This window comes from Pogona vitticeps, chromosome 6 (genome assembly GCF_051106095.1).
Source record: "Pogona vitticeps strain Pit_001003342236 chromosome 6, PviZW2.1, whole genome shotgun sequence".
NCBI lineage: Eukaryota > Metazoa > Chordata > Lepidosauria > Squamata > Agamidae > Pogona > Pogona vitticeps.
In genome coordinates this window covers 29,998,345-30,142,523 of record NC_135788.1, presented here as the reverse complement: position 1 = coordinate 30,142,523, position 144,179 = coordinate 29,998,345, and the positions used below count along the sequence as shown (strand labels likewise).

At 39.7% G+C, this 144,179-nt stretch overlaps 1 protein-coding gene and 1 long non-coding RNA gene across 13 annotated transcripts; both read left to right on the top strand.

Moving 5' to 3' along the window:
• The first annotated feature begins 117 nt into the window (after positions 1–117).
• Positions 118–7,498, top strand: LOC144583433 (uncharacterized). Its single transcript, XR_013537192.1, has 2 exons — positions 118–1,235; positions 5,095–7,498. It is a non-coding gene; the product is annotated as an uncharacterized LOC144583433 (long non-coding RNA).
• Positions 7,499–30,831: 23,333 nt separating this feature from the next.
• ETV1 (ETS variant transcription factor 1) lies at positions 30,832–122,504 on the top strand. 12 transcript variants are annotated; one of them, XM_073003248.2, is made up of 14 exons: positions 30,900–30,918; positions 31,041–31,159; positions 31,768–31,913; positions 32,664–32,751; positions 34,641–34,688; positions 44,887–44,940; positions 76,546–76,675; positions 79,069–79,257; positions 84,044–84,291; positions 104,177–104,245; positions 105,728–105,796; positions 110,559–110,728; positions 116,261–116,362; positions 118,082–122,504. In XM_073003248.2, exons 3-14 carry the CDS (start codon positions 31,869–31,871, stop codon positions 118,301–118,303), a joined length of 1,434 nt encoding a protein of 477 aa, XP_072859349.1. In that variant the 5' UTR covers positions 30,900–30,918; positions 31,041–31,159; positions 31,768–31,868; the 3' UTR covers positions 118,304–122,504. The 12 variants fall into 12 exon arrangements, with proteins under 12 accessions (XP_072859351.1, XP_072859349.1, XP_072859348.1 ...); XM_078377161.1 differs by lacking the exon at positions 30,900–30,918 and adding an exon at positions 64,387–64,453 and having other exon boundaries at positions 31,033–31,159; XM_073003250.2 differs by lacking the exon at positions 31,041–31,159 and having other exon boundaries at positions 30,832–30,918.
• The last annotated feature ends 21,675 nt before the right edge of the window (positions 122,505–144,179 follow it).

Here is a 144,179-nt window from a genome sequence, read left to right as displayed (position 1 = left end):
GCAAGTTTTGACTTGTGACTTGCAATATACACAGACATAGTGGATGATCTTTTCCATATATCGCTGAACTTTGAGAATGGTCTTTATGTAGCAATGCTGTTATCAGCCACCATTGAGAGAATGCTTCATTTCTGTTGGTTTCAAAGGTAACAGGCAGGCATCCTTTTTCTTTCTTTTCCTTTTAAGTGAAAGAGGAAAAAGAGTAAACATCATTGCTTGATTGAAGTAAGGGTTAGCCATGCTTGAGGCCTGCAGAGTCAGGACTGGCTAGTATTTACAAGACCACTGTTCATAAAAATAGCAGCTAGTCCCAAAGATATGAGACATTTAATACACGTTCTTAATTAAGATCCATGTGATTAAAAACACATGCTTTTATGTTGCCTGACTGTGTTGTAATTCTGAAAGGTGTTGGGAGAGAAATGGGTTTCCCCAGTTACATAATAATATTGTATGCTATCCTTGGTGCAATGAAAAGCATTTGAGGGTAGTTTCGTAGAGAATGTGCAATTTAGAGCCAATAACTTTACCAAATACCTGTTCCACATATGTCACTATGGATTGATGTAGCTTTCTACATTTTTACATGTTCCTTGGACCAGGGCTGGCTGTGAAGACTATCTGTGCACATGGCCTTTCAAATTTCCCATTGTACCACTGCTGTGAACTCCTTACACTAGCCTGCTGCCCTTGACAATATTGGAAAGTGCCATCTTTGAAACCAGTTTGAAGATATGACTGCCAGTCTAGTCTAGTCATCTTCTGTGGATGGAATGATGAGGGAAGGATGAAATCTGACTTTTTTGCTTTTACATCTTGTGAGGGCCCTGGAAGCAAAGACACAATAGTCATTTTATTTCCTCACAACACCCTGCAAGAGTGCTGCATTGGGGGCATGGGGGCAAATTGGAAAGGTATCCAGACCTAGCTGCCTGATGTTCCTCAGAGCATTGATGCTGTGGCCCACCAACTATAGCAATACTAGTGCCCACCAGTATTTTATTTTTATTTTTTTTATTTATACCCCTCCTTAGAAGGACCCAAGGTGGCTTGGAGAGAGGACTACGTAATTCCTCACCTCAGAGGCATCTCAGAACTGGAGCCATCTCTTGATAGAAATCATCCTTCGGTTTCAATCAAGACCACAGCCTACTGGCAACTGTGCTTGGACAAGAAGAGAACAACAATAACAAAATATTTCTGTCATCTGTGGAGACAGAAGTTTTGAACCAAAGGTGAGTTCTTTTTTTCAAACCGCATTTGCCCAGTTTGGCATCCATGTCTGTACTTTGTTTCTTGGACCTTTCGCACTTCATAAAAACAGGAACATTTTTCTCCTCAGTAATAGCCAGACATTTTATTTCATCTCTGTTCTTTCATCCTTTGTTTAAAATACCAATTACATCTTTTTTCTCTCTCAACAACCTTTATGAAATATGTTAATCAGTTTGTTTATAGTATGAATCACTCTTGCGTCTGCTCTAAATGTCTTCCTCCCTCATTGCTAGAAACCAAACTGAGGAGTCCGTTTAGTTTTCAAATTATATGCCTCATTCTTTTACAAAAAATTTTTTTAAAGAGGATTTATCTTCATATTGTGGGGAGATTTAGGGGATTATGGGGGAGGATTTTTTCAAACTTTAGGACATTTTTCACCTATTTTAGATGGGTTTGTTCTTATTTTAAAAGGAACTTTAAAAGTAATGAAAAAGAGAAACCTAGTAAAGAATGAAACAATTTAGTAAGATCACATCATTACAGGTAATGGAGTTAGGTTTTTGAATGCATAAGAAGCAGAGTGAGACTGTTTGTTGCATCTGAAGGTCTTCAGTATATTTATAGCTTTGGAAGACACGGTCACACCTGTATTTATGTTACTTTTAATTGTGTTCCTATCGTGCTTTGAGGTCATGTGGCATTTAGTCCAGGTTGTGCATCACTATGTGTTTTTGAGTTATGAATCATTTCCTTCCAATTCAATAAGCACATACTGTAGAACCTCTTGTTGCGACCATTTGACAGAAGAGAGTGTGTCTATTTTTCTACATTTTAAAATTTCATTTTGCTTCTTTCACTGCCATGGAAATTCCAATTTTAAAATAAATCCAGTTTTCCATCTGAACTCCTTTTCCATCAGAATATTTTTGTCACTACCTACCCATTTCAGTCTTCTGTTTTTGTTGATACATGCTGTTGAGTAACTTCTTATAGGATTTCTGGGGCATGTGAGATGTTTAAGGAGTTACCTCCCAGTGAGTTTCCATTACTGAGTAAAGATTTGAATCCAGTACTACTTAAGCACTATCCACTACACTACCTTGGGTATCCAACATCAGTTTCTAAATGGTTTCATTACATGTGAATGATTGTACTCTTCTGAGTTAATCAACACACTGAACTACAGGGACTGGAACACCTTCAAAGCAGCAATCTAAAGCCTTTAAAAATTGTCTGCTCTTTGAGAGGATCAGAGGGCAGAAGCATAGGAAAATACACACATGCATGTGTTGTCTATATAGATATAACATAACTCTTAAATATAGTTTCCATTCATTAGCTAGGGTCATGGAACATGCTTCTCAATGGCTATCTATGGAACAGGAGCCGTATCTGTAGACTGTTATCATCTAGTGGGGACAGTCAATGCACAAAATGAAAGCAGAGGTTCAGGGGAAAGTGAAGTGGTGAGGAAGAAGGACAACCAAGTGTCACCTCAACATTTCGTGACAAACTTAATTCTCCTAATCCGTTTTACACCCAACAACCTTATATGAAAGATATAGTCCTAAACCCTATATATTTTGGACAAAGGTTAAAACAGGTTTGTTGGTTAAACGTCCGTCCGTCCGTCCGTCCGTCCGTCCGTCCGTCCGTCCTTCCTTCCTTCCTTCCTTCCTTCCTTCCTTCCTTCCTTCCTTCCTTCCTTCCTTCCTTCCTTCCTTCCTTCCTTCCTTCCTTCCTTCCTTCCTTCCTTCCTTCCTTCCTTCCTTCCTTCCTTCCTTCCTTCCTTCCTTCCTTCCTTCCTTTGGATGCCACTTTTAGCCATGAGACAAATACCACGGTGCAAGTACCAACGTTTTTTAAAAGAAAACTACATATCTTGATGCTAACGCAGAAAGCTTCTTTGAGCTGTTATTTTGTCCATATTTCCTGATCTTTCAACCCTTTCTTAACAGAAAATCTAGTCCCACCCCCCAGAACAAATAGCTCCAGAGGCATTTAATCTGGGAAGGTTCACCCCACACCGTTGGCTGGCTTAAGAATGCATGCACAGACTGTGCAAAACAGGAAACAATTTAGAGAACCCTTTCCACTGTAAAAGGTCAGATGCTTTTGGCTTAGAAGGCTAGTGGCCAAGTGAATAATGCTAGCTGATAGGAAATAGCAACATCTAGCAATGAAAGAGATCTTGTTTCCTTCAATATACTCTGATGATTATATGAAACATGTACAATAAAAGAAATGTGAAAACTAAGGAAAATAGGCTTGAAGATAAATGCTGTAGGATAGGGTGTGCCCAGGTCCCCCAACTTAGGAGCCAATTTGAGGCTTCAGAATGTGTCTCAATATTGTCCAGAGGAAGATATGTCTCCTTTGTGTTGATGTGTGCCTCAGATCTGATTCAATTTGTGAGCTTGCCAAATTTCAGACTGTTCATTTCAGGAATTGTATACTAGTCACCTTTAAAATCCACCCCCCGTTTTCCCAGGTTGATCTGGTTAGTAATTTGGGTAAAGGTAAAGGTTCCCCTTGACAATTTTTGTCCAGTCGTGTTTGACTCTAGGGGGCGGTGCTCATCCCCGTTTCCAAGCCATGGAGCCAGCGTTTTATCCGAAGACAATCTTCCCTGGTCACATGGCCAGTGCGACTTAGACACGGAATGCTGTTACCTTCCCACCAAGGTGGTCCCTATTTATCTACTCGCATTTGCATGCTTTTGAACCACTAGGTTGGCGGGAGCTGGGACAAGTGACGGGCGCTCACTCCGTTGCGTGGATTCGATCTTACGACTGCTTGGTCTTCTGACCCTGCAGCACAGGCTTCTGCGGTTTAGCCCACAGTGCCACCACGTCCCTAGTAATTTGAGATTTGCCCAAATCCAGTGCAGAGCTTTACCTCAGGCATGAGTTCAAGGAAGAAGGCACAAACATTTTAAAAACTACTATGTGTCCTGAACCATAAGAATGAGAAAATAATTCCTTTTCTTATTAGGGAGTGGGCTGCAAACCATCTCCTTGCTGCTCTCCTTTCCAGTGCAGATTTACATATTTAAAGCCCTTACTTAGTTGTTCCCACCATTTCCACTCCACCACAAAGTAGTAGTCTAACCCAATGGTATTTTGATAGCTCCATGGTGGCCGCGACAGCCCTGGTTCCCGGTTCGACACAGTCTGTCATCAGACATCTATCACTTGCCCTACCTGCCTCACCTGCTTACACATAACAAAACTCAAATTCTCCACCCGGACCTCCCTACTCTGCACCTGGCAGCATGGAGGATTCTGCCTCCCTGATGAACATCCTCCATCAGGCAAAGAAACCCTCAACTAGGAGAGTTTATCTATACAAGTGGAAGAAATTCCAGTCCTTTACTGAAGCCTCCACACTACCTCCACACTACCTCTCTCTCCGCCGTCCTTCGGTTTCTGCTTTATCTTAAAGCCAAAGGCCTCTCCCTCTCTTCTTTGAGGGTTTACCTTTCTGCAATCATTTTCTATCAACCACAAACCGCTCCAGCAGCTCAGTTCTTCAGACACCCTACTTTGAAGCATTTCCTGAAGGGTTTTTCGCACATGTATCCAGATGAAGGAGAGCCCTTCACCTCAATGCTCTTTAACGATAGCCCTACAGCAACTTACCAAACCACCATTTGAGCCCTTGGCTTTGGTTGATCTTAGACTACTTACTTTTAAAACAGCGTTCCTCGTTGCTATCACATCCGCTCATCGTTCCAGTGAACTAGCAGCCTTGTGTTATGATTATCCTTATTTTATCTAGATAAGGTCAAGTTATTTGTAGATATTTCCTTTCTCTCCAAGGTTGTTTCCTAGTTTCATATGCCCCAACCGTTGGTTCTCCTATCCTTTTTTCCAGCTCCATCTACCGCTCAAGAAAGAATCCTCCATACTTTGGATTTCAGGTGGGCCCTAGCATTTTATTTAGCCCGCACACAACCCTTCGGATGTTCAGCTCAACTTTTCGTCAGCTATCAACCTCCTACGAAAGGTCTAGTCGGTTGCTTCTACCATCCACCTGATGTACCAGCTTGCTCGAAGGCCAGCTCCTCAGGTGATTCGCCCTCACTTCACTAGGGCAGTGGCAGCTTCCACAGCGTTTCTTTGCAGTGTTCCTCTTCCGGACGTCTGCGCCTCTGCAATCTGGTCACAGCCATCCACATTCATCAAGCACTATAGATTGGATGTTTGGCAAAAATCTGAGGCAGCCTTTGGACACGCTGTGCTAGCCTCTACCTTGGTGTGACACCCTCCTCCGGGTAAGACAGCTTGTTAAATGCCCAGGGTGTAATTCACAGAGGCCACAAAGAAGAATGACAGGCTACTCATCTGTAATTGTAGTTCTTTGAGTGGACCTCTGTGATTCACACATCCTGACCTGGCCTCCCCACTGTCACGCCATGCAGCTCTAATATGTGGGGGTTAACATAACTGCAAGGAGAGCCCTGGCACCAAGGTACATATACGGAGGGGGAGGGGTCTACACTAATGTGGTTTCTTTGCTACTGCAGAAGCTCTAGAATCTTCCAATGAGGCTCTGCGCAGGAACGGATTACCCAGGGTGTGAATCACAGAGGTCCACTCAAGGAACTACAGTCATGCCCTGCTTAACGATTACCCCGTATAACGACAAATCCGCTTCACAACGATGTTTTTGCGATCGCAAAAAGATGTTTTAAATGGGGTTTTTTCGCTTTGCGAAGATCGGTTCCCTGCTTCTGGGAACCGATTCTTCGCATTACGATGATCAAAACAGCTGATTGTCAGGTTTTCAAAATGGCCACTGGGTGCTTAAAATGGCTCCCTGCTGTGTTTTTGGATGGATTCCTCGCTCTACAGGCACCGAAAATGGCTGCCCCTATGAAGGATCTTTGCGGACGGTGAGTTTTTCAGCCCATTGGAATGCACTGAACAGTTTTCAATGCGTTTCAATGGGCTTTTTAATTTCGCTTTATGATGTTATCGCTCTACAGCGATTTCGCTGGAACAAATTAATGTTGTTAAGCGAGGCACCACTGTACAATTACAGGTGAGTAACCTGTCATTCCCAGAGGAACTGGGATGCTGTTTGCAGGATGAGCAGGGGATGTGTCCCTTCTACAGTTTGTTTAAATTGTGTCTATATGTAGTTTTGCTGTCTGTTTGATACGGTTTTGTAATTTTATTATTGTTTCACTGAAAATGAATGTTATCTACCTTGAACCTCTATTAAGATGCTTAAAATTAAATCAAAAACATTATAGCTGCTTCTTCATAATAGATGATGCATGGAGGAGAGGGGTCGTGCCATTTCTTCCTTTTCTTCCTCCTCTTTCTCCTGCTTCTGTTGCAAAGTCAAAACATATAAAATATTTGCCTGGACTGGGATGCATCTTCTGAATCAATAAGTCAAACCTCATGTTACACAAAGTATAGCAAGCCATTTTCTTTTATAATAGATTTCAGAAAGTGACCACACTTTGCATTTCCTGCCTTTATAGTGGTTTCTGGTTTTCAGAGTACCATCAATGTGCAGAAAGTACAAGTGTAGCACGGCTGAGCCTCTACAGGAGAGAAGGAAGACTTGAACACTAACAACAAGGTATGAAGCAGACAAATCTATACTGCAGGTCAAGTTTCAGTCTTACCTCTGTCTCCATGTATGTTGTCATGTTACCTCAAAGTGCTTTGTGCAAGTGGAAATCAAAAACTAGGTGACGCTACATCTTAATAATGGCTTGTGTGGCCAATAATGTCTATACAGCTCTGATTTACATTTTAATTAAATTGCAAAATGCTTGGAATGATACAAATGGAATAGTTTAATCTAAAACTAATAGCAAAGAAACTCATTATTTTTTTAAAAAAACCCAAAATACAGAACTATTACCTTTTCTTTTCTAGTCCTTGTGAGTCACCAGGCAGGTTGCAACCCTTTGGGAACAGCATCCCATTCTCTGATATTTCAGGGCTGATACCTGAGACCAGGGAGGGGCCTGTAGCGTTCTCCATTTATTAGATCTATGGTTCTTGTTGTATTATGTAATAGTTAATGAATATTCATGTTACTGAGAGGCGGATCCAAGGGAGATGCTATAAGAGGCGGGGTCAGAGAGTCAGAGGGAGAGATAGAGTCAGTGAGAGAAATGTAAGAGTCAGGCAGGAGATAAAAGCCTGACAGAGTAATAGAGTTTGTAGTTTGGGAAATTTAGATGTGATTAACTACTGAAGATATTCATGAATCAATCTATGTAATAAATAAACCAAAGTTTTATTTAAAAGAACTTGAAGTGTGGACCTGAATCTTTCTGAAGTAAATGGTGATTTAGAGATCATCTGGTGGCAGCAAGTGTAAAAGAAGAGAGTGTTTGCCTTCGTGTGCTCTGGGGCTTGAAGGTCAAGCAAGGGGCATGAGGGTGGACGCCACAGGGCCCTTATGACATGACAGGGATGGGGCAGAGAAGAGTTGGTAAATTATTTTGCCAGCTGATTGTGACAATGACCACAAACAAGATCCTACTAAATGGCTACCGACCCTGGGTAAAACATGGCTAATCACGTCATAGGGCAACACAGAGCTGGGGGGAGGGGGTTATTTGGGTAGCTAGGGAGATGGCAAACACTCCTGGCAGCTACATCAGTTACACTATTTCTACTAAGGCTACCTTCTTACGTGGCTCAATGTACATCACAAGCTCGCTTTCTCCCCTTAAGTGCGATAAGACAGTCTTTTTGACCACTTGGGGGAAACAAGATACTAGACTGCATAGAGTTTTTTGGATACAGGATGGCTCTTCTTAGGCATCTGTCTGGCTACAACAGTGGGTCACTTTTGGAATTTCAGAGGTTTCAGTCCAAAGATTATTGCCAATTTGAGAAGACCCACTGAATCAAATAAAAAGTAGTAACTCATCATTTATATAAACACCATTAATCCAATGGGGCTACTCTGTTTGGGAATAACACTTGGATTTAGGCCAGAATGTTCTTCCATAGAGCTAAAAGTCAAATTTTAATCAGTTTAAATAAATGACACATACCAAACAACGACATCCCATAAGTGTTGCACTGCTTTGATTTTTACCCCTGAACTGTTAGATAAATGTTAGATCTCTCAAAGGGTCACCCTAAATGTTCTGTAATGCAGAGACATCATCTCCCTGAGGGATTATGAAAAAGGGGCAAGAGCTGGCTCATGGTTTAAATATACATGCACCACCCCTTTCTCAGATCCTATTCTGTTTTTGCAAATATGCTAAATTACTTGTTGCAGGGAAGGGAGAATGACTTTCCACAACCAACCCACCCCCACCATCCTTTGCAATAAATCAAGAACATTTCTTTTTTTTTATTCTGTTGGGCAAGAGAGTGATATTCAATGTGTGTTTCTAAGAGGTTTCAGCCTAGTGGTTCCCAAACTTGGCATCTTAGGTGTTGATAGACTATAGTGTCCATCATTCTTGATCTTGACCATGCTGGCAAGGGTGATAGGATTCGTAGTCTAAAACCCAAGGACTGTAGATGTTTCTGAATGGACATACACATTTTATTCCCCATAAATTTGGGGGGGTTGCTTGAAAAGCTGCCTGACCTAAAGGCTATCAAACCTATATCTTGCATTGCAGAATTCCATCAATTTTTGCATTATGTGCCAAAGTAGAATTTGGAGAAGTTGCTCTTTTAAAAAAATGCATAGCCAGCTTCACCACTAGGGATTCTGAGTGGTGTAGTCTCATAAGTTAACTTTTCACAAACTCTGTGCTGAATTACTTTTCTTTTTAGTCCTGAACCCAAACCATCTTCACTGGGTAAACCTAACTGTAGCATTATGAAAGAAAACATTCTTCTTCTGGTTTCTACTTATTGTATTTCATAAACTTTTATTATGCCCCTTCAATTGCTCTTCTACTCTGAAAAGCTACAAAAATACTTGTTCTTCTGGGTTGGGTCCAGATTAGCACAGATATAATTTATATTCCACTGGAATCAATGACAAGCAGTGCAAACTTTTACACATCAGAAATAACTCTCGCTGTTTCCAATGAGAGATGGACACTTACCATGGTTTGGCAGTTTTGTGCAATTTGGAGGATTGGGCCCACAGGTGTTGTGTGGGTGCCCCAGATTCTGCGCCTCGCCTCATCCCATGGGATTCCACTCAGAGGCAGGGCAGGAAAGCCCACAGTGTTGCTTCTGACAGGGCATTTGCTGGAGGAGGTGGGACATGGAATCTGGGGCACCTGCACAACCCATGTGAGCCCAATCCTCCGAATTGCACCGAATGGCCAAACCATGGTAAGTGCCCACCTCTAACAGCAGTCTCATGACTACCTTTTCACATTGATTTTGAGTTAAGAGTAAATACAAATAACTTACTCTGAATCCAGCCCAATAATATTATCATTTGCCACACAAACAATATATAAGAAGAGTACTACGATATGTGCTCTGGTACCTTCATACTCCCAACAGTCCGTACAAAATGAAAGGGAGCTGTGTAGTTGGACATTGCTGTTGGTGGGTGTGTTGAGGATAGGAGGGCCTGGCGTGCTCTGGTTCATGGGGTCACGAAGAGTCGGACACAACTAAACGACGACGTTGGTGGGTGTGAGTCATGAGCTGCTCACTCCACAAACTCTTTCCTCTGCATCTGAAGATAGTTCAGAGGCACATTTTCCATTATTATTTCCCAGGCCAAATTCTTTGCATGCTATGGTAATGATTCTATCAGTGGTTTATGCTTGTGTTAGAGAAATTGCTTAAGTCATGGCGGCTAATTGTTGTGAACTGAGGAGCTACTGAGTGCATTCCTGGATGTGCAACCAGGAACACCACCAGCACCTAATGACTGACAATGTGTTGCTGCAACTCACACTATTTCCATTACTCAAGCATAAATCTCTAGTAGGATTAAGGCCTATATGAACTACCCTCATATATTGACTTGCCATGAATCCCGAACATTATTAGTTTTCAATCCAAACAAATGCAAACCTAATTAAGGACAAAGAGTACCTATACTTTAAGTAATTATCTGGTATCATATGAAAATGTTGCTTCCTTCACTATATACCATTCATTGTCTAGGACTAATCCATAGCATGATTCAACCATTTCTGCTTACATATCATACATTGAAGTCAATTGAGACTTGAAGGGCACTTAAAGGGCAATACATCCTTACTTGGAAGCAAGTTGCACTGAACTCAGTGAAGCTTACTCCCAGGTATGTGGATGTAGGATTTCAGTATAAATGTGGCTGGCTCAAAGCCACTAATATTCTGATTAGTTTTCTTGTGAAGTTGGACTAACAGTTTATTTATTGAAAATATTTTTATCCTGGTTTTCTCCTGAAAAAGGATCCAAGGCAGCCTACATCGCTAAAAGAAAATATTTAAAGCTTAAGACCAAATGTATACACATACTAAAAAGGGTCAAAGAAACACCACACTTAAACGTGGTAAACAAAAGCAACACCAAAAACATATTCAAAGCAGCAAGGCACAACAATTTTGTTAAAAACCACATTCAGGCAGCTGGTGACTGAGGGAAAGCTTGCTTGAAGAGAAAGGTCTTCGCCTGTTTGCAAAAGGACAGCAAAGATGGGGGCAGCCTGAACCCCTAGGGGAGGGAGTTCCAAAGTCCAGGAGAAGCCACAGAGAAGGCCGTCTCCAATGTCCCCATCAAATGTACCTGTGAAGGTGGTGGAACCGAAAGAAGGGCCTAGACACAGCTGACATAAAGTTGGCAGTACAGGGTTGCTAGTTGATATCATCACCACCAAAGATCTCCAGACAATTGATCATGTTACAGTCCTATTGGCAAAATAATCTATATTGTGATTATGTATCAGAGCTGTTAATAAATAACATTCTCAGTTTTTTTTACAATTCTGGAAAACCCCACTTCGATGTTTTTCTGTATTGTATTATACATTATGTCTAAATAAGTAATGTGTGTGACATGACAACATATGGACCTCTGTTGACCTATGTTGCATCTTCTCTGAGTTTTTCTCTGTACTGTTCTACTTTTGCTTTTTTGTGTGTGTTTTCCTTTTTCTGTTAAAATTAAAGAAAGAAAAGAGGAGGGGAGGAAAGGAAAGGAAAGGACAGGAAGGGGAGGGGAGGGGGAATATATCACCAGCAATTGTATCTTGGAAAACACCCTAACACTGAATGTCACTGTTGTTGTTTGGTAATTAGTACTTATCAGCTATGAAAGTATCCCCAAAAGGTTGAGCATTTTCAATTTAAAAGAAGAAGTCATAAGCTGTCAATAGCTGAAGTAATATATATATATATATATTGCAGGGTGAAGAGTACATTAGCATCAATGCATGTATAAATCTAAAACACAGTGTTAAAATGTCATCTTTTAGCAGGAGAGTTTGTATAAGATTTTTTCCATTGACATCATAATGGCTCTGAAGTCAAAGGAAGTGCAGGAGACACAAATCCATTATAGTATCAATGGAAATGTATGAAATGCTGCAATTGGCAGTGCTCAATGGAAGTTGAGTAGTCACTTTATGCAAGTGTGAGATACGTTCATTGACATGGATGGGATACTTCTAGAGATGGCCTTAAGCCAATGTCATTGTTCCTTTATGTCTTTGGCAATGGAAGAATCTATGAAAGAACTAATAAAGGGGGATGTGTCATAGTTATGCAATGGCTTGGCTGCTGCTCAGCTTTTTTGTTTTTAATTACTGGTGGATGAGCCCTGGAAACACTTAGAAATACAAGTAACTTGGTTCATAGGTGTTGTTCTAGTGAACCAAAATGTGCTACTCATTTATGGCAGCTACTTCTATGCACCTGTGTGTGTGTGTGTGTGTGTGTGTGTGTGTGTGTGTGTGTGTGTGTGTGTGTGTGTGTGTGTGTGTGTGTGTGTGTGTGTGTGTGTGTGTGTGTTTGAGGGTCAACTCACAGGTATGGAGCCACAGTAGAATACACAGTTTAAAAATAAGAAATGGGGATTGAACAGGGAGAAAGGACAGAGCAGGAGGGGGGCAGGGACGTAAAGAAAAGAAATTGCAGCTGATTCTACTTGAAAACTGCTACAAGTCACAAAACTGGCTATTTCACAGTTAAACAATCCAAATTACACCATAAGGGAAAATTCCGTTTTTGCGTTGCAAAATTTACCGTATCCTTTGAAGCAACATCTATTTGAGGAGAGGGGGGGAGAGAGTTTTTAAAAAGTATTTCTGATGATAGGTAAAAAAATCTGCCTGAAGTTCCTGACACCTTAGTGACTTCACTTGCAACTAATTTCACTGTGTAAAAACCTTTACTCCACTGATATATGTTTTCTCACCCCCATTTTCTGCTACAAGACTGAACTCATTTTCTGGCTCTTTTGATTAATATTCAGATTTTTCTTTCTATTGGAGGTTATATTGTTCTCCCTCCCTCTACCTATATCTATAAGTTTAGAAGAGGTATCTGTGTTAGCCTGTGCTAGCATGTCAAGTAAAACAAAACAAAAACAAACAAAAAGAAGAAGACAAAAACATTGTGGCACCTTAAAGACTAACTGCTATATTTTACTGTGAACTTTCATGGACAAGTCCTGTCTAAAGAAGTGGCCTTGTCCATGAAAGCTCACATTAAAATATAGCAGTTAAGTCTTTAAGACACCACAATGGCTTTGTCTTCTTTTTTTAATTATTTTTGTCTTGTTTCTATATCTATATCTACATCTATATCTATATATCTTGCATCTACATACACATGCACATTCATATGTAAATATATAAAACATTGTTGTGCTTCCTAAAAGTATCACAAGTGTTCATACTGGCCTTAGGATGGTCTGACACTTCAAAGGAGTGACCCTTTATAATGTAAATGGAACTATCATTGTCTTTTAGTCTGTCTGACTCTTCGTGACCCCATGGACCAGAGCATGCCAGGCCCTCCTATCTTCCACTGCCTCCTGTAGTTGTGTCAAATTCATGTTGGTTGCTTTGATGACAGTGTCCAACCATCTCATCCTCTGTCGTCCCCTTCTCCTCTTGCCGTCACACTTTCCTAACATCAAGGTCTTTTCCAAGGAGTCTTCTCTTCTTATGAGATGGCCAAAGTACTGGAGCCTCAGCTTCAGGATCTGTCCTTCCAGTGAGCACTCAGGTTTGATTTCCATTAGAATTGATAGGTTTGTTCTCCTTGCAGTCCAGGGGACTCTCAAGAGCCTCCACCAGCACCACAATTCAAAAGCATCAATTCTTCGGCGGTCAGCTTTCTTTATGGTCCAGCTCTCACTTCCATACATCACTACAGGAAAAACCATAGCTTTGACTATTCGGACTTTTGTTGGCAAGTGATGTCTCTGCTTTTTAAGATGCTGTCAAGGTTTGCCATCGCTTTCCTCCCAAGAAGCAGGCATCTTTTAATTTCGTGGCTGCTGTCTCCATCTGCAGTGATCACGGAGCCCAAGAAAGTAAAATCTGTCACTGCCTCCATATCTTCCCCTTCTATTTGCCAGGAGGTGATGGGATCAGTGGCAATGATCTTAGTTTTTTTGATGTTGAGTTTCAGACCATTTTTGCACTCTCCTCTTTCACCCTCATTACAAGGTTCTTTAATTCCTCCTCACTCTGCCATCAGAGTGGTATCATCTGCATATCAGAGGTTGTTGATATTTCTTCCAGCAATCTTAATTCCGGCTTGGGATTCCTCCAGTCCAGCCTTCGAATTATGCATTCTGCATATAAGTTAAATAAGTTGGGAGACAATATACAGCCTTGTTGTATTCCTTTCCCAGTTTTGAACCAATCAGTTTTTCCCTATCCAGTTCTAACTGTTTCTTCCTGTCCCACATATAGGTTCTTCAGGAGACAGGACCTCCCAAAGTGAAACACTGTCTTGTCAACAAGGCAAGAAATCTCTCCAAATTTAAGGAGCATTCTATCAAGCTTTTGCATAGGTACTCAGTTTAACCTATATCAATAAAGAAGTCAGTCCGACCTGTTGGAGGACATGTGGGAACATCCATCTATTCTCTCCCCTGAGGTGGACATATCCTTCAATCCCGTTGTTCTGGTTCTGGGTTTTTAGAGAAATAGAATTAACTGCAGGGCAAAAAGATTACCAGGTCAGGAGATCTAGCTGTTCTGTTCTTATTCTCAGACTATAACAAACAGCTAATTCATAAACAATTGATGGTCTTTTTCGGTATGGCAGCATGTTTGGAAATTGCTGCAAACTGGAAGGGAATTTGTAAAGTAACTTCATATGGATAGAGAAATAGAATATGGCATATTGCCCTAATGGAAAAATTAACTCACCCGTTCAGATTACTTAAACAGCCACACTTCCAAGATAATTTTTTTTTCAACACATGGTTTCCTTTTATTTATTGTGTTAATAAGAATTACAAGACTTATTTTCCACCAGACTCTCATGTCAGTCTTTGGTGTGACGTTCTAACCTGATACAGATTGCAACAGTGTGAAGGTACTATATCAAATTATACATTCCTGGTGAAAGGCTTGCCCTGTTATTTGGTGGTTGTTTTCCATGTTCTTTCAATAGAGTTTTTAAAATCTCCAAAGCAATACACCTTAACTAGTTGTATCTGGGATTTCAATGCAACTATTCTTATACCATTCTTATGGAAATCACATCAGTTTGGATATTTAAAATCACACCATATTGCCTAACCCCCTGTGCTAGTGATGGTTCCTGGGATTTACAGTAAAAAACAAACAAACAACCTAGCAAGCAATCAAAATGAAAAACCAGTTTTCTGAGCATTTGTCTGTTTTCACTAGGTAATTTCCGGAAACTGTCTAGTCTGAGATCTGTTGACTAGCTTCTTTTGTTAGCAAAGAATCCTAATAGGATACTGACGCAAGACTAGGGATTCAAATCCCTGTTCTCTACACATTGCTTAAATACGGAAAGCATATAGTGTAGTTGGTAGAACTTGATGGGAACAATTTCATCAGAGGAATCAACCCATGGGAATCTGGTCTCAGTTTGCACAAAATGTAAAGAACTCTTTGGAAGGTAAGTCCATTATACTCAAATATGTTTATCCCTGTGTACTTCAAAATATATGCGGCACAGAAGGTCATAAGGAGGAAGAATGAGGAATAAAGTGCCATCCAGCTAGCAGTGCCAGTGACAAAGAAGGTTGCACAGCCTCTTTGTGTTGAGTGGGCACCTATGGAAGCTCTGTGACTAAAAGCTAATCAACAAAAGGAAGTCGAGTCCGCTACCATCATCCTAGAAATCATCTGCTGCTCCTCAAGCTCATACATTGATTTGCAAGAAATGACCAGAAAAAACAGTAAAATGAAAAGTTTTGGTGGGCAGCAAGAAAGTAGAATATTATCAAACATGGAATTTGTTTTATCAATGGTTAGAAGCACGTTGTATAGATTAAGAGCTTAATATGTCTTGTATTAACAAATGATTATAAGTTGAACCTAGGTGACACGATGTTAAATAATCATAGATGGATTTTATACATCATCATCATCATCATCATCATCATCATCATCATCATGATAATAATAATAATAATAATAATAATAATAATAATAATAATAAGAAGAAGAAGAAGAAGAAGAAGAAGAAGAAGAAGAAGAAGAAGAAGAAGAAGAAGAAGAAGAAGAAGAAGAAGAAGAAGAAGAAGAAGAAGAAGAAGAAGAAGAAGTAGAAAATTAAAAAAGAAAGTAGAGTCAGGGTGGTTCAGTGAAGACTTTGGTCAATCTCTATCTCTGATGATAAAAGTAATGCTTTTGGGTAGGTCTCAGACTGAGGCTTTTCCCAACCTAACTTGCTACTTTATCTTCAAAAATCTAACTGAGATCTAATTTATTTAAAATTCATAATACTCTTACTCTCTCCTTGTCTTCATAATAGGAAAGCATCTTTAGGAACTGTGTAGGGAACCTACTGTTGACACAGAAAGCAGCACAGCAAAAATAACCCCTGAAAATCCAATTTGAAAACGGTGATCTAGAGTTGCTGGGAAAACAGCACCCCATTCCTTGAGATTTCAGGGCTAAAATCTGAAGGTCTGGGGCAGGTCTTTGTGATGTCACAGAGGCGAGGCAGGCAGGGGTTGGCAAGTACGTAATATGGGAAGGTGAGGAATCATATTGGTATGACCAGTGAAATCTGGTCACACAGCTGGAGATACGGCCAAGCTACCTGTTTCATACCAGACGAGATTATGGCAAACCTTGCATGTGAAAACAACCTGAAATCAACAGGACAAGCTAGACAGCTCATGTTCTAATACGTATACACTCATTTTTGATGAATAGTAGATATCCTGAAAGACTATTGGAATATATACATAAATAATCTAATTGGTTTCATTATGAGATCTCAGTTCTATATGTTCTGTACTTTCAAATCAAACACTTTAGCATAGTAATTGATGTCTCCATTATGATTATTTTATTATTTATAGAAAACCAGTTTATAGGAGTATGAAACTGTCCAAGTATAAAAATAGCAGTTGGGAAGCACAGCCAAAAAGAGAAAGAGAAAAATCAAAACCAGTTGGTATGTGTGCAAGTTGTGGGGAAATCAACTGTAATAGTTCAAAGCTCTTTATCATCCCCTCCATTCTTGAGGTTTAATGGTTTCCTTTTTGGCACAATCCAAAAGCAGGCCTAACTAGCTATGGAGACTGCACTGCTCACCCTTGCAGGTCTTCCTGGAAAGATGTGAGGCACCCTTGTAGATCATAAAGAGGATAAAGCAGCAGTTGGCTTTCCTTTCATATATGCTTATCATTTACAGTATATCAGTTCTTGAAGGTCTGGGTTTTAATTTGCTACAAATTGCCAGAACAGATTTTTTTTAAAAAGGAGCAATTATTATAAAATAAGGTTTAAAATTTATCAACAGTCAACAATATTTCTTGCCTTTTATACCAAGGCTGGAGAGCATATTGTCTTTTAGATGTTGTATGGCTGCCATTCCCCAGCCCTAGTCAGCATAGTAAATACAGGGGAAGTATGGGAGTTGTAACCCATCAATCACTGGAGAGAAAGTACGGTAGCTGCCCATTCCTATTAAATAGTGCAGAAAAGAGTTTTAATTCAAGTGAGAGCCATACTAGCAGTCTTTTCATGATTGCTCTTGGCTAGTGGTTCTCAGCTTTGGATCCCCAGATGTTCTTGGACTGCAACTTCCACAAATCCTGGCCAGCAGAGCTAGTGGTGAAGGCTTCTGGGGGTTTTAGTCCAAGAACACCTGGGGACCCAATGTTGGAAACCACTGCTCTTAACTTAAGCTGGAGCTCTACTCTACCCTTTTGATAGAGAAAAATCCCCAATGTGGTTTGCATGGTGGTGGTGATGATGATGTACCTTCAAATCAGTTCTGACTTATGGCAATCCTTTTCAGGGTTTTCCAGGTAGAGAATACTCAGAAGTGGTTTACCATTCCCTTCTTCTGGGGGCACTCTGGAACTGTGCAGAAATCAAACTCCTAACCTCTGCCTCGCCCCCTTTTTAAAAATGTATTCATCCACTTCCCCCAACCCCAAGAAATTACACTATATATAAAAACTTCAACCCTTGGATATTTTTTTAGGTATCTGTTAGGTATGGCTTAGGAAATCTGTCTATATCCAGTCAGCATCTTGTTTTCTAAAGCCTGGATTACTTAACAGGTTGCAGTTGATCTAGACCAGAACTTGAACATGCATGAAGGGGACAGGTACAGTCATGGCCAAAAATATTGGCAACCTTGCAATTCTGTCAGAAAATGCAACTCTTCTTATTTCAGCTTTATTTGCCTTTATTTTATTTTCTTGGTTTTCACATTTTCATTTGTAGATTTATGTAATTTTATGCACTATGTGTTTTTATTAATTGATTGTATTATATTGGAAGCCGCTCAGAGTGGTCGTATAGACCAGATGGGTGGGATACAAATCAAATAAATAAATAAATAAATAAATAAATAAATAAATAAATAAATAAATAAATAAATAAATAAATAAATAAATAAATAAATAAATAAATAAATATTTTTAGCCAGTGCATTTTGGGATTTCTGTGTGGGATTGTATCAGATTTGATTTTTCTTCTCTTTTTTTTGTGTTGTTCCAACACAAACCAAAGAAATGAACATGTGAGTACCAAAACATTTGCAATTGCACCATTTTCTGAGATAAGAGCTACAATTTCTGACAGAATGGCAAGGGTGCCAATATTTTTGGCCATGACTGTATATCAGGAAAAAAGCACAATAATAGACTTAATAAGAATCACACATAGTATTTCTTTGAATAATGTAAATCCATAGTGCATGTTCAGCCCAAAATTTAATGTCAAACAGCTTTTCAGGTACATGGATAAACATCTATGAGCAGGTGGACAAATTTGGTTTTCCTGCACAAAATTCTCAGGAGAGGTCATCCACCAGACAATTCCTCCAAAGTTATTTGTAACATGAGCAGGAGTTCATACAAGAATGCCTTTGCATTATACTTTGCAATGTGTTATCTATGATTTGCCTATAGCCTTTGATGCATACTAGTGTTGCCTCTTCTAGGGAAAGCAGGAGATCAGAAGCCAAACTTTTGATTATTTTCATATTGGGTCATGCCCATTTTCATTAGCTGATGCCTGTACTATCTATTCTAAATGGTGTCCCAGTCCTTTTTGCCTTTCCCTGCAGAAGTACAGAAACCACGGTTTCCAACACCAGGGCAATCTTGCATGACTTTGGGAGTAGCCACGGTAAGTGCTCCTTGTACAGAACCCTAGGATATTGTGGTAAGCACTGTGAAACAATATAATTGCTTTTGAGTGCTCATTTCCATTGAATCAGCAGTGACTTTCAATCTCTAGCAAAGAGACAGTATTGATTTTCAGTCTCTGTAAACAGAGTCAAGAAGATGAAGGAACCAGTGCTTGAAAACACCAACTTACTGTACTCAGTTATTTTACTCAAGATCTTGGTGTAGAGATACTGCAAAGGCTACCAATGTGACATGACAACTGCCCCAAAATGAAAGACTTTCACTAATGAGTAAACTGTCCTTTCCAACCTAGACAAGATCTGAGTTTGATCTGATCAAGCATGGAAGGCTAGTACAAAGAGCTTACAGATTAAATTACTCTTCTGTGCAATCAATCCAGCACATTTTAACAGGAGGGAAATACTAAACATTTATGCTTATTCAAAAAATGAAATAAGGAAAAATTATAGCATGAAAAGAGAATATGAGAAAATTAGATACCCTTTCATGCTGTGTTTTCTGCTTTAAAGTGTTAATATACTGTATATATATATTAAATGATGGAGAACAGGTGCTGTTAGAAGTGCATTACTGATTTATGGTGCAGAAGCAGTGGATTGGCAGCAGGAAGAATTTTATATGTGATGCTTACCATGGCCTTACGTGGCTGTTTGAAATGGAGACTATGTTCTTGGTTTATTTGTACACCATGTTCTAATGCTCAGTGTGTACTGGCACAATTCTAATAAAAGAATGAGAGGAGAAAATGTGATTTGCTGAAAAGGAGTAGGTGTTTTTCCCCTCACAGTGGCTGTTGGAAAAGTGAGAGGAAGGGAAAAAAAAGGATAGAACTGATATACCTCAAGCCCACCTTCAGGAATTCCATAGTGTCAGTGGGACATACACACAGCACCTTAAATACCAAATGTTGTATTTGAGCTTCATGGTCCAGTGGTTAAACTGCAGTACTGCAGTAAAGCTTTTGCTCATGACCTGGATCCTGACGAGCTCAGGTAGACTGCTTGAGGTTCACTCAGACTTCCATCTTTCCAAGGTTAGTAAATTGAATACCCAGCTTGCTGGAGGGCAGGCAAATTGTATCCTATATAACTAAGCTGTAAAATACCCAAAGACTGCTTTAAGCAGCACACTTTGATCGTAGTATGGTATTAGCTTCATGGGCAAGAACTCTTTTTGTCAGATACAACAGACAACAATGACTTCTCCAATTGCTTCAGTTAAAACCTCCTTGTTGCCCTTCATAGCTTGACTTGTGGCCAAAATAATACGGCAATTGTATTGCAATATGAAAAGGTGGATGGAATCCTATTGGTGTTTGCAAAAGTTTTGTGTAACTTGCTATCTCTAATTGCAGCTAGGTGACAAAGTGCTAGGGTTCATTTCATTTGTGCAACTGAACATGAGATCAGGCCCATGACCGAGACATACCCCAGAGTCTTCTTAATTAGCCACAATTAACCACAGCAAGTTATGCAAAGCTTAACTGAACAGCAACAGGATTCTGGCCCATAAATTATTATCCTTCTAAAATCTGGTATGATCACTGATTTTCCACAGAAAGATACTACAGTATACAGATTACCTCAGAGAAACTGAAGTTGGAATGTTACTTTTAAAAGCAATTCATTGCCTATCCCTGTTACAATGTTTGAAAGGAAACCTACTGCTGTTACTCTTTACCATGCTGGGAATGTTATTCCTCCTTTTGCACTACACATTACCTCTTTGTTATTTTCCATTACTCCTTTTTTCCAAAGGGACTTAGAATTGATATAATGGTGCAAATCTTGAAAAATTAATGTTGGAATGTCTCTAATACCGCTCTTGAAAATGACACCTGCAAGCTATAAGAAATGTGTTGTAAGCCGCCTAGAGTGGTCGAAATGACTAGATAGGTGGGGTATAAATACAATAAATAAATAAAAATAAAATAAAACTACAATAATAAAGTAACTTCAGTCTAATTACAGTAATAAAGTAATCAGCTATATTTTGTATAAATGTAACTTAATTACATGCTTGTAAACCCCTCCTCAAAGTAATGCAATACAGGCAACTGATTTATAACTTGTCACTCCTGAGAGTAAGAGTGTCTTTCTTTAAAGAGATGCATAGTTCTTCTACAAGTAGCCAAGAAATGGAACCTCAATCTGTGACTCTGCTGAAGATTAAGTGTGAACAGTAATAGGCATTCCCAGAATACAATCTGGAAAACAAGCACCAAAAGTGGGACAGACCAAAAGAGGGGAAAGGAAGAAGAAAAAAGAAAATTAGAGACATGTAGCACTTCCACGCAAAGACAGCTGGGAAAAGGGATCAGTATTAGTAAGAGGAATATGTACATTAACAGAAGTGTCAAGAAGAAGCAGATCTAGAAAAGGCAGTGGTTTCCTAATCCTTGGGATTCCTTGGGTCTCTCTCTCTCTCTCTCTCTGTGTATAATGTTGGAGCTAACTTATTATGATCCCAATAGGGTTTTCAAGGTAAGTGAAATATTCAAGAAGTGGTTTTACCAGTTCCACCCTCTTGCACTAACCTACTGTGCCCAAGTGGGCATTTGAACCCAGATCTCCTGAGTCCTACTCCATCACTCTACCCATTACAACACCTTGGGTATCCCTTCTTAAAGACTAGACACTGAGAATAAAATCAAAAACAGAACAAAGGTTCCCTGACGGACCACCCATTAGCAGGCTTACCGCACCAGTCTCAGGGAAGTGTTGGGCATGTTGCAGCACACTCTTTCAGTCCCCTGATTGTGCAAAGGAGAAGCTGAATGGTTCCTCCATCTTTGAATCCTATTTAGCACATGTGCAAAAGGGGCTAAACTTGCATGTTGTTGTGTGCATAGCTCCATTTGCAACATGGAGCAGTGGAAATGGGGATGCTCAGTAACAGAAAAATAGCGTATCTGAATTTCACAGTGTGTATGGGTGTTAGAAGCCCCATTCACTCTCCAGCTGAACCCACAGAGGCCTAAGGGCCCAATCTTGAAAATTGCCACTCATTTGCATATTCAAATTGAGACTCAGGAAAAAGACGGGGGAGGGGGAACCAGCAAGCAGTTGGTTCAGAGTTTTTGGCAACGATAATCTCTTCTTCCTCTAGCAACACACACACACACACACACACACACACACACACACACACACACACACACACACACACACACACACACACACACACACACACACACACACACACACACACACACAGAGAGAGAGAGAGAGAGAGAGCCCCATTAGTTCAGTGCACTATTCTGGGTGGTTTACAATATGATAAAAACATAGTAATCAATAGAATTTAAATAAAACACACAAAGAATAATACACAACTCCAAGAGGCATAATTGCAAATTAGACATGAAATGCCAGGTACATTTATAAACAACAACAGGCATTGTTACAGTGAAAAGTGTCTCTGATAAAAGTGTTTTTAGGAGCCATTTAAATGTTTGGGGGAGGGGGGCGATCGCAACTATACCGGGAATTGGTTGCAGAATGTTGGTGCCATGGCAAAGAAGGCTCTACTTCTTGTAGATGATTTCCTGGCCTCCTTCAGAGTGGCCACCCGGAGGAGCATTTCCTGGGATGACCTAGTGGAGTGGGTAGAATACCTTGGGAAAAGACACTCTGACAAGTAATGTGGTCCCAAATCATGAAGGGCTTTGTAGGTGATCATTAGAACATTGAATAGAGGAATGGCAGGAGAGAGAAAGGAAAGGATGGGCTCATTCTCTGCCTATGCTACCCCTACCCATCACTGGCATGTGTCCACCAAGATGTGGCCCTAAACATAAATAAAAAAGAAACCAACCGACCATGAAATCATGACCTTGCTAGAGACTAATTGTGAGAAACCAAATGGGACTGGCCAATGTGTCTCAAAAATCTGAGCTGGCTCCCAAGAGCCAGGAGTGTGACTCATGTGGACCCACAGACCCCAAGGGGCCCCCCAGATCCTGTTTTTGCACACTCACCCACCCACCTCACTGCAAAAGACATTCTCCAAAAAGCGTGACGGCACTTCTGAAGGCCTCCATGGCTCACACTGCTCCAGACCATGCTGGGGAATGGAGTGGCCATGAGGTTGTCAATAGACCTTCATGCCAGAGTCTGCCCACCTCCTTTCCCTTACCATTGCCCATGTACCCATGTTTCATTCTGGACCAAACTGGTACCTTCTCCCACTGAGGTGGGGTAAGGAGAAAGCAAGGATAGAGATGTCACACTTTTGAATCTTTCCTCCCGCTTTTCCTCCTGCTTGTGAAAATAAGTGAACAGGCAGCTGGAGCAAGGGAAGGGAGTCACGGATTCCAGGGATTAGACAATGGGATCCCTCCTTACATGTGCCTACTGTGCTGACTCCTTATTCTGATCTTGCCCACTAGATGTGCCCCAGGTACACCCCTCCAAGTGACAGGTATTCCGAGCAGAGAGTTGGTTTGGAAAGGGTACCTTGAAAACTAGAAACAAGTCCTTCTTCAGAGGCCCCACCTTTTCCATTGAGCTGACCTTCTTTCTGAAGTGAGCAAGACTCATATAAAGTTTTTGGGGCCACCAGTGCAATCTTAAGTACACTGTCTAAGAAATGAGCTCCACTGGGTTCACTGGGGCTTACCCACATGCAAATAATATGATTTTAACCTGATAGTTTAACCTAAGGCGGAGATATCTTCCTAGGATGTTTTTAAACCACCAGATATATTTGGCTTTTCAGTTGAAGGCAGTCTCTTCACTAGGGAATTCATATGTCACTAGGGCTTAAGTTTGCCAGCTTGGTTAAAAAGCTGACACTCCACAAGAACAAGAATTTAACTTCCTTTCTAAGCAGATTTTAGACATTGTCACAATGACTGCATTGACCAGCTTCCTTTAAAACAGTTCTCTATAACTTCAATGAGATTGCTTAAGGAGGTCTTAACTGGGCATGGAAAACTATACAAATACTGTAGAAAGTCTGCAGTAAAAAAGGATAGAATAGGCAGAACATCTGTAGAGTATGAAAAACTTACATAAACCTTGCGGATTGGGGTTCGAGGTCAGGTAAATTGTGAATTGCTTTGAGAAGATTGCAGAGAAACACTAACAAGTCCCTTTTGCAGCTAAACACAAAGAAAACAAAATAAATGAAATAAAAAATTAGAAATTACATTCTGAAGGAAGTATAGGGATACGGTGAAGGATGTGGTGTTGGAGTGCCTCCAAGTCTTGTGCTTTTATTGCTATGTAAGTTACAGTGGTACCTCGCTTGATGATGTTAATTCGTTCCAGCGAAATCGCTGTAGAGCGAAAATGTCGTCAAATGAAATTTTTAAAAAAACCATTGAAATGCATTGAAAACCATTCAATGCATTCCAATGGGCTGAATACCTGCTCGTCCAACGAAGATCCTCCATACGGCGGCCATTTTCGGTGCCTGTAAAGCGAGGAATCCATCCTAGAAAACAGTGGGGGCCATTTTCTTCAGCCGGCGGCCATTTTGGAACCCGATGATCAGCTGTTTGCTGATCGTCATAAAGCGAAAATCGGGTCCCGAAGCAGGGAACCGATCATCGCACAGTGAAAAAAACCCATTTAAAACATCGTTTTGCGATCGCAAAAATGTCAACGTAAAGCGGATTCATCATAGAGCGGGGTAATCATCCAGCGGGACACGACTGAATGTCTATTTGAAGACCGTGCAAAGAGAGATATGAAGAGTACATCCTGGAGAATTGGCTGCTTCTTTGCTACCATAATTGCTACTTATGTCTGGCAGTCCAGAGTTGTCAGTTCAGCAGCATCCCTGGCTTCAGGGTTAGAACTTGGGCCTAGGAAGTTGGCCCCTGTGATGTCACATGGTGGGTTGGTCATAAAAACCCTAACCAAACCAAGTGTGCTGCTTATATACCATCCAATAGCACTTAAAGCACTTTCTGGGTGGTTTATAAGTTAATTACACAGGCTAAACATTGCTCGCCCCCCCCCCCCCCAATGACCTGGGTATTAATTTTACTGACCTCGGAAGGATGGAAGGCTGAGTTAAGCTTGAACCCCAGGTAGTGAGCACAGTTTTGGCTACAGTACAGCAGTTTAACCACTGAGCCACGAGGCTCCGATACAAGGACTAGAAGGGAAAGTTGGAACTGCTACTGGGCCAGGTGATGGTGCAAAACACTGCATCCCTCACTTTTATCCAAATTGTGTGGTGGGACCAATCCACCTTTCCCTAGCATTTTAGAATTTTGCACAAGGTACACAAATACCTTTGGTGAGCCCTTTATCATATATACAAAAATCAAACTTACGTCTCCTCCAGATTTGATCAAACTGGCATTTGTCTCCTTACCTTGAAATCTGATGAGTTGCTTCCTGAGACTTATGAAAGTCCTGTAAGACATGGCAATCCTCGTTAGATCCTATTTCCTTTCAGCAGGTCTAACCTGCTTAGGACTAACACTGATTTACAGCACCCTGGTGGGGCAAGAGTCTCTAGTGGCAGCAGCAAGAGAGGAGGAACTGAAGAAAGAAGCCTTGTACAAGGGATCAGAAGCGACCTGTTGTGCATATAGAAAATAATGCACATAAAATTTTGTTACTCTGCTTTTAAATGAAGAGAGACGCAGTTCCAGCTAGGAGAGAGAGAGCACTGTGCAAACTTTGGAGCTGCTGCACCTGAGTCAGATATGTGAACAGATGAAGACGCTGGATTAAAGCAGCCCAGCATTCTGTTTCCCACTGTGGTCCCCAGATGCCTCTGCAAAGCCCACAAGCAGAGCACCAAAAGCATTAGTCCTCCCCTACTGTTGCTCCACAGGAACTGTTATTCAGTGGCAATCTGCCACTGACTCTGGAATCCAAGCGCATGAGTCCAAATACTGTCTATAGGTTTTAGAGCTAGAGTGTGTAAATACAGACTGTAAGATGCTCTAAGACGGCAGCTTTGCCTTAAATCTGTCAGTCTTATTAGGAACGTTTGTTTATTCGCTTTTCATTCTCTTTCTCAATCAAGGCGTGATTTCGAAATGTAAGCAAACAAATGTCAAATCCTTCCTTTCTCATTTCTTCCATTCCAGTGCTGAAATTCTGCCAAATTAAAAATTTCCATTCAGAATGACTGGCACTTGCCGATACTACTTTTATGAAATGCAGAAGGTCAAAAGTACTGTAGTGGACATTTCTGCCTGTATACATCTCAGTCTGGAAGACAGAAAGAAAAACTCAAGCAAACTACCTAAAAGGCAGCCACCAGCTGGTTATCCCTACACTAACCTCAACCAACAAAGAATGAAAGTTAGGATCAACCTTTCCCCTTTGACACAAACTCATATATATTTGGTAGAGATTTTTTTTTACTGTCATATATATTTGGTAATGATTTTTTTTTTTTTACTGTCAGCATACAATCTGATTCCTTAGACATCCCGGACTTCCACTGATGTTTATCAGATCATTTACATAATTGCCGTTCCCACATATTGGGAATTACAGTTTTGCAGCTGCCCCCTAAAGACTCAGCATGCATTTAGTGAGGTAAAAGGGAATGCATGCGTGGTCCACATGTTCCAGTAATGGGTTATATGAACTGGGTCTTTTACTCTATGAATAACTGCTTGCACATCATCCTTTGCCTAGTGGGTACAGTTTTATATGCCTCTTCTACTGGCAACACCATAAGTGTTTTCCACATTTGTATATGTCATGTCCCTAAAGTCCAATTTCTTTGGTAATTGCTTGAATTCTGTACTGCAAAACTGAGGCCCACCATTATTAAAGAGTTTGTTTAGAATTAAAAGTTGCAAAATGCAACTCTTAACAATACACCACTTGGATATGTTGAGTGCAGGTTTAGGAAGGATAATCTGTAACTAACAAGTACACAAGCTGTAGCTATTAAGTTACTATCTATAACCGTAACTATGTAAGTTTCAAGTAAAGAGATCAAAGCCTACTTTTTCATGTTCTAAATTTGCTGGGATGGGTGGAACTTCACACAGGTGAAACCACTGGCAAAAGGGTTAGCTATAATATGATTGATTTATGGTTACTACATAACCTCCCACACCACATTCTTAATTTTTTTAAATCCTTAGATTAACATCATTAATTTTTTAGAATATAATATGTAGGAAGGTCCTGGGAATTGCTGCTTTCTTGCTTTGAAATTAGTCTACCGATTTTTCAGAAGTTATGCCTTAATTTCCAATACAGTGGTGCCCCGCATGACGATGATAATCCATCCCATAGAAATCACAGTTTAGCAAAATCATTGTCATGCGAAAACCATTTCCCATTGGAATGCATTGAAACCTCGTCATTTTGCGAAAATCGCCCATAGGGCAGCCATTTTGCGAAGCCGCCTATCAGCTGTAGAAATTGGTCCACGAAGCACGGACCAAATCATCGTCAAGTGAATATCGCTCATTGGAATGACTGTTTTGCGAATTGCTATAGTGATCGCAAAAAGTCATCGTTATGTGGATTAGTCATTTATCGGGGTCGTCGTCTAGCGAGGTACCACTGTAATTCTATATGCTTGGATTGTAGCAGCTACAATTTTCAGCCAGCTTTCCAGTACACAAAGTTCCAGCAGTACCATGGAATCCTATTTCCTTTTTCTCTTATCTGTTACCATTTCCTGTTGACTTGGGGAAGTGGCATCACTTACATAAACTTGCAATTCCACTTCAGAAGTCTGTTTTGCATACCATTAAATATGTGTGGTACTTGAAAGTGTATCCGGCATAGGCATAGGTTTATCTAGTATGTAAGGCACAGCTAGATCCTGCTTTGCAACTCTGAGCATCCTACACTGGATTCATCATATATTGTATCATTTATCATCATGTATTGGTTTCTAAAATGATGCTATCTGAAGTTAAGTTTCTGCTTGCACTATCTATCCATAATAACTCCAACAAACAAAAAAAAAGTTGTCAAACATCTCTTTCTGAATGTGAGTATACTTATTTTTTCCCTCTCTCAAAGCTCTGTTAATGTCATGGACATATATGTCACACAGTGTAAAGTACTATCATGGTTCTATAAAATCAAAGCACCATATCCACCTTATGAGGCATGAGAAGAAACAATGGCCTATCAGGATCACAGAAACTCAGCATGAGGTGAAATCACTTCCTATATAATTCCGCCCGCAGTGCATCCCGAAACAATTAATGTTTGTTCCAAAGAAGTACCTTAAGAGTGTTCTGATAAAGCCAGTCCACAAATTTTAAAAACAGGTTCTCAGAGCATTTAAAGATAGGTCTACACATTTTTATTTGAACTGGGGCTGTGCTATCTTTTAAATAACTTCCACTATCTGGTTTCAGTTTCTCAGTGAAGGATACATCTCCCTGGAATGTCAGTTGTCATCCCAAATTCACATTTCCTTTTAATTAATTTGGCAGCTGTTAGTGTTTCCAAGATTTTCTGCAGCCTTAGAGCAGGTTCAGCATTGATAGTGCCCCAATTAGACTATCCACAAAGGTACCAACTTCACCACTTATGGTCATATGTATGTGCCTTTATGATACATCTTGGATGCTGAGGCTATGCCAGATAGTAGTCACAGAGGAAATACGTTTTGAGAAGGAGGTATTAGAGGTACAAAATTTGGAGCTATTCTCTGCAAACTGTAACCACTCCAAAGCCTGACAACCTATCCTGTTTTATGGAGGAGAGCATCTGGAAATTGAAGAGTGCCAAACTGGAAATGTTGTTTCTTATATATTACTAAAATATTTGTGATCTTGACTTACTCATAATTTGCCATTAGATTCCACCACAATCTATATTAGTGGATCCCAGCCTTGGGTAACGCAGGTGTTCTTGGCCAGCATAGCTGGTGGTGAGGGCTTCTGGGATTTGCGAGAATGCAAGAAGGCCTGTGTAATCCAAGGTTGGGAACCACTAAGCTCTATGCTGTTGTGAGTGGCTCTCTAAAGCAGCCATTTTCAATGAGGGCCATATGGCCCCCTAAGGCCCCTCTAGCACATTTGAAGGGGGTCACAGACTGGAAACAATTCTTCATACAACACCTTATGATGGTCGTTATGTGACTTATATAATCCTGGTTCAGCCTGTATTTCTTTCATTTTGTGTTCATCACCACGGCCAAAATAAGGTTGAAAATGGCAGCTCTCAAGTATTGAATGTTATTTTGATTTATTCAGTCAGATTTAGGCTGAATATCAGGAAAAACTTCTTAATTGTTGGAGCAGTACAACAATGGAGCCAATTACCTTGAAAGATGGTGAATGCTCCAACATTGGAGGCGTTCAAGAGGAATTTGGACAACCACCTGGCAGATACCGTTTGATTTGTATTCCTGCATTGAGCAGGAGGTTGGACTCTATGGCTTTGTAGGGCCCTTCCAACTTCATGATTCTATGATAATCCTAACATTCATATTAATATGATATTGTTTTTGTGCATTGAAACAGTATCCTTGTGCAAAACTGGGCATGGTATTCTATTCCTTGGTCCCAGTACAGTGGTGCCTCGTAAGTTGATGTTAATTTGTTTCGCGAAAATCACTGTCTTGCGAAAACACCGTCTTGCGAAATGAAAAAGCCCATTGAAACTGGTTCAATGCATTCCAATGGGCTGAAAACTCACCGTCCAGCGAAGATCTTCCATAGGGATGGCCATTTTCAGTGCCTGTAAAGTGGGGAATCCATCCTGAAAATACAGCAGGAAGACATTTTGCACAGCGGGCGGCCATTTTAGAACTGCCGATCAGCTGTTTCAGAATCATCGTTTAGCGAAAAATTGGTTCCCGAAGCAGGGAACTGATCATCGTTAAGCGAATTTTCCCCATAGGAACATCATTTTGCAATCGCAAAAGCTACCACAAAAACTTCATTGTCAAGCGGTTTCATCATTTAATAAGGCAATCGTTAAGCGAGGCACCACTGTATATTGAAGCAAGCTGGCCTGTGAATTACTACCAAGTTCTTGAACATGCAGCAAAACCTTTTAAAAAGATTTGAAGGATGTTCCCAAAGTCAAAGATATCACACAACACTTCTTTCTGGAGGAGTTGTGAGGGTGAATAGAATCCTCTTTATACTGATTTTGTATTTATCAAGCTTTTGAATTTAAAATGCATGTTCTGCATGAAGTCCAACTCCATTTGGTACCTTTATTAGGTTAATCTTGGTTAAATCTAAATTGTACCTATATAACAGAACCATGCTAGTCTTGTTATTTTAATACAAATAGCACACATTTGACTCACAATAATAGAACCACTCCCTCCTTTGGCACCTGTAAACATTTATGTTTCATGTTTTTATGCACAAAACCATAGAACCTGCACAATATTTTTTTTATTCTGATCAAAATATTCCTAAAATTCATCCTAAATTCATACCACTTTCCTGTAACGTAATTTTGCATAAAGTTGGGAACAATGTTCTACATTTTTGGCTGCACAGGTTGACAACAGTGATTATGTTGGGGAGATTTTGGAGGGAAATTGCCGACTTTGGCAACCTTTGGGCCCTGGGGTTGCCACCAGAGACTTCTGAGGAACAACACAAATAGTATTAATTTGTGTCCTGTTTATATCTTTCCTGGCACAAAGGGAGCCATGTCCCCACTTTCCCAAAGTTGTGAGATCCAAAATTCATGGACCCACTCACTACCTTTGTATACCAGAGGGGCAGAAACAGTGGGATCCCCACAGACCTAGAGCCTTTCCCACAAAGGGGGAATTATTTGCAGATATTGGGGTCTCTTCCTTCCCCACCCACCCTATTCCGAGTTATTGGGGGAGTAAAGTTGAATCCCCTTCAAAAATCCGGAAGAATCCGGCTTTTCCATTTTTCCCGAGGGGGGGGGGTTGAAAGCCACTCTGATTGACAGACCGAAATCTGATCCTGTGAAAGACGCGGCGAGCCAATAGGATGCCGAGAGCCATCAGTTTGGCTTGGAGGCCCCGGGAGGAGAGGCTGAGGGGAAAAACCAGCGGTGTCAGTGGCGCTCTTCGCTTCCAAGACAAGTCAGGGGAGGGAGGGGGGAGGGGGGGAAAGGGAAAGAGAGAGAGCGAGAGCGCGCGCTGGGGAAATAATTATTGCTTTCATTAAATTTGCAGGGACCTGTGGTGTGTGTGTAAATATATATAAATATATATATATATAAATTCGCGCGCCCGCGGGTGCCGTGCGCGCGCGCACTGGCGCGCGCCGCCGGTCGTCTTTGCGGTACCTTCAGGTGGGTTTTCGCAGCAACTTTGTTGTTGTTGTTGTTGTCCGTGGCTCTGGGGTTGTGGTTTGGAAGGAGGAGGCAGCTCTCCGCCTTCTCTCTCTCTCTGTGCTTTTTAAATTAATTTATTTTTTTGCTCGCTCTCTGTGTCTCTTTTGTTACTCCCGTTAGGTGCAACGCGAGTCGTTCGGAGTGCGCCATTACGAGTTGGGCACACGAGTGGCCGGGCTGCCACCTACCCACAGCTCCAAACAAAACAAAATAACGCGCGCCCACCTCACTGCTCCACAACCTGAGCATGTCAATAAATAGCTTTCCTCCCCGATTCGGTTTCTTCTTTTAGAAAAAGAAAAAAAGTCCTTTCCTATCTCCGGCTGTCTTTTTCCGGCTCTTGCTTGTCACCCGGAGGAAGGCAAGCCGAGGAGGAGGGCTCTCTCTCTTTCCCTCTCCCTCTCTCTGTGTATGGCTGTCTGTTTATGAATGGGACTCTTGGAGGATCATTAGCTATGCAAATTTAAGCGGTTCATTCATGACTTTTTTTTTAGGAGGGAGGGAAAAAAATTCTAAAAGCCATTTTGTGTTCTCGGTTTTTTTGTTTGTGCTTTTTTTTTTTTTAGGCTGCTTGGAGGCTGCATCTGGAGGAAATCTCAAAAGTCCAATGTCCAGAAAACAACAACAGCATTTTTTTAAAAAATAATACTCCTCTAAAGGCTGCAGAATGGACGGATTTTATGACCAGCAAGTGCCTTACATGGTCACCAATGTGAGTGATCAGTTCCGAAGTTGTTTAAACTTTGGGTCTCTCTGGGAAGGGGGGCAACGGTGAAATGGGGAAGGGGGAGAGGAGGAGAAAAGCTTTTGCCGGAGAAATTATTTGCTATACTTCGGGTGTAGATTTCCTGTAGCTTACTTGCAAGATGGACTTCTGTTTCAGTGAATTCTGACTTTTCTTTTGAATACGGTTCCTAGCAGGATAAAAACAAGCGTACCTTTCTCTCTCCACTGTTAATGGAAAAAGAGAGCAGCTGGGAGCTCTTTTCAAAGTTTCTGTCTATATTTGCTTGGCACCCAGAGAAGAAAGAAAACAGCTCTACCTTTTTAACCCTTATTTTTTGAAGGGCTTTGGAAGCATTTTCACAAATAAACCTAAAAAGTAAAACAACCTATTGTTATCATTTCCTTGTTCTTTCAACAAGCTTAAATGAAGGGGTTGATTATTTAAAAAATATGGTGGCGTAGGTCCTAGCACTGCAAATGGCTAAAAATATTTCCTATGCTTAATATTGTCTTGCATTGAAAAGTGTAATCTAAGCAGGGTTTTTTTTTTTTTTTTTGGATAGGTGGCTTGAGACAAATATTTCTTGTAAACTAGTCCAAAATTAGCCCTTGTGTCAATTGGAAAGCTATCTTTATATTAATACTTTTAAAAAATATTTTCTAAAGATTTACTAGTGTGGATTGTTGACTTGCCATTTTTTTAAAAAAAAGAATAACCAGTCTTCTCTATTTGTAGAATCCCTGTGGGAGAAACTGTAATGAGCGACCAACAAATGTCAGGAAAAGAAAATTCATTAACAGAGATCTGGCTCATGATTCAGAAGGTGAGGATCTCTAGGGTGTGTAAGTGTGTGTTTGAAGAAACTGCATTGGCTCTCCCTGTTAGGATCAAGATGCTCTGTGATGTGTTTTTAATATTTTGGTGTACATGTGTGTGCATGTTAAATTCCCTCTCCATGCTCCACCAGTTCTGGATTCTTGTCTGCATCTATTTATAGAAATGAGGGAGGAAAACCATGTTTAATGATATGACACCACCTGATAAAATCAGTTCCTCACTAACTAGCTGTACCTTCTTGGCTCACCTTCTCTGTGTTAGATATTGCTGTTCCATAGGGACATAAATAATGTCGCACACCTGGGGCAAGAACTTGGAAACATTTGAAAGGAGGGCTCCTGAAAGGATATACACACAACTCTTTTTTTTTTTAGGCCTTGCCACCCTCCATACTCCTAAATTTCCTTGTCCTGCCACTTCATTTCTGGAGAAATGCTGAAAAACCTCCCACTGACCACTTGCCCATATCAGAGTGTAGACCACACGAGCAAAGTGAGGAAAGAATAGAGGCCTTCGTTTCACTGTTCTCTTGATTTTAGTAATTACATTTGACAACACCATAGAAATCTCAGGTGCAATAGGGACATGGTGCTCCTACACTATAACCCTCCTCACAAGCTCTTTCTTTGCAACTAACTGCACAGGACCAACTTCCAGAGTTTCTTCCACTGTTCTGTAGTGTCACTTGTAACACGTGGCTTTACAGGCTAGGGATATTTATGCAAACCCTGTTGCAGTGAAAAAGATCAGCTGTTCTACAGAGACACAGCTCTGCTGTTCTACATTGTCTGTACCCTGTAACAAAAGCCCATGGGCATGGCTCCTGCGCCACTTTACTCAGACTGCAAGCAAAGCAGTTAAGGTCCTATCTGGATTCAGAGTCCTTAAAATTATATTCAGCAGTTGAGACAGTGTTCATTCACTGGGGACCCCAGCAACCAACACATCCTAAATATCTACTGAGCCTGCAGAGTATGATAGGCAATAATATGGAACTGGTAAGTATTGGTAAGTATTGGTAAGTGTTATTTTACCCAACCCCCTTTCTGTAATGGGGACATTTTGATTATTTGGATAGATAGCTTCACAAGTTGAGGTAACTGTTTCAGCCTTGCAGACAATACATTTAAACCAGAATGACTTCATTCTTGAAAAATGCAAACATTGGGTTCAAATTCTGCACAGATACAGACTTTGGTGCATATCAACTAAAACACACTGAATGCTGTTCCTGAAATAAAATAAACAGATGAAGTTTATATTAAAAAACTTTGTTTTATTTTGATATGGAACTGCCTTGCCTAAAAAAAATAATGCATGGATTTTACTTTACCATTTTTGTAGTGCTGCTTATCAAAGATAAGGCTGAAATAGATCTGTGAGTGTTTCTTAAAAAGCTACACAGTTTTGTGCACACTGTCTTTAAAAGCTTCAGAATCCTATGAGACTGGACTGAATGCTGCTTTCTTTAGAGTAGGCACACACATAATTGTGCAGGGAGTGTAAATGTCTAAGAACACCATCCTGGGCATGTCCATTCCGGATTCCCTGTTACTTCAGGGGAACTTACTGAGAAGTATGCGTGCCTCGGGCTGCAGAAATTGAAACAGAAATTGTGTGTTCATTTGTACAGGTTAGTTCGAAAAGGAACTGATCAGTACTGCTCAGTAAAATAGAATCACTCCCATGTTCCTTACAGAGTCCAAATAATAATAATCATAATTCATTGTGATTGGGATCTATGCACGTTTAGCCAAAAGAGAATTAACAAGTCTTTGGGGGGAAAAGAGAAGAGCTAGTGAGAGTGCATATTTAAGCATTATTTTAAAATGAGTAATACACACGTCCTTTATCCATCTCTTCCTCTTTTCCTAGAACTGTTTCAAGATCTGAGCCAATTACAGGAGACATGGCTTGCAGAAGGTAAGGGGGAGAGTCTTTGCAAAAAAAGGGAAAAATGGGGGGGGGGAATCCTAACTCTGGAAGAAAGGGGGAGGGGGAAAGTGTCCTGAACTTGCTGTCTTAATGTTCAGCCCAATTAATTGAGCTCTAAAAGAGCCACCTCATGTGTCATGCATACATTAGAGCCTCTGATGAGTTTGTCTTTGGGGACTCTGGGGCTGCTCTACCCAATGTCATCACAAATTACCAGGAGAAATTGCTTCCAGCTCACAATCACATCTGCTTTTGGCAAGAACTAATGCACCAAGACTTCAAGTTCCAAGCCTCTCTTCAGATTTTAATTGCAATTGATCAGGTTTATATTATTGTACCTCAGGAGACTGCATACAGCCAGAACTGGGCTTGCTCTTTCCTTTAGAGCAGTGCATACAATTGTTTGGTGTTCTGGTGGAAGTACTTTTCTGATGGCAGAACATAGTTTCTCTGGGTTCATCAGGACGGGATGCTTCAAGATTTAAGTGCAAGTGTCTTCTTCCCACCTTGCTCACAGCACAGAACGTTAGGTGTGTATCACATATTTGAGGAGCAGTGAGGTTTATTTTGTTTTTAGATTTATTTTGCAAGGCTTTTAAGAAAAGAGAAACTGGCTTTTCCTTGTTTCTTGTGACTGTGATGATTTGAAATATGATGCTGTTGCCCTTGCTTTGCTGGCAGGTTTTAAGGAGAGGGGGTAAAGCTGAAGTGGAATAGGTATTAATTTTGTCTTGAGCACGATGAGATGTTAAGAGAAGTTTTGCAAAAGCAAGGGAAGTGGCTTCTTGATGAGAAATATTTTCTAACTGAAATGGTGACATTTTATTCTGTGACAATTTGCTTCTTTTTCAAGCTTGTTCATTTCCAACATGAAGATTTCTTAATGTATTCTCTGCATTCCTAAATATATATACACTTCTAGCTAGAAAAGCGGGGTCTTTGAATTAAGCCTCTAATTACAACTAATATAGTGTATGTATTTTGACTTGTTTGTGCACTTTCAGCGTTCATAGGATTTCAGTATTCATTTTTAAAATCTTTTACTGAATGTGCATTATTGTTTCTTGAATGGACATTCTGTTTCTTTTGGAGAGGAGAAGCTGAAGGAAAAGCTTAATGTGGTTGCTTAACATAGAAAAGAGGAAATGCTATAATGATATAGTTTGACTAGCTTTTAAATATCTCCATACAGTTTGCCAAGTAGTTAGTATATAGTGTATGCTTTTGTATTCTTTTTCTAATCTGTTGTCGCTAACTAGGATTTTTATAACTGGCATTAGTAAGGAGAAACCAGGTAAACAATATAACTGAGAGACAGTAAACTTTAAATTGGAAGAGCACTTGTCACTGGATCAACTGCAGTGAAATTTCTCTTAAAATGCAGCAGTGCCTCATTATGCAAAGGTAACTTTTACTAAAGCTCTTTGAATATGCCCGAATTTGTAATTCATTTGATTAAACCAGATTGTGAAGACTTCTGTGCATATGTTCAAATTGTAATTGTAATAAATCAACTTGTGAAAACTATAAAAATTTGGGCAGGAGTCTTGATTCCAATGCTGAATGATGCAGTTAATAGTAATAATAGTAATAACAAGAAATGTACAGTTTGTTGGGATGTGTTGGACTTCAGGACATGGTAGGTCCTAGATGTTGAAATTTAACTGATGAAATAAATTCAGTGCTCTTGCTGTGGAATTTCTAGTTTTAAATCATTGGAATATCCTCATATATTTATTCCATTCAAAGTAATCTCAAACTATTCTATATGTGAAGAAAGAATCTGGAAACATTTTCCCAAATCTGTAATCTCTCTCTCTCTCTCTCTCTCTCCCATCCCCATCCCCATCCCCCTGCAAACTAAGATTAAATTAATAGTAAATTAAGATTTTAAACTGCAATCCAAAACATAACTCCGTGGGGTTAAGCCCCACTGAAAACCTTTGGACTTATATCTGTGGAGTGATTTATAGGTCTGCACTTTCCTGTGACTGAACATAAGTAAGATATAAATGTTGCTGTGAAATACATTGCTTAAACTAAAATGCTGTACAACTATGTCTAGATTGTATATTGAGCAGACATGCCCTTTTGAATTTCAATTAAACTAATGTTTAAAGTTGCAATTGGTCCAGTAATTTTTGAAAGTGCTAAAGACAGAGGAGAATATTGAAAGGAAGGGAAAGTTTTTAAAGCTAGACTTTCACAACTACAACTTCATACTGCCTTTTCTTGGAGTGGGGTGGGGGAGAGCTGTTAAGTGTCCTGCTACACAGTGCCAACAATATTTGCGCCAGGGTTGAAGTTCTCATCACAGAGCTGCGCTTGAAAACCAGTCCTGTATTTTGACCATTGCTTGATTTTGTCCATTTATCTCCTCCTAATTGTTTGTGATGCTACAGTGCTGTGAAATTGGCATCCTTACTGTTTGTTTGTATACTTATTTTCATGATGCTCTGTACCCAGGAATGTAGCTATGACCTTCTCATCCACCCCCTGCCTTTTCAAAAAGCTAGAGCAGTGGTAATTGACAGAATTCTCCTAGGGGTTCAGAGTTCTCACTAGGTAGTAACCAGGTCAGAAAAATCTGCCTATTTACACCAGCAGCATGTTTAGCTCTCTGGTTATGCGAGATTGAGGGGGTGGTGGAAAGGAAAGAATTGTCTTTAATAGTTGAGGCGCTTCAGCTGCATATTTATCAGTATCCCTATTCTTCTGGGCAGAATGTTGCTTAAAATGACTAATCATAAACAGTCTATTCTCTTTTCAATGTATCCACAAAAGTGCCATTTGGAAACAATGGGATTTACATATGTATTGGAGGTGGAAAATAATTCAAAGTGGTGAATAGAGACAGGCCATTTCCTTTTGTTGCAGTTGTGTGATGTGTACACTGTGCCAAACCCATTCAAAAATATGTCCTATCCTGTGGCACGAGGGTGCTGCAGAGTCCTGGATAAAGTTTTTCTACTACTTTATATGCAAGGAGAAATATAAATTATTCCCCCCACCAGGAAAAAGTGTGTATTTGAGTAATTTATACTGGTGTTTTAATATAAGTACAGTATCTGTGTTTGTATCTCAAAGCATGAGTATGACATCCTATTAAATGCTATTCAGATGGTAGCAGTTCCTTTGGCCATGGCGCTTCTGATAAAAGCATTAATAGTATGGTGTGCTAGTTTGTGTGTCTGTAAACGTCCTGTACTGAATTTGTAGGTATTGCATTAAGTTGTTGCTGAAAAGGAGAACCGAATTATTTACTTGAAATAATCAGCTCCAATATGAATGTAATGTATTTTCCATTGTGGGAAACCCCTGCTGTTTATTCTGTAGCCACACACATACACATTCTGTAGACACACACACACACACACACACACACACACACACACACAGAGAGAGAGAGAGAGAGGGGGGGGTGTACGTGTGTGTGTGGATGTGTACGTACGCATGTGTGCGTGAGTGTGTATACCATTTCCCCGAAAATAAGACCTAACCTGAAAATAAGCCCTAGTACGATTTTTTCAGGATGCTGATAATATAAGCCCTACCCCAAAAATAAGCCCTAGTTAAGTGAAACCCCGCCCTCCACCATTGTGCAACATTATGCAGCGACGAGAAGATGACATGACTGTAAAATAAAACATCCTCTGAAAATAAACCCTAATGCGTTTTTTGGAGCAAAAATTAATATAAGACCCTGTCTTATTTTTGGGGAAACACGGTATATATACAGGGTCTTTTATATATAGTCTCTCATATATATATATATGACTAAGCCTGCTGTGTAATGGATGAGTCCCTTTCCAGATGAAAGAAAAATAAACCAAAAGAGAAGTGTATTTTTAAATGTATATTAGTTTATGCTTAAACAGATAAGTAGAATAACTTTAACATAAACGTTATATGAGAATGAAACCCCTATTTCTGACAACGTTAGTATTGATTTGACAAAGTATCTGAAATGTTAACTTAGACTAGCTTACAACTCAAAGAGATATGTGAAGAAATTGCTTCAATCCATCCTCCTTGTGTGTAGAAGATTGCACAAGATGTCCATGTAATAAGCAATTGGTTTCTTTAAAATGTTTTGGCTACTGAATAAGATTAACTTTGGTGACTGAACTTTCTGAAAGAGTATGTGTCATATCTGCTGCTGATAAAACAAAAGTGTGTGTTATGAGCACTGTGGAAGTTTTAAGTATTGCCTCTTGTGGGTGAAGTGTTTGCTATGAACAGAGCACACACACCCCTTTCAAAATTTGAAGGTCCAGTTATCTGGGTGTGGTGTATGAGGTCATCTCACCCTGATCGGTGACAAAGTTGGAGTAGTTTTTAATGTCTAAGGTTCTGACTCCATAGCTTTTTGGTACAGCGCTTAAATAAAATGTGTTGAAAAAAGAGACACAGCAATAGAAATAAAATGATTATTTTCTCAACACAATGGATTAATAAGATACTGGAATGAACTCAAACCAGTAAACATTTGAATTTGAAAGATCACATTGAAATGTTAGAATTAGCACACTTTACTTTTTGGGACATTGGACGCTATGGGTATGTTTCTTGGTGGAAGGAACATACTTATTACAAATACAGTAGTGGGCCAAAGAAGCAGTGCTAGGATTTATAGGGAAAAGATTTCTGAGACTTTAATTCTTCCAAGAAGCACATAAAATAATATCTTTTTGTTCACAGGGAATTAGTGCAACAATTTTGTGTGACTGTTAAGCTGTACCTGGCAATTTATTTCCTGCATTGTAGCCACTTTCTGGGGTGATTTTTAAAATGTGTGGTCTTAAGATCTGCATTCTACTGTCAAAGCTGCATCAGATTTGATAGCCCATCCGTGATGTTGGATACTTTGGTGGAGTTTTCAGGAAGTGTCTTGTCCTCCCGTGCCCCTTGGGCCATATCCTTATATGTTTCTTGTACCAATCAGAATCCTTATAGATAGAAGGAAGGCATGTTTTGTTTTAAACTACATTTTGGAAAAAGTACATCATAAAACAAAATCTGTTCAGAGTTTGGAGAAGACGGCTTCTTTAAGGAAATGTCTAGCCCTTTTGGAAAGCCCGAATAATTGGTCTCTTGCTTTAATGAGCCGCCAAAGCGAAGAGGAAGTACTACTGGAAAATGTTGTCATGCTCTATAGAAAGTTGTTTAAACAAGAAACAGAATACATAAAGCAGTTTCCCTGTTTAATCTGCCTTGCCTGATCTTCTCTTTCTCCTGTCCCCTCCGCATTGCATACAATGTTGATCCTATGTGTTTTTCTCCCTTTTGAGAACATGTTGTACTGGCTCCTTGATTTTACTTGATATTTCATTCATTGAGGGTGTTCCTCAATTTGGGGCTGTGCTATCTCTGAGGCAAAAGTGGAGAAACAGATGTATTCATATAAAAAGTTCAAATTGACTTGGTCCTCTCTCTCTCTCTCTCTCTCTCTCTCTCTCTCTCTCTTTTCCCTTCACACCCTGATAGGAAAAAAAATATTGTAGCTGAGGCCACATGTTTGTTGTTGGATTCTGTTTTTGTGAATGGAAGCAGAGCTTCAGTTCTGACTGCTTGTCTTGAAGAATTGCTTAGGAGATCAGCTGTCTCATTCACTGGCAGAAAGAATGACTCATACATCTGCTGCCTTGTTTGGCTCCAGGTCATTGTTACAGTGGATAGAGCTGGTTTTAATTAAATATCAACTCCTTTTGTATGGGATGATGCCTAGTTTTTTCATCCTCTCCCTCCTTCCCCTATACTTTTTTTTAATGGGGCGAGGGGGATGTTTGGGGAAGAAGAAAATAAATTCATCCTTGGCTTATTGCACTTATCTTCCAGTCTGCTACCGGCTTGCTTGGATACTAAATGTTAGCATCTGTCCTATTCAAGTACCATGCTCAGTTTTCTTCCTTTTTAAATACAAAGTGTTTTTAATACTTAGTTAAAATGTGAAATGCACGAAGAGGATGAGCCTGTGTAGGCAGGCACCTGAGTCAGTCCTGTTGCACACAGGTGGAGCTGAGTAAACAGATATGGGTCTGTACTATTAAGTTGTTTCAATTTTGAGTAATTCTATTTTTAACCAAGCAAGAGATTTCAAGAAATTTAAAATCCAAAGTGAGATTGCCTTGTAAAAGATCATACTTAAGACATTGTTTCCTTTACTTCTCTACCCGTGAGAGATGGCAAGGAGCTGGATCAAGGAGGGGGTACACGGATGTTGGCTAAGGAAAAACATTTGGTAGTAATCAGGTTTAAGCTAAGAACAGATGTTCCCCCCCAAGGAAGAGTCTGAGAATTGATGGCAACTTGTCTGTTAATGCGGAATGGACCTGATATTATTGTTCAGTCTATTACTAAGATTGCCGCATGCCTAAGCTCATCAGTCTCATTAATTACATAGTCTCCATCTTTGAAATGACCACTGCAGACATTTAAACATCCCCACTTCTCCATATCCTCAGCTGTGTTGTATTGATGTATCCCTTTCTTTCCTCCCCCACCACTGTCACCATATTCAAAAGTACTGTGGCTTTCTTGACAGCTTTACAGAATTGCAGCATTGGCAATGACAAGAAAAGAGGAAATGAATGATATATAAATATGCCTGCAGTTACAACACTCCAAAGTCATATTTTTCTTTTCAGCCATCCCAGTTTTAGTCCTAGTTAACTGTCTCCTTGCTGGTTTGACTTCTGAGTCCTTCAAGATTCAGAACTGGAAGTTTTCTTTTTTTGGAGAGGGATATTGTGAAGGCATTTCTAGCCAGTTGACGTTCATGCAGCCACTGCATTTTACTTTTTAAGAAATCAAGAAATAGTGCTTCTGCAGCAACAGGCATGGGCATAAGATGGTTGGACACGAAAGTGTCTGAATGTTATTCGTATATGAAATTTAAATGGGAGTATTCATTACTGGTTCTCATGTCTACTTTATATTCCATCAATAGTGCCCTTGTTTGCATTGTTAAAAATAAGTATAACATATCATTATAGCATCAAATAAAACTCTGGGGTATCAGAGAAGAATCAGAGAATATCAGAATAGAAGCCCATGCACATTTCCCCCCCCTGAAATTGGATTTAAAACCCAACAAGTATTAGACTTCAGACATTCTTTCTCCTGGGTTTGGACAATGTAATTTATTTTTAAAGAGCTGTTAGTTTTGTATTGTGTTTCTACAAATCATATATATATATATATATATATGCATGTGAAAAGCAGCAGTTGGTCCCTCCCCATTGCCAGTTTGACATCATGAGGAAGAAGTTAGTAAACTCAGCCAGATGTTATATCTAATTTAAAAATCAGTGCTAATGAAAGATTTCTCTTGTAGTTTTTCCATCTTTTGTAAGTGGAAACGAAAACTTTTTTTTTCTTTTTTGGGATGTGGGGTAATGCTATTAGAATGTACCCACCTGCTACATTGTACTATACTGTAGAACAGTGGTTCTTAACCTTTGTTACTCGGATGTTTTTGAACTGCAGCTCCCAGAAACCCCAGCCAGCACAGTTGGTGGTGAAGGCTTCTGGGAGTTGCAGTCCAAAACTCCTGAGTAACCCAAGGTTAAGAACCAGTGCTGTAGAAGATCTGTAAAAAATTGAAACAAGTCATGAAACAGGTTACAACAACTATATGCAATGCTGGATTTGCTTCAGATACCTGCAATAATGGAAGGGTGTGTGCTTCAAAATCAAGCCTCATCTTCCATTGGACTTCCATTGATGAACCATTGTCCCCCAGTTGACTAATTATTCAATGCAAAAAAAAAAATTCCCTACACAACCGCCCATGTGAATAAACACCTTGTGGAATGCTGCTGCCAACTTTATATCTTCCCTGGGACTTGCACAACGCAGTGGTTGAACAACGGGAGTTGGCATTAGGAAATCCAGCGTCAAGTCTCTGCTTAAATTTATCTGGTTATTGTATTTCATTCTTATGTTTAGCATGAAAAAAAACCTCCAGACTTCATACAGAGGTAATGCCTTTAAAAGACAGGGAGCCCAAAATATATATGTATGAGTGTGTGTACTTTTGGTTAGCCTATCAAGTGTTTTGGAATGTCTCTACCTGTCTGCAGAGCTGGGGGTCAGGAGTTTGAATCATCACTGTCTCGAGAGAGACAAGCTGAGATCACCCACAATGTATGTGGTTGGTGAGGTTATATGCTCTGCCAGCTACGTTGTCTCCAGAAAGAAGGGTTTGAAAACCACTTCTCAGTACTTTATATCTAGAAGGTCACTATAAGTTGGAATCAACTTCACAGCATTAGATATTGTAAAAGTATAAAGTGAGGCACTTCGACTCAAAGGGTTACTGCCATGCAAAAACTTCTACCCAAAGTTTCTTGAAGGAAAAGCAGGATGCAGTCTGTCAGTCACAAGGACATTGTGGTTTCACCTAGATGAAGAAAAAAGGTTAATTAACCATATGCACTATTAGAAGTTTAATTATTTTAAAAATATAGGATGTGTGGAATTGCAGTAAGCAGTCTTCTGTGGATATAAGGAGAGTAATGTAAAGGATTCAGCATAAACTGTAGTTTGTCTGTTTGGATTGGAGACCCAATGTTCCTACACAGTATGCCTGTATGAACATAGTCATACTCCCTTGTGTCCACTGCAGAACTGTGTGCCCAGTGGGTGGTAGTTGCCTGGCCCCCATAAGCTGTTTGCACATTAAGGGCTAGTAGTTGCTGTGATCCCTTTGATCTTGCAATACGTAAGCAACAGATGCTAATGTAATTGGAATATGTGTTGTACTCCTACTCCTGATGCTGCCTCATATGTATCTCGAGAGTAATGGAGTCTAATTATGTCCAGTTAATAAAATTATGAGCAAATGATGATAGTGATAAAATGTGAACTGGAAGCATAGGCTAAGATGCAAAAAGCAGGGAAATTTATCCCATGATAAACATCTCGAAGAAATGTCTATGACAACTCTTTGCATTGCAGGGCAGACTGTTCTTAGAACAGTTAGTGTTATGGTTTGGAATGTAGCTTTTGAAGAAAACTGGACAAACACAAGTCCCTTAGTTAAGTTTAAGCTCTTGGAATCACAGCTCCCCCTTCTCCCTTTTTTTGTTCTCCTTGACTCATGAACATGATTCTCATTAACCTTAATAGGGGCTGTGCATACGTGTGTGTTTGGTGTCAGCAAAGTCCTTAATGATATGAAGATATCTCATTTAAAGGTGCCTTAATGCTGTGTTCGCTCATTAGTGCTGTAATAGTCCCATAGTGTGGATTATTCTTCCTACATCTGTCTGTGTGTTCTTTCTGGTTCTCGCTGTCTCTGTCTATCCATGTATATTATCATCATAATATACATACAGACACAGCTGTCTAATTTACCTGTATACCGAGAAAACATCAGTACCTGTTATGGTATCTTGTTTTAAAAGCAACTGACCTTGGTTTTAGATTTGAATGCCCAGTGGTGAGTTAATTTACCAGCTTGAATTTTTGTGTGTGTGTGTGAGAGAGAGAGATTCCAACAGTGGTTGTGATTATAAAACAAACTTGCACCAGGATGAATGTTTGGTTGACAAATACATTTTTGGGAGAGTATTAAATTCTGTGTTGTAGTTAAAAGCACAAACATACACTCCTCTGGTATTCTCCATATTCTAATTAATCTCCTATTTCACAAGCTCCACTCTAATGTTTCTCTATTCAGAAAGTGCTACAGCTGTTCAAATGTAACAGCATAAATAGCTTCCGTCGATTTTTGCATGTATTATGGTTGACCTGCTATTACTATTCCTAGTAATAGTAGCTTAATTTATTGCAACAGAGATGCAGATGTACCTCCAAAATGTTGCCTGAAATGCAAGCATAAATCTGGTGTCAGTAACTGTTGCATGTAGGTAGCTTAGAAATGAAGGCTGTTGCTAGCTAACACGCCACCTTATTTAATGAAATAAATACTATAGTGGTTTGATGTGGACCCAACATAATGAGAGTCAATTGTCAATTGGAGTTCCTAGGCAGAGGTTCAAATGCAGACTTTCCAAAGGACAACTTTACTTATCAGTTCTCATACATTACTTGGTTTGTATTGAATAATAGTCCTCTTTTTGATTTGGCCTCAGATATCCCTAAAAGAACTGTTTCATGTTTTAGTGGCTTGTCTATGTTAATTTCTTTCTTTCTGTTTTCCTCTTTACCCTATTCTCAGCTCAGGTACCTGACAATGATGAGCAGTTTGTACCAGACTACCAGGCCGAGAGTTGTAAGTATAGTATGACTCACCACTTTTCTTTACTCTTTTTTTTTAAAGGAAAACATGTTCAGTGTCTAACCTATGTTTAGTCAGCAGTCATATGGCAAATGTGGCCAGGTTCCATTACATCATCATAGAAACACATGAAGAAAGTAATTGCTGGATGGCAGCCAGGAAAAGTGGTTTGACTGAAACTGGTAGTCTTGTTTTTTCTTTTGTGAAGTGTGAGTTTTTGTGGGGTGATAAATATAGTGCACTTTTCTAACCAAGTAAGCAATGTATTTTGAGAACTGTGACCATTGGTGCAGGAGGGTCCAGCTATGGCTATCCATTGGTTGTGATTTCCTACATCTCTCACCAATAGCCATGCTGCATAAAGCTCATGGGAGTTGCAGTGAAACATCCAGACGCCACAGTTGCCCACTCTTGCTCTGGTGCCTTCTGTCATTATTGGTAAAAGTACTAATGGAACAAGAGCCATGGTGTGGCATATAAAATGGCCAAGCTGCCACATGATGATTTTATCATTGTCAAAAGATATCTTAAATATATGGCCTGAAGTGTAAGTCAGGAATTGCAATGTAGTTGGATCCATTGTCGCATCCTCTCAGCAGCCCTTGTAACAAAACACATATAATTCACATTTATTGCTTCTTGTCTGTAGATGTGAATTTCTTAGGTCTCTTTGGAGGCACATACACAGGTTCTTTCTTCACTATGTCATTTGCTCACTCCTTGTGTATCTCTCTTGTGGTTTCATTATGTTTGCTCTTACTACTTATGACATAGGTTCAAATTCAGCTATATTATTTCCTAATGAGCCCTTCACACAAATCCTAACAGAATAGTAGGCATTCTATTTTAGTATTAAACACCAGCATTACTAATTATCCTTCAGGAAGCATGCATAAATGCTAGAGAAAATTTACAACTTTGAAAAGTTAAATTTTGAGGCTATTACAATGCCTGGAATCCATCAGGCAATGACGCCATAAAAGCATAAGTAAACATTGATAGAGAAACTGTCCTCGTAGTGAATGTGTCTAGGATTTTCTTTGCCTTGGTTCACAGAGTGTACGTTTTACTCTTTGAAGCTGATCTTGGAATGGGAATGATTGTTCCTGTAGTAAGCCACTGCCATTTTTGTTTCACAAGCATAGAGGTGTTTACCATTTGTTTCTCAAAATACATAGCACTGCACCCTGTGAAGACAAGGAGGGAAATCTTGAATTTTCTCTTCTACAAAATGCAGTTCAGGTAATCCCATGTGATGCTGAAGCTAATGTGAGACCCATTGCTTTAAGTAAATAATGGTGCAGACCCTAGGTTTTTAACCTTTGTTACTTGGATGTTTTTGAACTGCAACTCCCAGAAACCCCAGCCAGCACAGTTGGTGGTGAAGGCTTCTGGGAGTTGCAGTCCAAAACTCCTGAGTAACCCAAGGTTAAGAACCAGTGGTGTAGACAGTTCAGGGATACTTGTATTGTATTGCTAAAAATACTTATTGTTTATCTGAAAGAGGATGCCTTAATAGTTCTTTCCTAACTGAAAGTTCTGGAGAACCATCATTAGCATGCCAGTTTGGGTTTTCTTGTGTCTCAGGATCTGCAGCAAATTATATAACCACTTTTATTTATTAAAGCCAGTTGCCATGACTAATTTTTGTGGTAAAAGAGTCCCTACCAAGGCCTGCTCCCATGTAGTGTGAAAAAGGGGTTTTGTGAATGTACTTAGCAAATTCACAAACTACTACATATGGAAAATAACTACAAATGGTCCTTTCAGTATATGGTAATGTGATATTTCACTAAAATCTCATCTGTGTGTTTCATAAGATCGCTTTATCATGTGAAAAACTGGTCTTCTACATCAAAAGATGGCATTGTTCCTTTCAAAGTAGCTGACTTCTGAAAGAAAGATACAAACTTCAGCAATAAATCGGCCGTAATTCTAGGGAATACATAGTCTGCTGTCAGGTACTTCCTATTAATATTCTTTTCTGATTATATATTAAAACAGACTCTCTAGACCTATAGTTTAGGACTTTGTCCCATTAAATAGACACAACAATTCTTGTCAATTTATCTACTTTTCTTTGTCATAATTGACTTGCATGGTAATCTTTCCCTGGTTCAAAAGATTTTATATAACCAATTATTCACTTGCTTAAATATGTTACTGATGAAACATTGTAACCTTTTAAATTAAACATTTGTTTATTTTAACATTCCAGTTTTGTAAAAGTGATCTTCAATAGATAAAATTGAAAGAAATTTGTTGTACATATTAAGCAGTGGAGTTAAATAATAACCTCCAAACCCTTTTAAAACAATGCTGCTTGTTTTTCATTAAATTATTTTAACATGAAATGCTGTTTTGACAAAGGGGTTTTTAAGACAAACTTTCTCAACAAAAGACTTAATCCAGTTATTAATCCCAGCTAGGGGCAGACCCATTGACTCCAGTGGGATATAGATGAGTGTTGATTTATTAAAGCCCCATTGATTTAATAAGTCTACTTTAATTGGGACTAACAATTGGTTTTAGACCAAGATGTTTTCATTGTTATTTCATGTTATTATTCATGATTTTTTAAAGTCCACCTTTTAAAGTATGCTTGTGCACTTAAGATGCTTTAAAATTATGGAGCATTGGGACAACTAGTGCTCAAGATCTTCCATATGAATGCACGTGCAGAAAGAAAGAAAGAGAAAGAAAGAAAGAAAGAAAGAAAGAAAGAAAGAAAGAAAGAAAGAAAGAAAGAAAGAGAAAGAGAGAGAGAGAGAGAAAGAATTGCAGATGGAAGATCATAGTACTTTGTAAAAATTCTGAACAAGGCAGAGTTGTTGCTCGAGGAAAGCCTCCTTGGGACACTCCTTCTATTTCACCAATTATTGCTATGAACGAAGTCAATGATTCTTAGGAAAGGGCAGTGGAAGGCAAATGTGAAAACTTGTCAAATATTGCCAGGGTTTCTTGAATAAATGCTTCCCTTTGGAAAGCATTATCCTGACCTACTTAGAGGTATTCTACACAGATAAGTAGGTTTTTGAATGCATGTCTCATTGGAAGGAGATGAGTCCAGCAAGTATGGAGCTCCATTTGCAGAGAATTTTGAAAACATTAAATTGATTACTTGCTTATTGGGGCCTGAGGGATGTGAATCCACCTTCCAAATATATATACAGTATCATCAATAATATCAATGAAGTTCTTTCTAATATACTGTATATTAGGTGCATTTGAACCTTATTAGAAAGAACTTCATTGATATTATTCTAATTGTTGTGTATTCACAAGTGGGTGCATGCATAAACAAATATTCCTCCTCCTCTCCCCCTTCCTCCTTTGGACTGAGGCATTATTATTCTTTTGCTTCATATTGTTGTCTCTCAAACCTCTTTGACTACAAATTACACAATACTACATTGTGAGTATTTATTGTTTGTTTTTCTTGCTTTTTCTGTCTAAAGTAAAGGTCAAGCAAACTTCCTGTGGAGTTAATCCAGCAAAGGTTACAGAGTTTCCAACACAGACTTAGCTATGTACATTAAACCCATTGAGCGCTGTAAAATATCGGTGTAAACAAAGCTGTTGGGTAATTTCAAGCAGCAAGCCCAGGACTTAGAGATTTAAATCTTCACTTATTTCATTCTCTCAGGTGAGGATGAAAATGTCAAATGTTTTCTTCCTGTTGTGTGAGACTAGAAGAACTTCTATAAATTTCTCACATTTTGGGACTTTTAAAAAAAAGATTTTATAGGGCAGAACCCCACTTGTTTGTTGATTGGTTTTTGGTAATGCTACTGTTTATTTAAAAATGTGCTGGTCTTTTTACTAACATGCAGGAGTGAAAAACCTCATAAGGATTTATTTATTTTTGTCCTGGTGTCTCTGTACTAAGATACATTTATTGTTGGGGATGAGAAAATGTGCATATGTTACATCTGTACATAGGTCCTACTTGTATAGATTTTTAAATGCAAATATAAGTTTATGTTTTTGACAGTTAAAGATCTTGTCAGGTGCGGAGGTTAAAACGGAACTCTGGAAATGTTTTTCATGTGACAGGATTCAAGACTGGATGAATGTCATTAGGAATTTTACAGATGCATTTTTACATCTCATTTAATGGAGTAAAGAGCCTCGTGGCACAGTGGTTAAAACGCTGTACTGCAGCTAAAACTGTGCTCACGACCTGGGGTTCAAATCCCAGGTAGCCGGCTCAAGGTTGACTCAGCCTTCCATCCTTCCGAGGTCGGTAAAATGAGTACCCAGCTTGCTGGGGGGGCAATGTGTAGCCTGTATAATTAAAAATTGTAAACCGCCCGGAGAGTGCTTGTAGCGCTATGGGGCGGTATATAAGTCCAATAAATAAATAAATAAAGAAAGAAAGAAAGAAAGAAATAATAAAGATTCAGTGTTGTTAAAACTAGTATCACAGGCATATCTTTAGCTGAATAAAAAAGGAAAATGTAAGAATTAGTAATTGATGAAAATAAAAATTATAGAAAGGTTATGAAAGCAGAGATAAAATAGCCAGCATCATTCTGCCCTAATACATGTCCATACTATGTACAGTTCTTGGTGCCACACTTACAAAAGTATATTGTACAGTAGGGAAAGGCCCATTAAAGGGTTACTCTGAGGTTACTCTGATCTGAAAAGAGGGGAGGTGAATAACAAGGTATGAAACTATGCATGTAATGGAGAACGTAGGCAGAGAGAAGCTTTCCTCCTTCTCTTGTAACACTTGAACCTAACGGAGTTATCCACTGAAACGGAATGGGACACAATCAGGACAAATACAGTGGTGCCTCGCTTAGCGATGTTAATCCGTTCCGGGAAAACGTTGCTAAGTGAAAACATCGCTAAGCAAAATTAAAAAGCCTATAGAAATGCATTAATTGTTGTAAGCCGCCCAGAGACCTTTGGGTAGAGTGGGCGGCATATAAATTAAATAAATAAATAAATAAATAAATTAAAAAAAACATGATTAATGTGTTCCTATGAGCTTAAAACCTCACCTTTAAGCGAAAATCCTCCATAGCGCCGCCATTTTCGCTGCCTCTTAAGCGAGGAAAAACAGTGGGTGGCCATTTTGTTTTCCCCGGCAGCCATGTTGAAACCACCGATCAGCTGTTAAAAAAGGGTCGCTTTGCGATGATCGCTTCCCTGCGATCATTGCAAAGCGAAAAAACCCCATAGGGACCATCACAAAGCGATCGCTTTTGCGATTGCAAAATCTCCGTCGCTGAGCGATTTTGTCGCTCAACGGAGTGATCGCTATGCGAGGCACCACTGTAAAAAGAAATACTTTTTCACACAGCCTGGAGCTGAACTGTTGAATTCACTGTGACAAGAAGGTACGAGGACTTCCAATTTCATGGCATTAAAAGGAAATTAGTAAATTCACATTGCTAATGGCTAGTAGAACAGGGTGGCCACATGATCAGTTCCATCATTCTCTGTGTGCTTCAGTTACTGAGGAATGCAAGATAGAGGCTTTGTTGAATTTCATGTCCTGCTAGTGCAAGAAAACAATTCACCTCCATTTGAACAAAATGCTGGACTAAAGAGGACCCTGATCTCATCCACCATGGCTTCTGTTATGTTCTTAATTCAGCTGAAAGATGGAAGATTTCAAGTTTTCTAAGAGTCTCCCAAAATAAAATAGAATTTAGAAAAAATAAAAAAAATGTAGTATGGAAAGAAAAAGGACATTTTTCTGTCCAGCTAAAGAGCAGCAAAAATGGCCTCTTCTCCCTTCTGGGGAAACATGAAGTTCACCACAGTCTAATTGAAACGAAAACGAAAAGAAGATCCATAAGCAGACAAAAGAGGAAGAAGAAATGCACCCCATAGCTAGGTTTCTTGGTAAAAGTGGCCACCATAATGTTTGCAGCACACTCAGGGGAAAATAAAATACTAGTTACAAGTACAGCGTCAGAAATCTCCTGTGTGTTTGGACTTAATTTGAACAATTCTATAGGATTGAATGTAACCTGAGATATTATATTTAGAGGGACTCAACCACAATAGCAGTTTTTATCCCTTTTTACCTGCTTTTTAACCTGTTTTTACTATGCTTCGGATTGATAATTCTTGAGATGTCTGTTCCGTTTGCTGCTCCATTTCATTCCTGTGCCACCCCATTCTGGGGTCTGTGGATTGTAATTTTTCTCAATGGGAGATACTGTGGCCACAGAGAAATTGCAGCTCTGTCCAAAGAAGGAGAACTTTAATAGGTATAAAAATAGAGGAACATTTCTAGGCTGCAAAACAGTATTGAATCTGCTTTATTTTCATAGCAGATTTCAGAGTGATGGGGGTGAGGAATCAAAACCAAACCAGCAGTAGATTTGAATTACAAATCTAGTAGTGACAAAAGCTTAAGCCAGTAGCTTCCAACTTTGGGTCCCCAGATATTCTTGGACTACATCTCCCAGAAGCGTTTACCATTAGTTATGCTGGCCAGGATTTCTGGGAGCTGTTGTTCGAAAATATCTGAGCACCCAACGTTGGGAGCCAGTGGCTTAACCAAATTATAAAGAGAGAGTGCCTGAGGGATGTATTTGTCTATGCACAGATAATTGGTACGTAAGCTGCAGTACCTGAGGTAAAAGGTAAAGGTTTCCCTTGAAATTTTTAGTCCAGTTGTGTCCGACTCTAGGGGGCGATGCTCATCCCGTTTTCAAGCCGTAGAGCCAGTGCTTGTCTGAAGACTGTTTCCGTTGCCACATGGGCAGTGTGACTAGGGAACACCGTTTAACCTTCCCACCGAGGTGGTACCTATTTATCTACTCGCATTTGCATGCTTTTGAACTGCTAGGTTGGCGAGGAGCTGGGACAAAGCGACGAGAGCTCACTCCATCGATCCTATGACTGCTGGTCTTCTGACCCTGCAGCACAGGCTTCTGTGGTTTAGCCCACAGCGCCACCACGTCCCCATACAGTACCTGAATATACCCCTTAAGTGAGGGTATTTTTCTCTCCTGAAAAATATGCCTGCAGGTCACTTTAATGTATGTATACATTTTATAAAAATGTACGTAGTATGAAAGTAAGAAGACCCTTGCTATATAGAACCAAAGCCTTCTCTGATCCAGTACACCATTTCTGAGTTTAGCCCTTTGCGGGTATTTTCATCTGAGGTTATTTCTTGTTGACTTTGCAGTCACTTCAGGTGACTATATTATGGCTCTGAACTGGAGTCATCTTTGGGAGTTGCAGGGAGCACTCATGCATGATTGACATGGTACTGCTGTGATCTCATTGCTGCCATCTGCAGAGGACAAGAGAAGCGTTGGCATATGGTCCCTTTGCCTGCTTGATTCTCTTTGAGATTTAAGCTTCGTAATTTGCAACCTCTTACCTACTAAGCAGTGTTTTGAAATAGTTACCTTTTTTGGATGACAACTCCCAGGATTCCCAAGAGCCCACAACCACTGGTCTGCCTTGCCTGAAGGATTCTGGGGCTGTAGGCCAAAAAGAACTTTTGGAAGCTGTAGCTAAAGAAACAGTTGCAAGGAGCATGCTTCCTGTTTCTTCTCCATGTTTGTACTTGTGTACAGACGGCTTTACCAGCTATTAAATATCAAGATGGAATATCCACGAATCCTTTTAACAGGTCTGTTTGGCCACTCAAAGCGAATGTGTGAAGAAGGGCAGCAGGATCACACGTGTTCGTATTGCCTTCAGAAACCCCATCCTTGGAGAGGGAACTTCAGAACTTTGTGCATTGAGTATAGAGATGCAGTCATCTCTAGTCATGTAGAAGTCTTAATGCGATTGGGAACCAAGCATGGGATTTTTAGGTTTCTTGTACACTGCAAATCTCAGAATTCACTAGGAATTTCCTCCTGCCAGAATTCTAAGAGCCGCAGCCAAGAAATCTAAATTCATATAGGAGTTTTTCAGCGCACATATTTGGCCTTGGTAGGCCTTTGGCACAATCATTGGTTTCCAAAGAAGAATCAGTGTTTGGGAGGGATAGGTCTGGGGCACTGCAAGGGTTTATGGAACTGGCTGTGTTTTGAGAGGCACCCTTTATATAGTCTAATGGGTAGAGAAGCTACCAGTCCTATAATCCCTTGAGACACCCCTGGAGTTTAGCCACTCCAAGCCATTTACTTATTCTTTAGAGGCAAATGGTTGGGAAATGAAGCCCTTATGTGACGCTGAAACAATTCTTCTGTGAACTTAGATTTTTTGGCTGTAGCTCACAGGTTTCTGGCCTGGGGGAATTCCTGGCAAATTCTGGGTGTTTCTGTGTAAGAAATTCAAAGCTCCTGTGCCTATTGGGAACCCTGGGAATGCCGAGTTCCTAGCTATATTGGAGCTTCTATATACATCCAGGACAATATTTATAGGTAAAGATTCCCCTTGACTCTAGGACGCAGTGCACATCCCCGTCTCCAAGCCATAGAGCCAGCGTTTGTCTGTAGACAGTTTCCGTGGTCACGTGGCCAGCACGACTAGGCACAGAATGCTGTTACCTTCCCACTGTGGTGGTACCTATTTATCTACTTGCATTTGCATGCTTTCAAACTGCTAGGTTGGCAGGAGCTGGGACAAGCGACGGGAGCTCACTCCTTCGCATGGATTTGATCTTATGACTGCTGGTCTTCTGACCCTGTAGCACAGAGGCTTCTGCAGTTTAAAGTGCAGGGCCACCACGTTCCCCTTAGCTCTTTTCCTGGGACTCATAGAGGAGAACTGAACCCCCAGCCTCTGCTCTGTGTATAGAGATGGGCTATACATCTAAAGATGTTTTCCTCAAGATTGGGACCAAGGCAGGTGGGACTGGTTTGTCTTATCTGTCCTCTTCACTCATTTGTCTTACATATTTGAAGAACAAATGACAATAAAATATAATGGCATGTATCTGGTGTTTTTTATACAGTGTGTTCTCTAGTAGGAGTCTCTAGACTGAGTTTTTATGGACTTAAGTCCTTGTTGGCCCCTCAATTCACTTCAGCAGAGTAAAATAATTTTAATAATATAGTTCCCTGTTTCTCTTTTCTTCTGACCTCTTCGGTTTCACTTTGTGGTTAGCCCTAAGCATTAGCCTGTATTTAACAGGAGTTCTTTTTCTCTCTCTAGTGAATCTTTTTGGGGCCTACTTAAATTTGATGAAGCCTATTCCTCATGAATATAGCAAGAGAGAGGGCTTGCCACCAGGCTTCTTCTAGTCAATAATGCCTTTAATCTGTGGTTGTACTAGCAACTTGAAAGCTTTATTTTGGTTTTAATAAGTAGTTCCTGGGTTTTTTTTCCTGCAGAGTATGGAGATAGATTTTTTTAATATGTAACTCCTAACTCTGAAGGGTATGAAGACCTTGATATATTTAGCCGCAATATTGATCTGATACACAACTTGCAGAATACTACTATAGAGCAAATGGCTGCTTCATACCAATATATATACACAACATTGATGTCTAATCATTTTGGAAGCTTTATTTTTTAAAATGACCTTGCAACTATGAGGTAAACACCCTTTGCTCACAGGAACTGTCATCTCACCACTATATGGCCCATGTAGGCTCATACAGCTACCGTGTTTCCCTGAAAAATAAGACTTACATTAATTTTTGCTCCCAAAAACACATTAGGGCTTATTTTCAGGGCATTTTTTTTTCTTGTACAACCATCTACATTTATTCAAATACAGTCATGTCTTCTTCTTCTGGTTGCTGCACAATGGTGGAGGGCGGGGTTTCACATAACTGGGGCTTATATTTGTGGTAGGGCTTATATTACGAGCCCCCTGAAAAATCATATCAGGGCTTATTTTCAGGGAAACAGGGTAAGCAGGGTGGATTCTCTCAGGATAGAAATCACTGCGCATAGTTTTAATTTAATCATGTGATTCCCCCCCAAGTAATTATTGCTTGTTATAAGCCTCACATTTACATAGATTTCACAATACATATTTTTCACAGTCTTCATGTCCCTATTGACTTTTCCTCTATGTATCTTCTGATCATTGACTCAGACGTTAAAAATGTGTCCTGGGTATATTGGGAAAAGTACATATTAAGTTTAGAACAGGAATAGGGATTTTACGTTCTGTAGGTTCAGTTGCAGAGGGACATTGCTAGGAATGTCATTCTGAAGGAAGGTGTTGAAAGCAATGTTTTTTCCTAAAGGAAAAAAAAAGGATATCCAAGAATTTCCAGGATTGTATCATGTTAATAGAAAGGCAGGAAAAATATCCAATCAGATTTGGAAAATAGGGCTGATTCAGTCAGTTATTTCTTATTTCTATGTATTGCTCTTAACAAGTGTGTGTTTTTCAAGAACTTGGTTTAAAAATTACAATGTTTTTGTACTCTATTAGAATGAATACAGGGGGTGGGGTTATAAAGATTAACCTTAAATAAGACTGTAGAGCCTTGTGAACTTTGGTTCTAACCAAAGGACTGATGGAGCCTCTTTGTGGAATTGCTTCAAAATATGTATGAGTATATTGTTTCATAATATACAATTAGAACATATTCTTGTTTCATATGCAATCAGTGGTCCATAGCACATTTTAAATTAAAGTAATAACTGCACAGGGCTTATGCAAAAGAAAAAAGCATTTCAATAATAAAATTATTTAAAGTAATTTAAATAAAAAGTTTTATATTAAAAATATTTATTTTTTAAATCATTTATTTTTATCGACTGCATCTAAGACATTAAAGAGAGTTGCTAGAAAAGAGTTGCTCTCTTTTTTTCTTTTCTTGAGTCCAAGTAAGTATATGGCTCTTTTAATTTTTACTACCAGTTTACATTTTTGATTCACATAAAGGATATCTAAGGTTCTTGTTTTAGTATGTCCTTTACATTTGGGTCAGTAATGAGAAAAGAGGAATTCCATCCTGCTGTTTAATCCTGTGGAGGTTCACTAGTGAGCCCCCCCCCCCCGAAGGGGATGAGGTTGACAGGGTGAAGGGCAGGGACTCCATCTTGACAGCTAGCTTTGTTCTTTCAGGCAGCTGCGACGGGAGAAGCAAAGCACTTCAAGAACCAACGGTCTCTTGAGATGAAGACTCAGGGTGCAACTACATTGGAGAACTGAATTGGAACAATTTGATTCATAGCCCATGTTGCATCTGAAATTACAACTGGTGCTCACACAGGGGCTGTGAATTTATTCAGGAGTTCAGTGTTCATGCTGGTTTCAATGCAAGTCACATTCCAGTCCACAGCCGCCGCCCCCTCCCCGCCTTCCTTCATCTGGTCCTGCCTCCCTTTTCCAATCTGCCCTTCCTGGTCCCACCTCTGTTGATCCTTTAATGCAGTGGTCCCCAACCTTGGGCCTCCAGATGTTCTTGGACTTCAGTTCCCATAAATCCTGGCCAGCAGCGGTGGTGGTGAAGGCTTTGGGGAGTTGTAGTTCAATAACATCTGGAGGCCCATGGTTGAGGACCACTGCTTTAATGGTTTGTAGCCCAGAGGAATCACCTACCCCAGAGTGAGAGGGAAAGGAGGTGGACAAGACGCACTTGAGAGCGACAGAAAATGTTGCCTCCGTGGGAAGGCCTGCGAAGAGCGGTGAGACTTTGCCTGAGGGTCAGGGTGAAGCAGCTGAAACCCCAAATGAACTGTCTTAGGAATCCCTCAGATGGGGTAGGATTCCTATACGTACAGCCAGGAAACAGCCACAGGAGGGCTTGGTGGATGTGTTGGCTGGATGCCAGGATTTTGGGTGTGGCAGGGAGAGAAGAAGGATATGTGCCAGTGGCCTATGTTACTGGAAGCACCACCTACGTACATATAACCCTCACCCACTCCAGTCTTTACAAAAACTACCACGACATGGCCACTTGAGAGTATGTTACTGCATGCCAGTTATGTATTTATATGTGTGCAAACACATTTTGCTCTCCTGTTTATTTAACCCTATAAATGTTGTTAGATTTAAATGCTGTAAGCCGCCCAGAGACCTTCGGGTAGTGTGGGTGGCATGTAAGTTAAATAAATAAATAAATAAATATTTACAGCAAAGCTGCATTCTTTTAATGTGTTAAGTGCCCCTCAGTCTTGCTTTCACTAAAACAAGGATTTAACCTAATAAATAGCATTCTGTATCATTGTATTTGCAGCTAGTGGATAAGGGTTTTTAAAATAATTATTCTGACAGTCTCATTCAGATTTATTCTTAGTCAACAAAAAAAGTTTAGTTTTTAAGGATTTGGAGACTTTTGATATGTTGTGCCTCATTTTATATCTCATGCCTTATGATTAATTTGTGGCCCTGTCTGGTGTTAAGCCCAGCCTAGTGACATTTTTTGTGTGTCATGTTGGCGTTCCTAGGCTGGAGAAAGGCAATAGCTTTTTCAGGGAATAGAAGAAAATTATAAGGAGGCATTTCTGTCTGTAGTTTGTATTTTCTTTCCACTTTTACAGCAAGTGAACAAGCTTTGAATCATTTGAAAACGTAGGCCAGAAGAAATATTGGCAAAAGAGAGTCTTTCCTTTCTCTAGCCTGGGGGTGGGGAGCCTCTTTTGACATTTAGAATATAGCTCACCTAAATGTATGAGGAAAGGCTAGTCTTGCCTAGTTATGCTTGCTTTGGATGGACACGGATAGTGTGAGAAAGAAATCAGGGCTTCTGATCATGCAGACAGGCTGTATGCATACCATATGCCAGGGATGGGCAATTAATTTCTATAGGGGGGGGACATGAAAAATCTGAACGGTGTTCGGGGGCTGAACCAACTTTACTTAAAAATAAAATGAAACAGTGATGTTATGATTGTTTTTATTTTAAACTTGTTAATCTTCACAAATACTAAAAGAGTTTTTTGCGGTGTGTTAAAGATAAGCAACTGATCAACTTTAGTCAAAAAGCTATAAATGGTTTTGATGTTCAAAACTGTCCGCGGGCCAGACAGGAGTGGCTCACGGGCCAGGTCTGCCATATGCTCTTTCCCTTGAACTGGTTTTCTTCAAGCATTATAAATCCTCATTGTGAAAACATTTACAGAGGAATGCCTAGCCTTGCCCCTCTCTGTTGTTACTTCACGTTTTCAGCACAAAGGCTGAAAGGGAGAAATTACTGCTTATATCTAGGCTGTGCATATAAACAAGTGAACTGGAAAATCTGGGTTCTTGGTTTGAGTGTAGAGACTACATGCAAGCAGAAAGCTCCCCCTTTTAGATATGTTGCTGAAAGTGTGATATTGTAACTCCTGAATAGGGCTACTATCTCTTTGTACAAAAAGAGCTTTGGTGGAGCTTGTGGGCTAGCCTGCTTCCTTTCCTGAAATGTTCAAGTTAAGCTTATCCTTCATGCCTGAACAGAGATTATTCAGAGTAGAGGAGTGGGAATCAGCCTTAGTAGTGAAACATCGTTCTGAGCCATTGCCAGTGGAATGTACAAATATATAAATTAAGCATATGGACTATATAAAATAAAATTGAAACAGAAAAAAATTCTAAAAATTGAAACAAAAAACATTACACAATATGCAAGTATGAATCAGAATAGGAAAAATACTGGGTGTAGGAAAAATTTAAAAACAAACAGAAGTGTATTTTTGGATGTCTTTTAATAAAGAATTAAGTGCAGTAAGTCTGTATGTCAAGCAATTCATTCTGCTTTATTAATAATAACAGAAAAACACAAGACAGTTACTCTGTAACTGTTTGTTGTTTAAAATAAAGAGCTGGCGTTTTGTTTGTGTGAGCATGTAAATATGTGTGATATGCTTTGTATATTGTGCAATATGAATACAGGCATATGAATAAAAGTTGATGATACAAATTTATGCAAGGCAAGTGTAGTGATATCATCAACCATGGTCATATTTTGGTAAGAAAATGATTCCTACCTCCTGTCCAAGGTTCTTTAGCTCCCTTAGGGTGCCATTGGTCCTGGGGAAACCTTTGGGGACCACAGAATAGAGGTGTGAAATGTTAAATGTCTGACTGTTGCTGCCACCACCTGTATCGATATTTGGACATTTAAGACTCCCCACCATCTTGCTGACCCCAAAGACTTCCTCAGGACCAAAAGGAAGTTGAGGAAGCTTTTAGGCAGGGAGAATAGAAAGCTTTTTTATTACCACAGTGTGAGCACTGATGATGATGCCATCAGCCTTCAGTGGCATAACATTATATTACTGGATTTCAGCCAGTGTTTAGCATTCTGCCTTGTTGCTTAACAGATGTAATATTTGACTCATAGTGAACCTATGTTACATTATGGATAGTGATGAAGAGGCACTGATAGTCCTCATATTTCTTGAATTGGAAGCTTTGAAGAAGAGATGGATCATCTAATCTTGGCTTTATAAGTCAGTCTTTTCATAGCTCTGTTATGTGCCCTTATGTGAGCAGCAGATTGCTTTTCCTCCCCCCCCCCCTTCACAGTCCTTGGTATCCTTTAATTGGAGTATTTTCCTGTCCCTTATTACAGCTGTGGGAAGTGAACACAGTTTATCGACATAAGTAATGGCTCTGTCATAACATGAACTAAGCATATGTTGTTCATTAGATTAGACATGGTTAGTACTTACATTTGGAAGAGCAGCGTAATTAATTGGGGTTTGACTTTGGAAATCATGACTGGTTTTAAATAAAATAACCTACAGTTTGATTGCAAGTATGCCTTAAAGGTGAACTCAGCTGTGATCTTACATTTCTCAAGTAGAACTTTGCCAGAGAAAACTGAAGCAGGTTTGTTTAAAAGATATTTTTCTTTTTCTCTTTTTCCTTGTTTCTTACGTGTGTGATGTTTACATATCATAGGTAATAAGCTGGGTGGCTTAGACAAGTCACTTCCTGTCTCTCATCTAGATTCACTGTGGAGGGTTGTTGTAAAGTGGGCAGGATTATAACCAATAACTTATTGGAAGAAAGGTGAGACAGACATGTAACTAAAAAATACCCATGACCTTTCTGGAATGAAATTTTTTGGTACTGATAACGCTTTAAAAGCATCTCCTTTTTCTGTCTCACTGACAGGCACAGATGCAAACACGCACATATACTTTAAACAGTTTCCAGAGCAGTTCTCAAGAATTGTCCTTATAACTGTACAGTAGTCGAGTTAATCCAGTTCCTTCTTCATTAGAACCTAAGGAAGAAGTATTTCAGGACAATCAGTGATGATGCTTCTTGATTTCCCCAGTGCCAGTCAGTTTTCAAATGGACAGCATCAAAGGGCCTTGGTACCCTGCTCCCTCTCAAAGATATAGATGAAGAGAAAGAGAAGAGAAATGCTACACACAGCTGCTGTGTACCAAAGGACACAGAATGAGATGGATGCTTCCTGTTGGTATAATTCTACAAATTATACTTCAGCTGTTTCTTAGTAGACACACAGTTTGGGTGTTACTGATCTAAAAGTGTTGAAGTCCAAATGTTAATTTCAGCTATAGTAGTTCAGTTGATTCGATGGCAACTGTGTATAGGACCACTTATATAAGTTTCATTAATTCTCTACTCTGGTTGGGAATTAAGCACTAGATTCTGGGCAAAGCAGTCAAATTGGAAAATTTCATTCCTTTATCTACTGTGGTAGAGATGAAGACCATTTGGTCTGAAGAAAGGCAGAGAATAGAAAGATGTTAGTGTGAACATTTTCTGGAGAAAAGTAGTTGCTGGATTTGGAATGGTTTCTTGTTTTGGACTCCTTTTCTTGTGAAATCGTTGCCTTTTATGTTTATGATTCTTCTGTACCTTTTCCTTGTTCTCTTGTTGCATGAGAACTACAAAGGAACTTGTAACATGGCCCTTTCTTTATTTGTGCCTGAGCACTGCACAATTCAAAATCATGAACACACACACAAAATATAGGCAAAATCAAAAAGCAATTAAAATGTTAAGAGAATCAGACTGTTTTTGACCAGAAGTAGTCAGAGCTTGAGATGTGTACAGACACTTTTCCCTCGACTTCAGCTGTTGTCTCGGAGGTTGGCATCCATGAAGCAGGTGGGTGTAGTATTATTCCAGTGTAGCACTTCTGGAACTGCATGCTGTTGCCCAGAGGATGCGTAAGTATACTCACAATGCTTTCCCACTCTTCAGGGAGGCTCCTTCTGTGTCTCGTGTAACACGGATTAAGGACAGTGGTAATTTGGCTCTTTCTCACACACTTTTTGTAACCTGCTGGGAAAGAGAATCTGAACCTGCCTCAGTCATGGGGAACTTTTTTCCCTGTTAGGGCTGGCAGCATGCTTTGTTGGGAGCAACCATCTCTTTAAGACATCTATCTAGTGCTCTGTGGTGGCAAACTCTGCTGAAATAGCTCCCTAATTGTTTCCCAGCAGTAGGAAAAACAGGGTGTGTGTGTAAGTTGATGGAAAAATGGCTAGATATGACAAAACTTTACCATAGGTTCTAAAGGCTTCCCTTTCTTGTTCACACAGACAAAACATTGAGCATAGGAGGGCACGAAAATCTCTATGTGTTTGTGCATGTGAAATTTAATTTTTGAGATTAGAATTTGTTTTTGAAATTAAATAGCTATTATAGCCCTGGGTTTAATATTTCTCTTATCTGAACCAAGTAACGCCCACTATCAAGTCATTTCTATACACGTAATATTAGACTTGTCTAAGACTGCTTGCTGGCTACTCTGTCTCTTGTCTCCCCGTCTCATCCTCTCCTAGCATTTTCATCTATATTATGAGGATGCTGTATGTGAAGACCATATATAGTTCTCAGCTGTGTAATCTATGGACCATCCAGGATTTACACATAGTGTAAATTGAATGTAAAAGCATGTTATCATAGACCTGGAGACCTGGAAGGAACCACAAATGTCATTGGGTACAACGCTCTGATGGAGCAGGAAATACACCTTGCAGTTATGAACTTTAGGGAGCAGGAATAAGAGCAAGGAAGAATTATATTTGGGGACGTACAATCCCAGAAACTCTCCAGTTAGCATAATCAGTGATCATCCCACTTGAAATGGACATCCAAGTCCTGCTTAAAACAACCCTTTTCAATTATATCTGTACGCAGTACATACACATAAGAGGTAACAATGATTTGGGAGTGTTGTGAAGGCAACTAATGCTGCAAATGAGTGGTTACACCAGCAGTCGGAAGAATTTTATTTGCAGGGACTTAAGAAGCTGTTGGACAGATATCACAAGTGTGTTGACTTCCTGGGGGAATATGTAGAATAGTGTGGCAGTTACAGCTTCCTAGCTCATTTTTTTCTGGGTAAGGCTCAATACATGTCAGCACCCCCTCGTATCTTGGTTCAGTAAGATCTCAGTTGAGAGTTTGTGGTGCTTGTTTTCAGATGCAAGCATACCTTAAGTTTTCTTTGGCTTGGATTGCAGTTTTAGCCAGAGAAGGATTCATCTCACTTTTAAATTCATCTCCCCTCTAATGACCCTCTAAGCTTACTTACCTGCCAAAAGTAGAAAGGGAAGACAATGTGATAGAAAGAATCTCTGCCCTCTTGATGCTTGGACATCATGCATTACAACATGCCATGGAGAAGTAGAGCTGGGAGAGGACATTTTCCAAAAGGCTGCTGCAGCTGTATTTACAGCTGCTGCAGCCTTTTGGAAACTACATTGATCATGTCTCCTCCTTAGGAGTACTAGCTGAACAGAGGCAGAGAGAGAGGGAGAGAGAGAGATTGTTAAGGGTGCAGAGGGGAGGAGATTTGGAGATTTGTAACTGTGGAGATTGTGGATGGATCTCATTACAGGTCTAGTAGAGGCAAGGATAGAATGCGGGACAGATACGGTACTTTTCTGCACTAAAACCCCCACCGTGAGCAGTGGTTTATTGTCCAAAAAAAGCAACATTTCCAAACTCTGGGAATAAAATATGAATTATTTCAAGCTGAGGTAAAAATAAGCTGTGTCTTAATTTGGGAGGAGAAGAGGAATAACATAATTTGTTCTCGGCCAAAACTGATCTGGGGGAGGTTGCCATAACAGTGCAGTGGATATTGCACCAAGAATGCCATGCATAGGGAATCTACCCTTCATGATTCCACTGTGGTCTCTTCCCAAATGATCTGTGGGACTCTATCAGTCAGATGATAAATGCATTGTGCCTGTTGTATTCTTAGAAGCCTGTCAGTGTCCTGGTGCAGTAGACCTACCAGTGGATTATTGTGCGTGTCATGGTATTTCTGGCTATGGATAGGCAGTTGAAGTTCAGAGATCACTTGCTTATGTAAAAGGCCAAGTAGAAATTGAATGGGAGTCAAGAGAAAAACTTGACTTACATTCAGGCTTCAGTAGTTTTTGGCAGAATCTGTGTGTACAGTATGTGCATGTTGGGGGAGAGAAATGGCATACCAATTAAGTGAAGTATGAAATGTTTTAGGAATTCTTGGAAATACGGTGTATGATTGAGCAAGGTTAACAGAGCTGAAAACCTAATTTGTGACTTTGTATTGTGCAGTATAAAACTAGATGTTCATTTAGATGTGCATTTATTTTGGAATCTGTGTATTCTGTCTCATCCTCCATGCTGATGACTTTCCCAAACTTGGTTTTGTGAAATCACATTACATTCCATTTTCATACTGTATTTTATGGCATATTTGTCAAAACGTTTAATACATTTGATTGATCTATGAGTAATGATAACGGCCTTTCAATAATAATGGGTAAATAATAAAGAGAATAAGGAAATCATTCTCTCTGATAATTTTAATTGCCCATTTGTGGTTCTTCTCGGTAATTCTCAGTAATCCCTTATGACTTTTCCTTGTGCTGGAACATGGAATGTAGTAAACAGGTGGATTGTACAAAAAAAATAGTTTCAAGTGTGCAAACATTTCTGGAATGCAAAATTGTCTGTTTAAAACATTTTTGAGAACTGTTCACTCATGGAAAATTGTGTTTTTTAAGTTTTTTTAAAGCACCACTGTAATGTTACCCTACTCATGCTATAGGAGGAATTGATTGCATTTCAGTGTTGCCTCTGTTACAAGAAGAGGTATGGTCCACTTTCCAAGGAAGTTCAGATTGTTTGTCCTGTTGTTGCTATATGCTGTCAAATCACATCAATTTATAACAACCCTAATTAAGTTTTCAAGGTATGTGAGATGTTTAAGGTGTGGCTTTATGTTTATTACTCCTTAATGAATACTTTGAGATAGAGTTGGAGATTTAGCTGCTTGTTCAAGCATCCTCATACAGTGGGGTATACCCAGGCATTGTGTTAAATGCATGCTTTGACAAAAATGCAGGGCACCCTGGATTATCATCAGTAGTAATGGCAGTAATATTACTGAGGACCTGTTTTATCTTTTTAGCTGGTATAGATGTATAGTTCTTGTGGCTACAGCTGGATCACCTCACAGAAGATATCTCTATTTTATTTAAATCAAGAATAATTATTGGAGAGAAAGAGATAGTGTGAATATAGACTTTTTTTAAAAAAATAGCTGTGGTTCTGAGTACAGATGGATGCAGCCTTCTAAATTACCCATTGTGCCCACCTTTAAATATCCTTTTGTTTTCCTTAAGATGGAGCATTTCCATAGGAGATGGGAGGCATCTTCTTTAAGTGGAATATTCCAGGTCAAGACCACAGGTAGAATTGATCTTGACAGTTTGTTTTGTTGTTAATTCTTTCTCACCCTATTATTATGCACGTTTCTTACTGCTGTTGTTTTTAATTGTTTATGAGATTGAGGTATTTTGTAGCCACATCCTGATTCAGGACATTTCTCTTCTTTTAATCTGTTTGCATTTCATGAGGTCACACATAATTAGGGCCATTTGCAGAGGCAAATGGTCAAATACATAGAATGGGAATGAAAGCATTACCATGGTAAAGCAAGAGTAAGGGAAGTTTTTGAATACTTTTGAAACATCTAGCCAGTATTTCTGCACATAACTTTGCCTGAAAATCTGGTAAATTCAAATTGCAGCAGCCAAGCAGGTGTAAAGTAATTCAGGGTGTTTGTAAACAGGATGCTAAAGCTTTCAGTGATAGTAGAAGATACACTGTTCATGAATGAGTTTCTAAAATGTGTGCCAGAATAGTAATTTGGTGTGTATGCATATCTGTGCACTTTTTCTCTTCTTTCCCTTCCCCTCTGCTGTTTACAGAGCCTTCTCTTAAGTCATGTGGATTTCCAGCCTATTAAGAGCTGAAACAATTTAGGACACAATCAGTCATTTGGCCTAACAAGGTGTTTACAGGCAGTGTATTGAAAAGTTTTCTTCGTAATTGCTTTGTCTTTGCTCTTTTGGAAGCGGGTTAACTCTCCTTGGCATTTAGTGAAAAAGCTTTTCTTTAACTTTAGCAAAGCTGGCGTTCAATTAGTGTTCGTTCCTCTTTTTAAAAATATTTTTTTCCAGAATTGATGGGAAAGCATTTCTCATTTGATATTTTGAACAAATTTGCAAACGCAACCATCAGTGTATTTTTCACCAAAGCTAAATAATATCATATGGTTAGGTTTTGCTCATGTTTTCACTGGATTTCTGTAAGTAGCACTCTGCAGTTGGGATCCATGGAAGACCATATTATTTGGTCTTTCCAGTCATGCTTCGTATATATAAACTAGAGAAGGTGCAGATTGTATTGGAGTTGTGGTTTAAAAGTACAGTTGAGGAAACTATTGATTGGATACAACGTTGCCTCTGATTATCTGCTAGTGCTGGGTGGGGCCCCTGCCCAGTACATGCAAGGCCCTGGAATCAAATGGGTGGCAACAACACTAGCTGCAGGTGCACAGCACCAATGCACCGATGCACAGCTGCACATCCATGCAGCTTAGAGGGAACGTTGATTGAATATTATCCCCCGGCACCTCAAACAAGGAAACCCAGGCGTTCTGCATATACCCTTCCTCTTGGCCTTCCTTTGAAACTTCAAGTTGCTGTTTATCTGGGGAACAGGGCAATACACAAAAACCAGAGTCCTCCACAGGGACCTACTTGGTGTGGAAATTTAGTAAACCCACTAGGTACAACCAGTTGGTGCCAGATTGAATCAAGCCAAGTTAAGTCAAATTTAAGGCATGCACCAATGTCTTAGAAGTCCAAAATATCTTGGTAAAAATGCTATGCTGTTTTTAGTGGTCTCATAAATGCATTGTCTATCCAGCATTGTATTTGTATGGGCCACATGGCTGTCATCAGTTGCTTGCTTGCTTGCTTGCTTGTTTGCCTAGCAGATCAGGACTATTTCAGGTCTGAAATGTGAAAGTATTTATCTCACTCTTTACATTAAGATGAAAGAAGTAAAATAAACACTTGTGTAAATGATCCACTGCAGATTTAATTTGGCATTACTGATATTCACTTCAAGTCTTCTGTTGTCCCATGTTTCTGTTTCTGTAAGACCACCAACCTTCTCTTCAGTTAAAAGAAAATTCTTCACTAATCACTTAGGAGAACATGGCTGGGTTTTGACTTAAAGACCCCAAACTCTAGTAGTATAAGGGGTAAAGATCAGTGTAAAGTTCAGTAGAAATTACTGCTCATTGATACTTTTCAGTGTTACATTTATGTAAGTGTTGCACAGGAGATTTCATTTAAATCTCTCTCTCTCTCTCTCTCTCTCTCTCTCTCTCTCTCTCTCTCTCTCTCTCTCTCTCTCTCTCTCTCTCTCTCTCTCTCTATATCCATCCCAAGTTGTTAGAATTTTTTCCTTTAGAAATATTGCAGGAAAAAAAAAAGACTTGGAAAGCACTTTTTTCCTCCCATTGGAGACAATGGTGAGATAGATGTTGGTTAGCATCAAGTTCTTCCATCCTTAGTTTAAGAAAAAGAGTTTAAGAAAAAGAGTTCAGTCCTTGTCCCAGCACTAAGAACTGCTCATTCCAAGATTTTCAAGCTCTTTCGCAAGATATACATACATACATACACACACACACACACACACACACACACACACACACACACACACACACACACATATATCTCTTCCATATATGTACTGTATGTATGTATGTATGTATGTATATATATATATATCTTCCATCCTTAGTTTAAGAAAAAGAGTTCACTAAGGACTGCTTATTCCAAGATTTTATATATAAAATATATAAACATATATATAATTTAAAAATCAAAGACCTTCCATTATTAATAGTTCATCAACAGCGCAAAATACTTTCCAGAGTTACTTTGTCAACTATTTTATTTGGACTTGCATTTTTTGTGACCTTTTGGTCTGCTTGCAGCTGATAAATTAGTTTCTGCTTGTGTGTTTATATAGTGTTTGCAGAGATTATTTGCATTGACTGTGAATGTAGTACAGCAAGCGCTAATCCACTGAATTGTCCCGAAGTGAAACTCTCTGGGTGGCATAAAAATAAAAATAAATAATACATGAAAACAATGAAACAATGTTAGTAAAACAAGCACAAGATAAAAGTAAAATAGAATGAGCAGCAGATGTGAAACAGTGCAATGCATAATAAAATAAAAATAAAAGCCAGTCGTTGGGAGATGCTTTTGCTGAAACAGTGCAAATAGCTAAAAGCACTGGAAAAATAAAAGGATGTAATGCAAGCAGAAGGTAAGGCTTTCTGGAGAAGCTTTTCCACCAATGGAATGCTATATGTAAAAGTACCCTCTTGCAGCTATCTGCATCACTACATTGGAGGAGGAGCTGGAGGAGGGCCTTAGATAGCAACCGTATGGCAGATAAATATGGGAGGAGATACTTCATCATATCATCTGTACCCAAAGTACATAGTGCTTTAGAGGTTAAAATGAGGACTATGAACTGGGCCCAGAAATGGATTGACAAGAATTGCAAGCAACAGAATACTGGCATAACATAGTTGCATGGGCCAATACCCACTAACAAATCAGTTCTCTTGGTGTTGGTGGAAGTTTCCAAATCATTTTCAGAGTCAGCACCAACTATGACACATTACAGCTGTCTGAACAGGAAGTCGTCCTGGCATTTGTATGTGTTGCAGTGCTAACACTGTCCAGGTAGTCTGTGTATCAACCTAAGTTGATAAAATGCACTCTTGAGTCACCAACAGGAAGTCGCCCTGGTTAGACTAATGAATCTAAGATCCTCCCCCCCCCCCCCATTAAACAGCTCCATCTGTCAAGGTGATGTTAAGGCTTTGCTGTTTCTTACCCACTTCCCATTCCAAGTTAGCTATAAGCAAGAGGAAATTTTCTGTTTTGGCACTCCGTCTTTGTGAAAAAGAGTTCTGAAGAATTTGAAAGCTCATCTTTTTGTGTGCTGCTTGATTGCTCCACAGAGCAGTAGCTGAACTTTAATTGTTTTACTCATGGACCATGTGGCAGCATTTCTTTATGCACAAACAGTATTGCTGTCTTGTCTGTATTGAGTTTCGGTTTATTGGATCTCTTCTCCTGCCAGAGGTCACCCTCTATGAATTAGCAATCCAGTCTCTGTTCCAAAAGGAAGGTTAAAGGCTGAGGAGAAAGAATGTAGAAAGTCAGTTTCATCAAAAAGTACCTGAAATGGCCAGGAAATACTTGCTCAAGCATCTTGCCCATGAGAGTGACCACCAGTGTAGAGTAGTTTTTACTTTCTAGGTTTAGGTCAGGTTTCCTCAAACATAGTCTCCCTTAAAGAAGCTGATATACATTGTCTCTTCCATCAAAAGGGATTTTACATCCTCCTTGCTCTTGCCAGACATTGCCTTTCTCTATTGAGTATAATAAGCCACAAAATGTAAGAGGTTGAGCCTGCAAGTGGCAGGTGATAAGTAAGCTGCATCCTCTCAACTCAACCACTGCCATTTATGCAACGGGGGAGAATGGAAATTTTCACTATGGAACTTGCACTAACAGTGGAATCACGGCAAATGTGGGCAACTGGATTGTGAAACTCTATCCATAAACTTATCCAAACCTGTCACTGTAGATACGGCTGACTCTTGAACTGCAATATATTGCAACTGACCCTTTCCACTCCTCCTGGAGTCCCTTTATGCTATCACAGTCAGAGTATATTTGTGAGCTGGCTGTTAGAAACCAACTTTTGGCTGTCAAGCTCAGCTAGGACCTGTAGATCCTTGAATAGCACTGTTAATTTTGGAAGAGGCTCAACTGGGTGATGATGATCGAACTGGTGCTTTTAGGAGGATATGTGCTGCAAGCACATCCAGAGCTTTTGAGGAGAGATGATAGTGTACCTAACATGTTTATTACCCTGGGTCCAATGCTTTGTGAGTATAGATTTTTTAGAATGGCATTTTTTTATTGTAATACTAGTGTTTATTTCAGAGATTTAAAGTACAGAGAAATGTTGTTCTGGTCTACGTACCTATTTCAGTATTACAATGTGTAGCATCCCTAACTTAGTTTGCTCCTTTGACTTCTGTTATGATCTTGATGCATTCTTCAAAGAGGGCAGAAATCTTGACTGGAAAATAGGATTCTAAAGGACAGCATTCAGTAATTTAGATACCTAATTTTTGATGCCTTATTTTCTAGGAAAGGTGGCAATTATCTACTGCATAACTGTGTTTCTTTTGTTATATGAGATGTCCCACATGGCATCATCTCACCCACATGGTCCATTTTTGCCAGTTGGCTCAGCCAGCCAGGGTTTGGGCTCATCGTACTGCATTAGTTTCCAAAAATGAGATGCCATGCTGTTTCTATCCACTAATCTTGTGTGGGTTGGAAGGATCTGATCTGAAGCCAAGACAAAGCCAGATAGGATTGGATTGCATCTAATATCTCTGCCAAAGTATTGTCAAGTTGTGCAACTTTTGCTTTTTCGGAAAAGATAACTGAAGGTTGCTTTCAGTGTCAAGGTTTTTGTTCACATCAGTTCTCCTGCAAGTAAATTCTCTGATGCAAATTGTACAAGCGGGAAGAATTCATGGTATTACTATTAAAAGCCATTAAGCAAGATGCTCTGTGGGTAGTCATATGCAAAGTAAGGTATTTCAGTCAGGAGCCTTTTGGTGACTGATGCCAAGCTGCAAATCCTTCCTGATTGGTCACAGAGAGATTTTTAGCAACATACCTTTGATTTCTCTGAAAGTTGGTGTTGGTGTTAAGATCCAAAATGACTTCTGTTGACTATGCAAGGACAAGAAGAGAGAGGATAAATGGATCGTTCCTTAAGACTCCACTACAGTACCGATGATCATTACCAAGAAATAATACATTCACAAACATTGTTATTTCCTTAATATGCCTAGTTTATATACAACGCTTTTGTGATATCCAGTCATGTGTGGTTTACAGACAAGTATTTTCTCAGTACATTTTTGTCGTGTGGAGATGACCACCACAGAATAGAAGTCATCCACTCTGTCTTCAATCTTATATTCGTCCCACAAATGGCCATCAGAGTTTAAAACTGGCATCTAAATCTGTTGCCAAATTATTTTTCTATCTATTGCTTAATTGCTTTGGGGAGCTGTGTTGGGCCGAAAAGTGATAAATAAGTATTATATCTGTAGAGAGAGAAAGATGTCAGATTCTCAGCAGATGCAAACCACAACTGCAGGGGGATGACAGCTTGTGACAGTGCTGTCCTTACATTTTTAAAAGGATGCCCTTGTGTCAGAAAAAAATTGATTTCTGTTTGTTTTTGTTGAAAAAGGAGTCTATGGGAGGAACTGGAGGGACTTTTAAAAAAAAATAATAGCCCTTTGCACTAACTAGAAATGCTTGAGATGATGAAACCTCTTGCCTTGAGTAAACAAACCAAAATCACTGTCCTGTCCTTCCTTTTTCGTAGGCCTGACTTTTAAAAAAGCAACAATAACAACAAAAAACAGCCCCCCCTCTCTCTGGGAGATGTTTGCCCAATTCAGAGCAGGTGAAGAAAATTGGAAAAACAAAATCGGGAACTCTGTCCTTTAAATGTATTTCAGTTTGCATTTTGATTGCAGTTTGGAAATGTTATCACCCACTTTGTCACAGACATAATTCACATCTTTCTTCAGGCACTGTAAACAAGAGAAATGGTTTAATGGCTCCCTAAAAGGCACTCTGCACTGATAGCTGAGATTAGACCCTTTAGTAATGGATTTTTGCGTGCTGGGGAAAGAGGGGGAGGGAGGGCTTGGCAGAGGGAAATGTACTGGAAAAGAATCTTTGAGCGGCAGTGGGGATGTATCTGAAGTGCCTGCTGCTCTAAGTCTTATGCATGGACAGGTAGATGGCTTTAACGAGTCTTCAATACTGTGGGTTTTATCAGTACCCTCTTGCCTCTGGAATTTAACTGCATATTAATTGAGGTCACCTCAATCAGTTCATCACCTGGAGACAGTGAGATCGACTGAGATAGGACTATGGCTGGCCCGTCTTTTCTGTTCACTCTTACGAAAAAGCATGTTCCCTGTGTACGTTTCTTCGTTTTAAGACTCTTCATTCCAGAGCCCTTCTAAAAACAAAACAAAAATCCTTGATTGGGCCGAAAGTGAGTAACGCTTTCTTGAAGATGTAGCTTTAAAGTACTTTTTATTAGCATGTGCAAGAACCAATCAATTCACTCTTTTCTGTTATATCATGTGTGACAGTTCTTGAGACATCTCACGTTTCTTTTTGTAGTAGAATGAAAGTTCTCTAGTTTCCACTTGGAAGTTTACTGTGTTGATCATTGTCTTTTGCATGCAGGTTTGCAGAAGTCAGTCACTTGCTTTTAGCTTTCATTCACTGGATGCCGACAGCTGTCTTTTTGTTGATTTAATGCAAAGCTATTTTTTGCAGTATGGATTCTGAACATAGCTGACCTTGTGCATCTGGAGTAGCTATTTCTAAAAGGACATTTCAAAAATGAGAGGAAGTGCAGAAGATAATTGCCAAACAGCAAGGATCTCACAATTTGCAGTCCATGTATGTGCATGTAACACTGAGCATCCTACCAAACCTGTGGTGTGTTCCCCCCTCTTCATTCTGGTTAACCCGGGTATTTTGAGTCAAACTAGAATTAGCAGTATTTTGTAGTCTTTCACTCAAAAGTACCCTCAACAATGTTTTCTTTGTTTAAGGTTGTCCATCATTTCTCAAGCTTCTCATTTCTCATTCTCTTGTAGGTCATTGTAATTTACATCCAGTACCAGCATCCTTTTTGACCCTTCTGTGGTTTGGCTCCCTGAATCAGTGATGAGTCTTTTTCCAGATATTTTAATGGCCTCTTCTAAATGTTCTTGTAGTAATGGAAAGTGATTTGCAGAAGCTTTATCGGGACTTGATCTTTCCATCAATGGCTTTCCTTTTGCAGCTACTCTTTCTACAAAGCTTCCAAGGTGAACATTTATTTCAGGTTAGCAAGGAAGACATATCAGAAGGACATCAGGAGGACATACTGTATTGTGGATGACATCAATGGATTTGATTATCTATACTTTTGTTTCCCCAGTTAGACAATAAAGAATCCTCTTCCAAAACCAACAATCTATTCTTATATTGCAAGGAGAAGCTTTGACCACTATGAAATGAATCAAAGAATCTCATTTCTAATATTCTTTCCTGTTATAGATTAGAAAAATCGATCCATAGCATTATAGAACTGGGACCCCCAAAAGTCATCAAGTCCACCCCTCTGCTCAAGCAGGAGATCCAATGATTGATTTTATATTCTAAATGTGAATTTAAGACCAAAGAGATCTCTGAGTAAGAATTACTTCACCAAGTTAGCATCAACAATTAGCGTAATTTGGACCATTTTGAATTTTCTTAGGTTATATTACTAAACTTTTAATCTAGTAATGTTTTGTAGAAACAGTATTAAATATTTTATGAAGTTTCTTTCACCCCATGGTCTAAAATAGAAAAAAAATATGATGGCTGAAATACTTGTGCTAAATTTGTTTTTTTCTTTCTGTTTCCTATATGGATGTGAATCAAAGATAGTGAATATATTTAGCATCCATCCTACCTATTTAACTCAAAAATTTCTGTATATTTTGAAAATTCAAAGGACAAAAGGCGAGAGACTTATTTTTGGCAGCAAAATTTAAACACCTCCCCCCCTTGCTATTTAGCATTCTAATCAGTATGATGTTGTAATTTTCAGGAAGATTAAAAATCTTGAGGGTTGTGACTCACATACATATAGAGCCCGCACGAGTAGTGAAGGTTCTGCCTCTTCAGAGTCCACTCTATCCATGTGTAATAGAAGGGTGGGTCTAGAGTGCTTCTCTCTGCATGTAGTAAACATATGTGGTTAGACAAATGACTGAATACAGTGTGGTGTCTGAGAAATCAGATTTACAAAGGGAGAATAGTACTATGGCCTGAAGTTCGAGTCACAAAACAAAGAAAAAAATATGGGAGGTGAAGAAGGTTCTGCTGTGACATTTGCATGCAATCAACACTTGAGAAGTTTTGTTTCTTTTTGAACGGTATCTCTAATGTATAATTCAGCCCTAGGGCTCAGTAGAGGTTATGTATTTATTAGTTACACACATATATATATATATATATATATATATATATATATATATATATATATATATATATATATATATATATATATATATATATATATATATATATATATATATATATATATATATATATATATATATATATATATATACATTTATTTCACCTTTCTGCCAGTGAGCTGAATACAGTAAAGAGTTCTCCTCGTCCCCATTTTATCATCACAGGAACTCTATGAAGCAAGTTAGTCTGAGTTTGTGTGATCTGCCCAAGGTCACCCCAGTGAGTTTCATATAGAAGTGGGGATTTGAGTGAAAGTTTCGTGAGTCTTAGCTCTGCACTCTAACCAATGCACCATCCTGGCTGTCGGTGAAGAAGTAAAGCTTGGTTGATTCCCTTTTGGAATTTTATAGTATCTCCCCCACTGCACTAAAGGCAATGGAAGGGTTAACCTCTCTGATGTGAGAACCATCATCTTAGGGAACCTGAAGACAGTGGGATCAACTTTTAATTAAAGCTCCAGCATAGCAGCCTTCTAGCCCTGTACTTTGGACGTGGCTAGTCCCTTACCGAAAGCAGAAGAAAATGTACCTTGCAGCGGAGGCAGCAGGCAGGAGCCGTGTTCAGTGAAAGTAATTTAATTAGTGTTGATCATGACTCCAGATGATGGTGATTTGATAAGGAATAATTTAGTACTTAACAGCCTTTTACATGCACCAACTCCATGTGGGAAGGTAAAGCAAATTGCACCAAATGAATGTGCCGCGTTTGCCTGCTCCTGTGCCAGTGAGCTGGAAAACTGCTTGTAAAGCAGCCGATCAGGCTCTCTATCCTGCGATGAAATACCCTAGCATTTTTCAACATAGGAACATGATGGCGTGGGAGTTTCCGTGCTCCTAATTTTAAAATTAAAAAGGAGGCATCGTTGTCCATAATAGTTTATCAGCCAGGGAAAAAAACAGAAAGCAGTAGAACTTAAAATAGGAGGGGAACTAGTGTGACATTCTGTACTGGGAGGTGGGGATGGCCACTGTTTTCTGTTGGAAGGCATCTGGATTTGTGGTTTTCAGGCACGGCTTAAAGAAATTGGTGCCCATTCTGAAAATGGCATGTTTTTGAATGTCTGATTCAGTTCTTGGAAACTTTTTTTTCAGAAGAATTATTGTAATGACATGCTGAAGCCATCCACAAGTTAACATCATCCTACCCATAGTTCAGTTCAGCATTTCATTACAGTCATTCTTCTTAAAAGAAAGTTTCCACACTCAGGTTTGATGCCTGTAGCAGAAAATGTTTCCCACCAGTCATGTTGTGTCAGGAAGCAAAGTGGAAATCGACGGCAGGCTTTTAGAGAGTGGTGCTTAGGAATCATAACACTCATATCTTAGAAGGACAAAGATTAGTTCTTGGCCTTGAAATAAACACACACGCATATTCATTTTATAGCATTGAGGAATGGTTGTGTCATCCCTTAAATGAGACATCTGTCGGTCACCTGAAAACATTCAAATTAGTTGTGTTTCTAGTAGGTTGGTATAATATTGCCACCTTCTCTTCCCTTAAACTCTAAGAGGATTTTTAAACCATGCCACTTGGCCTGCTGGGTCAAGTTCTTCCCCTAGGCTAGGATTACATGATGACATTAGTGTAACTTGGAAATTATCAGTAACAAATATGCCTTTTAACTCATTTTTGTTTTTGTTCCTCCAGGGCCAATATAATAGCTGCCCATGATGAAACCAAATACAACATCAATACTTGCCTTTTGAGGGGTTTGTGTGTGTGTGTGTGTGTGTGTGTGTGTGTGTGTGTGTGTGTGTGAGAGAGAGAGAGAGAGAGAGAGAGAGAGAGAGAGAGATTTAGCATTTTGCCTACCATCTCTTCCTCTTCACTTTTCAGTTTCAGATAAAACTTCTAAAAGTTAACTTCCCTTGTGATATTTTTTGAAGACCTTTTTCTTGGTGGGTACAAGATGTCTGTCCTGGGTTCTGGGAACAAATAACAAACAAGCAAGCAAACAAAAAGAAGTGAAAATGGGCCAGAGCTTTCTTTTCCCTTGCTAATGGCCTATGCTGCTGTTCTAGAGGGGGAAAGCACTAAAACCAAAAAGGATCCCTGGTGTCGCCAAACTCTACTGGCACCCAGAGACGTTCCTGATAATTTGTGGGGAGGCACTAGATTGTTACTCAAATGATGAAATCAGTCGTACATTTTGTTATTTGCCCCACATCAAAGGCAACACTGGAAATATGAGGAGCTTCATGAATAGAATTTGCTTATTTCTGGTAGGTAGAGTTAATATAAGCACTGGATTTGCTTACTCCTGGAAGGTGCCAATGAATTGATGGATATGTGGTTTTGATGCACCTGTTTCCCCTTTTGAATGTTCTGTGCTTGTAATAACTATTGTGCAGTTGTGTAGGTGGCGGGTTGTCTTTGTAAGGGAGATCTGAAAGCCTGTAGGTATGTGACTAAGCTGCTTGGTTAGTTATCTTTTACAGTATGTGTTTAGGCAAGGGGGAGCAGATGAAAGTGATAACAGTTTTTTTAAGATATTGGAAATGTTGGGGGATGGTGCAAGGATAAATTGAAGTTCATTCTCTCTCTCTCTCTTTTTTTTTTACTGACAAAGTCTTGATTCTTAAGCATTTTTCCTTCCATTATTTCCATGGTGCTGGGAATGTATTGCTTAAAACCTACACTTTCTTATAACCTCAAGAAAAGGCACGCAACAAGAAATGCTTTGTGATACCCAGTTTGTGTGTGTTGTTGTTCTCTTTCCTGCTTTTATACTGTCTTGTGTGGCCAATTAGATGTTTAAATTTGGCTCCTGGTCATAGTGTTTGTCAATTTTACCACACCCCTGAGATGCTGACTTGCAGGTTCTGCCATGTTAACTTTACATGCAAACTAGTAGAAGACTGATTTTAAATGTGTAAAATGTCACTTAGTCCAATAATTTCAACCCAAAGATGGCTCCAAGCAGCAGCAGCAACAACAGATACTTAGGTTTTTGGGTTTTTGGTTAAAGCTTGTATCTGTTATATAATACCAGTCAACATCTTTATAATTTTGTTTCTGGTATTTTTAAATCATCATCGTTATCTTAGAACTGCAGAGCTGGAAGGGACCCTCTGGATCAATGAGTCCAGCCCATGTCAAGGAGGCACAGTGGGGAATTGAACTCCCAACCTCTAGCTCCATAGCCAGATGCCTAATCCACTGAGCTATCCAACAATTCTATGATAATTCATCCTGGTTTTTTAAATCTTGAATTTGTCTAATTCCTTTTGTTTTTTCTTTTGTTGTTCTTCTTCCCAGTGGCTTTCCATGGACTCCCAGTGAAAATCAAGAAGGAACCCCACAGTCCATGTTCTGAACTCAGCTCAGCGTGTAGTCAAGACCAACCGTTCAAATTCAGTTATGGAGAAAAGTGCCTGTACAATGTCAGGTAAAGTAGCCCATAATTTAGTTTGACTATTTTCAAAGGAAACTAGAGAATAACAAAGACATGGTGGCAGCTGGGTTGTATGGTTGATTTTCTTGTTGGAAAATAAGCCTTGGTTTGTGCATAAGGTAGAATGAAGAGTGAGAATCCGGAGGTGGTTGAATGGACTGCACCATTCTAGATGGGGGACTCAAGTTCTGGGAATAAAATCTTTTCTTCCTTTCTTTTTAAACAATGTACGTATATCTAATTTTGAATGAATATTTTATTATTTCCCTCTTCAGCTAGGATAGCATGAAAATGGGTTGGACAGTTTTTCTGTCTTATGTAGTATTTCATGTGTGGTTGACAGTGGTGCTGTCCACTGTACTACCTCATGATTATATTTATTTAATTTTAAATTATGATTTAAAATGCATGCAACAAAAGAAAGAACCTCACAGAAAAATATAACCAGCTCTTAGACTGATGGAAAGACATTTAACTGAAAAAATAATGGATGTAGTTACACTCCTATCTTACTTGTCCTGAAATTATTTGAAAGTATCAACATGGCTTTTAATGCCCATTTAAATGTCCATGATATTTGCATTCTCTTGAAAGCAGCTTGAATTTTGAAAGGATGGGCATTGGTTGCCCTGAGATAAAGAACTGGGTAAACCTAAGTACTTAAAAAGGCATTATGTGCATTTTAAAAAATATTACATGCATTAGGTTGAATGAGCCTTCTTTTTAGATTGGAATGAGCAACAAATTAGATATTTTGAAAACTTTTGCAGATGACGTGTGTTCAATCATGGGTGATTATTAAAAACACCTATTATTAAGCTTTGCAAATACTATTATCTCTTCAGAAGAAGGAGACTTCTTTTGGGAAAAGAAGGTGGAAAAGTAAATATTTTAAATGGCTTCTAGGATCATTTTAAATTGGTATGATAGCATTATGGTCTTTAATAGCATTTTCCTTCTGAAACTGTTTTGTCAGAACATTTCTGCGTGCATCACTTTTTTCAAAATCTCAGGAGTTATTTAACATTGGTGCTTCATTACTAGGTAGGATGTTTTCTATGAAATAGTCATCAAATGTTTATCCTAGTAGGCAACAATCCTATTAGGGTAGCAGTAAGAACACTCATCCAACTTTGCTCCATTGTTTAGCCCTTGACCCCAAATGTTGTGAACAAAATCTCAGTAATCAAATAATGTACTTGGCATACAATTGTGTTTTTCCCCACTTCAGCTGATTCCATGTTCTGTGACACACTTGAGCTGTATTATTTTAAAATAAATGTCCACATTTCTATGCACTATTCCTACCAGTGGCAAGGCAATCAGCTTCTGAAGTATATTGGGGTTACTTCCTAGAGTGTCTATAAGTCTTCTGCTTCTTTCTTATTTTTAATGATGGGGCACTGAGAGTGATTTTGTTTGACAGACATGATTTTGTTTGACAGACATGGAATGCTGTTTTCTGAATTTTGTGACAGTGTTCTCTCTTCAAAACAGGTGTTTTGACCTAAAATGTAGGATAAAAATATGCACAGAATACTTCATGGCCCCAAATAGGGTGAAGTTTCACGCATTATTAAAAAAATTACAAATCAATGATGCATACATGAACATATGCAAAATCTACACAGACTTAGTCTAATCTATATATCCTCATGGGCAGGGTCTTCCCTGGACATGTTCAACCATTTACTGAGATGAATGAGAAACTTTTAAGGAAGCTGCCTTTAAAATTAGAGCAACTTGTATGAAATTCCAGTGAAAAAGTCAGACATGGGAATTACTTTCGCTTAATATTTCTTAGGGAATTCAAATGTATAAATAAAGGTGTATGATCTCTTGAAAACTGTGATTTTATCTTTTGTGTTCATGTTCCATTTCTTTAATTATTAAAATTTAGCAAGTTTCATTTGCTATTTCCAAAATGTTGAGAATGTTGTTCTTTAAAGTGTCCACAATACATTTTATTCATCTTATTTTGAAAAGCAGTTAAAAAAATTCAAGCAAGTGTAGAAAAAATAATTTTATTTAGTGAAGTAGTTGTTATATATAGTTGTTAGGTATGTTAGTCCCTAACTCTCAGTTTGAGGTAGGTAAATAATGATATGCCCCTTTGAATAATGTACAAATATATAAGACCAGCATTAACCATTGGAGCTTTATACCAAATCAATTCACTAACCTTTCTAACTCAAACTTATCTGCATTGCTTGGCAAAAGTCTTTGGGTTTTCAGAGAGGATGGTTGCCCAGTCCTATCTGGACATACTTGGGATAGATGGATGTTTGGATAGATGAACTGATTGATTGATTTGTTTTGGCATGCAAGCATATGTTATTGCCCTCGGTTAAATGGCCATTCTATATCTACATTTATTTAATTGGCAGTGCCTATGATCAGAAGCCACAAGTGGGAATGAGGCCCTCCAACCCACCAACTCCATCAAGCACTCCAGTTTCGCCACTGCATCATGCATCTCCAAACTCGGCCCAGAATCCTAAACCTGACCGGGTTTTTCCTGCTCACATGCCTCCATCCCAGCCCATTCCAGACAACAGCTTTCCTATGGACCACAGGTAAGAGGAAGTTCTTCCTGATTTCTTAGAAGGCAGTTATTTTGGGGGGCATTTTTGAGGGTTTTTTTAGTTGATTTCTCTTGGTGATTGAGGCATCATCACTGACTATATCTGCAGTGGAAAACCCTAGGACTGTTTATGAAGAGCCAACAAGCAAAAAAGAAACAGTGAAATCCAAAAGACCTTGAAGAACACAATACTCAGCAATACAGAAGCTTCTGTTGTAGCCTTGCTTTTTCGGTGCTGCTGTCTCCCATAACTGAGGATTTAGTGTCTCTTACTGTCTCTGGATCTTGTGACAACTTTTGTTGCGGTGGTAAAAGTAATGGCTAAAATGCAACCAGAAAAGTCTCTAAGCATTGTGGAAGTATGATGGAGTTTTGGAGGTACCAGATGTTATGAATAAACAACATATTGGTGTTCATTCTGAAGTTCCTTTGTAATGAATATAGACCAATGGGACATAATCTACAAACATTATAAATTAAAATAGAAGTGGGGCAGAAGGACTGTACATAGTGTGCATGCAGCCTGTTTTCTTGGAACCAGTTTTATAAGTAGCAGACTAAAATCTAATATAGGCAGAAATAATTTGCTGTCATGATGAACATGTACTAGATTTTTTTTAAGAAAAGAAGGCTCAAATTCTTTATAGACATTGCCCATAGGCATTACTACTTTACATTTGCATAGTATCCATTGAGAGGGTGTGGGTTTTTTCCCCTCTGAGCTTTTTGAAATGCAGCAGCTTAGGAAAAGGAAGTCAAGCTGCCAAAATAAACTATGTTCAAATAACTTTAGACTGAGTGAAACCACAAAAACAAAAAAAACCTGAATTGATGCTTTAGCTACGTCCCTAAATCACCCTGGTTAGTTTTTGTATTCAGCGTCTTAAGGCAAAGCATTCATTGATTGAGCTCAATCTATTTTGCTTAAATTTTGCTGTGGCTATGTTTGAATTGTGATTAGAATTGTTTGTGCAAGTCTGATCAAACATTTACTTATTCGGTTTCTGTTCTTACCTGCCGAAAACATGCTCAAGGAGCCCTCCCTACCTTTCTGCCCTTGTACCTCCCCACCGCTTTTCCTACTCCCTGCTATACAATGTGTAGACCCACAAACTGGCATATTTTTCATATTCTTTGCCAACAAACTGTGTGTTGTGTAAGCTGGTGATGCTTCCATTCGTAGTTCTGATGCTTCCATCTGTGGTGGAAGAAAAGACATGCTTGTTCAGGCCAGAAACCTATCTAGTCCAGAATTTTGTACATACAGTGGACAACTAGATGCTTATGAGAAGCCCACAAACCTCCAGAAACTGATATTCAGTTCCCTAGCTGTGGGTATTGATAAGCAAAAAAGCAAAGCAAAAAAGCAAAGTGTTCTGCTTATATACTGCCCCATAGTGCTTCAAGCACTCTCAGGGAGGTTTACAAGTTAATTATGCAGACTACACATCCCCCCCCCCCCCCGGCAAGCTGGATACTCATTTTACGGGCCTCAAAATGTTTTATAGATGGCACTATACACCTGTAGGACTAGCAAAAATGTCAGAGGGTAACAGCAATGTATGTTGGAAGTGTAAAAAAAATGCAGGAACTTATTATCATATGTGGTGGACATGCGAAAAAGTCAAAAATTATTAGACACAGGTGTGGGAAATAGTGAAAGAAATTACCCAGCAGAAATTGGATATAAAACCTGAAATGGCATTATTGAATGTCATGCCAGGAATTAATGATAAAAAAATGAAGCATTGTCCTATGTATACACTCACAGCAGCTAGATTACTCTAGGCCCAAAAATGGAAAAGCGAAGAGACTCGAATGATAGAAGAGTTGTTAAAGAAGCTATGGGATATAGCAGAACTGGACACATTATCAGAAGCACTGTGGGAACAACCAAGAGACTACGTAAAACAAAGCTGGGAACTAATATACTCTTGGGCCCTGAGGAAGACAGGAGCGTAGGGCAAATTTTTACTATACATGTATATCTATTCAGTACACACTGGAAACCAAACCTGGGAGAGTGGAGGGTTAAGGCTGGAGTCTCTGACTCCAAAGGGAGGAGGGCTTAGTTTAGTAGAGGGTCTAGTTTAGTTTTTTATTCTTTTCCCCCCTCTGTTTTTGTTTTTTGTATGTTGAATTTAAACAATAAAAAAGGTTAGAAGGCTGAGTCAACCTTGAGCCAGCTACCTCTAATTGAACCCGAAGTTGTGAGCACAGTTTTGGCTGCAATACTAATCATTGTGCCACGAGGCTCTGTTATACTGTTTTTGATACTGGAGGAGGTTCCTGGAAAAGTTATTTTTTAAATTTATAATTCCCAGTATCTCCCTGCTAAGCTGGCCATTGGTTATAGGAATAGAAACAAAATAGTGAAGTTGGAAAGGGCCTATTCCTGCAGGAATACAAATCAATTGAATACAATGCAGGAATACAAATGTGGGAATACAAATCAAAATATATGTGCCAGGTGGTTGTCTAAATGTCTTTTGAATGCCTCCAGTGTTGGAACACTCATCACTTCTTGAGGTAATTGATTCCATTGCCATACTGCTCTAACAGTTAGGAGGCTTTTCCTGATATTCAACCAAAATCCGGGTTCCTGTAGCTTGAGCCCATCATTCTGTGTCCTGCACTCTGGGATGACTGAGAAGAGATCCCAGCCCTCCTCTGTACTGTATATCTTTCAAGTATTTGAAAAGTGCTATCATATCTCCCCTCTGTCTTCTTTTCTTGGGACTAAATATGCTCAATTCTTTCAGTCTTTCCTCTTAAGTTTAGGTTTCCAGCCCCCTGATCATCCTTGTTGCCCTTCTCTGAACTTGTTCCAATTTGTCAGCATCCTTGTTGATGTGCGGTGTCCAGACCTGGACACAGAACTCAAGGTGAGGCCCAACCAGTTTGAAATAGAGGGGAACTAGTAGCTCATGAGATTTGGAGACTATATTTCTGTTAATGTATCCTAAAATAGCATTTTCCTTTTTTTGTAGCCACATCATACTGTTGGCTCATATTCAGCTGGTGATCTATGACAATTCCAAGGTCCTTTCACTCTTAGTATTGCTAAGCTAGGTATCTTCCATCTTTAAACTGTGTGTTTGATTTCTTTTTCCTAGGTGCAGTACTTTGCACTATGCTGGCTGGGGAATTCTGAAAAATGTAGACAATAATCATAGTCATGATTATGATGATAACTTTTCCAAGCTGTAACTGTACCTAGTATCTAGTTACCAAAACTGATAGCCGTTCACAGTGATATCCTCCATGAAATTCTCTATGGCCCTTTCATTGACCAGCACTGCAACATCCAAGTATCATTAAGCCTGATCCAGAGAATATGTACCTATTGCCTATACCCTACTTGTGTAATCCTCTGTGGTAGAAATTGCCCATTTCTTTGTCATTACTCCTGCTACAACCCATTCCTGCTCATTTACTTAAAAGTAAGCCCATTGGATTCAGCAGGCCTTACTTCCAAGAATGAACATAATATTCCATAGCTATATTCTGTAGATCTGATTCTGTAGGTTTTCCCCTTTGCAACCTCCTCAGTGCATTCACATGACATGTAACATATCTTGCCATTTATTATTCCAGCTTTTCCATAATCGTTTAGTGGCAGATGTGTGCCATAGGCCAGGTAGGCTGACCAATGAGGCATAGAAGACAGTAGAACTCCAAACTGTTAGCAAAAATTTTTGCACCACTGGCTTAGCAGACTTCAGCTCTAATAACACAGTTCATAAAAAGCACAAGTATGTGAAATATAAATGGCCCTAACAAGCACCAACAGGAATCAAAGCCACTTGTATAAACACATGGCTTGATTCCATAAAAAGCTTCCAGAGCAAGTATTATTAACTTCCTTTGAGGCTTCATAAGTGAGAATTTTTCTCATTTTAAGTCCACTCCTTGACAGTTTTTAATGATAATTTCTGCTTCTTTTCTTAACTAAAGGGGAAACGGGGAGGGGGGAATGAATACATTGCCAGGAAATGCAGTTCTTTTCTAATGCTACGTTTAAGGCTTTTTATTTCTGAATGTGTAGGTGTACTGCAGAGGTATCGCTCCTTTCACCCTGGCATAGAATATTTTTAGCAGTGTGAAATATTTGTTTCCAGCCTGTGTTACTTTTTATTCTCTGGGATGAATGATTGCTGCATTACTTTGAATGATTCTGTAAATTTAACCAAATCCAAGTGAAGGAAAAGGAAACACACTTTTAACAATAAATGTTTCTGCTCTCCTCCGTTGCTTGCATAGACACAGGCAGACTTATATAAGACTCACAGTGTATTTTATAAATAATTGCAGCAGCATCAGAAAAGTGTTCTGCCTTGCTTAGCCATCCCATCTTCATTTTCTTCTGTTTACTTGAGCAAAGTTAGTCCATGCAAGTGTCCAGATAATTCATTGTCTCTTCCCTTCCCTTCCCTTCCCTTCCCTTCCCTATGACATTTTGGTGCTGGGGAAAAATTTTATGGCAAATCCTTCCATAAAATCCTTCTCTTTGGGAAACTTCCATTATCTAATTTATCCCAAGTAATGTCTCTTCTGCTGTCTTATAGACTTAAATAGTGAAAGCAAGAAAGATGTCAGTGGCTATTTCTGCTGGAAAAGGTTTGCTTCTTAAAACATGTACCACCATATATTCTACTCCAGGATATGTGAAAGTCTTTCTCTTCTCCTCTTGCTGCCCTTTGTCTTCCCCTTCTCATTTTTTCCAGCTTTGGATTACTATTAACATCCCCCTGTATCTCAAATTTTCAACATCCTAGATTTCGCCGTCAGCTTTCGGAACCTTGCAATGCATTCCCTCCTATGCCTGCCATGCCGAGGGAAGGACGCCCCATGTACCAACGGCAGATGTCTGAGCCAAACATCCCTTTTCCACCACAAGGGTTTAAGCAGGAGTACCACGATCCAGTCTATGAACACAATGCCATGGTTGGCAATTCCGTCGCTCAAAACTTCCCCCCTCCTCTGATGATTAAACAGGAGCCTAGAGATTTTGCATATGACTCAGGTAAGTGGAAGGTTTTTTTTCCTTTTTGTTTAACAACATTTTGTTTATTCAACAGGATTGGGTTCATAAATAAGCTTCGTAACAGAGGAAAACCTCTAGATAAATCAGAAAGCTGTTTCAAAGTATCATGTCAGATTGAACATGAAAAGGGACTTTATTATGCCAGAGTCCAGGCCATCAGCTTTGGTATATCAACCAATTTAAAGCTAAAATTAAATAGAAGTGGAATTTTAACTCAGGAAAATTGTAGGCTCCCACAGATGAATGATGGCTCCTATGAAACTACTTCATCCTGACTGGAAATGTAATCCAACATCCTACCTCACACTGTAGCGCCTTATGGACTGTTAATAATCACCCAGACCCAGAGCAAGCCAAACAAATATACAACAAAACATTGAATGCGGCAGGAGCAAACCTTGCTCCTATTGTTTTTTGTAACTTTCCATGAATAAAGGGTTCGGAAATAAGGTCCCAGGACAGTAATACAACACTTCTGTACATTAGAAGACAATAATGGAATGAGCCTCCAGTAGTGTTGCCCCAACAGTGGGATGGTCTCCAGAAAAGAGTAGATGGCACCTCTATTACAGTTGTTTTGGTGTAAGCTCAAAGTGTTTTTGTTTATTAGCTAATTCAGTTAGTTAATTTTGTCTGTGCCTGTTTGCTGCCTCCTGTAACATTGTATGTTTTTGTATTTGTAATGTATTTCTTGTATTTTATTCTATCATATTTGTACACCATCATGATACCACTGAAAGACACTGATACGGCTTTCAGCAAACAGGTGGTGGTGATAATGGCCATTGAACCCTCCAGGTTTGCCCACTCATCCTTTTAGGTGGCAATGTTTTTAATTCTCCCCTCCCACCCTGTGCAAGTGCACACAGAGAGAGCTCATCAGGTCAGAATTGGATCTTCAGAAGCACTCTGGAATGCAGTAGACGGTTGCTCAAAATGCTTAACATTAGAATATGTACTCTAAATATCTCCATATTGGTGTAGTTCTTCATAAACTCAACTTAGATTTATCTGAACATGCAGTTATCCAAAAGTTTGGCTATCCCTCCGGTAGTTTAAGGGCAGTTGAAACTGAATCCTGATGCTAGTTTATTAGTAAAATTCACATGACCCTTCAAGACAGCAAAGAGTTCTGGAGTACCTTAAAGGCTAACAAACTTTATTGAACATAAGCTTCATGAATTGCAGCCTTCTTTGTTCAGTGCCATCAGATTGCATCTGTTGAAGTCAGCTACTAGCATTTAGGGTGCCACAAGACCTATTTGCTGCAATTGTCCAACATGGCTACATCTACCTTGAGTTTTCTCAAGAAAACATGGTAGATGAACTGATTTGTTCAGTGTAAGAAGTAGGCGAAATGTTATCATTTAAATCTTTCAACAAGACTTATTGCCTAGTGTATTCATAAGATCATTACCCCAGTCTTGAAAGCCTAGTTGGTGCATAATGGCCAACTTAACTTAACTTAACTGAAGGCCAGTGCTCTCAGCTACTTGCTAATTGCTCTGGAATAGTTAGTTGGGACTCCAGTCAATAAATCTTGAGCTCCTCCTTCTCAGAATGATTGTGGGGGAGTTTTCTTGCTAGAAGGGGACTGAGCCTGACAAAAGAGGAGGGCAACAAAGAACTCCATCACTCAAATGCTGCTCAAACTCTGGAAAGAGTCTTGTTTAAACAGAACAGGGCTTCTCACACTGCCACACAGAAACAAAAGAACTGCAGTCTTAGCTACTGCCTCATGATCTTTGCAAATAATGAGACTTTTTTTCAAGCTTCAAGATTAAACTGGGGCTATTGCCTGTTCTTTTACATTTATACATCAGATGCTTTCTCCTCGTACCCTTCACAAAGGTTCTCCTCTGACATATTATGTGAAGTTCTGTTTCCCGCTCCTCTTAAGACTGTTGCTTTGAACTACTGCAGTTGTTGACTCCCCTACAAAATATTCCTGACTATTAGAAATAATATTGCAAATAATGGGTGTAAGGGTTCTTCATTTAGACTTTATCCTTAGAAAGTCTTTCATATCACAATATTTAAATTAAATCCTTGTTTTAATCTTTAACCTTTTTCTTCAATGATGTCAAGTGTCTCCATCCTCCTTTTTAATATTCTGAACAGCTCTGTGACATTGATTAAGCTATGGATGGTTAAGCCCTTGATCATTCACTAAGCTTCATGACTAAGCTGAACATGCTCTCTCCATTCCTAGTGTGTCTCTTCATTTTGTGCACCCCAGTGATTGTCACTTATCTAATGGGTGTCTTCCACACAAGGCTTTTCCAATAGATATGATGACACTCAGTTTGATTTTTTTTTTAAATTAAGGCTACAGCCCATTATGGTATAATTTTATCTGAGCCACACATACATCAAAAGATTTCTCTGCATCATATCAGTCATCATCTGGACTGGAAAAATAAAATGGTATTGTTGGGTGGGTCAATAGATAGGTACACACACACACACACACAAACCCCTCTGAGTAGAACATTTTATGCCAAGAAGGAAATGAAGAAAGAAATATGATAGTGTGAGTTGAAACTCTGCCTGGCTGAAACTTTGGCCTTGTTGGCTTTCCCTTATAAGTAATGGGTACCTATTGAGAAAACCTGTGGATAAGAATCAGTTGGACTTTGTGATGCCATAGAGCAGTGGTTCCCAACCTTTAGTATCCTGGCCACCACTAGTTGTGCTGGCCAGGATTTCTGAGAGTTGTAGTCCAAGAACATATGGGGACCCAAGGTTGGGAACCACTACCATAGAGGGATAGTCATTCAGATGTCTCTCTTCCTCTTTTTTTCTAGTTGGAGATGCAGATATATATGTGGATGGTTAAGCCCTTGATCATTCACTAAGCTTCATGACTAAGCTGAAGGTCATCTGCATCTCCAACTAGAAAAAATATATAAAATTCTCTTTCATTTCTTTCCTAAGTTTTAAGTTCAGGAGATGATCTCTGCTTTTGCAGGAAAACATTTAAGTTCTAAAAATGAAACAGCAGAGCAACTAGTGGCTATGAAAAATTAATTTGTGGCCTCAAAGTACTTTTTACTGACATCAACATTCTTGCATTTAAGTTGACACATATGTACACAACATAAATTGTAGTCAACAACTATAGTTTGATGGTATTTTGTCTTGTTGCCATCAGCTCTGCAGAAACCATCTTTTCCCCTGTCCTTGCTCTTAAAAGTACATTAAATAACCGTTTTGGAGACATAATGCATTTGCCATTGAATCATTGATTTTATTATGCTTATGGATGTTTGAGGATAAGTTGCACTGAAAAAGAGCTTGTATTATGTTACTTTGCTGCCCAGATAAAAATTCAAAAATCTCTTTTGCAACATCATTATACTAAGATGTTCCTTTTGGGATATTTTGAAAGAGACTCATAACTGCTGATTGCTTTTGAGCACTGAATTCTTACCCGTGTTGGAAATCTGGTGAATGAAAACCATTATTATGGTATGATTATAACTCTATTAAAACATGACATTAATTATGACATCGGAAATGGCAGATCAATTAGTTGTAATTGTAATTGCAGGTATGCAATTTCTATTGCAGAATATTGAGATAATGGAACATGGAAAGAAAAAGAAATGTCAACAGAGTAGAAGCTGTTTTATTTTTCCACCCATCCTCGGAGCCATGCTGTGGTGAAAATTAACAAATATAAAATAAGGCAGTGTCTTTGCTTTGACCAATTTGCATTAGAGTAAGAATACAAATATTTTAAGTTACACATAATTCTACATGTTGAAGTATTCTGGATAATTCAGTTGCTTGCACGCTTCATAAGTGAAGGTAGTTTATTGAAAATGATGATTTAATAATACATTATTTTTGGGGTGTCTGTAACAACTGTAACTGCAGATTATATAGCTGCCCCATTATGTCTATATGACTAACCTTATATTTTGAGGAAGATTGCTGAGCGACTTATGTACCCATCTCCCTTGAGTTTACCTGGATACTGTCAGTTTTCTAGGCCTCTCTGTTTATGTTCTGGCAGTGGCACTAGGCTTTCTTTTATGACTCCAATATGTTATTTCTGATTAGACAATATTAGGAGAAATTAAGTTCCTTAGGCTTATGTGGTATAGTGGACAGAGTACTGGCCTATGACTTATTGAAATCCGTGCTTGGCCATAGAAAGCTAATTGAGGGTGGCAATGGTAAATCATCCCTTGAACGTCTCCTACACATTAAAATCTCTAGTAGGCTCACCAGAAGGGCATGACCTGACAGCACATAATGTTTAAGAAGTAACCAAAAGGTTACTCATCTTTTAATGAGACAGTAATGGTGAATCAGACCCTTGGATCATTCTGGATCTGTTTCTTCACCAAAATCCTATTTTGTAGCAATGACCAAGAGTGTATTTAGTTAGGCTTGTGATTCCTGTGATGGAGTTCCAGAAGGATTTTTGAGATTCTACCTGTTCAAGCAAGGAGTGCGGCAAGCCTTCTCCACTGAAGCTGTGCAAAGACAGCTCATTCTTTTCCAATATCAAACTCCACGGGGGGTGGGGAGTAATCTCAAACGAGTTCAGGGGAAATTATTGCTGACTGGGTATGTTTCATGTTGTGGTGGCTTTTTCCTATTCTTTTTAAATGGTTAGATTTCAGACTGCAGTTTGACTGACATTGTCACCATGTCATAACACAGCTTAATATTTGAACTAGGAAGTTATTGTTTTTTTGTGAAATAGGCTTTTTAGAAAGTAAACTCCACTGAACAAAGCAGGCTTTGCTTCTGAGGAAATGTCTATGGCACTGCACTGTTCATAATGAATATGTCAAGTTGATATTTCTTTGGTGTACAGTGTCAGTGAGAAGATGACTCCATTACAAATTCCTATGGTTGTCTTCCATGTTTTATATGAATTTGTCCTGTTCTATTGACCGTAATCAGTTTCTTCTCTTGAGTCACAGTTTCTGTTCTATGCACTAATGTTGAAAATTCCCATTGGAATGTAGATACAAGCTAGGTTTAGATGGGTTCATAAAGGTTCTACAGTGTATGTACAATTCTTGCTTTACTTTTTCTATGGCAGGTGGTATGCACATAATGATAGTTTTGCATTTGACTCACTGTAAAAATTGGTTGTTGGGCAGTCAGCTTATGGTGACCCTATGAATGAATGACCTCCAGAAGATCAGATTATTAAGAGCCCTGCTCATCTCTTGCAAACTAAAATCTCTGGCTTCCTTTATTGAGCCAGTCCATCTAATGTTTGCTATGATGCTTTTCTTGCTGCCTTTCAACTTTTCCCAGCATTATTATCTTTTCCTGTGAGTCATGCCTTCTTGATATATATCTCAGCTTAGTTATTTTCACATCCAGAGAGCGTTCGTGCTTGTTTGATGTAGAACCATTGAAAGGTAGTCACAGTCAATCATATTGTACAATTAGTTTCATAACACTTCACAATCATATGGAATGGTTTTGTATAAAAACTAGGTCCCTTGTTGCCAAAAGTAACTGGATGCCTTCAGTCACACTTACGGCATCTGTCTTAGATTAATCTGAGAAAATAGTGAAAACTCAGGAGATATTTCTTCTGTCTTCACTATTCTTCCCAATTTGCATCAGCAAAATTGGGTCTTCCCAGCGTAGAGAGGACTGTGCTGTGCCTTTCAGCCACACAATTGCTAAAAATGAGGAGACTGTAAATAAAAAAAAGAGTGAGCAAATTCAAGCTTTTTTTATCTGGAACATGAAGAAATTTGTACATTCTGGTAAATGGATATTAAAAAATAAGCTGTAGCAAAACTCTCTTCCATCCTAAGTTTTTATAATGTTTTTGGCTTGGCTTTTAGGGACATGTTAATGACATGGCTTTTGGAGTTCTCTTATAGTTCCCTATTATGCTTGTTAATCAATCCACGCCCTCTACAAAGTTCAATGCATTCTACATCATTCTGTTTTAAGGTTTCTCTCTGCTTTCTAATTGCTCCTAAGGAAAAAAAAAACCCTCATGCAGTTACATTTATAATCTAGAAATTTGTCCTATGAGTTATTGTTGGGGGCAACCTGATAAGGTAGGGAGGTTTCAACATGAAGCATGATCCTATAAACTCATTGTTCCTGCTTGTCACTGAAAACACTTCCACTTACGGTGCAGGAACACATCAGTGCAAGGGCTGCTCAGTTAGGTGCTGAGAGTTTCCACCTATTGTTGAGAACGACTTTTTAAAGGGCAGATAGGATGGCTGTTAACTCATTTATAATTGGCAAAAATGTAGGAGGGCAGCACAGGCCCTATTTAATGGTGTCCTGTTAATGGTGATGTGTGTGAGGGGGCTGTACCTTCCTACAAAGGCTTTGAAGCCCCAAGACCATGTGGTCATAATCCCAGATGAGAAGAATGTGAGGAAATCATATAACTGTGAAATCTAGAGTCTGCTGACTGTGTCAGCACACACACACACAAATTTCTTTGCAGTTATAATATTAAATAGACATAAATAGTCTAAATAATTCTGGATTAGGGACTCGAAACTACTCATTCACCTTTGAAAGGGGCTTTGTGGGAGGCTGGTATCTATTTTTCACCCCCCCCCCCAATTCTGTCTCTCTATACAAAGTTTAAAAATGGCTGTAACCAAAGGACTTCTTTTGTTTTTGAGAGGTACAAGCTAGTAAAATTGAAGCATTTCTTGCAAGGAATCCTGCACCCTATCTAACAACCTCTAGCTATAATGTTTTCTCTTGCTGCTGTTCTTGTCCCACCTACCCACCCTTGCACCAAAGAAATGGATAAAATATCCTCTGAATCTACAGTTACAGTAAGTGGCATTGGCTAATGATTTGATTTGAGAATTGAGAACACAGTCTGGATTTACTCTTTGTGCATTAACGCAGGTCAAATGGACATGGGCTGCATTTTAAATCAGTAATGGAAGGCTGAAGCTTGTCTTAAACCAATCACATCAGCCTTACCCAAGTCTGACTGATCCCTAGAGGCTAAGCCCAGTAAGCAGAGCTTTTATATGAATGGAGCCTGGAGTTTCATTCATAAAATGGATGCGAGAGGGGAAGAGGAGGGGGGGAGAAGCACACACATTGGAATGTCCATTTATACAGAGCTGAAGAGTGTAGTGTTCCATCAGCTGCTGTTGCTCTTTCCCGTTGACTTGAAGTAATGATTAATGCTCACTGACCTTCTTTGCATGTAATTTGACACCATTTATAGCCTTGGTGTGTTTCTAATGTATGGTGAATGAGAAGGCTGCATTCTCCAATCAGAAACATAAACAGGAACTGGTTGGTCTGAATTCCATTCAAATATGTCACTTTAGCCAGGCGGTGTTTGTAGAACTTACATTTTTATAGACTGAGAACGGCTGGAGGGAGAGGCTAAAGTGAGCCATGCATTCTCTCTCTCCCCCTTCTGTTTTTGCGGCCAGCGCTCACAAAAGGGTGAGGAACTCTTGTGTATATGTGTGCATCTTATAAAGAGCAAGCTAGTCAACACATAGTTAAAAAACACATAACAGAAATAAATATGGCAAATAGAAATGAATAGGAATCGATTTGGAGAGGATTTCATATGAAAAAAATATGAGAGCTCTTTTTGTGTATTTTGTTCTGCTCTGCACAACAGCAGCAAGACTTCTACTTTTGTTGAAGGGAGGCTGTTGTTGCCTTAATGTGTTTTCTGAAAACCGGATGTCATGATGATGCCAGAGTAAACCAGCAGTTCACTTATAGAAAGCAATCTGGTGTATTTCAGGGAAAGAACATTGCAGCTTTTATTTTGCATGTGTTTTGGTTTCTTTTGGAATTGCTTTAGCCAAATTAGATTTGAACTTCCAGGTTGTTTCCAGATGAGAAGTAGGGATTAAGTCCTCTTTCTAAGAAGCCTGGATTTTATGTTCATTGGCATCTGTCATAATACAGTGTTTCTGTTACTCCGAATTAATTTTTATTAAATTAATTTTACATAATTGTTTTTTCCCAAGGTCCTGTGGTGTGATCCTGATATCACTGCTCAGATATCTGGAATATAGGCAAAAACAGCTTGCTATACAAATACTTTCAAAAGACAAAGATCTGAAATTATAGTGAGTTATAGGGTAAAATAAGTGTCACCCTTACCCTGCAGTTTTTTGTTTATGGAAGATCAATAGCATGCATATCATCCCTCTGTATTCATCAGTTGCTTTGCCCTTTGTGGCTAAATTGTGAAGTAGGTAGGATTGTTACACACACTAACCCGCATATTTTGTTTTTGTTTTTGTTTTTTTAAATGTGGTCATCATTAAGTAGTATAGAGATAGGTATCCTGCTAATCTCTCTTTCCTCACGTGAAAGTGACTGTTTGAAGAGGATGGTCTGCTGTATCCATGGAGGCTTCAGATGTGAGGCAGAAAACAAAGAAGTGGGTTTCTGGTTTGCCGGTAGACTCATAGATAAAATAGGGTCTCCTCTACAGACAGTTCGCCTCCCCTTTGCTCCGCTCTCATCCTTTCCCACTCTAACACACTCACATGTAAACACTCTTAACGCAAACATACTAAAAGTTATGTTTTTTGTGTTTATGTGGTGTCACTAATTATATACTGTATAGTTGTACACAGGATTGGTTAATTGTGGTTTCACATGTTCTTTTTGTTGTTCGCCTCTCAGAGTAATGGGTTTGCCACTAAGTGGGGCAGTATATAAATAAAGAAACAAACAAATAAATAAAATAGTTATTTTGTTTATTCCTGCTCTTGATACGCAACTCATTTGTGTTTTATTCATTGGCCCAATTGTTCTTGCATATTTACTTTAGTGTAACACAAATGGCATCACTGGGAGGCAAATTGCCTCAAGTTTAAGCAGTCACAGCAGGCATCATCTGTTGGTGAGTCAGTGATCCCTTAATTGGAGACAATTCACCTCCCAAGGTTAGTCAGTATGTTTCGTGCTGGTGGTGTAACTATGCAATAGGTTTTTGACCATTGCCTTGTATTCTGAAATTCTGCAATACTTAACATAGCAATGTAAGAAGATGCCTTATTTATTTATTATTTCAGTTTATATGCTGCCTTTCATCCGCCAGAATCAAGACACTGTTAAGTGGTTCTGTTGTTTTCCACTTAGTCTTCACAATAACCCTGTGATGTAGTTTAGGCTGGCAGAAAGTGATTGGCCCAGTGATAAGTAGGGACTAGAACCTGAAACGTCAAAGTCTTAATCCATCACTCTAACGCAGTGATTCCCAGCCTTGGGTAACCCAGGTGTTCTTGGACTGCAGTTCTCCAAAACCCCATATGGCACTGCTAGTGGTGAAGACTTCTGGGAGGTGCAATCCAAGAACATCTAGGTTACCCAAGACTGAGAACCACTGCTCTAATGGCTAGACCACACTTACTCTTACTGTTCCATTAAGCTTCACATTGTTTAAACCAACTGGGAATAGTTCTTCAGGGTTTCAGGCAGAGGTATTTCCTGGCCATTTCCCATGGATTAAATCTGGCATTTTTTGAATGCATAGTATAGGTTCAGTCACTGAGCTTGTGTATACTTATTTTGATAGAGTAAAACATGTTAAACAAGGAAATATCCAGTGACACCTCATAGACTAAAAACTACATAAGTGTTTATGTGCTACAGTCCATCTCATCAAATATATACTCATGAAGGAAAGGTGTATGCAGACAGATAATTGAGAAATTAAGGTTTGAGAGTACTGAGAGTGAACAGTACTGTATGTTACTCCTAATAATAATTCTATGCTGTCAAATGATGTCTAACTTACAGCGACCCTTTTCAGGGTGTTCTAGGTATAGAGTATTCAGAAGTGGTTTACCATTCCCTTCTTCTGGGGGTATCTTAGGACTGTGCAGCTTGCCCAAGGCCATATAGGCTGGTTCTTCTGGGATGTATGGTGGGGAATTCAGCTCCCAGCCTCTGCAGCCAAATATCTAGCTCACTGAGCTATCCAGCCAGAATGTTAGCTGTAGTCATTTACAAAGTAGTTGTTGACAATAGCATAAACATTCTTGCACTAGATAAGCCGATTAAGATAGGTACTATGAAAATAAATTTTCATCCTTTTCTGAGTCTCTGATACTAGACTAGAACATCTGGAACAGAGGTGAATATGCATTTTGGGGCAGAGAATGTCAATTTCATTAAACATAGAAGAGGAAAACAGACTGAGCAAATGAAACCTGTAAATTTTCAACCATCGGTACAATAGGCAGCCAGTTTTCCAGTTAATTGATTTCACCACTTAGTCAATAAACTGTATCACTGATGTGTATAGCTTATAGATTTTCTATTTCTTTTCTCTTTTTCTTAATAATAAGGGGCGGGGTATTTCTGCTCCCATGTTGGTCACTGAGTTAAATTACATTGTCCAGCTCGCCTGTAATTTGAATAAGATAATATTGAAGTGCTTCATCACAGTTATGCAGATTGGAAACATAAAACCATGTTGTCAGGCAACTCTTCAAAGTGGTCACAGAGCACAAGTTCCTATTCTGCACTGAGAATGAACATAGAAGAGTAGATACTCCTGAAAAACTTACCCTGTCCCATAGGAAAAGAATGCAATCTAGCATGGGTCTCTGTTCTGCGCTTTTATTTTTGTGTTCCAATGGCCACAGGGGACATTAAGTACCGTATTTGCCGGCGCACAAGGCGACCGGCCGTATACGACAGCCCCCCCCAACAGGAGGAGGAGGAAGAGGGGAAACGGGCGGGTGGCGGGCGAGCGAACGCTCAGCTGGCTCAGTGGCCCGGGGCGGCGGGCAGCCCGGCGGCAGTTCATGCATGGCAGCAAGAGTGTGAGGAAGAGCGTCCAGCTGGCTCAGCGGCACGGGGCGGCGGGCATCCCAGCGGCAGGCTCTGGCTGCTCAGGCATGGCAGGCTGTGCTTCCCTCCCTCCATCCAGACTGCCTGCCTGCCTGCTTGCCCGCCTGCCTTCCTCCCCAGCCAGCGCAGCCCCGCATCATTCAGTGCACCCGGCATACAAGACACCCCCCCCCATTGGAGGCATGTTTTTTGGGCCCAAAAAGTCATCTTGTATGCCGGCAAATACGGTACTGTTTTAAAAAGGATGCCAGTCACTTCCATCGTTCTGTTTACTTGTCATGCCTTGCTGTCACTGGAGTCTTTCTACTTTCTTCAGCTTTTTAAGAAACCTGGAAAGACTGGTTTGTCACATCTCCATTTATGTGTTCTCCTTAACACAGGATTGCTTTAGACTTTTGCAAGTTTATGGCCTGGAAGGTTTCATGGTTCGGCTCTGTTTAACAGGAGTCATATATTTCACTCTGAGCGATTTTTTTTTGCATCTAATATAACAATTTGCACTTTTAGCGAAGAGGTGCAGCACCACTGATAAGCTGAAAACATTTCAGGAATGGATGCTGTTTACTGCAGCCTTGTAAAACAAGGCTACAAAAGTTACTTTCCCAGAGATTTATTTTTTTAAATACTAACCTAGCGGGAGCTGGTAAAGGAGGCATGGAGAGCTGTACTTCTGCTCTGGAAAGAGAAGGAGCTTCTAGCGGCCCACTGGATTTCTGAGATGTCCGTAGGGGAGGGAGGGAGCTGATCACTATTCTGCTTGCCTAAACTGCAGTTCCTTGTCAGCTGTGGTGATTATTAGGATAATCTACCACTCCTGTCAGGTTTCCATGCCCTCTCTAAGCATACCCTCAGTCTTCATGGTAGCTGGGAAAATAATGGATCTTCATTGGAGCAGTGTATGACTGTAAGATCCTCTCTTGAATGCTTTAGTCTTGAATGAGCAATTAAGAACCATTAACTTTATGATAGACCTGCTTTTCGATTTGATATGCACGTATCCAGCAGCCTACATGTTTCAACCCCCTTTATGGAGTCAGATAGTTGTGGGGATTGTCTTGCTGAACACCTGGATTCCAAATTTAACACTACACAATTAAGTCCCACCCGCTGTTGTCTTGCCTCTTCCAAGAAAAGATTGTATTGCACTTTCCTCGAGAAATAAACAGCATTAGTCACTTTGGGGTGAAAGGAAATAGAGCCTTCTCCCTATTTAGTGAGGGGAATAGGCCTAGAGAGGTCAATGCATCCTCTGGCATAAACTGCCTCGAAACTACATTCACAGAATTTGTGCTCTTTCAGTAAAATGTGGAGTTTTATTTTAAAGCCCTTTGAGGTTTTTTGTTAACAGTACTAATGAAGAGATACTCTTTGCAGATAAGGCATATGGCTCAAAATGGCACGTTGTTGTGCAAGCTGAATGCTTCTGCTGTTTGTAACATTGTGCGTTAATGTCTTATGTATTTGTTGCTTTGATTCTTCCAAACTCCTACCCAACTCATCTGTCTTAGGAAATTGCTTTATTCTGGCCTGTGTTATTGGTCTATCCGGCTTTCTATTTTCTACACTGTAGACTCAGCACTAACAGGCAGCACTTCTTGCAGAGATGAGGAAAGACTGCTTAAAAGAAAAAAGAAAAAAGGACTATAGCTCCCACAGGCTCACAGCTGTGCGATTGTGGGAACTGTAATCCAAAAATAAATATTTACAACTTCTAGCCAATCCATGATATCAGACTGGAATCATTCACAGATTCATATAAAGAGTTTAGGAACCTGGGACTTTTGGTTCTGCACCCAAACCATGTGCTCTACCATTGTGCTAAAGGTTTTGAAGCTGGGAAGAGGTAACATTCAGGGCAAATCACTGTAGAATCAATCTACCATATGAACTCTTTAATTATGATTAGTAAAAAGTAAACTAAGCTGGCTGGATAGTTCAGTGGTTTTGATATCTGGCTGCAAAGCCAGAGGTTGGAAGTTCAATTCCACACTGTGCCTCCTGTGAGTAAAGCCAGCTTGTGTGGCCTTGGCAAGCTGGACACTCTCAAGATGCTCCAAGAAGAAGGGAATGGTAAAATACTTTTGAGTATTCTGTCCCCGGAAAACCCCGAAAAGGGCCCCTATAAGTCAGAATTGGCTTGATGGCACATAATAAATAGTAAACTTAAACAATGGTTTTAAAAACTCTTAACAATAACTTATGAATTCTGAGCTTTGCTGTATGATTTGCTTCTCTGCACTGCCACTGTTTAAGACAGGCTTTAGTTGTGTAACAGTACACACAGCAACACACATCGAGTTGCTGAATTTTATTTGCTTTTCTGAAATATAACTCCAGTTAGCTGGTTAAACTACTTCTGGGTCTTAGTCAAGCATTTAGTACAATTTAAAACTGCAATGTTAAATTTCATTGGATGGCCTTTTTATTAGATAAGGTAGAAATGAAAGCAGCAGGCAATTTAATTGGCAGTAATTTTTCTGGGCAAGTCATTACTTTGATGAACTTCAGAGCAATGTTTATGGCTCCTAATTAACCATGTTAGTCATTTGATTGAATAATCACTTTGGAAATGTTTCTACAATTTGATTAGAGTTTGACCCATTCTGATGGTCATAAATTAACCAATACCACTTCAGAATAATAAGACTTTAGGTACTTTGGAAAGAATAAAGTCTCCTCAAATGTTCCTCCTCACATCAATTCTCTACGGACTGTTTAATCATATGATTATGCCATAGTTAATGTTGCTAAACATAATTTTGAAAAAAGGAAAAAGAAAAAGACAGTTGATCTAAAAATTGCAGTTGACTTTGAAAATACCTGGTGTCCTCCAGATGTTTTTGATGTTAGCTGTGTTGGAACCAATGGGATTTGCACTCCAAAACATCCAAAATACACTAGGCTGAGGAAGACAATTCTACAGAGACTTCCAAGAGAATATAAAAATATGTTTGGAATAGATGAGTCTTCATAATTGATCCTATTTTATCAGATACCAATTGTACTTAATAACACAGCATATATGCTGATTGTGGTCACCTATCCCACATCTGCAGGGAAGAAGTTCAAAATAGCCATTGTTTCTATGCACTCCTCTTGCCTTTCAGGGCAAGGCAACACAACAGGAAATGCCCATGCTAACATCCTAACTTGTAGTAATTTGCTAACATGCTTTATACCCCTTGTGTTCCAATGGTGAGTGTAACTAATAGGAATTGAGTCTATATGAGTTAGATGTGCATTTATGTGTGTGCCTGTGTGCTATATAAAGCCTTACCAAGCCTATCCAGTGTAGGAATAGGGATGGGAAAATGCCTACTTCTGTCCATTTATAGGGCCCCATATCATGTGGGAAGCTCCCACAAACACAACAAACAACTCATTGCAAGTGTTGAGCCTGAAAACATAGAGGCCTGCAGCGGCCAGCTCCAAGGGAGCAAGGCTTGTGCATACAGAGAAATGCATACATAGGGTGAAAGACTAGCACAGTCTAAAGCAGGTGTGGGCAATTAATTTCTATAGGGGGCCACATGAAAAATCTGAACTGTGTTTGGGGGTGGGTAGTAATAGGCCCCCATTGGGTGAGGCACTGCGGTGAACGAACTACAAGGCTGACATAGTTAACTCCCTAAACTTTTTAGGGAGTTAACCACTGTATGTGAGCATTGCAATTCGTTCACTGCAGGCGGAAAGGGGGGGAAAAAAACCCAACACTGAGCTAACTCACCTGTCCTCCGTTCTCCCGTGGCCTTTGTCTCCGACTATCTTCTACCTCACGCATGCGATGTGTTCGTCATCATGTCACCTGCACAAGGATCGCTTCTGGCCTCTTGACCCGCAAGCCCCGCAGTCTGCGGCTCAAGAATAACAGTCAAAACTCTTGAGATCCCAGCATCGGATCTCACAAGTTTTGCTTACTGCCGTGCTGGGTGACCGGAGCTGAAGCTCTGGCTCACTCAGCGGCGATGGGCGGGCCAGACAGGAGCAGCTCTCGGGCCATATGTGGCCCATGGGCCGCACTTTGCCCAGGTCTGGTCTAAAGCAATGGATCCCAACCTTGGGTCCTCAGGTGTTCTTAGACTAAAACTCCCAAGGCTTTCACCATTACCTGTGCTTGCCAGGATTTCTGGGAGTTGTAGTCCAAGAACATCTGAACACCCAAGGTTGGAAACTACTGGTGTAAAGGGAAGCCAAGCACAGGGTTTGGGCAGTTACTGTTTTTTATAGCGACTGCATCAGAAAACAATATGTTTATAATTATGTTTTTTTGAGATGAAAGATTTTGAGGGAGTTTGAAGTTTTGCAAAGGACTTTGCCCATAAAAAATAAAGATTGTGCTAAGAGAACAGGGACTCCAGCATAGGGCTTTTTTGGGGGGGAGGGCAACCCCATCAATGATCAGGCAGAGTAGGACAAAGATGAGCTCTCTTAAGAACTATCAAATCAGAAGTGTGTTAGAAATGATCAAGCATTAAAAAAAGATTTAAGACTCCTACTTCCAGTTAAGCCCTCTCAACAGTTTCTGTGGCTGTGAACAGTTTAGCCTATGCACGCTTCCTTTGGAGTAAATAACATTGATTTTGAACATCTGAAGAGGACTCCTAGGTAGACATTGTTGAGTAGAGAAGGAGAAGCAACTTGCAAGTCCCTGACTGTGCCCTCAGGCAGGATGGTACCTGCTAGAGTGGCCCAGATGAAGATGTCACTTCATAAGAGGAAGAAACTTGTCTTGCCTTCAGCCTCTGTGGCTTAGGAAGCATAAAGCTTGAAGTATTTCCTGTTAAGGGAATATATATGGGCTTTAAATTCAGTCAATCAACATTTATTTATATATGGAGTTTTCCATGTCACCTCCAGCAGCTCCAAATTAGTGGCTCTGACAGGGACCCGAGAACTTTTTTGAAGTCAGAGGGCTGCTCAAGACTGGTTATAATGAATTTTGCAAACTGTGGTTATGGTTTTACAACTGTTTTTTTTAAAGAGTTAGAACACTAGTCAACCTTTTATATTCTATTCAGTATTGTCAAAATGAGTATCACAAGCATACATACTGTATAGCTGAATAAATCCGATCACAGTATAAAATCAGTATGTGAGGCAAATGTACAATTAAATATAAAACTTCGTTAAGAAAATGCTAAGATGGCTGTAAGGAAGGGACGAGTAAAGTGTGTCCCTCCAAATACTATTGGACTACAATTCTAGTTAACAACAACAACAACCCTTGAACCACAGAGCTGGAAAGGACTCTATGGATCATATATATATTCCAAAACTGGTCAGATAAAAATATATAAGATTATTCCTTTAGAACCATAATTGACTTAATTTGAATTGCTACTACTAAAAATTTGGCTGTCTGTGCTTTGGTCTGGGAGAAGAAAAGATACATAAAATTCAGATGAACATCCTGGCTTCTTGATTAACAAAGGGCAAATTAACTCTTTGAGAACTTCTCTTTAGAAAGAACAGAACAATAAAACATGGGTAAGCATGTCAACACTGTCACTGCAAGGAGGGCTTTTTATTAAAGATGTTCAACACCAATAAATTTGCCAAAATATTACAGCATTTTGGGTTGTCATCTCCATGCTATGAAGATCCGTCCCAAATCTGTGACTTTTGTTTTGTTTTGTTTTGTTTTGTTTGAGTTTAGAATAACATGAACAAGTCATGAAATATCGATGGTCCAAAAATGTAGGACACACTTCATCTAGACCCATTTGGTCTAGATGGCTGGGATAGAAATCCAATAAATAAATAAATACTAGTGACAAAGGATAATAAAAAAAGTTTGTGGAATGAGAGCATGGGTAGATGAACTCTTATTGTTAACAGTAGCTTTACTTGCTTAGTGAATTCAGTGTAAAATCTCATTTTCTTCTCCTTTCCAAGTCCTTGATATTCATCATTAGTCAGTGAACAGTGAAATTCCGGATTGCATTTTGGAAAACACTCACACACAACGCTGGGCAAATTATCTTTGAGCCTCCTGTCTTCTTACTTTTGTTTTGTTTTGTGATTCCTTGGGGGTTAATTGAAGAACAGATTGCAGTGGCTTAGTGAATAGTATTTTACCTCTTTACCAGGTAGGCTTAAAATGCTAGAATAAGGCACTGTGTGCATGCTTACCTGGAAGCAAACTTCCAAGTAACCATACAAAGGAATATGTTGCATGTGCGATATGGACCTTTTGTTTGTGAGAAACTGTATTAGGAGTTTGTAACAACACAGGAAAACCAATTCAGATCCAGATTTTCATAGCAGGTAAATCATGCTGTATCCAAGTATAAGTGAATGGAATTACTGTTTTAAGAAAGCAAGTATGTATAATGTTGGCAGAAATGACCTTAAAAATTAAAGGCCAGAGCCTGAAGTGTAAATAACTTCTCGTGTTTATCATATTTTTAATATTTTAAATAATTTCTTCATTGTTTTTATGCATTACCTTGCTGGCTTTAAGCAAGAAGATTGTATAGGAAGAATAACAATAAAATAAAGACACAGTGTGCATGAGAGTTCATGCAACTTGTCCTGGAATCCATTGCATAAAACTCTTAAATAATGAAATAAAAATTGTATAGAGAACTGTTTGTCAAAGGGAGAGAAACAGCACCCCAATTATGAGTCCATTGTGAGCATTGGAGCCCAGCAGGGTTCAAGGATCCAGATGAGCAGATTTGGGAATTGGTGGGCCAAGGAATACCAGTTACCATACCATAGAGGCTGAAGCAAATAACATGTCCCAAATATTGAGTTCCAGCATCAGATCATGGAGTTGAAGACAGGTAGGAGGCCAAGATCTCAAGGCCATGGCTAGATGTTCAAAAGCTGGAGGGTAAAAGGGTTTGGTTCCAGGAGAGAGCTAAATTTTTTCTAGGTGTGGTCTTCTTTAATAGAGGAATTCCTCAGATTATGGGAGTAAATTCTAAAGCTAGAGCTTTTCAGTGCCTGCTGGTCAACTCTTGGCCTTTGTAGACAGTGGAAGGAAATTGAACCAAGTGTTGGGGCAGTGGATAGCAGCATGGATGGTGCTACCTTTGAGGCCCTCAGCTGAGTGTGGTAGGCAAAGAACATGGGTGGCACAGAAAGTAAAATAGATGGAGCCTGGCCGCTGGCTGTACACTCTCATACATGTGCACACACAGAGCAGGTTATAGTGGATTCATTTACTCTTCTTATGAATAAATTCCTCTGGGAGGGTAAATGAGCCACCTTCTCATGCATAGTGGGCACTTGCAGATATTGGTGAACATATAGTCATTAGGTTGCAGGCATTACTCTGCCTTGCCCATCAAGAGCAATAGACTTACAGGGTGAAAAATTTAATTGGGGCCACACTGTATCACTTGTTTTTATGAACTATATCCATTTGTTAGTTCTTTAACAATAATAAGGATATTAGAAGTAATTTTTTAAAATGTTTATGGTGTGTAAAGAAGACACAGCTGGAAGTATTCCTGTGTCCTGAAACTAGTTATTGTGACTGAGGTCTGCGTCTTGTTTGTTTGTGCCGGAAGCAATCCAGTTGTGCTTCCAGGGTGGAAGATTCAGCCAACAGGGTGCTGTCCTTGCCCGTGGGACCCAAATGTGTTCACAAGCCTCACATACGTCCGGGAGGTGCCTTCTGTGTCCCCACAACAAGAATAACAGGAGCTTTTCCTGGAGAGACAGGTAGGGGAAGACACATATCTTCCTATCAGGGAGTATTTCCTCTAGATAGGAAAATCAGGAAGGGAGATAGACACTGAGGCAGGAAAGCACTTGGATTTGTTCTCCACTGGTAGTACAGCAAAAGAATCTCTGTGGAAATGTGTGTGTGTTTTTTTTTGGGGGGGGGGACTGCCAGAGGGTGAGGAGGCACATTTGGCATTTGGGTTGGAGTTTCTCTACTGTCGCAATCAATGGAATCTGTCTTAATAACTATACAAGTTGTTCCCATATGATCTACTGTGAAGTTGCTGGTGGTAAGAACTGCTAACAAGCAGTTTAGATCTTTGGCTGCAGAGCCAGAGTTTGGAAGTTCAGTTCCCCACTGTGCCTCCTTGACAAGGGTGGGACTCGGTGATCCATAGGGTCCCTTCCAGCTCTGCAATTCTAAGATTATTACAAATTATTATTATAATACTTCTTTTTTTAGGTGACAAATAAAATGAGCCTTCATTAATACATGACCAATAATTGTATGATCTTAAGCTGTATCCGAACACTTTGTATGGTCTTGATACATAATTAGAGCATCAAATGTGTTTGAAAGCTGTCCATTGTGTTCTATGTGTACTGGTTTAGCTTCAGCAGCAACAGACAACCAAAATAAGCAGTGCAAATTGTGGCTGCTTTCTCCAAGCACCTTTATTCAAATTTGAGTTATATGTTTAAAAAATTTTTAAAAATCAGTTTACTCAAGTTTGAGAATATCAGGCATAATCCAAAGAAACGAAACAAAACAAGACAAAAACATGTGGCACCATAAAGACTATTATATTTTTATGTAAGCTTTCGTGGACAAGTTTGTTGGGAGAGCACATTGCAGCAATTTAAAATACTTTTTCATTATTTTTTTAAAAAATCTAATGCTGCAAAATTCATCCTTCGGTTATTTGTCTTCTGTGGCAAACAATATTTTTCTTTCCTATAAGCGCCGAAGCATGTATTGTCTGCTGGGCTTTAAATTAATGAAATTCAGTATCATTCTACCAAACGAGTTGTGCAATAATATAGTTCTATAAAGGTGGCTTTACTGGATGATCAAATTGTGTCATAATTTAGTGAGGTTTGCCAAAAGTGCCAATTATTATTTAGAGATTTTTTTTCATTGGCCTTTATTGGACGAGATGGCTGTCCCTTGCTTTATAGCTTTCTTCCTCCCTCTCTCCCACGCCCCTTTCCACGTGCTGTTCTAAAATGCTAACAGTGTGTTGACAGCTTCTCTTTTCTCCATCTCCTTTTATCTGTTAACTGTTCTGTCTGCAGCTTACTGTATTTGGTAGTTCACAGCTATTCCAAACAATCTACTAAGTCGCCTTGTCTTCTTTTTTTCCAGAAGTGCCTAGCTGCCATTCCATTTATATGAGGCAAGAGGGCTTCCTGGCTCACCCAAACAGAACAGAAGTTAAGTTTGTGTGCCTGTATGTGTGGTATGTGGTATGTGCTTTTGATTGATCCCTTGTCCAGCAGTATTTTGATTATTAACATAAGATGAAGAGAAATGTGTCATTGAAAACTGGCTCCTGTTTTTACTAATTTCAAAACCATGCCTGGTTTTTCCTTTAGCATTTGTGTTTAGCTAAAGGTGCAATTGTAGGCCCCGAGAAAAATTCCAGTGATAGAACATCTTTTTTGAGGCAGAACACGTTGATTACTTCCATCAAACTAAATTTCCACATTGCAATATGTAGACAGGCCTCTGCAAATCTGATCTCTTGGCTTGCAGGCTCCAGTCACTTCTCCCAAATTCTTGAGAGGTAGGCTATGACCACTCCTAGCTTGTTACATACACGCCAGGAATCACAGTTGAAAACAAATTCTGATTTATTTATTTATTTATTTATTTATTTATTTATTTATTTATTTATTTATTTATTTATTTATTTATTTATTTATTGAATACAGAATGATCCAGAGTTTGCAGGTTTAGTCATGGACTGTGATTTTATTTTAAATCATGATTCCAGGTTCTTGCATAATGCCATGCCAAGAAACTGGAGAAGTAAAATAAAATTCAGCATGAAGAAGAGGAAGGAGTATCTGAGTCTGAAACATTGCTTGGATTTGCAGAGGCTCTCCTATGTAGTATCAAATCTTGACCAGAGCTTGGAAGAGTTACTTTCCAGACTAAAATTCCCAGAATCCTCCAGTCAGGATGCAGTCTGGGAAAGCTAACTTCTTCAAGTTCTGATCCTGGGTTAGCATTATGCATGTTTTAAGGCCTGTGACATGTCTCTAATATTTTGTATAATGGTGTAGTAGAATCTCTTCTGGTAAATGTTTATGGCAGAGCCTTGTGTTTAGGAAAGCCTTGTGGCACAGTGGTTAAATTGCAGTACTTCAGTCAAGACTCTGCCCATGACCTGAGTTTGACCCTGATAGGCTTAGGTAGCCAACTCGGGGTTGACTCAGTCCTCCATCCTTCCACGGTCAGTAAATTGAATACCCAGCTTGCTGGTGTGTGTGTGTGTGGGGGGCAATGTGTAGCCTGCGTAATTGAATTGTAAACTTCCCAGAGGGTGCCTTAAGCACCCTATGGGGGAGTATATAAACAGCGTGTTTTGCTTTGTGGGGTAATTATTTAGAAGTTTCGTTACAGAGCGAATATTTTCATTTTAGCATTTAAATCAACATTCTCTCATTTGCCTAGCAAAAATACAATTAACATGGGGATTTTTCTCAGATCAACGGATGGCACTTAGCTCCTCCAGTAGAATGTTCCCTTATTAACTGATGCTTCAGTTTAAAACAGTGTGACTAATCCAGCATATCTAAGCAGTTTAACTCTGAATTTTATTATGTATGTGTCCTCCCAAGTTGTAGCTCCTCTTTGCCCCTCCCCCAAATCCATTTAGTAAATAAGTTTCTCTTTCTTTTAAAATTGCAGGTTGCATGTATGAAAAGGGACCAAGACAGTTCTATGATGACACTTGTGTTGTTCCAGAGAAGTTTGATGGTATGTTAAACATGGATGTGTTTCAGATCCTGGGTGAAGACAGTGTTTTTCCTTGTGTGAAGTACTCAGAAATCAAATAGAATAGAATAAAGATATATATATATTTTCAACGTAGTTAAGAAAAGGTTAGCAGTGTTACAATTCAGGACACTTCACTTCATGCCCAACCAAAACATGACCTTTGGCTTCAGAAACCAAAGCGTACATTTCAATAGGATGTCATTTTGTTTTTGCTAGCATATTCTGCGCCCACAGGAGAGATAAAGCCCTGTAGTTCTAGCTGTTCTGAGGAGTCATAGGTGGATTTCCTTTGCACTTGATGATCACATACAGCTTGTTATGAGAGATTTATTGAAAGCTGATCCTGTAATTAACGAAGCAGAACAGAAAGCAGCTACTCTGAATTTACTGATGACTAATGCAAACTCTTGTCTTTTTTTATCCATGGATAGATGAATTATGGAACACAAGTGCAACTGAGCCATTCAAGGGTTTCTGTGTGTTTTAGAGAAAGTCGTGCTTTGCAGAATGTTGTATTGGTTTGCCTAATAAAGCTAATGTCTAAAGAGTAAAATGTATAATACATGTGGGGTAGAGGTACTAAAATGTTTTTGAGGATAGCTAGCTGGTATCAGCTTTCTTATGAAATGAACCATATTCTTCTCATTACTAGGCATAAATCTTAGCAAGTATTCTATGGGGAAAATTACTAATTAGGCTAATGTTGCTTTTTGTAGTAAAAGGAATTTGGATCGGTATTCCATGTCACATCAAATGCACTACTTTCTGGTTTTTGGAAGAACTGGTTTGCAAAACAGACAGTTAATTGGTTTAGTTGCTGATTTTGGTACAGTCTCGTCACCAATATGGAGATAAAAATAATTTATACAACATTAGCTATTGCTGCTGATGAGTGAAGACACATGCAGAATATAAAGGGCTTCCAGTGGTTCTTTTCAGCTTTGTAATTAAAGAGATACATGCACATAACAGTGAATTGAACCTGGTGGCAGTGGTTTATATATAGCACCTCAGAAAACAGAGTACAGCTTAATTAAAAAATCACTATAGTATCAATCTTAGAAACTACATTCTATACAAAGGTGATTAAAATAATAACAGAATTGGGACTATTCTCATGCTGTAGGTTTCTAAGCCCTACAGAACATTTAGCTAAGAACAGTAAGAACAGCCTTCATACAAGGCTGAAGTCAACGTTCTCATCCACTACTCTAGAGAGTGCTGAAATAGGGCAGCAGAGGAATCAAGAAGCTCATGTAACATTTCACATGACTCACAAGCACTTCTGTTAAAGGTGTAACAGTACTATCTATCCAGGATGAACTCAGAATTTAGACCTTGTTGGAGATTTTGTTTAAGAAGGACAAGGCTGAAGTCAACCCTCTCATCCACTACGCTAGAGAGTGTAGCAGTGTGACAAGAAATAGAGGCACAGATTTCTTGGCTAGACTTCTATATGATGCTGACAGACTAGAAAGCTCCACCAACAAATTTACATAGGTATCCCAGAGAAAACAGAGAAAATGGAGGGTCCAGTGATAGCTGGAACAGTGTTGGGCTGTTTTAACATCTGTAAAGCTGGCTGGGAGCCTCCAGTGCCACCCTGGCCTTCTTGGCTCATAGGGATAGGGATGGTGCAGAAGAGTTTGCACAAAAGAGAAGTGGTTTCACAAGGCGGTATTGGAGCGCCCCCACCCCATATTGAAGTTTAAAACAAATTGCACCGTGCTCACAACCAGATTTTGCACAAGCATCAAGCCCTAACTGGGCTGCCACAGGATCTGGTTCTTTATAAATATCCAGACTTAGCAAAATATCTTCATAAAATTATAAGATAGTACTAACAATAAGAAGTCCCAAATTCCCTGTCAGCATGGCTACTAGCTGTGGTGTCTAGAGGATTCTAGGGTCCCTTGAAGAGTCCAGAAAAGTAACTTTGTCAGGGTCTTGAACTATCTGCTCTGCATATCCCTGGTACATTTTCTATTAAGCATTTTTTTTAAAGAATCCCATTGGTAATTTACACATTGTTAAGAGAAAATGTGGAAGATGCTACAGCTAGTTGTGGCAAATGGTAATTTGCCATTTGTGCAGCTTGTGCATGCTAGCCACACAACCAACAAGCAGTCATTATCCCATCAGTAAACCAACAAGATTCTGATCTGTCTTTACCCAAAACACGAATGTTAAAAATGTGCATCAGGAAGGCATAGTGATTTCCATACTTCTGATTCCCGTCCTTCTGGTTCAAGCTGTAATGGCTGCACTTTTATTTTAAAATTATTTTTAGTCTTTATCTAAGACTAATTTTTACTCTCTATCTGTAGGTTAAATCTTACTGTAATAATTTCACTAAACATTAGATTGACCTATCCAAACACAAATGACTTTTTTGTACGTCAGTCTAGTACTCTGGGAATTGGAACATATGCTAGCTGCGTTTTTATTTAGCATTTCATCTTGGCTCTTTCTCTTTCTTTTATTCCGGGAGTTCCTGACCTTGCAGTTTTCATTCTTTGATTTCTTCAGCTTCTGTGGCAAATCTCCCATTTAGCAATAAGGACATAGGCAATGTCTGGTCATACGTAGTATATATTCATGGTTCAGTATCAGCAGAAGCAGCATCTGTCTTTCATCATGACCTATCTTTGGAAATAATCATCCTTTTTTTACTTCTATCTCTTCCCTAAGTTGTGTTCATGTACTATAGATGCATATGTGTTTTAAATACCCATGTCTCAAGGCTATCGTAACAAGAGACAATATTTTGTGGATACATGAACAAGACATACCAGTCCAGTCCAATATGCACATATGCATGATGCTTCTCAAAGGTGTGTGTCAGACGACAGCAAGGACTAGCCAAAGGTTCACCTACTAACAATGTTGAATGTGCATGCCGTCATGTCAGTTTAGACTTACGATGACATTTTCCAGGGTTTCTAGGTAGAGAAATACACAGAAGTGGTCTATCATTCCCTTCCTCTGGGGGCAGCTCTGGGCCTGGGCAACTTGCTCATGGCTACGCAGGCTGGTTTTTCCCCTACAGAGTGTAGTGGAGAATTGAACTCCCAACTTCTGGCTCCTCAGCCAGATATCTAAACCACAGAGATATCCAGCCACCTTTTTTGGTCTACTGATTACTTATATAGTGGTGTCTCGCAAGACAAATTTAATTTGTTCCACGGTTAATGTTGTCTTGCGAAAAATTCATCTTGTGAAATGAGTTTTCCCATAGGAATGCATTGAAATCTAATTAATGTGTTACTATGGGCAAAAAGAGTCAGAACAAAGTCAAATTTGGTTTACAAAGGGTTTATTAAGTGCTCTTTAAAGCCATACATATTGTGCAGATGATTTCAAAATTTCTATCAAAAAACTTTAACTTTTTAAACATCATAGAAAAACATTTAAAAATCAGCAAACATGAGGCAGGAATAAAAAACGGAAAACATTCGTCTTGCAAAGCATGGTCATAGGAACATTCTTCTTTTGAGTCACCAGCCCCATTGCCAAAACCATTCGTCTTGTGAGATTTTTGTCCTGCGAGGCATTCGTCTTGCGAGGCACCACTGTATGTATGAATCTAAGAGAAGTGTTCAAAGCAGCCTTCATCAACCTGGTACCCTCCACCTGATGTGCTGGCACGGTGAGAGCTATAGTCACGACGTATCTGGAGAGTGCCAGGTTGGAGAAAGCTGCTCTGTAGGTTCAAAAGTAACCCTAAATAATAATGGTTGCTGTTCAGATAATTGATGTGTAGTGTAAGGGTAAGTTTAAGTAGCCTTTGTTCTCTTGCATTGGTGACGAGGAGCCCTGTGTGCAGAGATTTCATGCAATAAATGTTGAATTTAATGTTGCCTACCATAGTGTAAAACTTTAGAGTATTTTCTCTGAAGAGCCACTGCTTTGCATCAAAGTGGGAGATGATTTTTCCCCCTCAAAGATCAAGCATCACAGTCATCATTAGCAGGAGGGGGAATTGTAATCTCACTTCTGAGCTTTTCAGCCAACGATTTTGTGCACTGCTCAGTGAGATTATCTTAAAAACTGGCTTGTGTTAAGCGTTTGAGTTTTGTTGGCTTTTGAGGGGGAGATAACTTAAAAATTTTGAGATTGTCATGTGTGGTGGGTTTTGGTCGGGTTTTGTTTTGTTGTTTCCCCTCCTCCCCCACCCTTTGCAATTGATCTAGCGCTTTTTAAAAGAGTTTGCTAATGCACAGCTAAACCATGCTAAATATGAGCCCATCTTGTATGCAAGTTGAATATGACAGAGAGGAGCTCATCTATCCACAGGATTTGCATAGCCCCTACATAAAGCTCATGCTGTTTAAGTCCTAGTCAAATGCTCTGTCAAATTTCTCTTAGCTGAGTTTGCATCCTAAGGCGTTGCAGATAAATAAACCATACATTGCATTTCCAAATGAGGGATTGTACAAAGTATTGTATATAAATGGAGTCCTTCAGATATCCACACTGTAATTGAAAAGCAGATCATACTTCTCAGGACTTGTGTGACCTCTGCAAGTTTAGTTTTCCATGGATCAGAAGAAACAGGGAGGCTATAGTGAAGAATTATTTAAACGAGAATTTGAGCGTTCTTTATGTTGCAACTCTGAAAGGAGAGGTGGCGTGCGTATACAGTTGTGTGGTCTAGAATAAGCATATGGACTTTTCTAGATGGTATTAGCTTGTACTAGTGGTTGATCAGATTATCAGAGCATTGTTTGGTGTTGTGCAGGTGATATCAAGCAAGAGCCAGGAATGTACCGTGAGGGGCCCACATACCAGCGGCGGGGCTCTCTTCAGCTCTGGCAGTTCTTGGTTGCCCTTCTGGATGATCCTTCAAATTCCCACTTCATTGCCTGGACTGGCCGAGGCATGGAATTCAAGTTGATTGAACCGGAGGAGGTAAGCAGTAAGAACCTGAATCCTCCGCACAATATATACTTTACAAATGTTATTTTGTTGTTTGGTTAATGGTTTCCTTTCCTTCTCATATTTTATCTGTAACATCAATAAAGCATTTATGCCAAGAGTGAGGAACCTGTGGCCTTCCAGATGTTGTTGAAATCCAGTTTCCATCATTTCTAGCTGACCTGACCAATAGTGAGGTGAGATGGAAGTAGATGTTCATCAGTATCTAGAGGACTGATGATTCCTAGTTCTGACCTAGTGGTCTTTTCTACAGAAGAGAAACACAAGATCTACTTTTCAGGGTTCTTTTCCATGTCCTGGACAATATATTCCATGGACAGTAGCTTTATAATGACATGTGGGCTTGTGTGTCATGCAGTTTCAACCCTGCTGTTTGGAGTTAGTCTTTCCAGAACTTCCAAACCCCCTTTAAAATGCTGGAAAACATACCAGGATTAGATGTACAGTGGTGCCTCGCTGAACGATGTTAATTGGTTCCAAAAAAATCGCTGCTAAGCGATTTCATCGCTAAGCAAAACGCGGTTTCCCATTGAAATGCATTGAAAAACCGGATAATCCATTCCAATAGGAATGAATTGCTGTACTTAAGTGAAAATCGCCATAGGAAACATCGCTAAGCGAAACGCAGTTCCCTAATTGAAATGCATTGAAACCTGTTCAATGCATCTCAATGGGGGGGAAAAATACAACAGCAAATTTAAAAAGAGTCAGAACAAAGTCGGATTTGGTTAACAAAGGGTTTATTAAGTGCACTTTATGATTTCAAACATTTTAAACAGTAAACTCTAGCTTTATAAATAACAGAAAACATTTTAAAAACAGCAGACATGAAGCATGAACTTTAAGTTTATAAACTTTTTAGAAAAACATTTTAAAAACAGCAAACATGAGGCAGGAACATTGGATTGTACAAAACTCTTTAGAAAGTGCATCAACATATATTGCACAAACATAAAGAAACATTACATAATTTTTAAGGACATTACAGTACAGTAAACATTACATTACAGAAACTTTTAACTTTTTAAAACTGAACAAGTGAGGCTGAAGTCTGTAAACCACCCGGACCAGTGTTCAATGCAGGGACCTGAAGGCACACAGAACTGTCCCCACATCATAGCAGCAGTCTTCTAGGATGATGAGGGGGAGGAAGAAGGCAACTGGGCACCACAGGTGGAAGGAGCAGGCTCCTCTTCCTGTCTTGGCCTCCATATTCAGCTGCTTTAGCATTCCTCTAAAAGGAGACATGATCCTTTCATCATAGGAGTTTGAAAAGTTATGTGCTAGAGCCGTGTCCGGGTTGTGCCGCTGCGCTACAGTCTGCACAAACTGCCAGCAGTGCAAGAACTTCTTCAGGTCCCTGGCGGACAGCTGTTCCTCCTCTGGCTCTTCTTCCTGCTCCTCCATAGCCTGTGTCTGCATCTCAACCAGCTCCTGGGTGGACAGTTCCTGGTCGTGGCCCTCCACCAGTTCAGAAATGTCCTCCTCTGTGACCTCTAGGCCCATGTTCCTCCCCAAGACCACAATGTCCTGCATCACTGTGGACTCTGGTGCAGGTGCAGAAACACCAGTAGCCACACAGTCTGGCCAGAGCGGGCGCCACGCAGAGTTCAAGTTCCTCTGGCTGATGCCGTCCCAGGCCCTGGCGATCATCTTGAGGCAGCCGACGATATCAAAGTGCTCCTTCCAAAAATCATGGAGGGTGAGGTTGATGGCCTCGGTCACCTTGAAGCACTCCCGGAAAAGTTCCTTCGTGTAGCTCTTCTTAAAGTTGGCGATGACCTGCTGATCCATCGGCTGTAGTACTGGGGTAGTGTTAGGCGGCAGGAACATTATCTTGATAAAGCTGAACTCCTGCAACAAGTCGTACTCAAGGCCTGGAGGATGGGCAGGAGCATTGTCCATGAGGAGCAAGGCCTTCAGTAGCAGGTCCTTCTCCATTAGGTAACACTTCACAGCTGGGCCAAAAGCGTGATTGACCCAGCCCACAAATAGGGTACGTGTGACCCAAGCCTTGGCATTGGATTGCCACATCACCCTCAGCTGGGCTTTGTCCACCTTGTGCTTCTTGAAAGCCTGTGGATTCTCAGAGTGGTAGACCAGCAAGGGCTTAATCTTCAGGTCCCTGCTGGCGTTGGCGCAGAAGAGGAGGGTGAGACGCTCCTTCATGGGCTTGTGGCCAGGCAGCTTGCTCTCCTCTTGCGTCAGGAAGGTCCTTTTGGGCATCCTCTTCCAAAACAGCCCGGTCTCATCACAGTTGCAGACCTGCTGTGGAAGGTAGCCCTGTGTAGTCACGACCTCCAGGAACTCCACGGCAAAGTCCTCAGCTGCAGGAACATCAGGGCTGGCAGCCTCTCCGTGCCTCACCACGCTGTGGATGCCGGATCTGGTTTTGAAGCATTCAAACCAGCCTCTGCTTGCCTTGAACTCTTCTGTCTCAGCTGAGGTTCCGGGCTGTTGCTCCACGAGGTCCGCATACATGGCCTTGGCCTTCTCACAGATGACAGCCTCAGTCACTCTGTCCCCTGCACACTGCTTCTCTCCCATCCAGCACAAGGTAAGAAACAAACAAACATACAGCATAACTCCCCCACCCCAAACAGGAGAACAAATGTAGACTTACCTCTGGCTGTCCCTGAAGCAGCAAACTCCACCGCAGGCCACACCACACAAATGCCACATGAACCGCAGGAGGGTGCCTGACCAAAGAAAAAGAAATTAAACTTGGCCCAACCTCCCCCCCCCCAAAAGAAAAGGAGAACAAATGCAGACCTACCTACCTTTTGCTCTCCAAAAAGTTCTGGAAAACGCCAGCATCACTGAAGACCACACCACAACAACCTCACCAAAAAGATGATGCCTAAAATAAAACTTGGCATTACCTCCCCCCCCCCCAACACAGGAGAAAAAAATGCAGACCTACCTTTTGCTGTCCCAGATGTTCTGGGAAAGTCCACCCACTGAAGGCCACACCAAATGACAGAAAGGATGCCTACAGGAAAAAGAAAAAAAAATCAAACTTGGCACCAGACTTTTGCATTCAAACACCCACAACAGAAGCTACTGTATCCCCTAAGTTTCCCCTGCAGGGTACCCAAAATTTTAAATCACATTTCTGCACTTTTCTCCCACACAGAACCAATGCAATAGCAGATCCAAATTCTCCCAGGAAAAATTTTTAAAAGGCAGTTTTAAACTTTAAATCCCAATGCAAGACTCTAGCCATCCCAAAAACACCCTGCAGTCCCCCCCCCCAAAAAAGAATGAGACTTCTGCAGAACTCTCTCACACCCAAAGAAAGCAATCCAAGGGAAAAAAAAATTTAAAAGGCAGTTTTAAACTTTAAATACCAATGCAAGACTCTAGCCATCCCAAAAACACCCTGCAGTCCCCCCCCCAAAAAATAAGAATGAGACTTCTGCAGAACTCTCTCACACCCAAGGAAAGCAATCCAAGGGGGAAAGAAATTAAAAGCTAGTTTTAAACTTTAAATCCCAACTTTTAAAAGGCATGCACAAAAAACTCTGCAATTTACCCCAAAATAAGAAAATAAAAATACAGTACAGTAAAAAAAATTAAATTTTTAAAAGGCATGCACACACCCCCCTGCAATTTACCCCAAAATAATAAAATACTGTAAAAATACCTGTAAGACTTATGCAATAAAACCCACCACCCACACAAGAGAACAAATGTAAACTTGCCTTCTGCTAGCCAATTTTTCCAGAAGAAACCAAAGTTGCTCCAAACAAAGTCAGCCCTGGAACTCCACGTGCAAAAGTAAAGCCAGGCTGCATGGGGAAGGGTTTTTAAACCTTCCCTGCACAAGGCACAATGCATTCTGGGTATTGACTGTTTAAATTTGAAAGAAAACAACAACAGGGAAAAACACTCTGGAGGCAGTCACATTGCGAAACAGCAAACGTTAAAACGCCATTCAAGCAACGCACGACCTCCAGGCTGTCAAAACCATCGTTAAGCGAAACAGGGGACCCAAAATTTAATCACTATGCAAAGCATGATCCCGACATCGCTAAGCGAAAATCGCCCATAGGGACCGTCGTTAAACGAAGCGTAAAAACGCTCCGAAAAAGTCATCGCGAAGCGATTTTGTCGGGCACCACTATATTCCACAAATACATTTGTACATGTCATTGCCAAACTTACTAAAAATACCACTCCATTTTTTTCCAGCAAACTCATTCCCATGCCTAGTTCCTGCTGTGCAGGAACTAAACCTTCCACAAGCACTGAAAACTGAACTGGTCATATAACTCTTCTCTTTATTGACTGAGTCTCCACCTTGATATTTTCTCCCTAATATCTGTGCATCTGTTTCTGTCCAGTGGATGAGATTCTCCATATATTCTGTCATCTACTCAGGGACATAATATGAAGAATGAAGATGCCCAGGCAACACCTTTTTTTTCCACAAACGTGCTTCCCCATGAGCCTGCTCCTCACCACTCCCATTGCAGTCCTGAAATCCTTACTGGCGTGCTGGCAATGGCAGGATCATTGGGCAAGGCTTGTGATGAGGAGGGTTGAAACTGGTGTCCCTGTTAAACCCAAGATTGCCATCACAGCATTGTAAACAATAATGACTTAATTGTGAAACTAGGGATCTGGGCACCCAGAGAGCTGTTGTGATCATGCTGAGAATGTTCTGTATGCCAGACATCTGAGAAATATAATCTCCTTTAGGTCCTGAACCTAGAAAGTATATCCGCCTGGACCTGCTGGCAAAAAAATTTGGGTGGGTAAATGAGGGAGCATCAGGAAAGACTGAGGTTGCTGTCAAGCTTCACTTTTAGAAGTAGCTTGGATTGTGGTTGTAATAGGTTTGGATGTTTTTGAGCCAGAACCATACCATTTACTCACAGGAAAAGAGGTATCAGAAGGCTTAGCAGAGCCACATTTGCAGAAGTACCAACACAGCCCCTCCATACTCTGACACCAAGGGAAAAACTTGGTAGAAGCTCAAAACACATGAAATCTGAGCATACTCAGTGAACATAGTATACTGACTGTCTAAGGGGAGAGGAAAGCAGGGAATACAATGCCTAATGGGTTCTCTGGAACCCTGAACAGGATCAGTCCACACTGCATTTTGTTGCCAGTGATATTTGTATCCAGGAATAAAAATCATGCTTGAGCATAAATACTCTGATCTTGTTATCTGCCATCAAGTTGACCCCCAATTTGTGGTGACCCAATGAATGAGCAATCTTCAAAATGTCCTGTCTTCAACAGCCCTGCTCAGCTCTTGCAAATTCAAGCCTGTGTTTCCCTTAGGGAGTCAGGCTATCTCAGTTTTGGTTTTCCTCTTTTCCTGCTACCTTCAACCTTTCCCAGCATTATTGTCTTTTCCATAGTTTTGACCTCTAAGTTGTTTTTTATTTCAAAGAAGAAGAAAGGAAGACAAATTTGTGAAGCTAATCAGCTAATCAGTGGTAATCTCTCTCTCTCTCTCTCTCTCTCTCTCTGTCTCTGTCTCTCTGACAGGTGGCACGTCGCTGGGGAATTCAGAAAAACAGGCCAGCCATGAACTATGATAAACTTAGTCGCTCACTTCGCTATTATTATGAGAAGGGAATCATGCAAAAGGTGAGCAGTTAATGTGGCATTACATTTCATTGGAATTTTGCATGTCAAGTGGTAATCTGGTTTATAAGGTGAAGCAGCTGTAAACAGTGTCATTCCAACTGGTCTGTTGTCAAATCAGGAAAGTTTTGCAAATGTTTAGATGTTCATCCCATAGTTCAGAATCTGCCACCTAGAGCCAATGTTGGAGAAAACTGCAAAATTATACAATCTGGATTCGATTTTGAGTGCAATTCTTTTATCAAGGTTTTGACATCTCTTAACAGATAATAGTTTTATATATGATAAATAATACATTTATTTGGTGATTTATTTTTAACACCATGTTTCTCCCAATATGATATGGTCAGGGCACAGTATTCTTTCCTTCCTTCCACTGAACCTCAATGTTTTCACATACACACAACACTCAATAGAGTAGGGTAAGGGAACTTAAATGACTAACAGAAGGTCTCCTAGAGAGCACCAGTTGCAACTTAGATCTACTCCCATCCTAGCCCAAGGCTGTAACCACTATATCACATTGCTTTTTACACATGATAGAAGGCTGTATTTATTACTTAAAACATTTGTGTCCTGCTTTTTTCCCAAGCTAACCGGCTGAAAGCCACTGGAAAAGGCTGGGGAAGGAGCAGAATTTGTGGAGCTTTAATCCCCTTACTTTGCTGGATAACTCAGTGACTCGGGTACCTGGCTATGGAGCTAGAGTTCAATACAGTATATATGTTAAAAGCTTGTAACAAAACTGCTGGACCATCCTAGAGCACACCCAGGGGAAGAGAATGGTAAACCACCTCTGAGTACCCTGGAAAGTGTCAGCATTAGAGACAGGCATGAACTTCCAGTTTGGTGGTTCATCTCAGTTTGGGTACCACACAACAGGTGTTTGGCAGTTTGGTTCTCTGTCCCTTCTGGCGGGCAGCTGCTCAGAAGCAGCACCTGGAGAAGACACGGCAGGGAAGCTGGGACGCTGCTTCTGAGTGGGTGCCCACCAGAGAGGGCAGAGTGCCGAACTGCCAAACACCTGTTGCAACAGTAAACAAAACTGGGATGAACCACTGAATCAGCAGTTCGTGTCTATCTCTAGTTGGCATTACTCAAAACTGACTTGACAACACCTAGTTAATTTGTTGTTGTTGTTTCCCTTCCTTTGTCACCAATTTACCTTCCCTGAGCCTTTTGGTGCTTTTCTTACACATCCTGTTTCCTATACTTGTGGCTCTGATGGCATGGGAAGCATACAGTGGTGCCTTGCTTAACGGTGATAATCCGTTCCAGGAAAATTGCCGTTAAGCGAAAACATCGTAAAGCGAAAATAAAAACCCCATTGAAACACATTGAAAATCTTTCAATGTGTTCCAATGGGCTTAAAACTCACCGTCCAGCAAAGATCCTCCATATGGCGGCCATTTTCGCTGCCTGTATAGTGAGGAATCCGTCACTATACACAGCAGGGAGCCATTTTAGTTACCTGGCGGCCATTTTGAAACAGCCAATCAGCTGTTTAGAAATCATCGTTTTGTGAAGAATCGGTTCCCGAAGCAGGGAACTGATCATCGCAAAGCGATCGTCATAAAGCGGCTTCGTCATAATGTAGGGCAATCGTAAAGCGAGGCACCACTATATTTGGTTTGCGGTTGACAAGAGGAGATTTAATTTCCTCCTCTTAAAACATTTTGTCTTCCACCTCTCCCTTTGCCCTTCTTTATCTTTGCTGCTAAGGTTGCTGGAGAGAGATATGTCTACAAGTTTGTTTGCGACCCCGAAGCCCTCTTCTCCATGGCTTTTCCAGACAACCAGCGGCCCTTGCTGAAGACTGACATGGAGCGCCATATCAACGAAGAGGACACCGTTCCTCTCTCCCACTTTGACGAGAGCATGGTCTACATGCAGGAAGGAGGCTGCTGCAACACCCACCCTTACAACGAAGGCTATGTGTATTAACTGCAGTGACACTAAAGAAGCTCCCTCTCTCCTGCCCCACTCCCCAAGCTTCTCCTCTTTCATGAGACCAGGAGGAAAGCTGGATCCCCTTCAGTTGGTTTTGTAGAAAAATAAAATAAAATAAAATTTAAATTTAAAAAAATCTATTGAAAAAAGGAAAAGAAAAAGAGAGAATAAACTAGTTCTCTAAAGGGGCTTCTCCTGTTGCATTACTCCTATGGTCTACCATGGACAGTGCACTTTATTTGAAAGGGGAAGATTGGGGTCTAATGATTTATTCTGTGGAATGAGAAGAAAAGGGTGGGTCTGCTTTTTTTTCCCCCTTCCTTTTTCACTTTATTAGTTGGGAATGGAACATACAGGTTTTTGAGTACAAATGAAGCTGTATCATGTCTGGGTTTTGTTTCATATTGGCTTAAAAGATATTGTACGTGTTCTCTGGGTATCCTTAGTACAGTTAATTCTCAATATGATGAATAACAAGTTGTTACTTCTTGGGGTGTTGTCAGAGTTACTTGTCACACCCTATCCTGCTTTTTTGGATTTAAAAAGGACATAGGGAGAAACCAAGTCAGAACTTTGATCCATTCTGTTCCATCATGTCCACACTAAGCAAGGTGGCTCCCCTGGATTTCAGAGAGAAGTCTTTCCTACCCATACCTGGATATACCAGGAATTATACCTGGAAATTAGGGATGGTGAAAATTATGTTCCAATTAATTTTTTGTAAGAATTTACCAACATTTTCGCAGTCTTCATACTATAGGAGGAAAGAAGGAACGTGGGAGCTACCGGAATGGAGTTGTCCATCTGAGCCCAGGGCTTTGAATGCTTACATCTGAAAAGTCTGGGTTTTGAATCTATATATATTCAGCCATGTTTGTGCTGCATTTGCTACCTCTTTTTCCCCTTGTCTTTAAAATCTATATAGCATGGACATACAGCATGGTTTTCCCTAGAGTGGGAATAGCTTTCCTTTTTGAATTTAGCCAGTGCAAATGGGATATAGTTATCATTAAGTTTTCCTTCAGAGAATTTATTAAGAAATGTATGCAAGGACAGAAAATTCTGGCAGTTCTTAGCAAATACAAATGCAGGAAAAAGCAAAATGGGCAGGAGTTTCCCATCCCTACCTGAAACCTTATGTGTGAACACAGTAAACTGCCTTATAGTACGTCAGAACCTTGTTCCATTCAGCCCAGTATTGTCAACTCTGACTGGCAGAAACTACTCCAGGGTTCCATATAGGATTCTTTCTGAGTCCTACCTAGATGTCTGAAGAATTCTTTGGTCATCTCTCCCATCCAAGTACTCACCAGGCCTGATCCTCCCTAGCTTGTGAGATCAGTTGGAATTATTCTGTTTCGGGTGATCTGGTTGAATAACAAACCTGTGCTAAACCATGCTTTTGACTAGTAATAGAAGTTGTAGGATTCAGTGGGAGCTTGGCATACCAATAGATCTTTCTGATTTTGCTTTAGAAACTGTCCCGCCCGCCCCCCCAATTCTAGTTTTATTCCTCCCTCTCTCTTTTAATGTTTTTTTCTTTTACTCTCTTCCATGCTGCCTTGAGTTTTGCAATGGATCATTGAGGAAGGCAATCATTGTAGACCGAAGAACACAGTTCCTGGCTTGAAACTACGAACTGCAGGGTTATAGCTCCCCCCCCCCAAAAAAAACCCTGGTGCCATCTTGCTATGCAAGGAGAGCACTTTTGATCTTTGTAGACCTTCTAGTATCCACCTGAGTATAATAATTACATGGGCTGAACAATTTTTAATAACATTTCAGCATTAAATACAGGATTGTGATCACAGAAGATAAGACATATTGCATCCTTCCATTTGCTTTGGTGCATAAATAAGTTATTTAATCAATAGGAATTAATTGTACTACTTCTCATATCTCATGATGCTGTTTAGACTACAGCACACACTCCTCAAAACAAAATATCCAATACACAAAATAGGTACTTCAGTAATTTTTAGACATAGTACCCATTAATATGCATTTAAACCTTTTACTGCTGTGTTATGTTTATAAACATATATACATACTAGGTAATGCTAATGCTTCTGCTGCTGTCTTTTTTTCTGTAATATTCTCTTTGCTGAATTTACTATGCCCATTTATAAGCAATGCTGTAATTACAGGTAGCATTTCAGGACAAAATAGATGACTTGAACCATTTATTGCTTAGAAAAAATAGCTTATTTCACAGCTGTGCTATAAGCAGCTTTTGCGCGCATCAAGAAATGAACAGTAAGCCTGAGCTTGCTAAGAGGAGCTCTGCAGAACTTTTTATAACTTTCAGTGGAGCAGAGACTTACACAATCCGTCAGAGAATACAATGAATTTGCTGTATAATGTTGTAGTGCTGGCGCTGATGCTTATCAATCCACTTTGTTTTGGACACTAAATGTAAATGTGATCAGATAAGGTTTGGGAAACCATTTCAAAGTACTTTTTTTAATTTACTTTTAAAAATTGTTTTTATTTTTTAATTTTGAGAAAGGTAATGTGGAAAGCAAGACACACAACTTATTCTGCATATAAAATTAGAAGAGCAAAGAAGTTTTAAATATTTATGAACACCTTTTCTTGGAAACATTGAGTTCCCTAGTTTGAAAAGGATAGAAATGAGGTTTGAGCTGTCCAGTGAGTATTTTAAACAGTTACTCTTTGTAATAGCCTACACACGCACACACACACTTTCTTTGACAAATGCTATCAACTCTGGAAGAAGGAAAGTGGGAATAGGAGTCTATAATCATTAGCCCCAGAAATAAATGTTTCATTGTAAATGACATCATATCAAAGATGCCTTGAGGTGGTGATTTACTTTGCTCTCAGTGTCAATCAAGAAACCAGTGAAGTTACGAATGATTTATTATGCAATTCATTTCAAATTAACGAGTGTTAGCCACTAAAAACCACACAGCTGTAGAAAAGCACACTGGTATGCATCTGTAATACACCAGAAGTGTAAGATAACTTCATAGGTGAATGCGTATAAATTTAAAGCATGCTACCCTACAAAAACCTTAATGGTGGAAAGCCCTTCATCTTGTTCCTGCCACTAATTAGTTCGAATACACAGTTGCCCAGTAAGTGTGCAGAATAAAAACACTACTGATAATAAAAACACAAGTGGTTTAAAACGGTTTCTAGAGAAACTGAGGGTTGATTTAATCTTGCCTTTTGGTAGGATTGGACACCAATCTTTATTCAGTTAATTTTTCATATTATTATCACGTACTTACAAATTTTGAATGCTAGGGGGAAAAAAACTGCCAGTGTAGCCCATCCCCCAGAGATGGGTGAGTTTTGTTTCAGTTGGCATCCTTTCCAAATGAGACATGCATGGTTAATAAATCCTCTTGTCTTTAAGCAGGGTGTGTGAGTTTGACTTTTCATGTTAAAAGGCCAATGAAGGGAATTGGAAGAAACCCATTTCTTTCTGGACATTGTGATAGATGACTGGTTTCCCATCCCTCTGTTGATGCCCCTTTTGCAAATAAAGTCTTTTATCCACACACTTGGCTTTATAACCAAATGTGAGCCGGCACTTGCTTTGGTCCTGGGATTTCTTTCCACTCAATTCCTGACTAATGCCTCCTATCCGTTGAATATGTATTTGGAATCTCCTGCAACAACCATGCATCCTTTAGCAGGCAAGTTGATATGGAAACTGTTCCACATGGGGTGAAAAAATATATTCAAACCTACTGCTGTATGCGTAGGGGAAAAAAAAGGAAGGATTGGGGAAATCCAGATGAAGACAACTGCATGGTCCCCCCCCGCCCGCCATTGAAATAGGAGTCCTGATAATATGACCCCCTTCACTGAAAATGTCAGCAATTGCTTTTAGTTCACAAATGTTGACGAGTTTCTTGTCAGGGCAAGATGTATATTTGGTGAATGATGTGGGTGATTTTAAAAAGAATCTGCTTCAAATGTCTAAATAGTATTTTTTAAGAAATTATATATACTGTATAAGGTAGTGATTCACTGAACAAAATAGGCAATTCACCCACCGTTGAATAAATTCCCGAGGAGAAAAAAAATGGTACAAGAAATTGTTATATGGAATTGATTAACCCTTTTGAAACTGTACCTTTTTAAAGAGTTTATTTTAAATTCTGTTCTTATTTCACATTTTTCCAGGTAGATAAATAAATCTGGCAGCTGATTTCTGAAATTTAGTTGTTTGGCTTTCTGATTCCTTTGTATTTCCTTCTTTAATTTGCAGTAATTAATATGTTTCCTGACAGAAAGCAGAATACAACTTTCATTGCTTTTATCCGGAACAGTGAATTGAAGGCCAGCTTCCTATCATTTCACTGTTATATAAGAGATCATAGGATTGATGAATATAAGGGTTGGGAATAATACAGCAATATTTCCAAAATACCTAGACTCAGCATGTAATGTGGAATACTTTGTGTTAAGTCATAGTGCTGCCTCATGTCTTAGCAGGTTGAAGTTGAGCAGTAATGGCTAATTGGTTCTGCCCTGACTTAAGACAAGATAAAGATGAGTTCAGCCTGATTTTATGGTACACTCTTGTATCAGGTATTTGTTCAGTAAATCAAGTCTTAATATTGCCTCCATTTGGTGTGTCAGCTACTCTTGACTTTAAAATTAGAAGCAGTTATGTACCAGAGCACCCCCAGAAGAAGGGAATAGTAAAACCACTTCTGAGTACACTACACCTAGAAAACCATAGAAGGGGTCACTGTAACTCGAAACTGACTTGAAAGGCCAAAATTATTATTTTATGTATATATACAATGGTGCATCACAAGACAAATTTAATTCATTCCGTGGTTAATGTTGTCTTGCGAAAAAAATGGTCTTGCAAAACACGTTTTCCCATAGAAATGCATTGAAATTAATTAATGCATTCCTATGGGCGAAAAAAGTCAGAACAAAGTCGAATTTGGTTTACAAAGGGTTTATTAAGTGCTCTTTAAAGCCATACATATTGTGCAGATGATTTCAAAAATTTCAGTCAAAAAACTTTAACTTTTTAAACATCATAGAAAAACATTTAAAAATCAGCAAACATGAGGCAGGAATAAAAAACTGAAAACATTTGTCTTGCAAAGCATGGCCATAGGAACATTTGTCTTGTGAGTCATCAACCTCCTTGCCAAAACCATTTGTCTTGTGAGTTTTTTGTCCTGTGAGACATTTGTCTTGCAAGGCACCACTGTACATGATTTGATTAAGATTTAAGCCCTATTTAGAATATTCATTTACTCTTAAGTAGAAATAAAGCGACATCTTACAGTTGTAATCCATTAGGTGGAGGAAAGTGCTGCAATGTTACAGGTACTAGTCAACAGAAACACACTGAAGCTATAGTGTAATATTGCCTGAACATCTGAAAAGCTACAGAATGTTTTTCCACATCCAGACTTGACCTAATCATCGAGCAGGACGGGAAGAATGTGTGGTTTAAAGGCAGCTTAGTTTTTCCAAAGTCACTCTAGCACTATTAAGATCTCACCTATCTTTTCTGCTCCAGTCCAAATGCAATGCTCTTCTTAACTGGATCTTGGGGCTGCTTCATACACAGACTGTCTAAGCACATCGAGTATTCCACCTGCGTATGGCTTTGCATGTGTGTATGCAAGCCTTCAGAGGTGATGAAATGTGTATATGGCCCAGGTCATATCTGACAAGGTACATGTCAGAGACTGCACACAGGTGAGCATGCCAGTCATGGATATTCCATAAAACAGATGTAAATGCTGAGGAAACAGAAGATGAGCCAAATTTGCACTGAATCCATTCTGAGCTGACATAAATAGCACAGGCAGAAAACAAAGCCACCAAATGGTTGTATGAAGATGCAGTCAGAGAGTGGGGAAGGCATGTGTCTGATCTAACTGGAAAGGGTTGTTTTGCAGAGAGTGATCATCCTTAAAGTGGCCCTTCTGTCTGTTGGAGAAACACTTCAGCCCCCCCCGCCCCACCCCAAGTGGGAGCCCCTTTTTTGGTCCAAATTCGTCAGAGACTTGGATCAAGCAATTCCCTCCACATAGTATGATGGCTAGGAAATAAATCACACCAGACTGCTCCAAAATGTGATGTATTTCCTCGTGTAGTCAGACAGTATAAAATGATGATAGGCAGACATTAAAAGAGGACACACAAACACATCTTGCTTTCTGCAAGTGAGCTGAAGAGCTGGCAGGTGAATGTTTACATAACCACTATATAAAGAATGTTGCTGATTCAGAGAAAAATTGTCTAAATCATTGCTAAAGGACTTCTATACTACTTCTTGGATCTTGTAGTGCAGGAATAAATCAGATGTGCTTTTGCTTGAGCTGGTAAAAGTGCATCTCTATTGAAATTTTAGTGCAACTAATCATGCATAGAAACTTTTAAGCACTGGTAGAACCAGGAACAAAATCATGGCAACACTGTTTAAATTACACTGTTTAAATTTGGATCTCTTGGCATTTATGCAAACATGCATTCCTCTTTCAGCCTCTTTTGGTGATGCATTTAAGTCTCTCGGGACAATGTATAAGAAACACTGATTGTAAACACCCTGAGTATATACTCTTCCTTTCTGAAGAGGCTTGGGCTTTGTCTTTCATTTTGGCTTGTCAGCCATTGGGTACCCCACCCCAACCCTCCCCTCCATTGCTGGCAATGTTTAGTAAAATGAAATGCATGGTGTTCGCATATAACAGAAGAGCAATCAAAATTTAGAATATGGGTAGTGACTTACAATGCCAAAATGCAAAGTAATTGTTCCAAAGTATTTAAAAGCCAAATCAATGATCTGTGGCCTCTGATTCTGAAAACTAAGGCTGCAACTACAGTAGCAAACCTTGACTGCAGCCTCTTTTATGCTTCTGTCCAGATTAGGTCTTCATAGGGAGAATGTGGCTGTTCATTTATGGTTCTTTGTAAAGCTGATGGGCTGTTTAAACTGCTGCATCGTGTTGGGGGAGAGAGACAGTTTTCCAAAAGTCCTCCATAGCATACAAAGACATAACACAGAAACATATTAGTGTGCTATACTTAATTAGAGTTGGTTCTATTTCATATCAATTTTTATCTTTTTCTGTCTGTGCAGAGGGGATCTTGTGCCAGACTAAATGATAATGTGATATCGCACGAAACTCTGTCATTTTTTAAAAAATTAAAATATATACTCAGGCAACTAGGGTGAAGATTATTGGGGTGGGTGAGCCTCGTGGTGCAGTGGTTAAACTGCTGTACTGCAGCCAAAACTGTGCTCATGACCTGGGATTCAATCCCAGGTAGCCGGCTCAAGGTTGACTCAGCCTTCTATCCTTCCAAGGTCAGTAAAATGAGTACCCAGCTTGCTGGGGTGGCAATGTGTAGCCTGCATAATTAACTTGGAAACCGCCCAGAGAGTGCTTGAAGTGCTATGGGGCGGTATATCAGTACACTTTGCTTTGCTTTGCTTTGTTATCCAAAGTACCACATGCAGCTTAAAACCTCACCAGAATATCACCCACAGTCATGGTCCACCCCGTCCTTTTGGAGAATGAAACATCTGATCACGGGGAAAACGCTTTTTGAATCAAAGAAGGCTGGGCTAGCTTAAATCGGCCTTTTCATCATGTAATCAGTTAAAAAAATTGAATGCAACTATTTTACTTTTTTTTTGCAAACCCATACACCTTGCCTGTGTAGCCAGCAAACAAGTGCCATAAACCTAAGTTATGCTGTCTAATATGAAGTGCAATGTCCTCCCTTTACTTCTCCATCACAACTAGGTTTGCTTATTTACAGAGCTTAGAAATGTAATTTTTGAGAATAATTTGTTAAGTCATTTAATGCAAACCCACCCAATAACCCATTAATGTTAATGTTGCCAAACAAAAGTTTGCTTAGTACTTTTTCCTTTTTAATTTCTTTAGTAAAAAAAGACTATAATTTGAAAAAAAATCCTTTCAGAATAACCCACTCGTGCCATTTTGTCCTTCCTTGCAAAGAAAGGGGAAAATGCTACAAGTCAGCATTACTCATTGCACACAGAACAGTAACAATGCTATCAAATGCTGAATTATTTTGCAAATAGAATGCCTTTATGCCCGCCATTACCCCAGACAACAATGCTTGCAGGCAACATTATTGTATTACATATTGGTTGAAACTCCTTTCTGTACGTTACGGCACATGAGACTGATTATTTCATAAGTAGGGCCCATTTTTCAGAAACAAAATATTTCTGATTTCACCCTCCCCCCCAACAAAAGGTCCAAAGGCTCCCATGGAATTCCTTTTGTCTTTGGGAATTTGTTAGGGGCCATGGGTTGGGGGGCTAAGTCTTTAATTACAAAAAAACCCATGGTCACCAATAAAGTCATTGAAGCAGGAATGATTTTAATACTTAAAGACTCTCTGTGGCCCCTAATGGCTTCCCCAAAACAGGGATTCCATGGGATCTTTGGAAGGGAGAGATCAAAACGTTTTATTTCTGAAAAGTTGCCCCTGCTGATGACATCATCAGTCTGATGTGGTGTAACATACCGAATAGGATTTCAGCAATTATTTCCAGGCTCTCTGTCTCTTGACCTACTCTGTCTTGAATCCTTACAGATGGATGGCAAATACGACTATGGAGGAGGTACTGATGCGGAAACTTCAGGTAGTGCAGAATGCGGCGGCCAGACTCCTCACTGGAGTGAGAAAATACCAACGTATTTCTCCAACTCTGGCTGCATTGCATTGACTGCCCATTCGTTTCCATGTCAGCTTCAAAGTCTTAATGCTTACTTACAAGGCCCTAAATGGTTTAGGACCGCGATATTTGGCAGAACGCCTGCTCCCACCAAGGTCTACCTGGACCACCTGCGCGAGTCAGGAGGACAGGCTGAGGAGCCTGACGCTGAGAGAGGCCCGGAAGGAAAAGACACGAAACCGGGCCTTCTCGGTGGTGGCTCCTCGCCTCTGGAACAACCTCCCTTCAGAGATTTGTGTGGCCCCTACGCTGGGAATCTTTAAAACCCAATTAAAAACATGGTTGTACATCCAGGCCTTCCCTCCAGTCAATACCTGATTTCTTTTCTATTCCTTCTTATTTTATTCTCACTCTATTTTATTATAATTGTATCAAATGATTATGTAATATTCTTTTGTTTTATTGTTTTGTCCTATACTTGAAGCCGCCTAGAGTGGTCGAGTAGACCAGATAGGTGGGGTATAAATAAATAAATAAATAAATAAATAAATAAATAAATAAATAAATAAATAAATAAATAAATAAGTAAGTAAGTAAGTAAGTAAGTAAGTAAGTAAGTAAGTAAGTAAATAAATAAATAAATAAATAAATAAATAAATAAATAAATAAATAAATAAATAAATAAATTCTGGATAGGTAATCAAGAGGTATGAATTTCAAAATAAAAATAGAATTAGAACCAACCTCTAAAATAGTACTGAAGCCCCATCTGTTTCCATTCTTGTTTATAGTGATATATCTCTCCATTTTAACATAACCTTTACTGAATTCAGTGAGTTCGCTCTCAGGCATGTGGTAAGTGTTAATTAAGAGAGAATATCTTTTTGTGCTTGTCTCCCAATTGAGTGTGTCTGCTTCTCATCTCAGAATGATTGTAGAAAAGACACATACCCCTGTATGTTGCAATATTCTAATTCTGCATTCAGACTCCACTATGGAATCCTCTTGATGTTTATTGAAGGTTTGTGTAACTTGCTACAGCTCATTGCATCTGATTCACATGTCTGTGTTGTCATAAGTACAAGTAAGATGTGTCTTATCATCTGGTGACTGAGCCACAGTAAGTTACACAAACCTTACATGAACACCAAGAAGGTTTTGGCCTACAAATCAAAGAGCATTATTAGTCCAAATCCCTGCTATCCCTAAATGCACTAGAAGGCCTGGAAAAAATACAGTGAACCAAGTATTCTTGCTAATTTCAATGCAAAAAAGAAATTTGTTGAAATCATTGGGAATGAAGAATGAAGAACGATGAGACTAAATTCCCTCCCCTGAAGATGGTTTAGTGACAGCCAAAATACTTGGTTTTGCAAATCCAGCCCCTAATCAAAAAGGAATTAGGTGGGCAAATCCATACCAAAAAAACAAAAAACAAAAAAACCCCAAGCTGTGATCCTTCTCTCTCTTGACCAATGAGAGTTGAAGAATCATCCTGCATTTACAGATGTCTTTGAGACCAAGAGGTCCATATGGCAAAATCTCGTGGTGTGTATAGTAAAGCAGCTTACCTGTCTTCTGGATGTTTCCTCCACCATACATACTGGCTTCCAGTTACTTTTTTCTTTCAACATAGAATAATGTTCTATGCTCATCTAGAAAACCCATTGCCTGCCCAGCCTGGAATAAAGAGCCGAGACCTGGGAGTTGGATAAAACTAGGGCCACAACTTTATTAAACTATTTAAAATTTGAATTCCCCTTTTTACAATGTGGCCTACCATAGTGCAAATTTCTCTGACTCCGGTGTAGCATTTTTCAATGGATCAGGCCATCAAGAGCAACTTACTATTACTGAAGCGCGCTGACCTCTGTCTAGTGCGTCTTCAGCCACCCAAAACCAGGAATTCCCCCCCACTGCTTCAGTCAATGAGCCTCGTTATCCTAGGTGCACTGCTACCCAGGAGATTCCCTTGATCTCTCCCTCTTTCATATAATACCTTTCCCACCAATGGAACTCACCCAAACTCTTTACTTTTCTTACTACCTGCAGTTGTGACCTATTTAATATGTCATCCTATCATTACCTGATTGTATCATGAAGTAAGAATGGGATGGGCAAAAACACATCTGCCTCCTCTCATGTGCCAATTGTGGAAGCAAGTAAAAAATTCCCATCCGGCCCCAAAGTGACCAGCTACTTTCATTTTTAGTTCTCAAGGGGGGGGGACAGGGGCACGTGCAGCTGATGCTGCAAAAGAGGCCAGTCTAGGGGGAGCTAGCCTGATAAAGGCTTTTCTCCCAGGCTTCCCCCCTCCACATCAAATGCCTGCGCTTGGAAGTTCGGAACGGGCAGGCAAAGTGCTACCATGGCAGCAGCTCTGTGACGCACAGAATGTCCAAAATGTGCCTTAAAGAATGCTTGGGCTACATGCTGCATCTATCTGTAATACCCACAAGTTCCAGCAATGGCTCTTGTGCTTCCTGGTATGTTTCCCTGCCTGGAAAGGGGGGCTTGAACTCCTTGCTGGTGGACATCATGAGGTAGCAACACAACAGAGACACAGGATTTATACCACAACACTGCAGGTATGTAGCCAATGAACAGGTAGTAGCAGGCGAGCCATCGTCTCTCAAACCCACTTAGTAGCCATGCACTTCTCGGGAGCTGAAACTGAAGCTTTCATATTTCTGTTGCTGCATGAGCCTGCAGTGGCAATAATGATGCTGGATTTCCTTCTCCCCTTTACAGATTTTCAGCTTTGGAAAGTGCTAACCATTAGGGATCAGTGTGGGGTAGTGGATAGAGTGATGGATTAGGACTCAGAGTTCAAATCCCTGCTTGGCTATGGAAACTCACTATGGGAATGGCACCGGTAAAACCACTCCTTAAATACATTTCATACCCTGAAAACCTTATCAAAGTAGCTATAACTCAATTGTGGCTAAACAACACATAACACACAACTATTGTCTGGTTATTACTGGAACAGAGTGACACTTCCCTGTCCTAAAATTTTGGTGTGAATCACTTTCCCCTACTTAGACCCTCCTCTGGTGGAAAGCTACTACAAAACCACCACAGTTAAGTCCATTGTATGTCTAATAAGAAAGATATAGCACAACATATCAATACCCCATTGAAGGAATATCTGTTCTGAGGACTGTCTTTTACATGAGAAGATATGAGAACCAGGTTATCATACACATTAAGTGCTTTAAAAATATTAAGAGGTCAGGCTGCAAATAAAAAACATAAACAACTCAAGCAATTTAGCTATTGAGAGATTGCTTGTTTCTCTGTGACATGGAGAGGTTATAATGTCCTTAAAGCAGAGCCCCACAGGGAAAGAAGGAAGTCAGATAGATCAGTTTTATCAACTGAAGCTACTGCCTGTGTAAATCAAATAGGGGTATAATTTTATTCTCTCCTTATAAGAGCTTCTTATAGCTGAAGTTAGCCCTCAGGTTGTATGTTCTCCATCTGCATTGTTTACATGATATTGAAAGAGACTTTTCTGAAGGATCCAATAGAAGATAATTTCAACTCCGTGTATAAGGTTAAGTGTAAGAAACGAGATATATGAGTGTTCATTCCAACATTTCTTCAACCATTGCTTTACTCTGCAGCGTTTTGAGTTTTGGGGTCCTTCAGAATTTTTATTTATCCTTCATACTTTTTTAAAATTGCAGAAAAATTGTGAAGGGGAAGTAACCTAAGGATTTGGGGTGAAGTAATCTTTCAGAGCATCGAACTCTACTTCTCATTGACCTGAGAATCAAGTGAACTCTTGGAAATCTTGAATTGGTGCCTATGATTAGAAATGAGTTGGATGGGGATCACAACAAGATGGAGATTGTGTGACTAAGACTTTCATCTGTCCAAGGCAAAAAGGTTGTGCTCAACCTTTGGTGGGTGGGATTGCTCCAACTTCAATCCAGCTTCTTTGGTGGAAGCCCAAAATCAGAAAGACAGTATGTTACAGCAATTGGGGTTGGTGTGCCATCTGCACCCTTCCTGCAACAGTGGCTGGAGGCTCTGACGTCAGTGGCACAGTAAATCTGCTAAGGTTTTAGTTCAAACTTTAAAGGTATCCTCTTAAGAGGATAAGGTTTAGCATCTTGAATAGCACCTGTAAAGTTCAGACTAAAATCTATTGGAGTTACTGACTTCTATTGCTCTTTTGGATGGACATAACTAGCCACAATTATCCATATTTTGTAAAGTTCCCATTTATGTGGTAATACATTGTATATGGGACTGCCTTAGAAGAAAGCCTAGAAGTTAAAGTGAGTTTATTCTGTACCCTAGAAGCAGCACTTTAGCTCTGAATATAGCAGCCAGCTGCTCAGAAGAAAGACATATAAGTGAGAAAACATTATGCATGCATTGGAAAAATCCCACTGGGACCTTTGATTTTTGTTTCTGAGTGCTATTGGTGCTTACTTGTAAACCTCTTTAGGAGCCAGCTACCTAAAGGAACATATACTTCAGCATTGACATGACTGTGCAGCTGCACTAAGATCATTTTTTAAAGCTCTCCTCAATGCATCCGTTGTCTAAGCTTTTTACCAAGAAGACCTTCTTAGTGGTGGGGCACAGCCTTGGGTAATCACAAAAAGAGACATGTCTGATGTTAACACAGTTACATTCTTTGGTACCAGGTTTGTTCTTCTAAGCATTTTCAATGGTTTCCTAATTGTTTTTAATGCTTGTTTTCACTCCTTGTTCTAACAGTCTTGTGACTTAATGTTATTTTTATCATGCAACATTTATTTCTTTTGTTCAAAGCAACATTTTTCCATATGAGATTATATATTTGTTGGTCTTCAAGGCTCTTTGATGTTGTTGTTTTGGGACATCAGACTGTCATGGATACTCCCACTGATTTTTTTTCTGTAAAAATCCCATAAATGAATGGGATGAAATAAAATACTTCTTTAACCTTGTGGTAGATATTAAGAAAATTTGGTAATTTTGACTTCACTGAATTCTTTGATTCTATTGTTCCCTTGCCAGCCTTAAACTAAACAGTCCTGAATACACTGCTCTCAATTCATTTCAGAAGCTAACTAGGGTCAGTCCGCGTTAGTACTTGGGTGGGAAATCACCAGGAATGCCAGAGATCTCAAGATAGGCTAGAAAAGAGTGCTACCTGAAACCTTGCCAATTGGAGTTGACCCTGCTAGATGAGAAGGGCCAAGACATATTCCTATGTTCCTGTATTTGCAAATTCCTTTCCACTTTTCTCACTGTTCCCAAGACTTTTCTCTTGTTGTTATCAGCACCCAGTAACCAGCAATGTGGATAGATAGATAGATAGATAGATAGATAGATAGATAGATAGATAGATAGATAGATAGATAGATAGATAGATAGATAGATAGATAGATAGATAGATAGATAGATAGATAGGTAGGTAGGTAGGTAGGTAGGTAGGTAGGTAGGTAGGTAGGTAGGTAGACAGACAGACAGACAGACAGACAGACAGACAGACAGACAGACAGACAGACAGACAAAGAGGCAGGCAGGCAGACAGCTGCACTAAACATAGGGGACATAGTGATGCCCCAGAGATGGTAGCAAAGCAGTTCCACTGCTTTCACAACAATAGCTTACTCTTCTCGCGGAAACAATGACTGGCATCCTTGGGCAGGAGACAGAAAAGAAAGCCTGATTGCTTTTTTGGAATGCAAGACTCAGCCTGTCCAAACAGGAGCTTAAAAGGCGACACTTGATTGCATGGTAGTAAAGGGCACTTTGGGAAGAGAGTTAGGATGAGGAGAAAGAGTACAATTATTTTAATTGCCACATAGATGAAATAAATATTTTAAGAGAAAAATCAAACCCGCTTTCTTGCTTTAAAAATGCAAGACGTTTCTCCCCTACCGAATGTCAAAGACCAAATAAAACACAAAATCTAAACTGAGTGAGTGAGAGGGAGGGAGACAGAAAGGGAACTTGAACATGCAGTGATAGAGCGGCAGAGAACCAAAAACCATCTGGTCTGTCACCCTGATGATCAGCCAATATAATCTAGACCACAATATGCCAGCAGTAGAGGCTAGAGCACAGGAGGTGTGCTTTGGAGTGAGTAACAGTGAGAACGACCAGGACAGTTCCAGGACTAGCTTTGTCATTAGGTAAACTGAAGGTAAACCTGAGGCAGCAAATGCTCGAGAACATCAAAGAAAGCATCCTTGCTTTTCCTCACAAACTGCCCAACTAACTTTCTGGAGGACAGAGCTAAATGTGTCACAGACCTTCACAGGGTTCCTGAAACAGTTTGACGCATCATGTTAGGGGGAATTAGGGGGAAAGTTGCCTCACACAACTTTGGATTGCTGTGCTGTTGGATTGCAGCTATCACAGGCCAGCATCCTCTCTGTGAAGAATTGATCACAGAATGGTTTGCTGCACAGTTAGATCCTCTGTTTCCGTTGCTTCTGCAAGGGGGGTGGGGGTGGAATCCTCTAACCTCGGGTTCAACTGGAAGGCCCTGTTTGAACCAATGGCGAGAGAAAGGTCCATGTTAGCTGGAAAGGCAAGATTCTGGAGCATTGCCCTGTCGAGATTTTGATATGAAAATGAATTAAATATCAATGTTGTATAGTTAAAATGTAAAACGGCTGATTTTACCTGAGTCACTGTACTGAATGTATTCAGGTGTGGGTATCAAGGATTAAGACTTAATGTTGTACAGCTGTGAACATGATGAAACTTTGTGTAACAGAAAATGAAGTAATGCATTTTCTGATTGGTCACAGAACTGTACATAAGACATGTGTAAAATGAACATCTTTATCTGCTGTAAGTCAGATCACTTTTTCGTATGCTGTGTGTTGCTTCATGTCATGTTATGCTGCCAGAGGAATGTCTATTCTCTATGTATATATGTAAATACACTAAGTTGTTGGTTTTACTCTCTCAGTGTCATAGTGTCATAAATATCTCTGCTAACCAATATCTCCTTACTCTGCTGATGTTATGAGAATACACGTTATAATAACGTTATAACGTTATAACATGAGCCTCGTGGCACAGTGGTTAAGTTGCTGGACTGCAGCCAAAACTGTGCTCACGACCTGGGGTTCAATCCCAGGTAGCCGGCTCAAGGTTGACTCAGCCTTCTATCTTTCCGAGGTCGGTAAAATGAGTACCCAGCTTGCTGGGGGGGGGCAAAGAGTAGCCTGCCTAATTAACTTGTAAACTGCCCAGAGAGTGCTTGAAGCGCTATGGGGTGGTGTATAAGCAGCACACTTTGCTTTATAATTCTCAACATGCCATACGCCAAAGTATTTGGGTGTCACTCTCGATCGAATCCTGACCTACAAAAAACATTGTCTAAACACCAAACAGAAGGTTGTCACTAGAAATAACATAAACTGGCTAGATCAGACTGGGGTGCACACCCACAAACAATAAGAGAACCAGCCTTGTCTCTGTGCTGCTCCACAGCAGAACATGCTAGTGCTGTATGGTATAAATCAGCACATGCCAAACAAGTGGAGGTAGCTCCTAGTGAATCATGCAGGATGATTATTGGCTGCCTGAAACTTACCAACATTGAAAATGTCTATTATTTGATTGGCGTTGCCCTCCAGAAGTATATTGAGACATACTAGCAAATAATGTATGAAATAAAGCAAGCTAACAGCGAATCCATCCACTTCATGGACACCAAACCCCTAGAAAATAGCTAAAATTGAGGAAAAGCTTTCCACACATCTCTTTAGCTCTGAATATTACATTTAAAGAGACTAGGCTAAATCTATGGAGAACAAAAACTACGCTGAAGAGTGTCTCCCACCAGGACAAGACCCTAGCCAAACCATCAGGGAGACACTTAATAGACTTTGAAGCAAAGTAAGAAGTTCAAGTAAAATGGGGCCACCTGGATACAGAATAAATTTTCTGTCACTGTGGAGAAATTAAATCAGTGCAGGATTTATGTACATGTAATTTATGTCCCACCACATATACAGAAGAAGCTCTAGCAAATTGCGCAGACAACGCTATTGAAGTAGCCTCCTTCTGGTCAAATTATCTTAACATTTTAATTTGTTTTTTATTTTACCTACGTATATTTCACATGCGTCCATAATTTTAAATTGTGCAACACTCTGATATGAATAAAGGAAGAAAGAACAATGGGCTGAAATTTGGTGTCTATAATTGCAAGATGGAGATGGGGAGAGTAAAATCCAGATCGCTCCATCCACACATGCATGTTACTGGCCATAAACTCTGGCCATTGGCCATATTTGCTAAGATTGTTTTGAGTTGTGATGACATCTAGAGAGCCATACCTACCCCATCCCTGGCTTTCCTCATTTGTTTTGTCACAGGAATGGGATGGATCTGTATATGAACATCCTTTGCCTTGCTTAGTACTGGCTGCAGAAGGGGAAACTGTTGGTGAGACCTGCATCTTTGCCCTTGCATGTAAGTTGAGTGAATGAGAGGAAGGGAGACAGAAGGGAACTTGATCCCACACTTGCAAGGGATCACAGGACCACAAAATTAGTAAAATGATCTGGAGACTTTTAGAAGCTGCTAAAAAGCTGCTGCTTTTATGACTTCCATTTCAGTAGGCATACTTTTCAAGAGCCTTTAAAAAAAAATCCACCAAGTTTAAATTTGTCACCCTTTAAAATGTATTCCAGCAGAGCAAAGGAATTAATCTGGGGAAACACTGATGATACACTTTTATGCTGATTAGATCACATAATTTCAGGGATGATTAAGACTCAGATTTTTGTCTAATGTAGTTACCGACTTCAGTCGAAGCTGCATTTGGCTTCTTCCTTTGACACAGGGCAGCAGGACAATTATCTCCAGCTATCTGTATTAATCTGTTTTTTCTCTGTCAGTGTATTTCCCAGTAGGCATAACTGAGCCCTGAAAGCCCTTGTTTGTTCATTAGACATCATGCCAAATTGAGGGGCAATGTCACTGAAATATACCCGTTTGCCACAATCCCCTTAGTTACCCCTGCTGGAGTAACTATCAGTGTAAATTTCAACTGTGAATGGCTACAAGTTCAAAAGTGGGCATAAAAAGTGACTGCTGCTCTCTTGAGTCAGGTGACTGGTGCGCAACAACAAATGCTTATGCCAACCTCTGAACTTGCAGTAATCCACAACTGAAATGGAGTTACTGTATATTGGTGTAAGTGTTCAGTTGGATTCCAGCCTCTGTAGCACAATCTACCACCCTCACACGAACAATCAAATGGTCATAGTACATTATTGCTCCTCCTTGTTATCATCCTCCTCCAAGCAGATGGTTTTAATGATTTTTTTTTCAAGCCATGGCTAATTCATCTGCAAATAACAGAGATTGGTTTGCAAGTGCGTACAGCAAGAGAGAGCATTACTGTTCATAACTGCTCCCAAAGTTTGCTTTGCCTTGTCATTAGCGACAAATGGTGTTTGTTTAAGGGAAATTATTTGCGTGAATCGCCTCGGAGTCCATGTTTCTGGCACAATAAATTACCTGTAAAGTGAAATTAACATCACCTGGTAAATGAAGTTAGTGTAATTGATTTTATGGAAGATGCAAACATCAGCCTGTTTTCCTGCATTATGGTGGCACTGTGGGTGTAGCTCACATCTATGTTAAATGTAGCCTCTTTAAGTTCGTATCTTCTTTTAACCCAACTTTTTTTTTTACATCTCTCCTTTTTACCAGTTTAATTAATGTATTATGAATGTTGTTGGTGATATGTCAGGACTTGCAGGGAATACCACATACTTATTCCCTCTACTAATAACCTAATAATAGTATTAAATTGATTTGGCCTGAAATAAGTTCAGAGCAGATCTAATTACAAAAATGTGATGTACAGTAGGGCTCCAATTATCTGAATCTCATTTAGCAGAATCATATTTTTTATACAAATTAGCAGTTTGTATCCTATGTATCCCAGTGCAAGATCTGCTAATAGCACACTCTTCTAATTATCTGTTTGTTCCCCGGACAATTTAGATCAAATAAGGATAGATTCTCATGAACATATCAATTAGTGATGTGAAAAACATTTCACAGGCAAGGTTTGTTTCCCATTGACTAATAGTGCTTTCATGACCAAAGGGAGGTGTCAATGATAGCTGACATGTGTTAGAAGTTTCAGAATTAGGACACACTAGTTGTGACCAGATGATTGCATATCAGTAGTAGATCTTACACAATAATCATAGGGCATGGGAATTCATTTCAAGGTGATCCATCAACAATGCCTTTTTATGGCATTCTTAATATAGGCTTTATTGATAATAAAGCACAACTTTACCCCACTGAAGCCAGAGTGTAAAAGTCTGCTGCAATTCATACACGACACTCTTTTGTCAGCGTGAAAGACACACCCGATATCACTCAAATTTCACACCCAATGTCAGATCACTCCAATGGACAGTTCCACATAAAGAAGTTCGTAAGAAGCTGCCGCCTCCAAGGAAGCGAAGAGGAAAGCCTTCGCCTGTATGAAAATGAGTAGCTCTGGTTACACTCAGGCACAATAGGCATCTCATTTTCACCCTGCAAGTTGAAATCTCAGCACAGGCATTAATGTATCTTAGTAGCTAGAGGTGATAGCAGGCAGGAAGAGTTTTTCATTCTGCTCATATTGTACTTCATAAGAATTGGAGAAAAAGTTTTTCAAAACATCCCCAGAAAAGGCATTTATCACTTATAGATGTGAGTAATGTATCCAATTAGGCCATACAAGATTTGCTTTCTTTCCAAACTGAACTTACTTGAAGTTAAAATATGTCTCTTGATTTAATGATTGATGGCTTGCCAGCGATGCCATTTAAAATGTCGCAGGCATAGGCAAAGGTGTTGAGATGACATTGACTATAATAAATAACACAAGATATGTGTTAAGAAAACTGTGAAATTAGATATTGAAGAGCATTGATGCTTGGGGTTGTAGATGTTCCCAATTTTGAACAGAAATTATAAACAAAAAAGAAAGTTAAATTAAATTAAGGCTAAGAAAACAGTCTTGACATTCCTGATGGTCAAAATCCACACTTTTCTTATAGTGCCTCCTGAAGTGCTGGTGGATGAACCTTAAGAGAACCTTCACCCTTATCCATCACCCATTTGCCATTTGGATGTGATTGTATCAGAAATTCTTGGGGGAAAAAAAGAGGACCTTGCAAAACCATTCCATTTGACTGAATGCTTGAAGAGCAGTGACTCCTATTTGTACATTGTTCTTTATGATTTCCCTTTAGGATGTCAACTTCTTTTAAAGGTGAGCACGTGTCTCCGACTTGTAACAATTTGTTGTGGTTTAAGGGAAAGAAACATTGTGGGGCAGGAAAAAAAATGCAGATGTCAAGAACAGAGGCATCTTCAAGATGATGGCTGCTATGTTTGGGCAGGTTTCCAAAAGGGAGAGATGGACAACCTGCAATGCTAAATTCCTGCAGCCCTTGCGTAATTTCAAATGTTTTCTGAAGGTGATCAATTATGATTAGCAATTGCTGTCTTTCCCGTGTCCAACCATCTTCTTACTAGAGTCAGAAGAAGAAACATATTACAAAATACAGAGAGAGAACCAGGTGGCCCGCCAACCCAGAGCTCTGATCGCCCCCCATACTTTCCTCCCTCTCTAGTCGCCCTGTGGGTGGTAAAACATTACACTGAAGACAATGTCTAGAATATTGAGGGCCGCACATGCTCGCTCTGGATGTGTGATGGCCATGCCCATTCCTGTGTCCTGCCCAGTCCCGCCCCCCAAAACACACTCTTTTAGAAAACCGAAAAAGCCATGTTGTGCCCCCTGGCATTTATTGTTTCAATCTACCAAAAGACTTGGGATGGTGAAGCAGGATTCTTGGAGGGGTGAAAACATGGTAATTGGCTTCTCATCTTCCTTAGATGATCTAAGGGTACATTTGGGCTGGGTTTTAAAACATCAGGATGTGTGGTGTGCTAAGGGGGGCACACTTTGCCTACCCCTGCTGTAAGGCTATATGTGATGGAAAAATGCCTCTTACTCTTTTTGTTGTTGTTGTTTAGTCGTTAAGTCATGTCCCACTCTTAGTGACCCCATGGACCAGAGCATGCCAGGCCCTCCTGCCTTCCACTGCCTCCTGGAGTTGGGTCAAATTCATGTTGGGAGCTTTGATGACACTGTCCAGCCATCTTGTCCTCTGTCATCCCCTTCTCCTCTTGCCTTCACACTTTCCCAACATCAGGGTTTTTTCCAGGGAGTCTTCTCTTCTCATGAGGTGGCCAAAGTATTGGAGCCTCAGCTTCAGGATCTGTCCTTCCAGTGACAGTACTCTTACTGTAATGCTTATTGTATTTCCCTTGCCTCAAGTTCAGTGTTGGGAGTAAACAGCACTGGTATAGAAAAATGCTATTTTATGGGGATTTGATACACCAGGAGCTCTAAAGGGCTAGCACCACCAGTGCAAAGCTACTGTGGCCCACCATTGCTATGCAGACATGTAAGAGATCTATATGGACTACTAACAAATGTGATGAGTCAAGAGCTTGGATATCATACTCTTACATTTACAACTCCCCTGTATAAATGTGTTTGTGGCTTGGCTGTCTTAGAAATATTATTACAAGAATGGTCTCGGAAAACTTTGACAGTCTGGTTGCTATTTATTGCATGTACTCAATCATGGTGGGAGCTTTGGAGATACCAAGCACACCTGGTGCCACTTCAAATGTATGCTGAGTTGAAACCCATCAGTATTTGTGAGTCCTTTGAGGGAGATGCTGCCAGATATTGTGTTTTGTCTATGTCCTACGTATGGTGAGGAAGCTCTTGTACCATATTTTTTTGAGTAGGCATAATTACTGGGAAGTAGAGTTTTTGGCACTCATGCTTTTCTATGTTCATTGTTAGACTAATAATTAATCTTGGATATATTAATGTAATAAAAATAATGTTTTTAAAAAATTCCCAGAATCTTCTAGCTACAATGTCTAACAGCCATGCTGTCTGGTGCATTCTGCAAGCTCTAATCCATTTGTACATCATGTACTCCCCAATTCACTGAAATACTATATGACTCCTTGCAGAAACTCCTTTCTACACAACTCCGATAAAAATTTGACTTCAGTGCTACCTGTGAAGTCTTGACCAGCATCTTCTCTCTTCCCAAAAGGTGAACGTAAGGTGAACATTCTGTAGCAAATTGAAAACAAAACATGTGTGGAATGAGATAGTTTAAGGTTTAGAAAAGTTTAGAAAAGAAGAATCACAACAATAAAATGCTTTGATGTGTACCTCTTTCCCTTTAGAATGCCATCTCTTTCTAGGACATTAGATTGCAATGGGGCAAGATTCCCCTGGAAGGATAACCCTGCAGTGGCAGAAAAAATAACTGCTGGCACATGATTGCAGAGAACCAGCCCTCCCTAGTACATGTGGAAATACCCAGAGTGTTCATTTTTGCTTGGCATGAAAAAAAGCTTCTATGGGCCAGCTGTAACTACAGCCATGAGTGGTTTTCAGACAGAAGGATGTATAAGGGCTCTGTGTTTCTACTTGAAGAGCAGCCAAAGGAGAGTCCATTGTAAAAACATATTTATTCAATCTGTTTCGAGATGTAACATCTCATCAGGCCAATTGTCATAAAAGAACGGCCGCAAGCCAGGGCATGCACACTTGCGAAATTCCCAAATAACAGCAATCATATTGGCTATCAGGCATGATGCGAAAAACAACAGTGGAGGTGGATATTTGGAAAAGTTTAGACAAGTAATCATTTTCAACCTGAGATCCAATTTCATTTGGAAGGAAAGAGACGAATGGAGTGTTAATGGGGTAGAACGGATCGTGATTACAATAAATTAACCTTACCTTCCATGCCTCTTAATGCTGTGGCAAGCATTATGAACTGTGATGTAACAGAAGGGGAACCAGCTCTAGGCAAGTTACATAAGTAGAGCTATATAACTCCTTACCAGTGTGGAAGTAAAATTCTGTGGCCACTGTAGTTTTTGGATCTGGAACAGGGGAAGAAATGTTTTGGGGCAACACAGAACTAATGTTAACCTTGTGAGTTCATGTTCCAGTTGTAACTAGAGATGGGCATGAATTAAAAAACAAATTGCAAAATTAATCAAAAATCTCTAACTTATCAATTCATATTCATCTGATGAATATAAATCAACAAATTTTTAGTGATTTTTTAATTTGTCAATTTGTCACCCCCTAGAGTCGAACATGACTGACTAAAATGTCAAGGGGAATCTTTACCTTTACCTAAGCCAACTGCTAAAGGGCACATTCCTGGGAGGACCCACTTTGGGGGTGTATAACTCAGACATCCAAAGACCAATCTTCCCCAATCTTGGCGGTATTGTAGAGGAGAGTCAGGGGAAGCTTCTTTGTGATTTTGTTATGTCTAGGTGCTTGGGGGTCATTTTATGAAGTTTTAAAAGCAAAAACAAATTGCCAAAGCAATTTACGTATCCGTTTGTCTGAAAAAAAATAATACATTCTTTATTTGTGAGTCATTGATCTTGATGAATCATGAATCAAAAGGAATCACCATTTTTTTCAATTTGTGCCTATTTCTAGTTGTAATCTAATCATGTCCAAAACTATGCTACCTTTCTTGGCATGGAGTCACATGGAGGGATGTGTCATATTGAAATCCCATGATTCTCCATACTGAGCATTCCACTAAACAGAGACACCTACATACACTTAAATATGGTTTACTTGGGAGAAAGGCGTAAGCTTGAAGTCTTTGTGGCCTAGTTAGGCCTAACTCAATTTATGTTAGCAGAGGAAGCTGCCCCAGTACTAGCTGGAAACTTTCTGAATCAAAAGCTTGGGCTGAACTAGGCCTAGTTAGGTCAGAAAGCCTCCATACTTAAAATGGAGAATGATGGGATTTGTAATCCAAAAATTCCAAATAGCACACCCCTAAATATCTGCTATAAGGGAACGTGGTGGCACTGCGGGTTAAACCGCAGAAGCCTCTGTGCTGCAGGGTCAGAAGACCAGCAGTCATAAGATCGAATCCATGCGACGGAGTCCCAGCTCCTGCCAACCTAGCAGTTCGAAAGCATGTAAAATGCGAGTAGATAAATAGGTACCACCTCGGTGGGAAGGTAACAGCGTTCTGTGTCTAGTTGCGCTGGCCACATGACCACAGAAGATTGTCTTCGGACAAATGCTGGCTCTATGGCTTGGAAACGGGGATGAGCACCGTGCCCTAGAGTCAGAAATGACTGGATTAAATGTCAAGAGGAGCCTTTATCTTTACCTAAATATCTGCTAAAAATGAATTTTTATGTTTTTACACATATAGGTATGTAAGTATGCATGCAAGCACATATTGTTGGTTATACAAACATAAATCTATCACTATAGCCAGAGCTCTCAAAAAGCATCAGAAATAAAGCATTTAATAAAAACCACAATAACTACAGTTATGCTAAAGCTTCCGGAATCTATGATACTTGAAAATAAAATAATTCATACTGTTAAGCATGTCATACCCACAGACTTCAGTCAGATTTTTCAAGTTACAAACGACATATTCTGAAGCCCAGGTTGATCAGAGATGACAGGTTTTACCCAGCCACCATTTCATGTTTTCATAGTAATGACTCCAAAATGGAAAAATCTACCAACAAGGAGACTTAGGAAACTCCTGAGCTGCTGGGATCATAGTTGATGTTGAGAATCACAGTTTCAATCCCGACTTTTGCTGGTGTGGTTGTCAGCACTGAACAGGGAATTGCCAACATTGTTTCTTAGGGAATAATGAAGAAAAGCAGCAGAACACCAGAAACATGAGCTCAGGATGAACTTGTCATTGGATTGTCGCAGCAGGAACCCTGATCTCGGTAATCGTTACAACTGTCTAATCTATTGCATGTTTACTTAATCAGCGGGGGATTAGGGTAATGGTGCTAAAGAAAGCTGTTGGGAATATGATTAAAGAGGCATAATGAGAATTCTGAGTAAAAATAATATACCATACACAGCATGACAGGCAAGTGTTCCTTTATTGAATATTGTTGGTTTGATAAGGCTGCCATTTGGAGCAAGGTGGAAATCCCCTTCAGGTGGGTGGTCTCACCCTTCCAGGACAAAACATTATTACCACGCAGTCCTTTTGAACTTACTACAAATTTAAGAATGTATTGTGTGGATGTTTTGCCTGGATTGCAGAAGAGGAGTGAACAGAGTTTCATGTCTGAGTGTTTCATTGCCTTACTCTAGACTACTGCTTCCCAACTTTGGGTCCCCAGAAGTTTTTGGATTACAACTCCCAGAAACCTGACCAACACAGCTAGTGGTGAAGGCTCCTGGGTGTTTTCATCTAAGAACATCTGGGGACCCAAGGTCGATAACCGCAACTCTAGACATTGTAGAGTTACATCAACATGATGGCATCTAAACATGCATCCATGGTTATAGTCTCTGCAGTTTCTTCTGTTTGCTTTTTTGTTTTATTTACAAGTACGCAATTTGATGGTCTTGCTAAATAATGGTTTTCTAAAAAAATACAAGAGAGTGTTCAAACATCTCAAACAATATGTCATGTTAATTAGGTAACATGGACCTGACCCCCTTTGTACATATTTTCTTGAAAACAGGTATGCAGTGTGGAATTTATATTATGAAGTATTTCCTACACTCTGCACTTTGTTACTACAAACCAGACATCAGAAATATATAGTTAACTGCTCCACAAGTGTTCTTACCATTAGCTACAAGGAAAGATTACCTTTAACCAATGGTGGGGTACAAGGAAAGGTAAATCTCTCTCTCTTGTGCTCTGCTCAAGTTTCCAAAAAACTAACTGGCCACACACCAGATGAATAGAAGTTGAAGCGGACATCTTGAGAAAATATGTAGAAGTAATACATGTGGACAATGCACCTGTGGGACAGGCAATGAAAACACACAGTGCATAGAGAGACTGTGCATCTTACCATATAGCCTGAGCAATCTTCTGAAACAAGAATCCTAATGTCTCCCCTACCTCTCAAAGCTGCGGCCAATTTCTGTCTCTTCATTTCAGAACTATTTGATTTTCCACTTGATCTGATTTTATTTTCAGAACAACACTAACAGGAATTATGATAGGAATTATGACAGCCAATAATCAGATTTATCATACTTCCATCATATATTTATCTATTAATTTTTTTTAAAAAAACTGTATTGCCTTCATTGCAAAGAGAATCTGAGGA

What these genes read in the sequence shown, in the direction of transcription:
- ETV1 (XM_073003250.2), top strand. Translation starts at nt 31,869, where the DNA reads ATGGACGGATTTTATGACCAGCAAGTGCCTTACATGGTCACCAAT. An exon ending in TGCCTTACATGGTCACCAAT is followed by an intron (nt 31,914 to 32,663) that starts GTGAGTGATCAG and finishes CTCTATTTGTAG; the next exon opens with AATCCCTGTGGGAGAAACTG. An exon ending in TGTTCCAGAGAAGTTTGATG is followed by an intron (nt 105,797 to 110,558) that starts GTATGTTAAACA and finishes GGTGTTGTGCAG; the next exon opens with GTGATATCAAGCAAGAGCCA.